This window comes from Xenopus laevis, chromosome 6L, assembly GCF_017654675.1.
Source record: "Xenopus laevis strain J_2021 chromosome 6L, Xenopus_laevis_v10.1, whole genome shotgun sequence".
NCBI classification, from domain to species: domain Eukaryota; kingdom Metazoa; phylum Chordata; class Amphibia; order Anura; family Pipidae; genus Xenopus; species Xenopus laevis.
In genome coordinates this window covers 60,394,622-60,534,587 of record NC_054381.1, presented here as the reverse complement: position 1 = coordinate 60,534,587, position 139,966 = coordinate 60,394,622, and the positions used below count along the sequence as shown (strand labels likewise).

General features: G+C 38.8%; 2 protein-coding genes across 9 annotated transcripts; one reads left to right on the top strand and one right to left on the bottom strand.

Annotated features, from left to right (window-relative positions):
• Positions 1 to 47,229: 47,229 nt before the first annotated feature.
• On the bottom strand, positions 47,230 to 119,258 carry coa1.L (cytochrome c oxidase assembly factor 1 homolog L homeolog). 5 transcript variants are annotated; one of them, XM_041566095.1, is made up of 7 exons: positions 118,990 to 119,079; positions 106,526 to 106,625; positions 72,297 to 72,365; positions 61,535 to 61,633; positions 49,502 to 49,653; positions 47,682 to 47,758; positions 47,230 to 47,389 (listed from the first exon to the last, which is right to left on the bottom strand). In XM_041566095.1, exons 4-7 carry the CDS (start codon positions 61,626 to 61,628, stop codon positions 47,275 to 47,277), a joined length of 438 nt encoding a protein of 145 aa, XP_041422029.1. In that variant the 5' UTR covers positions 61,629 to 61,633; positions 72,297 to 72,365; positions 106,526 to 106,625; positions 118,990 to 119,079; the 3' UTR covers positions 47,230 to 47,274. The 5 variants fall into 5 exon arrangements, with proteins under 5 accessions (XP_041422029.1, XP_018123031.1, XP_018123029.1 ...); XM_018267542.2 differs by lacking the exons at positions 72,297 to 72,365; positions 118,990 to 119,079 and adding an exon at positions 119,147 to 119,258; XM_018267540.2 differs by lacking the exon at positions 72,297 to 72,365.
• A 54-nt stretch (positions 119,259 to 119,312) lies between these two features.
• On the top strand, positions 119,313 to 135,063 carry blvra.L (biliverdin reductase A L homeolog). 4 transcript variants are annotated; one of them, XM_018266158.2, is made up of 7 exons: positions 119,313 to 119,448; positions 127,274 to 127,409; positions 127,604 to 127,723; positions 130,659 to 130,756; positions 133,315 to 133,422; positions 133,701 to 133,872; positions 134,154 to 135,063. In XM_018266158.2, the coding sequence occupies exons 2-7, from the start codon at positions 127,291 to 127,293 to the stop codon at positions 134,407 to 134,409; spliced, it is 873 nt and encodes a 290-aa protein (XP_018121647.1). In that variant the 5' UTR covers positions 119,313 to 119,448; positions 127,274 to 127,290; the 3' UTR covers positions 134,410 to 135,063.
• Positions 135,064 to 139,966: the final 4,903 nt, after the last annotated feature.

Here is a 139,966-nt window from a genome sequence, read left to right as displayed (position 1 = left end):
GCCGTCAGCTGTAGCTCGAATTTGACTGCTGCAATTAAAAAAACTAAAACGCCTATTGGTTAAAACAAATGGCAAGAACAAGTAACTATAATCAGGGCCAAGGGCTGAATATGCGCACCCTGAGGAGTGAGGAGCAAGAGCTGACGACTGAGGAGGGAGAAGCTAGGACCCAGGACAGATGGCTTTTCAAGTTATTTGTATATGTACTGGCTGCCCATTTCTATTCTCTGCCCTGATTGCTCAGACTGTTGATACAATGTAAGACAAGGCAACTGATTAAGAGAACTGTCTTTGCTGCTGGGGAACTAAAACTTTTGCAACATTGTGTAAAAAGTAACAACCAGGAGTTAAGCAAATACTATAACTTTAAAAGCACTGAACATCTTCAATAAAAATATATTAGAAAGTTGCTTAGAATGATGTTTTCTTTTATTAGGGACATTTTTATGTTCGAGTTAACTTTGGGCAAATTTGCACCTGAGCAGTAACCCATCGCAACCAATGAGCGACTGGCTTTTTACAGGCAGCTGCAGGTTGAACGATGAAATCAAACATTTAATTGGTTATTGCCATGGTGCAGGTTTGCCCATTGTTTATAAATGAGCCCCAAGGATTGCACATCCTTAGTAGGTTTTAACGTTTCGGTAATTTCATAGTTTATGAGATTTTTAGTAGTAACCCGCACAATCTGCTAATACTAGGGATGCACTGAATCCAGGATTCGGTTCAGAATTCAGCCTGTTTCAGCAGGATCTGGATTCGGACGAACAGTATCAGACTGGGCTGGCAGGACACAGAGAAAAAACCTGGGCCAGACCCCCTATCTCGATGTTCAGTATTTTCGGCGGCGTGCAGGGCACCGTGTGCACATGCGCGCCAAGGGTCGCTGTGTGCGCATGTGTCGTGGCGCCTTCATGCACGGCGTGTCACAGGAGGGGGGCCCTGGTCAGCAGTCCCGGTGGGCCCTGGGCCCCCCAGTCCAACCCTGGGGCAGGAGTCCTTCTGCTCGGCTGAACCGAATCCTAATTTGCATATGCAAATTAGGGGTGGGGAACGAAATCACATGACTTTTTGTCACAAAACAAAGAAGTAAAAACATTTTCCTCTTCCCACCCCTAATTTGCATATGCAATTTAGGATTCGGTTCAGTATTCGACCGAAACTTTTGCGAAGGATTCTAGGGTCTGGCCAAATCCAAAATAGTGGATTCGGTGCATCGTAGCTAATACAGAAGGTGTTTCAAACAATCCTAATAGAACATCAAGTCCTGGTGTGACTTGACTAGTGGTGCAGAGCATGTCTATCACAGAGTTAACTCTATGGGGGGAATTCACAAAAGTGGCGATATTGAGACAAAATAAGTGGAGATAAAAATGTTGAATTTCATTCCAAATTCACAAACCTATATCTCCACTTTTGTGAATATGTCTTTTAAACAAACGGTTTTCTCATAACATTTTAATGGCATTTTTTATGAATTTTACTTTAGCTCTTACTACACCTGTCAGTCAGCCATGAAATTGCAATTTCCGGGGGTGGGGGGGGTTATTTTACCTAGGAACATTATACATGTTTTTTTCAGTATAACCTGGGCTTTCTAAATCTGCCTACATGTTTGTGTAATTCCACTTATGCTATTTTGCATAATAATGCTGCTAAATATAAAAAATTGTCTGGGAGGCTTTACTTTTCCTTTAGAAAAAAAAAACAAATTATTGTGTACACAAAGAATTTTGTGTGAAAATGCAAAATATTTTATTTATTCTGACCTGCACACTCAATTTTTAAAAAGATGCACAGAAATTTAGAAGCAATTAGAGGGAATATTGCTGCCAGTGTATAGGGCCACTAATGGGCCTACCTGACCAATATCTCTGGCTGAAAATCACAATAGCTCAATCAGGCAGTTTTGATTTTTCTGTTGATCGATGCAACTTGATGCAGTCCTTGATCCTTTGAGTGCATAGCAGCAAATATTATCAGATTGTAGGCCAATATTGCCCACATCCCAGTGAAAGATCCCCTAATTTAACAACCTCACCAAACAAGCGGACCTTGTTATTTATAGCCAGCTTTACAGCAAGATAATTACATTTGGAAATGTCCCTAAAATTGCCAAAGTTAGGAAAGTTTTTTAGCTTGGTGTTTTGAAGATAATTACATATATGCTAATGGTCTGTTTTTCTCAACTTTTTGGGATCAATCTGCACAATGACTACATCAGAACCAGGGTCCGGCTGGGCTGATGAGACACCAGGAAAAAACCTGGGCTCCCGCCCAGATCCGCTCCCCGATTGGCTGGCCTATAAAAAATACTGAAATGCAGGCCAGCACGGTGACGTTCACTGCGCAATGCAGGGGCCCCTTTTCATTGCAAACCTTATTACCTAAAGTAAAGCATATTTTACCCTAAGGCCAAGATGAATTATAGTTGCATGTATGTGACAGCTTTAGCTCACCATGTCACACAAGGACGAATCTCAGGGTCAGACTGGCAGGACACTGGGAAAAATCCTGGTGGGCCCTCACCAGCCCAGACCCGCTCCCTGGTCAGCTGGCCCCATAAAAGAAAATGACATATGGCCCGACGGCATTCACGGGGGCCCCGGAAGTTTGCAACCCAGTGGGACCTCAATGGTCCAGTCTGACCCTATATATGTATATGTGGTTCTGTTTGGTGCACGGGTAATGAGTGTTCAACTGCCTGGGTGCTGGCAAAAAAAATCTGTTGTGAATATATTGTCAATCAACAGCAGCACTCACAGGTCTTGTATAGTGACACATCCATGTTGGTCACGTCTTTTCCCGGCACACCATGTGTTTATTCTGATGTTTGTATTTCCGGTTCACTTTGAAAAAGGCTGGTGTTCCAGCCGAAACGTCAGTTTTTCACCTTCAATAAAAGCCTTTATACATCATAAGTCCTGTGAGTGCAGCTGCTTCCATCAATTTATGTTCATCATTTTTGAGGACTGCACCCAGGCATCAGAGACTTCATTTTCGTGAGTGCCAGCATCTACTCCATATAAATATATATATATATATTTTTTTTTTTTTTTTTTGCAAAGACCAGCACACCAATGTTATTTTCTTCAAAATAGTGATTTTATTTAGTACATTAATCCGACGTTTCAGCCCACATTTGGGCCTTTTTCAATTTTTCCTTGAAAAAGGCCCAAATGTGTGCCGAAACGTCGGCTTAATGTACTATATAAAATCACTATTTTGAAGAATATAACATTGGTGTGCGGGTCTTTGCAACAAATCTCTATATGAATTTTTTGACCCTGCACCCACAAAGATTAAGCAAAGTCTTCAGAGTGCGGTCGCTTGTCACAGATTATATATATATATATATATATATATATATATAGTCAAATACAAGAGTCCTCTGCACTCAACCCATTATCAATATATTTAAGACAGCGACATTTTGTGCATACTGCTACTAAAAAATGCCTTACCCTTTAAACAAAACAGGGATTGTTTGTCCATATATTGCAATATATTTAAGCTGGCCAACTACGTCAAAGTCATCCCATATCTGGCCAGTCCTATGCTCAATTTTATCTGATTCATTAAGAATTCTATTGCTTCATTATACATTTTACAAAGGGACTAGGTATTACCTGCAACTTAACTTGCTGCTTTCAAAGTAAACCTCCATACTTGGCTGCCCTTTTATTAGACACCAGTGGGATCACCTGACTATAGCTGGGAAGGGTGGGAGCTACAACATAGAGCTGGTCACTGCTCCTATATAAACTATAACAAACAAGGGAAAGTTGTGCTCACCACTATTTTTTAAAACCATTAGGCGGGGGTGCAATGAGGCTGTGACCACAAAATACATATAGTCAAATACAAGAGTCCTCTGCACTCAACCCATTATCAATATATTTAAGACAGCGACATTTTGTGCATACTGCTACTAAAAAATGCCTTACCCTTTAAACAAAACAGGGATAAAAAATAGTGGTGAGCACAACTTTCCCTTGTTTGTTATAGTTTATATAGGAGCAGTGACCAGCTCTATGTTGTAGCTCCCACCCTTCCCAGCTATAGTCAGGTGATCCCACTGGTGTCTAATAAAAGGGCAGCCAAGTATGGAGGTTTACTTTGAAAGCAGCAAGTTAAGTTGCAGGTAATACCTAGTCCCTTTGTAAAATGTATAATGAAGCAATAGAATTCTTAATGAATCAGATAAAATTGAGCATAGGACTGGCCAGATATGGGATGACTTTGACGTAGTTGGCCAGCTTAAATATATTGCAATATATGGACAAACAATCCCTGTTTTGTTTAAAGGGTAAGGCATTTTTTAGTAGCAGTATGCACAAAATGTCGCTGTCTTAAATATATTGATAATGGGTTGAGTGCAGAGGACTCTTGTATTTGACTATATGTATTTTGTGGTCACAGCCTCATTGCACCCCCGCCTAATGGTTTTAAAAAATAGTGGTGAGCACAACTTTCCCTTGTTTGTTATAGTTTATATATATATATATATATATATATATACAGAGGCCCTGGCCCAATCGCACCCCCTGCTCCCTGGTAGTTACGCCACTGTATATAAATCCAAAAAGTGAGGTGCACACTGGGAACTTTTGTTTAGTATAAAAGGTTCATTTTATTAAATATATCTTAAAATAGGTCCTATTATAAGATGTATTTAATAAAATGAACCTTTTATACTAAACAAAAGTTCCCAGTGTGCACCTCACTTTTTGAATTTTTGTATGCAGCTTCGGATGGTAGCACCTGGGTAGAATATATATATATATATAATATATATATTATATATATATATATATATAATATATATAGAATCAATGGAAATGTTAGAGATCACACTCGCCGGTCTTAAGTGTAATAAATAGATTTTTATTTGTGGACAATCGCGATTGTCCACAAATAGAAATCATTTCCATTGATTCTACTTATCGAGGACTGCACCCAGGCATGGATGACCTCTATAAACAACAACTTTATATAAACGGCTGTGTAGTCATGGGGCAGCCATTCAAGCACAGGATACACAGTAGATAACAGATACGTTCTGAAGGATCCCATTGTATACTACAGAGCTTATCTGTTATCTGCTGTTTATCCTGAGCCTTTTCTCCCTTTTCAGCTTTGAATGGCTGCCCCATGGCTACACAGCAGCTTGTTTATATAAACTATAGTTGTGTTTCTGAAGCAAACACACAGCTTTTACCAGTGCAGAGCAACAGGAAATTGTATTGTCATTCCTTTAAAGGAACAGTAACATCAAAAAATGAGATTGTTTTAAAGTAATACAAATATAATGTAGCGTTGCCCTGCACTGGTAAAACTGCTGTGTTTGCTTCAGAAACACTACTATTGTTTACATAAATATGCTGCTGTGTAGCCATGGGGGCAGCTTTTAAAAGGAGAAACGGCTCAGGTTACACAGCAGATAGCAGATAAGCTCAGTAGAACATAAAGGTGTTACCTGTTATCGACTATTTAACCTGTACCATATAGCCTTTTTTCAATTTCCGCCATTGCTATTCAGCAGCTTGTTTATATGAACTAAAGTAGTGTTTCTGAAGCAAACAGATCAGTTTTACCAGTGCAGGGCAGCAGTACATTATATTTTCATTACTTTAAAACACTTTTATTTTTTGGTGTTACTGTTCCTTTAAAACACATTAATTTTTTTGGTGTTACTGTTCCTTTAAAGGATAAAGAGCATGGAACATTCTGTTCTCTGCTTCTAAATGGTCTTAAACTGATGCAGCTAGTGTCTGCACACTACAATACATTGCATTATAAAAAGTGGCTGGGTAGGATGGGACATATTAAGGAATGGGATTCTTTATATGGAATGTGTCAGACCTGGGAATATCTGGATAAGATATCCTTTTTGTAATAGGTTATAGATCCCATATCTGTATTTAACCTACAACCGTCAGGACTGTATAAGAGACTGCTTTGTGCAAAAGAACAACCCTGTTGACTGCATGTTTAATAACAATATCTTCATAATTGCTAATAAGCTCTTGGCTTCCCTGCACTAGATGCTGCTTCATGTACACTTCCCAGCATGCCCTGCTTTCAGCACCATCTGTCTGTCGGGAAATTGATCGGCCAGGTCAAAAAATCTTTGTCGGCCCCAGTGCAATCTCTCTATGTTTGCAGGGCCAAGCAGGCAGCTCCGCTTTGTTTTTCTGGTAAATTGGTCTTTTTAGTTGATGGTAAATTCGTACGATCGTACGATCGTTCTGAGAAGATCGTGGTCTCACGATCAGGATCTGATCTTTTAAAAATCTCAACATCTATGGCCAGCTTTACTCCAGCCAAAAAAGGGAAAGTTGTGCTCACCATTAAATTGTAAACTATTAAGCGGGGGTGCAAAGAGGCTGTGACCACAAAATAAGAAAGTGATTGTCGTGCTGACTACTTTTCTGCTAATCACAAAATACATATAGACAGAGTCCTCTGCACTCAACCCATTATCAATATATTTAAGACATTGATACATATTGTGCCTTAAGCTACTTAAAATGCCTTCCCCTTTACACAAAACAGGGATTGTTTGTCCATATATTGCAATATATTTAAGCTGGCCAACTACGTCAAAGTCGTTCCTGGTCTGGCCAGTCCTACACTCAATTTTTATCTGAATTCTATTGCTTCATTATACATTTTATACAGGGACTAGGGGCGTAACTACAGAGGAGGCAGACCCTCCTTTCAACTTGGTCCCTGTGTTAAATGTATAATGAAGCAGTAGAATTTTTTTTTTTATTTCTTAACTTTTACTCAGGGCTTCAAAATAAAGGATTGCAAGAATATAAACAGTAGAATTATGAATGAATCAAATGAAAATGTAGGACTGGCCAGACAAGGGATGACTTTGACTTAGTTGGCCAGCTTAAATATATTGCAATATATGGACAAAATGTCTCAATATCCTATATTTATGGTTTTAGTAGCCACCACCTCTAAAGAGCAGAGCCAAATGCCAGCAATACTTTCCCAGGCGTTTGCTGAATAGTACAGGCTGAGGCTACACTTGGCCTTGGACATAACAAGACCCGGAGAGGTGGGGTTTATAAGGGATGTAACAGAATTAAACATGGCAATGCATTTTGTACCCAGATAAAGGTTTCAGGGTTTACCTGCACCCACCAAAAGCCTCTGAGTGATACATCAGATAGGGGGTCTCATGTTAGACAACACTGAGTCCCATAAACCTTTTTTGAACGTTGGAGACCACTGGCAGAATTTGAGTATCTGATCTACTAAATTGCAAAGAACATGTAATATGCAGTGACCTGTGGCTCTTCTGCTCATTCACCCCTCCATATTCCTTCCCTGATATTACTCCTTAGCCTCCCGCTAAAAACTTTAGAGCATGTCTGCAATGAAATTTGCTGCCTCCAAACTTTGTTAAACCCTGAGATACAGTACATCATAAAAATCCCTTTAACTGAATAGGAACCAATGTTCTGCAGTGTATGAACTAAGTCTGCCCACAATAAAGACAAACTTTGTTCATTCTGAAAAAGAGGATATAACTGGGAGTCCCAAAACTTAGCAATAATGAATTATTGGCAAATATTCTTGTATACACCTCCGTCCTAGGGTGCATATATAATCCAAAAAGTAAATGTACAAAAATAGGCACTTACAGCAGAGATTAACTGTTCAAAAAGTGTTTATTTCCCACACAACATGTTTCAAGTATATGAGGCCCTTTGTCCTTGACAAAAATCAGATTTACAGTCTGATGAAAGTAGCTGCTCCTCATCTCCCTAAGCAAAATAAACTTTTGTCGGCAAGAAGATTTCAAAGGCAAAAATCTGGATTTATGCAAGTTTTTTTTGTAGATCCTTGGTGACCGGTCACTGGGCATCCATATTGGTAATGTGGGTTCAGTGGGTAACTATTATGCATTCCCTCCCAACACCAACAGGATTATGTTATAGGTGGGTGACATTGAGGCTTCTTTTTCTGTTGGGCGGTGTCAGAGTCCCTCTTCAGGTAGAAGTAGACACACTGGAACGCATGAACCTGCTATGAGTATGTGGGCACCAGAAATGCTCTGATATCATTGGCCAGATGGAAACCCTGCCCTACATTTCCCTCAGTCATTTCTTTTACTATTCACTCCCATTGTTATGCTCTGGATCTGTCACTACCTCCGTCCCTTTCCTGACTGTTTCATGGCTTTTTCCCATTCGTTTCTTTGTATCCTGTCACTCGTGAAACTTCATGCCACACATTCACTCTTTTTTCTCAATTGCATTATTTTCTATAATGGAATCAAAGCTACATCCTTAAATGGGCACTGATATGTTTATCATCAATTGGGCCAACCTGTCAGTACATCACTGGGGAAAAAGGAATCAGGCCATGAGCAACTTTCAGTGTATTTATAGTGAATTTCTTGCCGCCGGTGCTGCCCCAGCAAAGCCCTGATTACTGAATAACATAGTGACCCACAGCAATAAACAACACTGTGGGGCATATGTACTCAAGTGTGGATTTTCCCTTTGGGAAACTTCGCCATACTTGTATTAAACCAAATACACAACAATATTTGCTGAGATGGGAGGAGAACAAATAAATGAACAGCTTGAAGCTGTGACGAACACTGAATGACTAAAGCCAAGACCGATCAGCCAACATTTGTGCCTAACCTCAGTAATGCTCTTATGGCTGAGTGGAAGCTCGCCCCATCTACAATGTTTCTGTTTGTAGTCGAAAGTCTTACTAGAAGAGTGGCAGCAATGAGAGCATAACGTCTATATTAATACCATTGGGTTCAGAAGAAGATATGGGCATTAAGACTTTTGTAACTTATTATGTTCATGTTGATTGCAACAAGAAGACAGGTGATTGAAAAAGGGCTCATACTAAAGGGGTGTTTTACCCTGTGTTCCCCCTGTGGTCAGTTTTCCTGCTTTCAACCACAGGAGAGTGCAGAATAAAACACAGCCTGGATGGAAGACGTCTTGTCATTCTGTAATAAAATGACTAATTTTAAGCTAATTTTCAATTGGCCTTCATTTTTTCTTTTTTATAGTTTTTGAATTAATCTGAACTTTCTGGATAACAGGTTTCTGGATAGGGATGTCGCGGACTGTTCGCCGGCGAAGTTCGCAAGTTCGCGAACGTCGCGCGACGTTCGCCATTTTGGGTTCGCCTTACCTGGCGCTTTTTTTTGACCTCTCACCCCAGACCAGCAGATACATGGCAGCCAATCAGGAAGCTCTCCCTCCTGGACCACCCCCACACCCCCTGGACCACTCCCCTTCCATATATAAACTGAAGCCCTGCAGCGTTTTTTCATTCTGCCTGTGTGTGCTTGGAAGAGCTAGTGTAGGGAGAGAGCTGCTAGTGATTTCACTGATTTGAGGGACAGTTGATAGTAAGTTTGCTGGCTAGTAATCTACTTGATACTGCTCTGTATTGGAGGGACAGAAGTCTGCAGGGATTTGAGGGACATTTTAGGGTAGCTTTGCTGGCTAGTAATCTACCTTCTACTGCAGTGCTCTGTATGTAGCTGCCTGCTGTGGGCACTGATCTCTTCTGATCTCATCTGCTGACTGCTGTAATAACCCAATAGTCCTTGTAAGGACTGCTTTTATTTTCTTTTTTGTTGTTTTACTTTGCTACTTTAACAGCCAAGTGCTATTATTCTAGCAGTGTTGGGGAGTGGGACTGGTGTGCTACTGTGCTGCTCCTAGTAGTTCAGCAGCACCAACCCGAGAATATATTTTTTTTTTAATATACATATAATTTTTTTTTTTTATTTTACTTATCTTACTGTTCTTTAAGGTGTCCAGTGCTGTTTGCTGTTCTTCATAGTAGTGCACCAATAGTAGTGCACTTGCAGGCATTATTTGCCCAGTGGCCATCTAGCTGTGTGAGCTTGTTCACATTCTGTCTAAATATCAATAATAATACCGTCTCCAGAAACACCACCTGAGTGACGTTTTTCAAGCAGCAATAATATATTCCGTATCCACCACTGCTGTAGTGTATACGTTGACCTTGTAGGCATTATTTGCCCAGTGTGTTCTTCATTTTCAAACCACTGCCACTTAGCTGTGTGAGCTTGTTCACATTCTGTCTAAATATCAATAATAATACCGTCTCCAGAAACACCACCTGAGTGACGTTTTTCAAGCAGCAATAATATATTCCGTATCCACCACTGCTGTAGTGTATACGTTGACCTTGTAGGCATTATTTGCCCAGTGTGTTCTTCATTTTCAAACCACTGCCACTTAGCTGTGTGAGCTTGTTCACATTCTGTCTAAATATCAATAATAATACCGTCTCCAGAAACACCACCTGAGTGACGTTTTTCAAGCAGCAATAATATATTCCGTATCCACCACTGCTGTAGTGTATACGTTGACCTTGTAGGCATTATTTGCCCAGTGTGTTCTTCATTTTCAAACCACTGCCACTTAGCTGTGTGAGCTTTTTCACATTCTGTCTAAATATCAATAATAATACCGTCTCCAGAAACACCACCTGAGTGACATTTTTCAAGCAGCAATAATATATTCCGTATCCACCACTGCTGTAGTGTATACGTTGACCTTGTAGGCATTATTTGCCCAGTGTGTTCTTCATTTTCAAACCACTGCCACTTAGCTGTGTGAGCTTTTTCACATTCTGTCTAAATATCAATAATAATACCGTCTCCAGAAACACCACCTGAGTGACGTTTTTCAAGCAGCAATAATATATTCCGTATCCACCACTGCTGTAGTGTATACGTTGACCTTGTAGGCATTATTTGCCCAGTGTGTTCTTCATTTTCAAACCACTGCCACTTAGCTGTGTGAGCTTTTTCACATTCTGTCTAAATATCAATAATAATACCGTCTCCAGAAACACCACCTGAGTGACGTTTTTCAAGCAGCAATAATATATTCCGTATCCACCACTGCTGTAGTGTATACGTTGACCTTGTAGGCATTATTTGCCCAGTGTGTTCTTCATTTTCAAACCACTGCCACTTAGCTGTGTGAGCTTTTTCACATTCTGTCTAAATATCAATAATAATACCGTCTCCAGAAACACCACCTGAGTGACGTTTTTCAAGCAGCAATAATATATTCCGTATCCACCACTGCTGTAGTGTATACGTTGACCTTGTAGGCATTATTTGCCCAGTGTGTTCTTCATTTTCAAACCACTGCCACTTAGCTGTGTGAGCTTGTTCACATTCTGTCTAAATATCAATAATAATACCGTCTCCAGAAACACCACCTGAGTGACGTTTTTCAAGCAGCAATAATATATTCCGTATCCACCACTGCTGTAGTGTATACGTTGACCTTGTAGGCATTATTTGCCCAGTGTGTTCTTCATTTTCAAACCACTGCCATCTAGCTCTGTGAGCTTGTTCACATTCTGTCTAAATATCAATAATAATACCGTCTCCAGAAACACCACCTGAGTTGTTGTTGTTTTTGTTTTAAAAATAATGCCAGGCAAAGGCAGGCCGCCACGCAGAGGCACTAGGGGCCGTGCTGCTATGCTATCCTGTGGCCCTAGGAAATTGCCCAGTTTTAAAAAGGCAATGACCCTGAACTCCCAAAATGCTGAAGAGGTAGTTGACTGGCTTACACAGCACACCCCATCCTCTACCGTTTCTAACTTTACCACAACATCCTCATCCTCCACTGCTATGGGCACCCCACGTAACACTTCCTCCACCACCGGCGCCCCTTCTTCACTGGAGTCAGAGGAGTTATTTTCACATGAGTTTCTTGAACTGAGTGATGCGCAACCATTATTGGCAGAAGAAGATGAAGGAGATGAGGACGTTACACCAGATTTAATTCTGGCAGAGAACACAACAGAGATGGACATAATGAGTGATGACGAGGAGGTCCCCGCTGCTGCTTCCTTCTGTGAGCTGTTAGAAGAAATTGATGCATCTGAGGAGAATGATGATGAGGAGATTGATGTTTTGTGGGTGCCCAGTAGAAGAGAGCAAGAGGAGGATAGTTCAGATGGAGAGACGGAGAGTCAGAGAGGCAGGAGGAGAATAAGACTTAGAAGAAGCAGGGAGGACAGCTCGCAGGGAACAGTAGGGCAACAACATGTATCGGCACCTGTGGTCAGCCGGCCAACGCACCCGCCATTGCCGCCAACGCCGCCGACTTCTACTTTTACCCCCAGATTGCCAGCCTCAAAAAGGTCAGCAGTGTGGGATTTTTTAATGTGTGTGCCTCTGACAAAAGCGTTGTAATTTGCAATGAGTGCAGTCAGAAACTGAGTCTTGGGAAGCCCAACAGCCACATAGGTACAACTTCTATGCGAAGGCACATGAACGGCAAGCACAAAGCACTTTGGGAGCAACACCTCAAAGGCAACAGGCAAACTAAAAGCCACCCTCCTTCTGGTCCAGCATCTTACTGCTCTACCTCTGCTGTCCTTGACCCGTCTGAACCACCCTCCACTCCGCCTTCCACCTTGACCACCAGTTCCCATTCCCAGTCATCTGCCCCCAGCCAAGTTTCTGTGAGGGCCATGTTTGAGCGTAAGAAGCCAATGTCTGCGAGTCACCCCCTTGCCCGGCGTCTGACAGCTGGCTTGTCTGCACTCTTAGCCCGCCAGCTTTTACCATACCAGCTGGTGGACTCTGAGGCCTTCCGCAAATTTGTAGCAATTGGGACACCGCAGTGGAAGGTACCCAGCCGCAATTTTTTTTCAAAAAAGGGAATACCACACCTGTACCACCATGTGCAGAGCCAAGTCACCGCATCTCTGTCACTTAGTGTTGGGCCAAAGGTCCATATGACTACTGACGCATGGTCCTCCAAGCATGGTCAGGGCAGGTATGTCACCTACACTGCCCACTGGGTGAACTTGGTCATGGCTGGGAAGCAGGAAATGTGTGGCTCAACAACGACAGTGGAGTTGGTGTCACCGCCACGGATTGCACGCGGTTCTGCCACCACCTCTACTCCTCCTTCGCTCTCTACCTCGTCTTCTTCCTCTTCTTCGTCCTCTGCTGCTGGGTCCTCCTCCTCCTCCACACCTGTGCACCCCCAGCTCCCCCTAGGCTATTCGACGTGCCAGGTACGCCGTTGTCATGCTGTCTTGGGGATGACGTGCCTGGAAAGCAAAAACCATACCGGATCTGTACTCCTGTCATCTCTGCAGTCACAGGCCGATCGGTGGCTGACCCCACACCAACTGAAGATCGGAAAAGTGGTGTGTGACAATGGAAGCAATCTGTTGGCAGCACTGAGACTGGGCAATTTAACACATGTGCCCTGCATGGCACATGTTCTGAATTTAATAGTACAACGTTTTGTCTCAAAGTACCCAGGATTCCAGGACGTTCTCAGGCAGTCCAGGAAGGTGTCGGCCCATTTCAGACGTTCCTATACAGCCATGGCACGCCTTGCTGACATTCAGAAGCGGTACAACATGCCAGTCAGGCGTTTGATTTGCGACAGCCAGACTCGCTGGAATTCAACGCTCCTCATGTTGGAACGTCTGCTGCAACAACAAAGAGCCGTCAACGAATACCTGTTTGAACTGGGTGGTAGGACTGGATCTGCAGAGCTGGGGATTTTTTTCCCCCGTTACTGGGTGCTTATGCGCGATGCCTGCAGGCTCATGCGCCCTTTTGAAGAGGTTACAAATATGGTCAGTCGCACCGAAGGCACCATCAGCGACCTAATACCCTTTGCTTTCTTCCTGGAGCGTGCCGTGCGACGAGTGACAGATGAGGCTGTAGACCAGCGTGACGAGGAGCAGGAAGCGCACGATTTCTGGTCGGAATCACCAGAACGAACCCAGGCACCTGCTGCAACGCAGGGAGAGGTGTCAGAAGTGGAGTCAGAGGAGGAAGGTGGCTTTGTGGAGGAGGAGGACCAACAGGAGCAGGCTTCCCAGGGGGCTGGTGGTGACCTTTTGGGGACCCCTGGTCTTGTACGTGGCTGGGGGGAGGAGACCGTGGATGATGCAGTCCTTGATAACGAGGAAGCGGAGATGGATACCTCTGCATCCAACCTTGTGAGAATGGGGTCTTTCATGCTGTCATGCCTGTTGAAGGACCCCCGTATCAAGAGGCTTAAGGAGAAGGACCTGTACTGGGTCGCGACTCTACTAGACCCTCGGTACAAGCATAAAGTGGCAGAAATGTTACCAACATACCACAAGTCTGAAAGGATGCTGCATTTACAAACCAGCCTGCAAAACATGTTGTACAATGCTTTTAAGGGTGATGTCACTTCAGGAACTCATCAACATTCCAGGGGCAGAGGTGCCAGTAATCCTGCCACGAGCGCACCTGCAAGGACAAAGCACTTTGGCCACTCTGTAACGTCAGACATGCAAATGTTTTTCAGCCCAATGCAGCGGCAGAACCCTTCGGGATCCACCCTCAAAGAACGCCTCGACCAGCAGGTAGCGGACTACCTGGCATTAACTGCAGATATCGACACTCTGAGGAGCGATGAACCCCTGGACTACTGGGTGCGCAGGCTTGATCTGTGGCCAGAGCTGTCACAATTTGCCATGAACCTCTTGTCTTGCCCCGCCTCAAGTGTCCTCTCAGAAAGGACCTTCAGTGCAGCAGGAGGGATTGTAACTGAGAAGAGAACTCGCCTAGGTCACAAAAGTGTGGATTACCTGACCTTTATTAAAATGAATGAGGGGTGGATCTCGGAGGGTTACTGCACGCCGGAAGACTTGTTCTGAGTTTCTGATTCTGACTCCCCATGCAGCTGTCCTTCTCTGCACGCCTCATGACTCCACATACAGCTGTCCTTTAGCGTCCTCCTCCCTCCACCACCGTTACAAACTAGGGTGCAAACCCTACTGGTTTAATTTGAATCCAGGTAAATCCTGAGTTTTTCTGGCCTCTGTGCTTCAGTGGCTGCGACCAAAAAAACAGAATATTTTCAGCATTTATATGGCATATTTTTTCTGGCCTCTGTGCTTCAGTGGCTGCGACCAAAAAAAACAGAATATTTTCAGCATTTATATGGCATATTTTTTCTGGCCTCTGTGCTTCAGTGGCTGCGACCAAAAAAAACAGAATATTTTCAGCATTTATATGGCATATTTTTCCTGGCCTCTGTGCTTCAGTGGCTGCGACCAAAAAAAACAGAATATTTTCAGCATTTATATGGCATATTTTTTCTGGCCTCTGTGCTTCAGTGGCTGCGACCAAAAAAAACAGAATATTTTCAGCATTTATATGGCATATTTTTCCTGGCCTCTGTGCTTCAGTGGCTGCGACCAAAAAAATTGAATATTTTCAGCATTTATATGGCATATTTTTCCTGGCCTCTGTGCTTCAGTGGCTGCGACCAAAAAAATGAATATTTTCAGCATTTATATGGCATATTTTTTCTGGCCTCTGTGCTTCAGTGGCTGCGACAAAAATAAATGAATATTTTCAGCATTTATATGGCATATTTTTTCTGGCCTCTGTGCTTCAGTGGCTGTGACAAAAAAATTAATATTTTCAGCATTTATATGGCATATTTTTTCTGGCCTCTGTGCTTCAGTGGCTGCGACTAAAAAAAACAGAATATTTTCAGCATTTATATGGCATATTTTTCCTGGCCTCTGTGCTTCAGTGGCTGCGACCAAAAAAATTGAATATTTTCAGCATTTATATGGCATATTTTTTCTGGCCTCTGTGCTTCAGTGGCTGCGACAAAAATAAATGAATATTTTCAGCATTTATATGGCATATTTTTTCTGGCCTCTGTGCTTCAGTGGCTGTGACAAAAAAATGAATATTTTCAGCATTTATATGGCATATTTTTTCTGGCCTCTGTGCTTCAGTGGCTGCGACTAAAAAAAACAGAATATTTTCAGCATTTATATGGCATATTTTTCCTGGCCTCTGTGCTTCAGTGGCTGCGACCAAAAAAACAGAATATTTTCAGCATTTATATGGCATATTTTTCCTGGCCTCTGTGCTTCAGTGGCTGCGACCAAAAAAATTTATATTGTTAGCATTTATATGGCATATTTTTCCTGGCCTCTGTGCTGCAGTGGCTGCGACAAAAAAAAAATTAATATTGTTTGCATTTATATGGCATATTTTTTCTGGCCTCTGTGCTGCAGTGGCTGCCACAAAAAAAAATTAATATTTTCAGCATTTATATGGCATATTGTTTCTGGACTTCTGGTTCAGTGGCTGCGACAAAAAAAACATAATTTTTCAGGAAAGTACACATGCCTAATTTTTCAGGGTTCTGCAACAGTGGCAAAATCGCATCTTTTATGGTCACCGCAGGTGATCAATAAAGTAGACCAAAACTGGGCCCACACTGCAGAATCAGTGTTTTTTGGTTCGCTTCACTGTACATTGAATTACCTCTGCCTGACCGTGCGCACAAGCACGGTGACTGCTAAACACACCACTACAGAAATATTGCCACCAACAGGACGAACACCCTGGAGGTGACAAGCAACTAGTAATTAAAAACTATTATTTGCTCACTTGACGGTATCATTCATTAAAGCTCTTTGCGTCTTTTTGCGTTGCAGTAAGCACCGCGTTTCGTCTTTGCGTGTGAACAGGCTGTAACTTTTACACGACTTGATTGGCATGTAGACGCCGGACGTTTTAAAGCATTTTATTACACAGGTTTAGAAATGTAGTGTGATTTCTGCCCTTTACAGCACAAAACGCAGCGCTGTGTCAACAATGGATTTTTTAGAAACATTTTTGCCCTTAATCCCCCTCTGGCATGGCACTGTCCAGGTCGTTGCACCCTTTAAACAACTTTAAAATCATTTTTCTGGCCAGAAATGTCTTTTCTAGCTTTTAAAATTCGCCTTCCCATTGAAGTCTATGGGGTTCGCGACGTTCGCGAACCGTTCGCATTTTTGACGCAAGTTCGCGAATATGTTCGCGAACTTTTTTTCAGACGTTCGCTACATCCCTATTTCTGGATAAACGATACCATAACTGTATATCCTAACCACAAAATACATTTGGTACATTAATTAGACTGAGTTCTCTAAAGGACTTGGACTGGCACTTATGCCTTGAATGTCTTTCAACTGTTTAGATTATGAATAATTATAGGTGACTCTGACCCGTTTGGCTTTGCTGAAAATTAAAAAAAATAGCAAAAAGTAGCCGAAATGCATTGGGGTCTATGGACATAATTTTCGCGGTAAAACATGGCAAGAAATTTCGTTTATCACTAATCATGAAATAACAAAAAGCATAAATTTTTCCTAATTTAACAATTGCAATTAACAATTGCAAAAAGTATGTCTGGCACAAGTCCCATTCACTAAACACATGTTAAAGAAGGAGCTACACTGTCCCACTGTGTCATTAAATAAATATAACAATCACTGCCTCCACTAAGACTGGAACTATACAGCAACTGTAACACTGCTTCTTTTAACAAAGTAAAAAAAAGTCTAAACACATGTAAAAATATAATTTGTTTTATTAAAATACAAATAAAAATATAATCTCTATCAGTCTAAGGTAAGTTTTAATGTTTTTACAATATAAAATGAACAACCCAAAACAGAATTTTTTGGCACCTGGGGATTCGCATTGGGGGGAAAATCCATAAGTCAGGCAGGTCATGTAGGTGAGGAAGTAATGAGTTGCCCCACAAGGGAAGGTTGGGTGACAAGTGTGGTACTGGGTGGCCCAGAGGTTTTAGCACTATAGACCAAGCTTTGAACGGGGTGGCAAGAGTGCTTGGCAGGGTTGCCATGTTGGAAGGGTGCCTGTAGGAGTAGGTACCAAGGCCCTCTATAGAATGTAGGATGACGGCATGGAGGACCATAGATAGGATTGTAGGGGTTGGGAGAGAAGCACCATTGCAGGTAGTAAATTTGTGAGCTTAGGTAATAGAAATAGAAGTGTGGAAAGGCCAGTCCCCCTTTGGTAATGGGGGCCATAAATCTTTCCCAGGAGATGCGGGGGGGTCTTTTTGGCGTGCCAAGAGAAAGTCTTCTGGGTCTCCTAGGTATATTAGTATATCATCTCCAAAGATGGCCTGTTGTTGGTTGGCCAGTATAGCAAGTATTCTGCTATTTTTGTCTCCCTGATCGAAAATTTGCTGTAAGCTATAGAGAAGGGCTTTTCTTGTGATGGTGGTGGTTTTCCTAGCTAGGATTGCTGTGATAGAAGTAACTCACCCTGGGGGTCTAGTGGTGCGGCGGGGGGCCCGCCACGCCACTCTTCTTCCTGCGCCTCTGCTGCTCATTAGGGTGCGTGCGTCTCGTCTTCCTGCAGCATGCAGAGGCGCGCAATGGCGTGAAATTCAAACGGTATAAAAGGGATTTTTAGGTTGCAGTTCATTGCCCGTTATAGGAGTTTGTTCCTGGTGCTATTTGAGCTTTTCCTGTTGTGACCCCTGCCTGGCTTTTGACTATTCTGACCTCTGGATCCTGACCCCTGCCTGTATACCGACTACCTCTTCTGCTTAACCCCTCTGATTGACTTCCTGGTTTGACCCATGCCTGCCTGACTACTTTATTCTCTGCCTGCCCGACCCCGCCTGATCTGACTACTCTATTGCCTAATGTCTTGTACCGCGACCTTTTGCCCAAAGACTTTACCTACAGTTCTGCCCCTTCGCTTGTTTAGAACCTTTCACCTTGCACCTCTCGTTTTAAGACCTGGCGGCATCTGAGTAGCTGAGGGCTCCTCCCGAGGCCAAAGGCGGCTGCTACAGGCAGAAGCACGAGTCGAGACCAGGGTGCTTGGCATTGGTTCTAGATTCAGGGTGCCAACCGTTACAATTGCTTTGGCTTGGCACACTTGTTTGTATGTATCTGTAGATGGGGCATTAAAATGGAGTTGTTTCATCTCTAACAGCCTTATCTCTGCTTTTTCAACTCCTTCTTTGGCAGCTTTCCTAGTTTGGGTAATGAGCGTGATTAGAGAGCTATCAGTCTCTTTTTGTTCTCAGCCTGAAGGTGTAGGTGTTTCTTCTGGTTGCTTCCTATTCTCAGTAATGTGTCTCAACCCTACACAAGTGAGCTTCTGGCAACTCATCAAAGTCTCGGAATTTCTTTTGGCGATCTGAATTCATTAGCCATCGACCATCTGGTGGTGTTGCAGCATCATCAGCTTTTTGGCCTTCTGTAGCTGTAGTTTTCACATAAGGGCCGGGAATGAATGGGGGCTTCAATTGCCTCTCCATTAGAGCTTCCCAGTTCATTGGCTACAAATACAAAAATGATTAAGTATTTTTATTTTTTATGGAATATTTAAATGCTTAATTTCTTAAATAATAATGGCAATAATAAATAACAGATGCATCTCAGTTAAATGTTAATTATAACTATTAGCATCCAATTATGTCTACACCTTTTCCTAAATATGACTACCCTACAAGATATCTACAATATTAACTTACCTCGAAGTAGGGATGTCTCATCACTTGTTCGCCATCATCTTTAGCTGAACCGAGACGTTCTTTGTAGTCTTTATTTAAGAGCTGCACATGAGAAAAATAATAGTTACACAGGAGCCAGTATTAAAGCATATCTGCTTTTCTGTTATGTAATTGAACCTATTCATGGTGCCTTTTTATTATGGTGTGCTGCAGAGTGGCGCAGAACAAACAACAACCAAGAAGCATGAAATGCAACATGGTGGTAGTCCCTGCGTATATGTATGTATCTATACAGAGAGGTGCACTTAATATTCAATATAATGATATTCAGCTCCTGAATGCTGGATGGATTAATGGCAATTGTATGTCAAGTGGATAAAGTACTGGTATCAAATAATAACTTACTGCTCTTATTATTCCATTGGTGTTCTCATCCAGCCAGTCTGGATAATTTGGTTGTACGAAAACGACTTCTACATGCAACTGCTCTTGATTTCCATTGAATGGCAACTGCAGAAAAAAAAAAGATATCATGAACTTTTCACAGAGATACTTATGTATTTGGCCAGGTGATTAAAGTTGAATGCTTCAGTAATTGATAGAATGAATGGTATTGGGGCTTAAATTTTATATCCCATAATAATATATGATTGTGGGCTTATATTATCCTCTTCAATAGAATAAAGGGAAAAAATAGAACTTAAATAGAGCCTAACAAAATCTAATTATGAATGCTTTAAACTTACCTTACCAACAGCCATTTGGTATATTATAACACCTAGAGCCCACCAGTCTACTGTTCTGTTGTAAACCTTGAGTTTGAACACTTCAGGAGGCACGTAATGCAGAGTTCCACATGGGATATTCATTCTTTTTCCATATCCAATTCCTTAAGTAACAGAAACATTAAATTAGCAAATAATCAACTGGAATTATCTAATAACAGGCATATAATAGTATCTTGAGAAGAATGTCATTAACATAATACTAATATTACCATTACTACCACAAGCTGTAGTTTACATGAAATTTCTGTTTTGAAATCAAATATAGCTTTGAATATATTAAATATCTATAATATTGTGCAGTTAATGTCCTGGGACAGTACTGCATATGTATTACAATTATGCCAAAATAGCTTACCTGATTTGCACAATCCATAATCTGCAAGTTTTGCATATCCACTACTGTCTATAATAATATTAGCAGGCTTCACATCTCTGCAGAGAAAAAAAAAATAAGAAATGAAAAGGCTAGTATATTTCCCCATGAATATACTACAGATTATTATTATTTATCTTGTAAAATATAATAGCTCCCTTTTATAATCACCCCCTGATATAATCACTTAGGGTTGCTACCTATTCAGTTTTGACCTAGATAGCCATGGTCTTAGAAAGAGCTGCCCAAGTCAAAATTGTTCTAGATCAGCCAATCACCAAGTCATAGACCCTCCCAATGACATCACTATTCCACCCGTGACTGGCCTCTCATCGCCTGCCCCTGTTCAGCTTTCAATAGGTGAAAAGGTGGCAACCCTACTTCTACTACAGCTATAAACCCTTTAACATTCTATAGCGCTTACCGGTGGACGATACTTCGGTCATGCAAGAACTTTATCCCAAGGACGATACAAGCAGAATAAAATCTACAAAAATAAACACATGTACCATTAGTTATAAATACACAACCATTTATCTAAAAGAAGAATTGTAGGTGTTACTATAAATATTTGGTTTGCTGCATTATTCCTTAAAGAGGCCTAGGAAATGTGCAAATGTACAAAATAATAGTCAAAAGAGAGAATTCCTAACAATTGTTTGCTCCATACTTATGGCACTACTTAAGCAATTGTTACCCTACTGCCAAATTTTAACAGTTATAAAATGCCTAAAATGACTTACAAGGTGCTGTTTGGTGGGAGTGCACCATTTTTCAGTTGGGATGTTAAGTCGCCTCCAGTGCAAAATTCCATCGCTAAGTAAACATTATGTGTCCTCTGGAATGAACAGACTAAACCCACAAGGAAAGGGGCTTTCTCATCTCTCGCCATCTTTAAGATGTTTTTCTCCTCAAAAAGTCTGAAATATAATAGACAGATTTGGTTATGCATATTCAGTAGAACGTACAACGTGACATGGTATTAACGAATGCAAATATGTCATAAAATAGCAACCTAGCGACCAATTCAGGGCTGCTCCTGCCATAAGGCAATGACAGTACATTGCCTTAGGCGGCAGTGAGTGGCTAGTTACCATGGGGGACAAAAAATCCACCTTCTATAACAAGAGCCAAATTGCCGGTTCTGGCTCTGCTAGTGCAGTGAGCGCAATTGCATCCCCCCTTTGACCCACTCCAATGCTAAAGGTTTAAGGTGTGAAAGAAGCCCCAGAAATCACAATATCATCTTGGATATTAAAACAAAGGTTTTCATAGGTACAGTGAGCAATTACCTTGGTGTAATTTAGTAAATCGGTCCCCCCCCCTTTTTTTGTAAGTAAAAAGCTTTTTACTAACCGTTCCATTTGTAAAGTGCTAAAGACTGCTGCCTTTGATACACGTTTGATGGCAACCAGCTTGCTCGTTTTCTTATGTTCTGCTAGAAAGACCTGGAATGAAAGCAAGTTCATTAAGTTTCCCTGAATATGCTAATAAACCACCGAATCTTAATTAGGGCTGAGTAACTCACATCTCCGTAACTTCCTTTCCCAATACATTCATGCAAATCAAAGTCTTCAAGAGAGCTCCAAGTCATTTGCTGATCACTGAAAGAAGATAAACAAGAAAGTATTGTTTAGTCATAATTTACACTATATACAGTATATATATATATATATATATATATATATATATAGTTATTAAATGCTGAAAGTCTTGCTCCAGTGCATTATATCACTTTCTCTGTTATCCCACTGCACAAACTGACATAGGTCTTCTAATAAGCTTGTTTTGCCTTTAGTAAGAATTAATTATATCTTAATTAGGATCAAGGACTGTTTTATTATTACAGAGAAAAAGGGAATCATTTTTTAAAATCTTAATTATTTGATTAAAATGGAGTCTATGGGAGATGGCCTTCCTGTAATTCAGAACTTTCGGGATAATGGGTTTCCATAGGCACTATTTTGCATAAAAATATAGTAAAGTATATAAAAAATAAAAATAACTCTTAACAACTTATCAAGTTCAAGGTTCTACCATATAATATAAAATCATGTACTGGTTCTAGTTACAGTATAACTTACGCTGAGTCCGGATGGTCCTGAAGTGCACATGCACCATCACTCTCTCTTCTCTCTGCCAACTCCTCTTCCTGGGCAGGATGGGCAGCAATCAGTGAACTTTCAGGTGCCTGGGATAGCTAAAGAGCAAAAAGAGAGTGTCATTATTCAGAGCCTTTAAGTAAACATGAGAATGTTAATCAATTGATATGATAATATTTGAGTTACTTATTCCAAGCACCTCCACTTTATTGGTAGGTGTGATGAGGCACTAGTATCAAGGTAACCCAATTACATAATGGTTTAAAGCAGTAATCTCCAGCCAGTGGCTCAGGAGCAACATGTTGCTCACTAACTGCTTGGATGTTGCTCCCAATAGCCTCAAAGCAGGCGCTTTTTTTAAATTCCTGACTTGGAGGCATAAAAACTAGGTATACTGCCAAACAGAGCCTGCTGTAGGCTGTCAATCCACATAGGGGACTAGCAAACAGACAATCACAAGCACTTATTTGCCACCCCAGAGACATTTTTCATGCCTGTGTTTCATGCCCAACTGTTTTTACATTTAAATGTGGCTCATGGATAAAGTAAAGTAGATACTTACAAGTACCAGATGATCCTCAGGCTGTTGCAATAGCCAACTCTTTGCAGAACTAAATGATAAAATGCAACTGTCTTCTGAAGTATTCACTGTTACGGAACTTTCTGAAGGGGTCTTCTTTTCAAGCAAGCTATGTCTGACATCCTGTTGCAATAGCAAACTCTTTGCAGTACTATAGGATGACGCACTGCTGTCTTCTGAAGTCTTCTCTGGAATGGAACATTCTACAAAAATAAATGTACAAACTTAAATATAAAATAATACAATACTTCGTCTTAGGTTCTATAGACTATGGGTTGAATTAACCACTTTTTTATTGTATAGATATATTGTCTATTGTGAGTAGGTTCTAGGTACATTTTTAGGTTTACTTTTTACTGCAAATGTTAGAGAGCTAAGGGTTGCAAATATGTGCCGTAAGTACGTATCTGTGCTCAAGGGAATGCTGCACTTTGCTCCTTATGCAAAACTAAAAAAATGCACAAGGGCATTAGTTAACATTAGGGGGCAGATTTATCAAGGGTCAAATTTCAAAGTAATGGGAGTTTTTTTTAACTCCCATAACTTCGAAATTTGAATAAAAAAAAACAACCGAAATTTATCAAAAAAAAAAATAACAGGAGGTCCCACATAGGCTAAAACAGCAATTCGGCAGATTTTAGATGGCGTATGGTCAAAGTCGAATTTTTAAGAGACATGATAAATTTCGATATTCAAATTGTTACATTTTTTTCAAATTCGAATTGAATTTGGACTATTCCCTAGTCAAAGCTTGAAATTAATTTTTTTTACTTCGAATTTACTTCGACCCTTGATAAATCTGCCCCTAGGAGTCACAGATGAGCCCTGTCCTTACTGCCTGTCATATTGAAAGCCATAAGGACTATGGATGCACTATTTAGGATTCAGCCAAATCCCTGAATCCTTCATGAAGGATTTGGTCGAATACTGAACTGAATACAAATCCTAATTCACATATGCAAATTAGGTAGGCGAAGGGAAAAAGTGATAAAAATTTTTTTTACTTCCTTGTTTTGTGACAAAAAGTTATGTGATTTGTCTTACTGCCCTTATTTGCATATGCATATTAGGATTTGATCTAGCCAGGTATGAGGATTCAGCTTAATATGAATCCTGCTAAAAAAATGCCAAAACCTAGTTGAATAACGAACCAAATCCTGGATATGGTGCATCTCTAGTAAGTGCAGGGCCTTATTACAACTGACCTCTCTCTCTGTTTCTGGATATAGATATATTTTCCTTAGCTCAAGCTAAATCGATGTATATAGATACATAGTTTTGACTAGCCACAATAGAGAAACAAAATACAACACAAACCCATCATATATGGAATACTGTACCTGAGGATGTCTTGGCTTCTTCAACCTCTATTAACTTCACACCAGGGATTAGATCAATATTGATGGGGTCACTTTCATCATCTGTTAAACTCTGTAAAGATAAATATTTAAAGATTAGCTGAAAGATCTGATATGCAAAAGGATAGATAGTTAATGCCAAAGAGAAATGTCTTGAAATTCCCATGGTGATGATTATGGAGAAAGAGATTTATTCATAGCTAAAGGGAACAGTAAATGCATATCCCCCCTATTTATCAGCCAAGCCCATGTCTTACAGGCGGCTATATCTAGCTGATTTTGTGCTCACTGATACACTTATTTGGTTTACACATAAATCCATTGCTCATAAAAGATACACTGTTTGGTTTACCCATTATTAAAGGACATTTTTCGAGAGAGACTTTTGGGCTCAGATGATTTTAGAAAAATCAGAGCATAACTAGAGATTGTGGTTTTACTGTTTGATGTTTTTTATAAATATACTCACTTTGGACAATTCAGCAGCTACGCTGGGAGTTTTGCTGTCTGAGTCCTCCTTTTCCTCAGTCTCACGGTACTCCTGCTCATCCACTGGTACGATACAAGCAGCAGCTAAAGAAGGAGCAGGTGCAGCTTCTGCACTGTATTCTGTAGAATTCATATAAAATAAATGATCAATTTGTGTTTTTTTGATCTGAAAGTAAAAATATTGTTGACGAATGCAAAGTTCTAGGACTTAAATTTACACAGTGTTTATTAATAAATCAGTAATTTGTAACAGAATCCCAGCATTATTACAGCATGGGAACATGTTGTGTTTTTCAGGAAAAGAGGCACCGCTCGCGCACCCTGGTCTTCTGAAGTGACACCTGGTGCACGGTGATGAAGGGGTCGGCAACCTCCAAATCGAACAGTAGGATTAAACGGCACTCAAAGGCTGGTGCAAGCAAGGATAAACCCTTGCATGTTTATTTGCAGAAAAATGCAACATTTTGGGGTTTTACCTGAAACGTTGCAACGTCTGCAAATAAACATGCAAGGGTTTATCCCTGCTTGCACCAGCCTTTGAGTGCCAGTGAATCCTTCTTGAACATGTTGTGTTTTAACATTTACTACAAATAGTCAACCTTGGCCTAACATTAATAAGCATTAGTAATAAAATAATTATTTCATTATATATATATATATATATATATATATATATATATATATATATATATATATATATATATATATATATATATATATATAAACATGGTGTGTGCTTAATTGTGTAATGCAGCATTAAGTGGTTATCAAAAGTCAGTGAATCCACTAATAGAGTACTATACCTTGTATTATCTTCTTGGCTTCTTGTACTATAATAAATATTGCTCCGGGACTTGAAGTAATCTGAGCAGGGTCCGATAAGCTCTTTTTGGCATCCTAAAAAGTTTAAAATAAAGTAGTTAAAGATAAATACATCACATCATTTAGCTTAAAAACTCAATATTAGCATTGAAAAAATGCAAAAACCATTGTGCACTGCCATTAAACACAATTTTGACTGGGGTTTTAAGGTAAGAATCTGCATTTTATAGTTTCACCATTTATTTTAGACAGGGTTCCTATGCAACAGATTATTCCACTATGGGAAGAATCATATTTAGTTTGCAGAATGTTGGTAGAGAGATGTGATTGGCTGGTTAGAAATTTCAAGCCAGGGGATTCCCAATTAAACTATATAAGTAAATAAAGGCCCTCACTTAAATATGCTATTTACATCCTTTATGAATTGAATTGATGCTTGATGGGTTGCACATATTGATAATTAAGTTGGTAGATGGCTTTACCAGTCATTTCCTATAGACACAACATTATGTGCAAATATAAAAGTAAGTCAATGCCATCTATTTAATTTCAGAAGAGAAATGAATTGTTACAATATATTCCTTGTGTATGAAGGTAACATTTAATTCTTTGGATAGAAATACAGTTAGGTAAAACAAGACTCTGTTAGTTTTTAAATCTTTATTAAGAATGGGTAGTCTTGAAATGGCCACCTGTAAATCCTCAGACACTAACTTGTTGTGATGTTGATTTATTCTTTAATTTTATTAAAAAATGTATGTACTGTTTGACAAAATTGAATAAAAGGTACTTACAAAAGTAGATCGCACAACAGTGCTGATACTTGGATCTGAAGGGTACTTAACACCAGTAGTAATAACTGATTCATCTTTGCCTTCTGCATCTGCAAATATCAAACAAAATGATAAAATGAATATGGTGGGTTTTTGTTCTGAACTAGTATTCTGGTTACACACAGTATAGCAAATGGGTGAAGCAGTGATGAGCGAAATTTTTGACCAAGTTTTACCATGAAAATGATGACCATAAACCAAAAAAATTGTCACGAGTCAAAAAGTTTTCGCTCAGTTTGTAGAGCATCAAAATAAATTTTGACGCCCATAGACCAATGCATTTCGGCAAATTTTTGCTAACTTTTGGCAAAGCAAAACAGGTCAGAGTCACCCATCACTAGAAGACTGTACCTGGTGGATTCTCATCTTCTATTTCCAATATGCTTGATGCCGGTTTTTCTATGATTTGTTCCTCTATGAGCTTTATATGATCAAATACTTCATCAGTATCCTTAGGAATACTCTCAGGAAGTTCCTGTGTTTCAACTGATGCTTTTAATTCAACTTCACTTTCAAGTTGTTTTTCAGGCAGTGCTTCATTCTCTGTAGGTTCTTCTAGAGAAAGTTGAATCGGTGAAGGGACGCTGTCTTTCATGGATTCCTAAATGTGAAAAAAATACACATAGTATAAATTTCCTAATTGAAAGCACTTGCAGAACTATATTGTATCACAAATTTACTTCTAGTAGTTTTGATCCTCCAGGGATTATCGCCAAGATATAGATTTTATATATAAACTTTTGTTTTTATTTAAGGCAAACATGGCTAAAGAGCAAATAAAGGACTATTTTAGTATCGTAAACTTTCAAAGTGAAAGCTTTTTATGGCATTGAGTAGCGTAAAATGTTATATATTTGTCCAGTCAAGCTCTGCAGTGAGCTTAGTTGATTAGAAGCCCATAACTGTTCATTGTGCTTCCCAGAAGAATATTTCCGTCCATATTCTTTAAATATTATACAGAAAACATTTAGTTGCTTTACCTTTTTCGTACATCTGAATAATTTGGAGATAGCTCTACAAAATCGATGTCGTCTTTGTGATTTTCCTGTAGATCCTGCAATATAAAATTAAAATGTTATTTTCTTTGATATGCTGATACAGATATACATATCTATCTAGTTAATGGTATTTCAACATTCCATATTCTAGGATAACTAATTAACACTGGAAATTTCTTGCAATTAACAATGTTTTTTTTAAAAAATATTCTATTTTAATGATCACATGGTAAAATCAAATTAAGCAGGATATGGTGGCTACCTTTCAAACTTTTTAATTGGGTGTTCACATAATATAGTTAAATAACTATAACATCATTTGTTGTCTAGGGCAGATATATATGTAGTAGCTATAATAATTAGTCGATTGGGTGGTGACATATATTTCAAGACATAGGTAACTTGTGTTCTCTAGTCTAGGGCTGTAATGTGCATGAGGAATGTCCAAAGGGCAATCTTTCAATTTGCAAGGTTTACCATTTATAAAGCTTTAAAATAATAGTAAATGCCTCCATATGTTGATAGCTGACACTATTGCCTCACATATTTATATAAAACATCCAAGTCATCCATATCAATAAACTGGTCAAAGGCATTGAAATACCAATATTTCATTTATATGAAACAATTTTACTGAGCTGGTAGCATCATTATCATCATCATTTATTTATATAGCGCTGTCAAGATACGCAGTGCTTACGCAGTACGCACTGCAGTAAGATACGCAGTAGCATGTCACAATACAGGTATAGGATCCCTTATCTGGAAACCCGATATCCAGAAAGCTCCGAAATACAGAATGGCTGTCTCACATAGACTACATTTTATCCAAATAAACCAAATTTTTAAAAATGATTTCTTTTTTCTCTGTAATAATAAAACAGTAGCTTGTACTTGGTCCCAACTAAAATATAATTATCCTTATTGGAAGCAAAACCAGCCTATTGGGTTTATTTAACGTTTAAATGAATTTATAGTAGACTTAGGGCATGTAGACCCAAATTATGGAAAGATCCGTTATCCGGAAAACCCCAGGTCCTGAGTATTCTGGATAACAGGTCCCATACCTGTACAATAAAAAGGAAGAACAGAGAGGGAGATGTAGGGAGAACATACCTTTAGGAGTTTTAGCTTTTCGCTCTTCTGTCTTTTTCTGTTCCTGTACGCCATCCACGCCGTCAGGTTTTTCATCAGTGCCTTTAACAATATTGTCAAAGGGATCCTCGATTTTTATTGTGGGTTCCTCCACTATTCCTTTTGCTTCTAATTTATTTTCATGTTTCTAAAATGTAAAATAAATGTATAAAGACATAAATGATCTATTTATATAATTTTTTATTGGAATTAACATGACTGGTTTATAGGTTTACTCTAAGAATTAGGAACCCATCCCAATTCTCAAAAGAATATTTGATTCCATGTTTACCTAGGGGCAGATTTATCAAGGGTCGAATTTCAAAGTAAAAAATACTTTGAAATTCGATCATCGAATTAAAATACTTTGAATTCGAATATCGAATTCAAACTTTTTTCATCAAATTTGTGTATTCTGCGGTCGAAGTAAAATCGTTCGATCGAACGATTAAATACTTTGAATTGAACGATTTGAACGATTTTATCTTACGATTGAACGATTTTACTTTGACTTAAAAAAACATAGAAAAATGCTGTAGAAGGTCCCCATAGGCTAACATAGTACTTCGGCAAGTTTAATTTGGCGAAGTATTGAAGTCGAAGTTTTTTTTAAAGAGACAGTACTTCGATTATCGAATGGTCAAATATTCGAACTATTTTACTTCAAATCAAATTCGAAGTAAATTCAAAGTCGTAGTATCCTATTCGATGGTCAAAGTATCCAAAAAATTACTTTTTTGAATTTTTTTACTTCGAAAATTCCCTCAAATTCACTTCGACCCTTGATAAATCTACCCCCTAATGTTACAAAGAGAAAGTTTCAGAAGCCTTACCTTGTTTCCACATATGAAAAATTTGCAGATGGCTCGCCATCTCCGTCGTTTCTGAGACTTCACTTTAGCTTCTACAACACAAATAACATAAACAAATGTTATTATCTCAACTTTGATTGGAAAATATAATATAATATAAACATGTACAGGTATGGGACCTGTTATCCAGAATGCACGGGACCTAGGGTTTTCCAGATAACGGATCTTTCTGTAATCTGGATCTTCATACCTTAAGTCTACTAGAAAATCATGTAAACATTAAATAAATAAGCTGGTTTTGCTTCCAATAAGGATTAATTATATCTTAGTTTGGATCAAGTACAAGCTACTGTTTTATTATTACAGAGAAAAAGGAAATTATTTTTAAAAATGTGGATAATTTGGATAAAATGGGATCTATGAGAGACAGCCTTTCCATAATTCTGAGCTTTTTGGATAATGGGTTTCCGGATAACGGATCCTATACCTTAAAGGTAATTCTTCTAAAAAACATTCCTAAATATATTAGAAAAACAAATGTCCTATGACAGAAACCTAATCTCTAGAAATTGCAACAAATAACTTCATGTCTACTCAGTGCCCATAGTCTGGGTACCACAAGTAGCTGGGTCCTCATTTTTTAATTTAATTTGGTAGCTAAAAGTGCATCGTCGGATTTGATTTGTATTCTCTGTATATATAGTCCTGTAAGACTAAGATGTAACATGCAAGCTTTACATGTTCATATAGAGTGAATAAAGTACCCCCTATTGTAATATATAAGTAGTAGTTCCATAATAATGTAGAGATCCATGACCATATAAAAGCAAAGGGCCTAAGGCTGAGTGCTTTTATACAGGTCATGGAACTCCGAGGTTACTTCTAATATCCTCATATTTTCCAACAAGGGGTACTTTATTTATTATTATTATTATTATAATACACACATTTTAGTGAGTCATGTGACAAAAATGACATCACTACTCATCATACTCATCACTTGTCACCGTCTATAAGGATACAATTTATAAGATATTCATGGCTTTTGTGTATTATACATAACACTAGGGGGTCCATTTATGATTGTCCGAAATGTCCCACTTCCCCAGTGCCAGAGTTTTTCTTTTCCCATTCAGGAAAACTTACAAAGATTGCTATTTTTTTTTGTCTTGAAACCCCGTGAGATTATATAATTGCCTAAGCACAAAAGTTCAGGAAATCATAAATGGACCCCAAAGTGCTGAAAACCGTTGGACCATACATAAAGGCAAAGAGTTTATAAAAAGTGTCAAAAATGTCAAAAATGTTCACATTTAATAAGTTCATCAACTCATTCATTAATAAATTGAATACATTCTGTTTGAGTAAAAGAAGCAATTTATATTTTAATACCCTTCAATTACCGGGTCAAAGTCATTGAAATGACATTAAAATATTAGAGTTTTATTGACATTTTACAACCTCAATATTTCTGTTAGTACTTTAGATATTGCAAAATCTTCCTGACTTTGCACGAAACTTTTGAAAGCGTTATAAGCTGGCAATTCCAACATCATGAAACCATCAATGTGCACTGAGGTACTGCCTCAACATTTTTAAATTGGGCTAAAGGATGTATAATTTGTTTTATAGTTCTGTGCTGGTAACATATTTTTTGGTTGCATACAGTATTTCAAAATGGGAGGAGATGGTAATTTTTTAACTAACAAACCTGAAGATTTCTCAGTTTCCTTTTCAAATGTGTTTGATACATTTAAATCTTTATCTTCAACTTTAACAAGCTGGTCGACAAGCTTGTTGGTTTCTTCTTTGATTTCCTCCATATGTTCTTCTTTATTTTCTATTGGTTCTTCCAATTCTTGTTCCTGTAAAAAATAAGTATGTTTAATTGTTTTGTTATATAAGCCAAATGAGTAGCACCCTTGAAATGATCTATGTATAGATTACACTATATTGTAATTATGGTCTTGTGTATTTTAATGTAATTCATTTATCTGTATTTAGTTTTTTGCCTGATAATATTGAATGGGGTTGAGTTAAATGGCATAAAAAAACGTTAGTATTAAGCCTGCAAGGTATTAAAGGTTTTAAGAGAGATTTAAAAAGGTTAAACTTGAAATTATGTTTTTGTGAGCTAATCTATATAATTAGGTTTCTCTTTTTGATCTGTTAGTTTAGAGGCAGAAGTTGTTGTTTAGAGCAGTATCTCCATACTATAAAGAAAGGTTTCATTAGTCTTACCTTATTCTTAGGTCTGAATACGTTGCGGATACTTTTAAAACGTTTCTTTAGTTTTCTACACATTGTTGTAGTTTCTGAAAGATAAAAAATCTCAGCTATGACTTGGAAACAAATATATTTTTGTCTCTTTTTAGTTTATTGGTAGAAAAATCTGCTCAGTATACCATTAGCATTTCCACTATAGGTATGGGATTCATTATCTGGAAACCCATTATCCAGAAAGCTCAGAATTATGGAAAGGCTATTTCTCACAGACTCCATCATAATCAAGTAATTTATATATTTAAAAATGATTTCCCTTTTTTTCTCTGTCATAATAAAACAGTACTTTGTACTTGATCCAAACTAAGATATAATCAATCTTTATTGGAAGCAAACCAGCCTATTGGGTTTATTTAATTTACATGATTTTCTAGTAGACTTAAGACATGAAAATGAATATTAATGAAATATCCATTATCCAGAAAACCCCAGGTCCTGTGCATTCTGGAAAACAGGTCCCATACCTGTATTTAAAAAGTATCTTCATTTTTTTGATGACAGATCTGAAGAGTATAAAATGTATTCACAGATATTCCCTTTAGAGAAAAAATTGATTGGTATAAAATACCCCAATAAAACAATAGCTAAGGGGTAAAATTAGATATCATTTTCCTAGCAAAGAGCTAAAATTGACAGAAAATGTATTTTCTATCAGCAAACTAACAATAGAGATGCTAACAATACAAAAGCAAAACACTAAGAGGCCAATTTATAGACAAATAATGTGCAGGATATTTTTCTATAATTGGGTTTTACCTAGAGCACTAGCTTATTTAACAAAAAATGCAACAAAATATTTGTCTAATTTTCATGGGAGAAATTACACTCAAAAGTGAAAAACACATATTTCCTTTCGTTTTCAATGAGGCTATTAATCTCAAATATTGGGAAAACTGGGAAATTATTGATATTATAGTTATCATTAAAGGGGTTGCTCGCCTTTAAGTTAACTTTCATTATGATGTAGAGAGTGATATCTTGAGAAAATTTACAACTGGTTTAAATTTTTTATTACAGATTAATTAACTCCACTACAAAGGAGTATGTGCATGCCCAATACATTGTCTATTACATTTTTTATTAGCTGTGTTTTTAGTTATTTAGCTTATTATTCAGCAGCTCTCCAGTTTGCAATTTTAGCAATCTGGTTGCTAGGGTGCAAGCTACCCTAGCAACCATGCATTTATTTGAATAAGAGACAGGGATATAAAAAGGAGAGGGACTGAATAGAAATATGAGTAATAAAAAGTAGCAATAACAATACATATGTAGCCTTACAGAGCATTTTGGTTTTTTTAGATGGGGTCAGTGACCCCCATTTGAAAGCTGGAAAGAGACAGAAGAATAAAGCAAATCATTAAAGAAACTATAAAAATAATAAAAACCAATTGAAAAGTTGCATAGTATTGGCCATTCTACAACATACAACAGTTAACTTAAAAAAGAACAACCCCTTCAATGAGGAAAAGGTACTGAATTTTACTAAAATTCACTTTAGCAAGCATTACATATGGGTGCTATTTAACAAGCATATAGCCAAATTCTTACAAATCAGCGTTAATGAATTCTAAAGCTTGGTAAAAAACTAAAAATTACCTGTGAGATGCTAGATGTTATATTTTCTCAGCTCGGAATTAATACTTTTCTAACACACAGTAAAAAAGAATTATAAGTAAAATAAATACATTTGTTGTTAGCAAACTAACAGTATAGAAGTTAACTGTTCAGCAGCTAAACACCAAATGACCAGGAATAACCTTGAAACATAAGCTTACATTTGGACATCATGACCTAATGTAACCTTTTAAAAGAAGATGCTTGATAAAAAGCTAAAACTTACCTGTGAGATGCTAGATGTTATACTTTCTCAGCAGGGAATTGCTAGATAGTAATGCTTTCCTAACACACAGTAAAAACGAATTGTAAGTAAAATAAATACATTTGTTGTTAGCAAACTAACAGTATAGAAGTTAACTTGTTGAGCAGGATTTTCTGATTCAGACTATTGCATCCTCTGGGTTTAATTAATTCCGAAAAATTCGTGATTTTTCAAAAGTCCGATTTTATTAAAAAATATCGCAAATTTTTCGCGATTTTTGCATTCGGAGTTAAGTAAATAACCCCCTAAATTCGACCCTTGATAAATCTACCCCAAAGTAATTATATTCATTTATGTTTCCAATTCATAAAAATATTCTCAGACACAATGTGGTTCTCACTGGCGTGCAAAAATGCAAAGTCGACTATTGATTTTATTTACTACCTCGAACTTAGATAAATCAGTCTCCCCTTGTCAATGGAGATGTTAAATTGCAAAACTTTGTTAACAGAGATTCTCTAGGTTTGTATGTTTTTTAACACACAGTAAAAAAATCACTAAATCATAGGGACACATTAACCCTATTTTGGTATCAGCAACTAACAGTAGATTAACACATATTGTGCATATTTATCAAGGATCGAATTTCAAAGTAAAAAAACTTTGAAATTCGACCATCGAATTTGAGTACTTCGATAGTCGAAGTATTTTTTCCAGCAAAAATGGCCGTATTCGATCGAAGTACGATCGAAGTAAAATTGCACGATCGAACGATTTAACCCTGCGAATCAAACGATTTTACAAAAGAAAACTTTGACTTCTCAAATCTTGCCCAAAAGCCTCAGATAGGTTCTAGGAGGTCCCCTTAACAGCAATTCAGCAGGTTTAAGGTGGCGAATATTCGATGTCAAAGTCGAATTTCGCCTATTTGATGGTTGAAGTACCCAAAAATTACTTTGAAATTCGAAGTTTTTTACTTCGAAAATTCACTTTGACCCTTGATAAATCTGCCCCTAACTAGATTGGTATTTAACATATTTATGTTGTGTCACATCACAGTATCCAACTAAAAGCTGCAGAATGCATTTCCTACTCATAATCCTAAAGTAGAAAGTAACTTTTCATCCGACTAGGCTATATTCTAAACCTGGCCATACATGTTAATAGAATACATGTTAACTAGAAACCCCCTAGTCTGCGGCATTCTGGATTATAGATCCTATACCTGTATCATGTATATGAAGGTAGCTTGATAGTTTGGACATTTATGCAAAGAGTAGCATCCCTGCTTCATTCTGTAACCATCTAAAATTTGGCCTGGGTTGTTACTACTGTTTTACTTTGCACAGAAAATGTTACTGTACATGTTTGACCTGTAGAACTTTTTTATGAATGAGCTTCCCAGATTTCCAGGTGCCACAAAACACTGTGTGCTGCAATTTATAAGCAAATGGTAAATCAAGTGCAAGTCGAGTTGGCAATTTGCAGGCCTCTGTGGCGGATTCTCATAGTGCCAGAAACAGTATAAGCATTTAATTCATTGGGTGCAAGTAGATGCAAGAAATATCTCCTTTGGACAAGTGTTAATTCCATGGCTCCCTTGCCTCAGTGTGCCCTTTATTTTGTACCTTGCACCTTGGGACATGCTTTATTGCATTTCCTTAGCAATCCTAGTGTAGGGACCCATAGGGTTAATGTGCCCCTATGGCTTTAAATCCCTACACTTCCTGATCTCCCTAGTTGCTGGGCAGATGCCCATGTAGCTAGTTGTAATTTAAATATCCAAGTCATTAGCCAGGAGGCACTGTAACCACTTCCTGTCACACTTTGGTATAGTGAGTGAGAAGGGGTGGAGCTTCCTCTTTGGCTCCTGGTGTTTGACCCATCCGAATGTTTCCATTGAGCCTGGGTACAACAAGGCCCAGTATAGCCAGCTTGCCCTAGAGGGACCTGAACCTGATATATTATCTGAGCTGCATGCCTATATATTCTGCAAATGCCTCTTTACTGATGTAAGTAACCTGTAGATCATTTGTCTCTGACAAATAAAAGTTGGTTCTGTTTGACTGCAACTACCTCCTGGCGCCCATTCTTTTCCTGTTTCATTGCACAGTAGCCTGTTGGAGTTGTAGTTGAACTACACTGCACTTTCGTTTTTCCACTTTGCAAGGCCCAGTCTAAAGTCCAGTGTACCCCATGCTCTAGTTTACCAGCTGGTGATTAACCCCGATGGCCTGGATAGTACAAAAATGTGTTACATTTTGGTGCCCAACATGGGGCTCGATTCTGTGAAGGCTGAGCTACTGTGACTAAGGGGGGGAATTCACAAAAGTGGTGATATTGAGACAAAATAAAAGTGGAGATAAAAATGACGGATTTCACTCCAAATTCATGAACCTATATTTCCACTTTTGTGAATATGTCTTTTAAACAGACAGTTTTCAGATTCTGTCATTTAACATTTTAATGACAATTTTTATGAATTTGTCTTTAGCTCTTACTACACCTGTCAGTCAGCCATGAAATTGCAATTTCCAGATAGGAGTTTATTTTACCTAGGAACATTATACACAGCGTCGGACTGGGGGGCCCAGGGCCCACCGGGCCTGCAGCCTCAGGGGCCCCCCATACCATCCCCCGGGCCTCCCAGCCACAAACCTCTCTGCACTCCCCTCTTCGTTCACCCGAGTGCACGCACACGTGTACCTTTTCTGTGTGTCAGCGCGACCAGGTGCAGAGAGGAGTTCAGGGTGTGGATCTGGACCAGCGCAGCAGGGCCCCATACCATCCCCCGGGCCCCGGCTGCGAAGTTCTCTCTGCACTCCCCTTCCCCGGAGCATGTGCGCATGCACGAGTGTGCCTCCTCTTTGAGTCAGCACGACCGGGTTCATGGAAGGAGTGCAGAGAAAGGGAGTTCAGGGAGCAGATCTTGGCCAGCGGGGCCCAAAAGAGGTAAGGCCCTCCCTTCACCGGAGCGCACGCATACGTGTACCTTTTCTGTGCGTCAGCGTGACCAGATTCAGGGAGGAAGTGCAGACAGAGAGGAGTTCAGGGAGCGGCTCTGGGCCAGCACAGCGGGGCCCCATATCATCCCCTGGGCCCCTGGCTGCAAAGTTCTCTGCACTCCCCTTCCCCGGAGCACGTGCGCACGCATGAGTGTGCCTCTTCTGTGAGTCGACAGGGTTCATGGAAGGAGTGCAGCGAGAGGGAGGTCAGAGAGCGGATTTGGGCCAGCGGGGCAAAAAAAAATGCTATTTTGCATAATATTGCTGCTAAAACTAAAAAATTGGCTGGGAGGCTTTACTTTTCCTTTAGATTTATATGGTTTAGTCACTCAAATTGCTAAAACTGCCTAATTTATTAAGCTAAAACTAGTAAAATAACACTAGTGTGAGTTAAAAACTTTTTACATAAACTACACTTTTTTTCAATTTAATCAGTGTTTTACTTGTTTTGTTAATAAAGCTTTTACACTTATAGGGTTACAAAGAAATTTGTGCCCTGACTATAAAATGCTAATCCCTATTAATATGATAATAATTCCCCAATGGGGCACCTGAAAGATGTGTGAAATGAAGATCGGGTGAACCAAAGCAGAGCAGATTATATTAGAATTGATCTGACACATGGGGAAGTTTTAGATTTACCTATACTAGATATGGGGAAGAGTTATACTGAGCGTTACTCCATTTTTAAAATGTCAGGAGAAAATGTTGTTTAAAATGTCGTTTAAAATGTAATTTGCAAGACAAATTCATAAAAGTGTCTGTAAACGGTCTTTCTTTTACTAAAGAATGAAAAGTGGAGTATGAGTCGGAATGTAGGCGGATTTCTGTTTATGAATATGGAGAAAGTATTTTACACCAGTTTACCACCACTTTTACTCCAAAAATGGTCTCTCTCCACTTTTGTGAATTCCCCCCTATGACTAAGCATGCATGAGATTTGGCAGTTTGGCACAGCCCACGCTCAGAAAACAAAGGGGTCCTGTTTCAAGATGGCAGCACCTATGAAACACTTTTTACATGTAGGATATTTTCTAATCCGTTTCAGACAAAAACAGCTGACTAAAGGGTTCGACTAAGGAGGGAAAGCTACTATTACTCATATCTCAAGGTGACAGGTCCTCTTTAAAACAGGATTGGAGGGACTTGCTCACAAGAGCTTGAAACCTAAATCAGACCTTCATCTGCCGTTTGTTTAGTATATTTTTGAGCCCAACCTTAAGCTCCAGGTAAATGGCAGCAACCCAGACCCCCCACCCTTCATTTTTGAAGTCACAAAAGCACTACTAAAGGGCTGGGTGACCTTTGCGTAGTGCAGAAGCCCAAACCCTAAGAGCACATTTTACAACATGGTGGAGAACAACCTGGGGCTGAATTTATTTAATTTAAAGGGGGAACTCCACAAAAACACAACTTAAGCCTTTTGAAAAGTAATCATAATTTCAAGCAACTTTGCAATATACATCAATTAAAAAATTTGCAGACTTTTCATGATTTTTAATGGTTTGGAACAGTTCCCTAAGCCTAGCCCCTGCTCTCCTGCTGATTTGTCTGACTACTTTGCTGAGCTGGCTGACTACTGTTACTTTGTATCAACAGCCAGCTATCCTCAGCCTGCATCCTCCAAGCCCCACAATTCCCTGCACACGTAATTTCAATAAGGAACAGAAAATCACAGTGCAATGCATTGTGGGTTATGTAGTTCCTGCATGCTGTCTGTAAGCTGTGGAGAAGTTGTTACAATTTGTAACATCAGTGTTTTAGTCCCTCCTTCCCTGCCAGGATTTCAAATGATGCAGAAAGAAAAGAACTGTTAAACATCTGGATTTCAGCATAGAAAATGGCATTTATTCATAATTTTTGAAGAAACAGGTAAACATGATGGGTATATTAGGGGTTTCTGCTTTATGTGGGCCTCTTTATCAAATTTTGGTTTGGAAGCTGGAGTTCCCCTTTAAATAATATAACTGCTAAATTGGCAGTGCAGTTGCCAATAGCAATTAGGTTTGATAAGTTTACAGACTAAGCGTTTCATGCTTACTCAGCACTTAATCATAGGCTCCAAAGAAATCCAGGTGTAAAATTATATAAAGGTATTAAACCTCACCCTCCCATTAATTAAAACCAATCCATTTGAAATACATCACAGATTACATCACAAATGTTTCACCTGCCTTAATTACCAACATGAATGTAACACATGCCCAAAATCAGGACCCTAATATATAAAATCCATATTTCGGGGTTACAGATTTTAAACATCATACAACTATAACAGGCAATACAAATTGCATGATCAGAGTGTACAACACTAAGGGGGTCGAGTTGTGTTTTCCCGAAAAATTTGAGTATTTCGACAGTAGTTTTACTAAAAACTAAAATTTTTTAGGATTCATTATGCCTCGAATCTGCTGAAAGCCCGAATCCGAAAATCCTCCAGCTAAAACCTGTTGAGGTCATGTATAAGTCAATGGCAGACATCCCATGAACCATTTAAAGATGTTTTTTGCCTTCATGATTTTCAGGTTTTTATGGTGGTTTGTTGCGTTTAAAAACTCTAGGTTTTTAAGCCTATAACTTGATCAATAAGAGGTATTTGAGTTTTTTCCCCCAATTGCATTCAATCTAATTTTTTACATTTGCGTTTTTTCATGAATAAGCAATCATTCGAGTTGTTGGTTATTTGAGGTAGAAAAAACCTCACAAACTCAACCTTTGATAAATAACCCCCTAAGAGGCCCATTTATTAAAGGTCAAATTTTAGTGGTATTAGAGCATTTTGGTTAAACTCTATTTCTCAAAAATCATGAATGTCATAAAAGTTATTAAAAGATCTGAATATAAAAAGTATGAACAGAAATAAGTGCAGAAATAGCAAAAATATTTCTAAAAATCAAGTTTTACGAATATTACTAGAGAAAAAAAAAATTCAATAAGTCTGAATGGTAAAAAAAAAAAAGTCCAATAGGATCAATGCAGCTCCCATTGACTTCTATGGGACCTCAACTGTTTTTACTTAGTGATGTTTTGTACTAGTTTTTTGTGGCTTTTACACTTAATAAATCACAAATGTTTAGAGTTGTAGAGTAATTTAGAAAAAAAAAAAGATTTGTGAAAAAAAAAAAAAAGAAATCCGAATGTTAGTAAATAGGCCCCTAAGTATCATATATAGGGTTGCCACCTTTTAGCCCGGTGGTGTGAGTGCGCCCACTGTGCGAGGTTGTTGTGTGCAAAAACAGCGTTGGCAGTAACTTAAATTGCCAACTTGCGAAACTGTTTTGCATATTTTCTCCGCCACCAAAGTTGTGGCGTAATTCAAAAGCAGAGTGTGCGCATAATATTTGCAATTTCGCGATTTTTGACATATTTAAAAAGCTCTTATAGACATTCGCAGTGTGAAAAAAAAACGCAATTCTGTTTGCACCCTCTTATTCAGCTTTATAACTGTAACCATGTGCAGGGCAAATATATTCACTGTGCGAACCAATCTGCCCTGCCTGAAGTTTATAAATGAGCCCCATTGTGTTCTACAGTATATCACTGCTTTACTATTGCTCTTCTAGCAATGCTGGTGACACCTTCTCTCATAACTTCAAGATAATCCTAGTCAGCATACAATATAGGTAAAAACTTCTTAATCGCCTGCACTATCTTATTTTATTGTCTACTATATTTTGTAAACATTCCTATTGATTGATCTAACAATGTTCCTAAATTCATCAGCACTACCCTGCCAAATACATATTAAATCATCAATAAAACTAATACTCCTCCCACCATCCCATATATAGGCTGGCAATAGAGGAGGGTAGATCTCTGCAGATCAAAGGCCACGATGAAATTATATATTTGTTTTATTGACCATCTATTATGTATTTGGCGGAGTTTAGAGGCTTTTTTTGGATCAATCAATAGGAATGAGCTCAATTTACATTTTACTAATACATTTGCATATACAGAAATTGAGTTCCTGGACATGAAGTTGGTAAGTATAATGGTATTTATTCTACTATTTATCATAAGCAATGTAGCGGTAATACATTACTACACGCTTGTTAGTGTCACCAAAAAATCTAATAGGAGCAGCAGAGAAACTGCTTTACTGCTATTGAATTCTTTCATTTGGCCAAGGATATGATAGAGATAGAGGCTATAGGAAGGTGGATATAAGGAATGCCTTTCCTAAAGCAGCCAAAACAGATAGAGAGACCTTTTTAAAACCTAAGGATAAAGTACAGAGGAGCAATAAAATATCTTTTATTACAAGATATAGTAGACAATATAATACAAGATAGTGCAGGTTAATTAGAAGTTTTTATATTCTGACGAGGCTTATCTTGAGGTTTTGAGACAAGGTGTTTGCCAGCATTGCTAGTAGGACACATACACTTGGGGGCAGATTTATCAAAATGTGAGTTTAGAGCTTAATAAATAAAAACTCACCCACCTTCTATTCATTCCTATGGGATTTTTAGAATTGCATTTATCATTTATCACCCATTGATAAATTTACAACTCACCATTTGATAAATATGGTTCTAAAAAGTTTTTTTTGGTGAGTTTTTATTTATTAAGCTCTAAAGTCACATTTTAATAAATGTGCCCCTTGGTGATAGGTTATCGACGAGTTTATATGCCAGGAAGAGTTCTGAATGCTCATTGTTTGGATCTAAAAGGATGCTACAGATATGGCAGTAGACGCTGTGGGGCAAATTCACTAAAGCGCGAAGCGCCGAACGCTAGCGTTAATTCGCTAGCGTTGGCCATTTTCGCTACTGCGCAAATTCGCTAACGAACGCTGGCGTAGTTTCGCTAGTGTTACTTCGCAACCTTACGCCAGGCGAATCTTCGCTAGCGACGAAACTACGCAAATTCACTAACTTGCGCAGTGTAGCGAACGCTACCTTTTACGCTAGACTTCCTTCGCCACCTCAGACCTGGCGAAGCGCAATAGAGTAGATAGGGATTGTTTCAAAAAAAGTCAAAATTTTTTCTAAGTCCCAAAAAACGCTGGCGTGTTTTCTACATGGCGGGTGATAGGCTGAAAAAGATCGAAAATTTTTTGGGGCTCCCCTTCCTCCCCCCTACATTTCCTGACTCATGGCAACTTACTAAGACAGTGGGCACATGTGTAGGGCAAAATAAAATTTTTATTGGCTGATTTGAAGGTTTTCTAGGCATTTGTAGTGCAGATACGTGTTCCTCCATTGAAATTTGAATTTCGCGCCGTATGCAAATTAGCCTTCGCTAGTGAAACTTCACTTTATATAGCGAAACAACGCTAGCGCAACTCCGCAACCTTTTGCTACCCCTGTGCGCAACTTCGCATTTTAGTGTATTTGCGTAGCGCTGGCGAAAATTCGCCTGGCGAAGTGCGGCGAAGTTGCGCCTGGTGAATTTGTGAAAAGTGAATTTGCCCCACAGGTGTAACCTGTCAGTCACATGGGAGTTTCAGTCAACAGTTACAAATAAGAAGGGAGTATATTAATTGCAATAGTACAGCAGTGATATACATAGTGACGTGCCAGAAAAGTAGACAACAGTATGTTGGCTGCACCATGCGATCAGGAAACACGTCAATCAAATTAGTAATGTTAAATATTCTAATAAAACTAATATTACTAGACATGTTGCAGAATGAAGTAACAGCAGTAAAAAGTTTTTCTCAGTACAAGCAATAGAATGGGTAAAAATTGGTATGAAGGGGGGGATCTCCCATTAACTTCTATAGGACCTCGACAACTTTTACCTGGCAAAGTTTTGTGTTAGAGGTTATCTGCGTTTTTACACGTTAAAAAAAAAATTAGAAAACCACCAAGTTTTAGATCTGAATAATCGAAATTCGATCGTTATTAAATGACTCCCTTAGCATTATACATTCTATTTGATCATGCTATTTGTATTGCCTGTTATAGTTGTATGATGTTTAAACTCTATGTAACCCTGGAATGTGGATTTTATATAGTAGGGCCCTGAATTGGGCATGTGTTATATTCAAGTTGTTAATTGTGGGAGGTGAAACATTTGTGATGTAATATGTGATTTATTTTATGGATTCACTGCCAAATTCACTAATGGGAGGATTTGGTTTAATACCTTTATATAATTGTACACCTGTATTTCCCTGTTTGGAGCCTATGATTAAGTGCTAATTAAGCATAAAACGCGTTAAGCTGTCCATATGGGGGTTTTTTTGTACTGAAATAAATATACATTTTTAACTTTGAATGATGCAAGAATATGTATATGATTTATTTACTACCTCTTTTGGTCACTTGAGGTTTAATTTGCGCTAATTTTATAGTGGACTTTATAACATTTGGTATCTCCTAACTGGGATGTGTTTGTTTCTATTCTGCCAAGTCTAACCAATCTGACAAGTCTAGCAGGAAGAGAAAGTAGGTGGTTACAGGAAGACAAATCAGAAAGGACAGACAGAATACCAGCACATCTCGGAACTTAATGTAATTTCGGTCACATGACTCACTGAAACTTCTGTATTATAATAGCGGGACACTGGGAAGAAAAACAGTGGGCCCCCGGCTCTAGTGGGCCCCACCAGCTCAGATCGGCACCCTGGTTTTCTTCTTATCTCGATTGCACACACTGACGCGCATCGGGGGGTTGCCAGACGGAAGGCCGCAGCCCCCAGGGTCCAGAAGGTGGGCCCCGGGCCCCCCAGTCTGACCCTGGTGTCACATGACTCAGGGAAAAGTCTTTATTCTAAGAATCTGCAAGGAGGCTATAGGGGTCATTTACCTCTGATAATCGGGGTCACACAAAATTCTCTACGTAAAATTATCTACGGAATATATGCCACCCAGATCTGCAAAACTTATCTGTTGATATTGACACATTGGCCACAACTGCATCAGACGCAACTCCCCCAGGTGAAAGCTATGATGCTGGAGTTCTGGGGAAAACCACTTTATAATGAGAAAAACCATGCTGATTGTGTTCAAAATTGCAATTTTCTTCCTGCACTTGCGGTGGTAAATGAGCCCTTATATGTTCCTCCACTGATTCCTGTGTGGGTTTCCTGTGTGGCTAACAGCAGCATAAGCTGTAAATCCGGCCCTGCTAGTAACAGCAACAATTGTAACGTGTCATGGTTATTGTTTCTTTATTGAGCCAAGAATAAATCAGCCAAAAATGCAGACACAATGTAAACTGAACAACTTCCACGCTGTTTAAATGTAAAAAAAAGAAAGAAACCGGTTCAGCAAATCAAAATATAAGAATACATTTCTTAAACTTAAACTTTCATTCTGGTCCGTTAAACTAGAAAACAAGCAGAAATGCAGCCAACTATTCCTTTGTACTTCATGTAAGTGTGTCCAAACAAAATCTCTGCTACAGTTTGCTCAGTATATATTGCATTTGGAAAAGAAAACAATTTATTTCCATTAAATAAATATGTTACAGAGAGGTTTGGCCAATAAAAGCTCTAAGAGGAAAGAGCAAACCCCCAAAAAACCCTTAAAAAACAATGGAGTTTTTTGTTTTACACTTCATTCCAAGATAAAAAAAAAAAAAAAAAGAAATCCATTGCAAAAACAATTATTATGCAAACTCCTGCCGTTCTCCTATTTATTTTAGCTGTCTTTTCTAGTTATTTCGGCCAGAGTTAACGACAGCCATATTCTTCTCTCCATCCTACTTCGGGAAGTAAGTGCTGTATCTGCGCAGAAATTGCAGAAGCGCAAGAAGACCTGAAGATTACGAAGAAGAAGAAGATGGCTGGCGCAAACTCAGATGCCCTGAATCTGCACCGAGGGGGTGAGTAAAAGTTTAGGGGCACCTCCGCCCGGGGTAGCAGCTAGGTTGTGGGGGGGAGGGGTTGAATTCTCCTTTAAAAGGGTGGTTCACTTTAAAGTTAACATTTAGTATGTTACAGAATAACCAATTCCAAGTAACTGTTTAACTGGTATTTATTTATTTTCTATAGCTTTGTAAGTACCGTATATACTCGCGTATAAGCCGAGTTTTTCAGCACCCAAAATGTGCTGAAAAACTCGACCTCGGCTTATACGCGGGTCATACGCCAATCCCTCACCGGATCCCTCACCTCACTCTCCCATAGCGCATCAGGACTCTGTGACTGACGATCGCCTCCCGGAGCAGGTCCAGGAGCTCCGGGCGGCGCGTCCTTCCCTGCCGGCGTCGCTCCCAAAATGGCGGCACCCATGGCCGCCACATGGGTAGCGGCGCCGGCGCCTCTACCCACGTGGCGGCCATGGGCGCCGCCATTTTGGAAGGACGCCGGCAGGGAAGGACGCGCCGCCCGGAGCTCCTGGACCTGCTCCGGGCGGCGATCGTCAGTCACAGAGTCCTGATGCGCTATGGGAGAGGGAGGTGAGGGATCCGATATTACGCGATTGATGTGAGCTGCTGCTTCCACATAGGAGACAAACTGTTTGGATTCACCATGTTATTAATCTCAAAGCATTTCAAACTCTCAATATATATGTAGTACATTTAATCACTGTCAAACTCACAGTGTGCTTCTTGGGTATACTGGAGAATCCTGCATTAATATTTTATGGGTCTCATCAGAAATGGATCTGCATCATATTTGAAGTTCATACTGGGCAGTATCTTTTATTATCTGTTTCTTTATTAAATTGCTTCAGACTGGCATTCTCATTTATTTTAAAGGTGTAATAATCTAGCCTTACACTTTTCAGAGCATATACAATGGACGCCTTTGGTTTTCTTGGGGAAGTGCAATCCTTATTCTCAGCAGGGCTGTCTATATGACTAGAGGAGCGTTCCTGTACAAAGTACAGATTGATTTTCAATCAGCCCCTAGGCTTATACACGAGTCAATAAATTTTTCCAGTTTTCTTAGGTAAAGTAGGTACCTCGGCTTATACACGGGTCGGCTTATACACGAGTATATACGGTATTTGCCATTTTCTTATGACTTTATAAAGCTTTCAAATGGGGTCACTGACCCCATCTAAAAAACAAATGCTCTGTAAGGCTACAAACGTATTGTTATTGCTTCTTTTTATTACTCATCTTTCTGTTCAAGCCTCTCCCATTCATATTTCAGTCTCTCATTCAAATCAATGCATTGTTGCTAGGGTAATTTGGACCCTTGCAACCAGATTGCTAAAATGGCAACCTGGAGAGTTATAATTAACCTTTTGCACAATGTTTATAGACAATTTGGCAGCTGTTTTTTGTGTGGTTTTCCATGGTAACTTTTATTTCTGCAGTTTGGAGTTGCTATGGCTTTGCAATTGCTTGGTTTCCCTGACAACCAGGTAGCATAGAAGAAGAACAGGATTGGGCCTCTAAAGACATATAAGCAAGAGTAAAAACAAAAACAGAATCTCACAGAGCATCAGTTTTTTGGTTGCTGGAGTCAATATCATAAAAGGCGTCTAGGTAGCATTTTTAATTCCAGTCTGAAAGTGGTGGACTATTAAGTCAAATAAAGGATGGGCAGAAACATGCAAATGTCTCCTTAAAATCACCAGCTAGGGCTGTACTGGTATTATAAATTTACCGGCAATGCAGTTGCTGGTAAATCTGCAACGCCTAATAAATTCCTCTGCCTTGACCTATTTCCCTGCCTAGTCTGTCCATTTCTCCTCCTACTTCCCAGCCCCATTCACCTTTTCCCACCCAACACACTCATTTCCTTGCCCTTATACATTATAAGCCTGCCCTCAAGTGATGTCACGGCCCACTGCCTGACCCGAAGGCCACTATTAGGCGTAAAAAAGGTGGCAACCCTAATCCATAGCACCCAGTTTAATATTTCATGTATTCATGAGTCATGTATTCATACTTGCAGGCAGCCTGTTTCAACCTGGTTAGCTCTCATTAGTTCAAGATATTGGAATATGGCTTCCGATGGGGTTGGGCTTGGGCTTCGAAAGCAGCAAAGCAGAGAAACAATATCCCCTCTATACAAGTTACCTCCCTGCAAAATTCTATAATTTTGAAAAGTTTCCCTGTGTATGGACCTGGCATAAAACTGGATGTGGTTCTTTTGTACTGGGGCATTAAAGAGTCATGTCTCAACCCGTGATTCTTTGAGTGAGAGTTTCAGCTTCTCTTTTGGTTTAGAGAACTAAACCCTAGCCAATCCTCAGGTAACCCTAGCTATCCTTGCAGGATCTATATTTATGTGTTTAGACACATAAGTAAATGACTGCCATTGTGCTCAGTAGGGAACCAACTGGATGCCCATTAATCTCAAACCATTGTAGTCATGAGTGACATGGTATATTCTGAATATTGGGAACCAAGCTACTCCCTTTTTTGAATTATAGTCACAAAAAACACAGGTTTAGATCTATGTAGAAGTATCCAGTTAGAGACCTACTAGTTGGACCAGCCTCAAACCAAGTAACAAGTAAGATAAAGTTCTATGCTTCCTACTATAAAAAAATATTCTTCTCTCTGATCACCCATTAAAAAATGCATATACTGTAACAATTCCCTAAATAAAAATGCAGTGTGTTAAATGGTTTTTATTATCTTGAAACATAAATGTGTGAGTTTTAGAAAGTATTAGACATATGCATTTCTTGCTCATCTTCAGCTGCCATGTTTGATTCGTGAATTGGAATGCGCTGACCGTTGTTCAGTTTTAAGATAACTTCCTGAAGACACCACCTGAAAAGAAGGACGGATACACACAAAGATTTTTTATTGGCAGATATAGAGGCGTACAATTTTTAAATCCGGCTCATAGCTTAAACATTTAGGGTCCCATTGGAACATATGAAGCGTACTTTTCGTATAGCATTAAAAGCACTGACTGGACTGAACAAACAAAATTGAGACACAGATCTGTTGTTTTGCTTCTCTACCTATAATATGTAATTATGGTATTTTTAAGAAAATATTAATCAAAGGATAAAAGTAGATAAAATAGCCATACAAAAATACAGCCGCACACACCCACCTTTTATTTATTTGGTCTCTGACAGACGTGGTATAAAGGTGCCCAGCTGACAATGTTCCTGAGACTGGAATCTTGATCTGCAAACACATAAGTAATTATGAAGGCCGAGTGTTTGTTTTATCAAGCATGCTACACATTCCTATGATATGAATTAAGCTTCTGTTCTGAAATCTACCTACCTATTTGTGCACAGTGTAGTCAGCAAGGATTCTGCAAATAATAGGGAAGGAGGAGTACATCCCAGCAGCATACCTTCACAGGCATATAGCAACATTTGTATTGTTATTTTATTTAGCGGTGGCACGTGTGTTGATATTTATGGGAAAATGTATTGGTGGACATACACACACCTTCTCTTTAGCAGATATGTCACATGTCATGTGTATGCTTTGCTAGTGTTAACACTAGCACCACCCTTCTTATATGTCATTGGACCCTGGGATCCTGTGATGGTAAAAGGATTTGCACAATGTTTATTTAACAATAAACCTGTTGAGCAAAAGCCAAAGGAGGGAGAGATCAGGTCACTATAGACTGGGTAGAGAAGGACCAAAATAGGAAGAGGGAAGTATTATAAGTTATGGACAAATTTATATAAATGTTGTTTTACATGTAATTCTGAGACCAGATACCCTCTCTAGGTCTGACTGTTGCTCAGTATAGAGTCTACTATGAAACATGGGTCACTCAGTCAGCTGACAGGTGATAACACATAAGTGTGGTCATTTATTTTCTGCATTTAAATATCTTTTATTTATTTTATATTTCTTTTATTATTCTTTTATTCATTTACATTTTTTCTGTTTCTTTTATTATTAAATATCTTTTATCTTTCTTCTAACTTACTAACTTGCTGTCATTTGTCAAGCCATAAAATGTCTGTGCAATCTAGTGAAATAAATTATGTACAGGATATGGGATCTGGCAAAAGTGCAAACTTTACTTTATCTCCGTATTCTGTATATACAAAGTTCCACTTCTATCAGGATATGGAAATCTTTGCTTACACAAACATTCACACACTATTGCAGACTCTTCTGTACAACATGGATGTTATATTTTAAGTGTTATTGATGCGCTTATGGAGACATTTTGTATTTGTATTTTGTGACTGTTTGAGGTTACCACCTGTCCTTATGACTCCCTATCATTATAATACTAAGCCAGCTAAACAATAGTGCAAGAATATCACCTACTTGGGTCTCTTATACAGTATGCAGCACTGACAAGTAACGTGCTGTTCTGTTTTGTTCTAAGGTTTTATTTAGAATTTTTAATTACCCTGTTACTCAATGGATGTCTGCCTGAATCAGTTCCTAATAGTATCGTAGGTAGACTCACCCCTGAGCAAAAGGAAAAGATCTGCTCCCCACTATAATGAGCATTTAGAGTATCTCCAAGCATTAGATACACAATATCTTTCTTTGCTATAATAACGTTTTGAAGCACACAAGTTGTGTGGCTCATTGAATTATGCGGTCACCCATTACTGAACCCCTGTATATGTGTTGTTAAAGCATTTCCATTTGTCCATGGACGAGTTCTTGTCTGGGTTACATATCGGAAGTGTAATTGGATCCAAGTAAAATTTACCTTAGAGTGTGTGAATGTGATAGGGATCTTAGATTGTAAGCTTTACTGGGGCAGGGACTGATGGGCATGATGTAAAATCTATGTCATATGCTACAGAATATGTTGGCACTATATAAATAAAGGATAATAATAACAATATATAAGATTTGGAAATATATAGGGTCTATTCATTTGCAAATACTTAATCAGTGTATTAAAACATAGAAAAGTTCATGGTTTGCTCTTACCTGAGCTGTTGATTGGTCAACGTGGTTATTTCTGTCTGTCAGACGGAGATTGTGAACTCTAAGGGGCGGTGCTCCTAATATCTCAAGAGCTTCTGAATGGGAATTCAGCTTCTCGAGGGCAGACAAGTAATATTCCTTCTTTGCAAATGTCTCTAAACAAAATATTCCAGACATATCAATGATTAAAACTGTGGCACCATTTGCAGACCTACGTGCCGAAACCATACGTAATCTAGGAGAATGTCTCATGCATCATGTAGTGGCATGCAAGTATACAGTGTATATATACAGGTATAGGATCTCCTATCTGGAAACCTATTATCCATAAAGTCCAAATCCAAAACACAGCAAGGCCATCTCCCATAGACTTAATTTTATCCAATAATAAAGCCATAATAAAACAGTCCACTGTACTTTGTCTAAACTAAGCTATCATTAATCCTTATCGAAGGCAAAACAATCCTATTGGGTTTAATTAGTGTTTAAAATTATTTGTTATCCAGAAAACTCCAGGTTCCAAGCCTTCTGGATAACAGGTCCCATACCTTATATATATATATATATATATATATATATATATATATATATATATATATATATATATATATATATATATATATATATATATATATATATATATATATATATATATATATAGAACACAAACTAATACTATAATGTTAAGCTGTATATATGACAGCTAGGATGGTCCTGCATGGTACAAAGCTAAGCTACTAAAGAATATCCTGTGCTAACCCCCTGGTTTTTCAAAGTACTTCTAGGGTAGATGCTGACTCCCTGTTGGAACAGAACTCAATGGACAAGTAAACTCTTTTAGTAAAACATGAATTGCTTCCTGTTTTGCACATAACTGAGATGGAGACTTACTTCCCTTATTGACTCAATATTCATGCACTGCTTTCCTCATTAGAAATGTGCTAACAGCTTCAAAATACCTTGTAGACAGTGTCAAATAATGTCAGGAACAATGAACTGAATGCAAGAGTTTTGCAAGGGATTGGAGTTATTAAGAAGTACCATAAGATTACAGCATTGTACAATGGTACTGATACACACACACAATCTAATTTCTCTCTCTTAATTAACCCTCGATATTCGACTAGGAACTAAAATCGTTCGACTTCGAATATCGAAGTCGAACGATTTAGCGCAAATCCTGCGATCGAACGATACAACGATCAAAGGAATATCCTTCGATCAAAAAATCACAGGCAAGCCTATGGGGACCTTCCCCATAGGCTAACATTGACTTCTGTAGCTTTTAGCTGCCGAAGTAGGGGGTCGAAGTTTTTCTTAAAGAGACAGTACTTCGACTATCGAATGGTCGAATAGTCAATCGATTTTTCGTTCGAATCGTTCGATTCGTAGTCGAAGTCGTAGTCAAAGGTCGAAGTAGCCCATTCGATGGTCGAAGTAGCCCAAAAAACACTTCGAAATTCGAAGTTTTTTTAATTCGAATCCTTCACTCGAGCTTTGTAAATGTGCCCCTTATTGTGTAGAGAAATACTTTTTAGGGCCACTGCAAATGCATTTTGTCAAACAATGCCCCATTTTCCTTTTTCTTTATACATTATTATATGTTTTAAATGGATAACGCTAGTGAAGGCATTTAGTTAGGCATTCACATATAGATTTTACAAAATATATTGTAATTCCAATTGCAGGACGTAAAGGTTGCCCCCAATGCAGAAACAAGGTAGAACATCTCTAAAATGTATGTAATCAAGGTTTTTGAAAAACACCAGAAAAATGATCTCACTAGTAGATGTACTTTTGTGTATGTTTATGTGTAGACACGTGCATGCATGTGACTGGAAGTTAAGGAAATGAAGCTATTAACCACTATTGGTATTGACACAGAGAAAGAGACCAATTTAAACACCATCTTACACATACCTTCTTTAATTGCCAGAAGTTGGTTAGCATACAAACAGATATCCTATCATGTGGCCAACACACCCAAAAATACAATCCAATACAGTATACAGACTGCATTGTAATGTCAGAAGCAGAGAAAGAATGATATAGTACAATATTCACAGAATGCATGATAGTAATAGATTATTTAGAAAGAAATCTAGAGATTTTGCATAGAAATATTGATTTGATTGGTCTAAGGAAGTGATCCCCAACCAGTCTCATGAGCAACATGCTGCTCACCAACTCCTTGGATGTTGCTCCCAGTGGCATCAGAGCAGGTGCTTATTTTTGAATTCCAGGCTTGGAGGCAAGTTTTTAGCCAGAGATTTCCCCACAACTTCCTTTGAATTCAGAGGGTGCCATGTAGACAGTCAATGCAAACTTTAATAACCTGGTGTGATATTACCCTAATGGTTAATCGGAATCATTAGCATCTGTAAGAACAACCTCACTTGGAGCTAGTTATTTGTGTTTATAAATTCTCTGCTAGCTACAAATACATTTAACTTCAATGATTTAGGCCAGGGGTCCCCAACCTTTTTTACTGGTGAGCCACATTTAAATGTAAAAAATTGTTGGAGAGAAACAGAAGCATGAAAAAGTTCATGGGGATGTCAAATAAGGGCTGTGATTGGCTGTTTGGTAGTTCCTATATGGACTGGTAGTCTACAGGAGGCTCTGTTTGGCATCACAATTGGTCTTTATACAACAAAAACTTGCCTCCAAGCCTGGAATTCAAAATTTTACACCTGCTTTGATGCCACTGGGAGCAACATCCAAGAGGTTGGTGAGCAACATGTTGCTCGTGAGCTACTGGTTGGGGACCACTGATTTAGGCGAATATCTGATTAAAAAAGTAAGAGCCCTGTCAATAGCAGATTCACAAAAAGACTGATTAAGCAATTGCATTTAAAAATATGCTAGGGAGGTATAACTGGAATCTACTTGAGTTCCGGACTTCGTGGCATCTTTTTAAATGGCAAAATAATGAATAAAGATGATATAACTGGTGATGAATAATTACTATAGAGTTTTGCTTGAGCCTTCAATGTGCGTTTCACTCCAGTGAGAAAGAAATACAATATTCAGTGAAATGTGAAATATCGCAATAAATGTAGCTGCTACGATTATCAAAGTAAAGGAACATTAAGGATAAATAATCCAACTCCATGGGGGATTCAGAAGTTGCCTTTAAGTTATGTCCAGAGTTTTGATAAAGGCATTACAATGATTAAATGTTTATGTTCATGACTGAGGAATGTTGATTCACAGATTGAGTTTGATTGCTTTAGTCAGGGTCAGAAAAGAATGAAATCACAAACACACAAGTCATTTGCTCCTTATAGCTTGGGAAGAAGCGCAAAATATTAATGCACATAGTTACTTTGATGTTTAGCACAATTACTGTTTAATTAAAATAAAAATGTACCGCATGGTTTGTGTTTCTGTCTAGCTGGTTCAGTGACCTAAGCTTCATACTATATAAATAAGCACCTGTGTATAAGAGGGTTTGGGTGTGGTAGCCATGCTTTGGAATGTGTCCTTGTGGCTTTTACAAACATTGCTATTTGATTTGTTTCTATATGGTGGCCTGGCCCTTTGTGCTATAATTATTATATCACTGTGTGAAATTCCATTCAAATGATCATGTGTAAAATTCCCTAAAATTAAAGGAGTGGTTCACCTTTAAGTTAACTTTTAGTATGTTATAGAATGGCAATTTCTAAGCAACTTTTCAATTGGTCTTCATTATTCACAGTAATTATTAATTATTTGCCTCTTTCCAGCTTTCAAATGTCACTGACCCCATGTAAAAAACAAACGTTCTGTAAGGCTACAGATTTATTGTTATTGCTACTTTTTATTACTCATCTTTCTATTCAGGCCTCTCCTCTAGTCTCTTATTAAAATGAATGCATAGCTAGGGTTATTTCGACCCTAGCAAACAAATTGTCGACTGGAGAGCTGCTGAATAAAAATCTAAATAAATCAAAATAAATAAAAAATGAAAACCAGTTGTAACAAACACTCACCCTGGTGGTGTAGTGGGCCTGGCCACATGGTGCCTCTTCCTCCAAGGGCCGGGTGCACTGCCGGGTTTTATGTGACGTGCGTATGACGTCATCACGCCGAGTGGCCTAAAATTCTAATATTTAAAGGGGCTCTGAATTCAAATTCATTGCCCGTTGTTAGGTATAACTTGTTAGTATCCTGGTGCAATTCCTGTCTTGTTTGATTCCTGTTTTGACCCTTGCCTGCCTATTCTGAACTTTGCCAAATCTGACCCTTGCCTGCCTGACTATTCTGAATTCTACCGGTATTGACCCTTGCCCCGGCTTGTCTGACCCTGCTTGAGCTCTGCCTGTACTGACCCCGGACTGCCTGACTACACTTTTTGTCTATTCCCTAAACTGCTGCCTTCCGTCCAAAACCTCGGTAACGACTGTGCCTCTTTGCTCGTCCAGAACTCTTGCTTGGCTCCTTTCTTAGTAAGACTTGGCAGCATCTGAGTAGCCAAGGGCTCCTCCCGAGGCCAAAAGTGGCTGCTACAGGCGGAAGCAGAGCTGTGAGCAGGGAGCTTAGCAATTGTTCTGGATTTAGGGAGCCGATCGTGACACCAGTTACAAATTGTCTCAGAATATTACTCTCTAGTCATATTAAAAGTTTAATATTTCCCCAACAACATTTTAGGATCAAAATCACTCTCCACTCAAAGCAAAATACACTACATATAATGGTGGACAATGTTGTAGCAAATGGCAATGTTCATTTATACCTAGTATAACAGTGGTTTCACATTCATCCATTAAATGTTTGGGTGCAGAAAGTCATAAACCTTCCATAAGTGTTGATTGGATATTGGAATATAATTTTCATCACATTGCAATATATTATCATGGCTTAAGAACTGTGAGATCTTTAGTCCACCAATATTCTTAAAGCAGCAATGCTTAATAACATTTTCCCTAGATCCCCAAGGGATCAGTTGATACAAAAGGATCCTCCCATGAGAATATTCCCTGCCAATGGTATAGTGCAGGGAGCAGAGGACACAATCTGGCAGGTGGGTGGGTAGCTGGGTTGGAGGTTGCCAGGTATAGGTGGTTGGGCAGCAAAACTGCAGAGTTATGATGTGTGAGTCAATCCTTTGGGATCTACGGGGAAAGCAGGTTTGGCCCAACCAATTACAACCAACTACAGAGCAGGGTCGCAGCCTGATTAGGGTCAGGTAAAACCACTGTGGAGTTCTTACCAAATCTTACACACGAAACCTGGAGGCACGTGCAGTTGAAACGGATTCCTGACTAGGCCAAACTGTGCATGCACCTGCAGGCTCCGTGTTGGCGAACAGATATGAAGAGATACAGATGGGCAGAACATGGTGCCGAGGAACTCTGCTGCGCTGCTCTGTGCTTTGAGCTCAGATTTCCAAACAAGAGTGACTTTCTAAATAATACAATGTGCGGGGATGGAGAGGTAAGGGGGCAGATGTAGGGCAGTTGAAGGGGGGCTGTTGCATCTCTGGGAGTTTAGTTTTGATACCCTTGATTATTAACTTATAATTTAGCCTCTTAATAGTAGCTGAGGTGTGATAAAAAGAAATCAGTGTGGCCAAATATGTTAATTCAAAGAGAAAGAAAAAGCACCCCGCTCCTATCAATTATAATAATTAGTCTCAAGGTTACTACAATGCTAATTCCACATACAACCAACTATGGGAATTCCAACACAATATCTGTGCAACAACACCAACTTGACCACTTTAAAATTAGTAGGTCAAAATATTACTTACCCCACAATTACAGGTTAAAGTGCAATTATTACGAATAAATAAATCAATATATGTCAATGTTTTATATAGTGCCTTTTAATTGATTCTAAAAAACAATTAATTAATAAAAGTGCCATGTGACAATTAATTAAATGAATTAACAAAGTTAATAGTAATCAATAAAGTGCTGTGCTAATAATTCGTATTCAAAATGACATCCCCAATTGATTTATAAAATTAGTAACCTTAAAATAAATACAGGATAAATTATTTCCCAATCATCTCAATTTATGAAGGAACAGTATGAAGATGAAAAATAGAGAGGTGGAGTTGTCCCATAAGCTGCTACCTAAATTTTTCTATCCCTGGGACACCACAAAGCTGTAGAAGACAGGGAAACCGGGACTGTGGCCTTGATTGTTTAACTTGCCCTAAGCTGTTGGAAGAGCTGACTTAAACCTCAAAAATGCCACAAATCATCGGTCCCCTTAGAGTTCCAGTGCAAGAATGCAATAGAAAAGTAGAGGAGTTGAAAAAAGTGATGGATTCAAATGCACACCACCCTGCTTGACCAATACTTTATATTGGCCCAATACTTTATATTTAGAAGAAGCAGAGAAACAACTATCCTCTATAAGTTACAAAGAAATTCTGGGGGACCAGACTGAAAATTACAAGACTATCTATGATAACCTGCTAAATGAGGCTTTTAAAGATAATCTCATTTCCAAGATTGAAAAGCAATTCCTGATAGTGGATAGCCCTAGAATTGCCACACTTTATCTATTGCCCAAGATCCATAAGAATTTAGAGAAACCACCACGGAGACCTATCGTATCTGGTAACTGTAACCTCACAGAAAAAGCCAGTCAATATCTTGACCTCAGAATTATCATGGTAGAGGAATTTGACTCATATGCCAGAGACACACTAGATGTCTTAGCCCAAATTGAGAATTTAGAAATTACAAACAAAACTCCACTAGATGTGGAGTCTCTATTTACCTCTATTAAGCATGAATGGGGACAGTGGCGTAACTAGATATCACTGGGCCCCACAGCAAATTATTTTTCAGGCCCCCAAAATTTTTAGCAGTTGACTTGTTTTACCAATATTTATTGAAACTGTATATGAATTAGGGCCTCGTGGGGCCCCTATACCTCCTGGGCCCCCCTGCAGGCGCAGGGTCTGCTTCCTCTATAGCTAAGCCCCTGAATGGGGACTAAGAGCATTAAGATACTTTCTGACAGGCCATTTGGAGGATAAGACAGATACAATAGAATTTCTCTGTAAACTCATGAAATTTGTTTTGTGCTTCAATTATTTCACATGCAACAGTAAATTTTATCTGCAGACACAGGGAACTGCAATGGGTGCTTCTTGCGCCCCTCATATGTCAATCTCTTTTTAGGATTTTGAGGAAATACTATAGTTAAAAGTGAGGACATGTTACACTATCAGTCCAAAATCCTTAAATGGATTCGCTACATCGATGATTTCCTGGTGGTCTGGGAGGGTACAAAAGAGGAGGCCTTGGAGTTTGTGACCAAATTAAATGGATATATCCAATAAGTCTATCTCCTTCCTAGACTTAGAGATTGAGATTCATAAAGAGGGGCGACTTGTAACTAAAAACTTCAGAAAAACCACAGCTACCAATTCTCTATTAACATATTCATGTTTCCATCCATACTCAGTTAAAAAATCAGTCCCTACTGGAGAATTTTTGAGACTAAAACCCAATTGTTCTTCATTAGAACTATTCAAAGAACAAGCTAAAATACTGAAGACCCGACTTAAACAGAGAGAATTTTCAGGAAAATTGGTTAAGAAGGCTTATCATAGAGCATTATATATCAATAGACCCGAATTACTAATAACCAAAGACAAAATACAGGAAACCAACAATATTGTACGGTTCATTACTACATATAATACAAGTAGCTTTCAGATACAAAACAATCTTCAACAAGCATTGGCCTATACTTCTAGAAGATGACACCTTGGGTTCTATTTTACAAGAAAATGCGTCAATAAGCTATAGAAGAAGCCCTAGCTTGAAAAGACACGCTGACAAGAATCCATTTTCAAATGTCCCATTGAAAAAGGACAACAAATTGGAGGTGCTTTACCTGTGGCGAGTGTAACGTGTGAGAAGGTTCTGAATATTTCCTTACTTGAGGACAGATTTGGTAAACAACATAGGGTTAATAGCCATATCAACTGTAGAACTCAGGGAATCATTTATTGCATTGAATGGCCATGTAAAATGAAGTATATAGGCATGACAACACAAATGCTAAATGTGAGAATTCAGCAACATTGTAGCACTTAGAACTGCAGGGAACTTAAATAAAACAGATAAAACCATATCCACAGTGGCAAATCATTTTAAAAGATTCCACAATATGGATAGAATGAAGTTAACATTTTGGGCATTAGAGAAAGTAAATTTGGGGATACGTAAAGGGAATCAAGAGCAGGCTCTTCTCAAACAGGAAAGCTACTGGATATTTAAATTGCACTCTGTTTCCCCGAAAGGAATAAATGAAAATAATCTATTCACACTATGCATTCATTTAATTAATTTATGTTTTCATTATCATCGATTCATGTCTCTAATATAATAATCAGCACCAAATCATATGATGATTTTTAATATTTATTAAAATTAAATAAATAAACATATAGAATTCATGATGTGTTTACATGCATAATCAATCTGACGGCCATTGAAGGAGAAGCGTGGGATAAATAGAAAGAGGTAAATACGACCAGGATAAGGTAGGGATAATCTGATGACGTATGAAAATAAGATAGGTCCTATTGGAGCAGTGGTTAGTGCAAGGTTGCGGCTCCTTAAGAGTTATCCACGTAAAGCGTGATCCCTGAGATGAATCTCGCGAGCTGATCATTATGTCCACAAACTCTCACGAGACCTCCTATATGACGTAGAACCCGGAAGTGTTTTAAGTCGCGAATCTCCCGACGGGCCGCCAGTAGGGTTGCCACCCAGCCGGTATTTTACCGGCCTAGCCAGTAAAACACCTGGCAAGGCCGGGGCTGGTATTACAAATTTACTGGCAATGGAGCTGCCGGTAAATTTGTAATACCATTAAAAAGACCCCCTCGGCCCGGCCCCAATCCCCTGTAAACTTACCTTGTCCTTCGGTTCTTGTCCTGGCCCAGCCCATTTGCGGCACAACCCCACCCCCTTTGACATCACACCACACAATTTTTTTATGCCAGTTGCCTTGAGAAAGCTAAACCAGCGAAACGCGCTGGCGGAGTTCTGTACAATCTATTTGATTCTAAATTGTTAAGCTTATAGCGGTTTTAGACATCTTATTGGGAATTGGTCAAATGGGGTGGCATGCATTTGAATCCATCGCTCTTTTCAACTCCTCTACTTTTCTATTGCATTCCTGCACTGGAACTCTAAGGGGACCAATGATTTGTGGCATTTTTGAGGTTTAAGTCAGCTCTTCCAACAGATTAGGGCAAGTTAAACAATCAAGGCCACAGTCCCGGTTTCCCTGTCTTCTACAGCTTTGTGGTGTCCCAGGGATAGAAAAATTTAGGTAACAGCTTCTGGGACAACTCCACCTTTCTATTTTTCATCTTCCTACTGTTCCTTCATGAATTGAGATGATTGGGAAATAATTTATCCTATATTTATTTTAAGATTACTTATTTATTCACTAAATTTATAAATCAATTGTGGATGTCATTTTTAATACTAATTATTAGCACAGCACTTCATTGATTACTACTAACTTTGTTAATTAATTTAATTTGTCACATGGCACTTTATATAATTTTTAATTAATTGTGTTTTAGAATCAATTAAAAGGCACAATTTAAAACATTGGCATATATAGATTTATTTAATCGTAATAATTGGACTAAGCACTTGTAATTGTGGGTTAAGTAATATTTTGACCTACCAATTTTAAAGTGGTCAGGTTGGTATTGTTGCACAGATATTGTGTTGGAATTCCCATAGTTGGTTGTATGTGGAATTAGCATTGTAGTAACCTAAGACTAATTATTATAATTGATAGGAGCAGGGTGCTTTTTCTTCGAAGTGTTGTAGTACAGAAGGGCACAGGATTAAAAAATAACGTGATATACAGGTATAGGATCGGTTATCTGGAAACCCTTTATCCAGAAAGTATGGAAAGGTCGTCTCCCATTGACTCCATTTTATCTAAATAATCAAAATTATAAAAATGATTTCCCTTTTCTCTGTAATTATAATACAGTAGCTTGTACTTCATCCAAACTGAGATATAATAATTCCTTATTGGAAGCAAAATCAGCTTATTGGGTTTATTTAATATTTACATGATTTTCTAGTTGACTTGAGGTATAAAGATCCAAATTATGGAAAGATCTGTTATCCGGAAAACTCCATGAGCATTCTCGATAACAGGCCCCATACCTGTACTAACAAATGACAAGTTCCTTAGTTTACTACTTCACGCAAAATACTATGAAGTTGATTTAGCTAAGTTTGAAGTGGGATTTCTAACATTTTCCTGGCAAAGCAAGCTCGTGGGGCAACTTTACAAATTGTTTTGCCTTTTTCAGATCACTAAATATCACTGGAAAGAAACATTTCAGCGGTAAACATTGTTAACACTTGCTATAAAGAAAAAAATTCTTAGTAAATCTGCATGTAATTTTATTGTGAACCAATTTTTTTTTGCTGAATTATGGAAAGCCATGTTGACATTCTATAAAAGGTTAGTTTGCTCTTCAGCTGATCTTAATCACCAAGGGGAAAATGTGAAAAAGTAAGAATACGTCGGAATGGCAGCGAAAAGGAAATGGAAATGATCATTGTGAGTCAGCATGCTGTAATGAAAGACTTGCAATGCTAACTAAATCTGATTATCTTCTGTGATAAGGTGAGTAGCAAAATTAATCAATTCATTTAGGTCTTCTCAGCTGCATAAACTTTAGTGGCGAGCAAAAAGCCTAGTCATGTAGAAACTGGCCTACCAAGGGCTTGTATGGCTTCCTCTGAATCCAAACAAATAGACTGTCGACTCACACCTAATCTAACCTGCCTAGTAACAACCCAGGCCCAACTAGACTCAATGATTCACCTATATTTATAGACCTGGCCCAGCTCTCCCATCAAGGGGCCTGAACAGAATAGGATGCGCCAATAATTAAATCCTGCCGTCCAGTGCCGGGCCACGCTGGGCAGGCGCCCTAGGCAGGCCCGGCAGTCGCGGCACCTGCATGAATTTGCGCTAGTGTGCGCATGCGCGAATTTGCGATCACGTGCGCATGCGTGAATTTGCGATCGCGTGCGCATGCCCGAATTGAAGTTCGCATGCATGCGCATTAGCGCCAAAAAGCAAGAAAAAATGCAGAGTCGGGCAGAGAAGGGAACTGCCCTTGGGGCAGGTGACAGAGGAGGTACGTGCCTGGTGCCCTCCCAGCTTTGGCCCTAGGCACGTGCCTACTCTGCCTACCCCCTAGTTCCGGCCCTGCTGCCGCCAGAGAAATGGGGCTTAGTAAGGTCGGGCGGGGTGGGCGGCAGGAATAGTTCAGCTCAAACTCCCCCACAAAGTATGGGCGGATGTCAGCCTGAACCAGCCTGACCAGCGGGTTAGGGGCTGACCCACACATCACTATAACACATACCTTTATTGACACTAACCAAGCTAACTTGAGTATGAAACACACTTATTTAGCTAGATATGGGACCTGTTATACAGAATGCTTGTGGTCGGTCTACTAATAAATTATATAAACATTAAATAAATCCAATAGGAGTGTTTTACTTCCAAAAAGCATTAATTATATCTTAGCCAGGATCAAGTACAAGGTGCTGTTTTATTATTACTGAGAAAAAAATGGACTCTATGGGAGATGGTCTTCCCATAATTCAGACTTTTATTTATACCAGGTTTCCAGATAACATATCCCATACCTGTATTTTAGGTATAAGGTTATGTCTATGACTCTCTTGGCACAGCTAGTCTTGCCAGATTGTGCAGAGAACTAGAATTAGATAAAGTGATTAATAGCACTGATGGGTGACACAAGAAGAGAAGCATGGCTGAAATGCGGATGTCTGCTTTCCTTTTAAAAGGGAGATTCCATTTGACTTGATACACTCGCATTCTATAAGGGACTATAATAAACCAGGGATTATTTCTGACAGCTAGATTGATCTGCCTTGGATGAAACCTTAATCAAACAAACCAAATATAGACCATCTCATAATAAGAGCAGCTTTTGTATAGAAAAAACTGGATACGCAATATATTTGCTAGCTTGAAACATTCTTAGGCACTTACTTTGCATGTAGTAGTACATCAAGGCGCATCCTCCACCAGACACCACACCCAAGTAAAGGGCCATTTGTTGCAGGTTCTTCAAAGGGACTGGCATTTTTCCTGTAGAAATAATAACACAGATGTTCAACTGTATGAATTACCTTGACAGTGCCTTATTTTTTTTTAAAAAGGGTGCAGTTAATATTTCTTAAGGTCTTGTTTAAAAGCAGCATGTCATTTCACTTTCAGCACCTTATTATTAGTATCGCTAAAAACAGAATCATTGCTGTGCCACAGAGAATAGAATGCTTTGGTTTTAGTGCTGAGAATTTACAGGTGAGTGACTAGCTCCTTCTTACTCTTAGGGTGAAAGAATGTCAAACAGTTTAACATAGTTCTATTTTTGGTCAGTAGTCCATTTGCCTTATAATGCTGTATGCTTTAATAAGGCAATGTGCATGCATTTCAGGTGAATCAGCCTCTAGGTACATACATTTAAGTCCAGTATTAATTCAGATTCAAACAAGGGACTCCACAAGGATTCCTAACATTTTAGCTGAAAGTTCCATGAGCCAATGAGGGCCGGGGCCCTCAGGGTTTGTTCCCGGTATCCTGCCGGCCCAGTCCGACACTGCTAGCGTGAAACTATGTATATGATCAAGGTTTGCAGCTTTCAGTATACACAACCCAGCTCAGGGACCTTCAGTGTACCAAACACCAACCCACTGCCTCTTCTGGTGTAGTAGGCTGGCCAGCCATCTTCAATCATTGTTTTTTTTTAAAGTGTTTTAAAATTGTACTTCTGTTATTGATATATTAAATTATATTTCCCTAAAGGGAAATTGTAGCTGCTGGCTGGTCCCCAGCTGTATCTGGGTTCTTTATTCGCACTGTATTATTCCCTTTTTAATCTTTATCTTCATCTCAAAATGATTTCTTTTTTCTCTGTAATAATAAAACAGTACCATGAATTTGGTCCAAACTAAGATATAATTAATCCTTATTGGAGGCAAAACAATCCTATTGGGTTTAATGTTTAAATCATTTTTAAGTAGACTTAAGGCATGGAGATTCATATTACAGAAAGACCCCTTATCCGGAAAATAGCTTCTGACCATTCTGCACAACAGGTGCCATACCTGCTGTATATTAGAAGACTTGATGTAACTAAAGACAGTTAGAAACTTGCCCATAGGCTTGCATTGTATTAAAAGGTAATTCTAACACAGTGCAAGCGGATGGGCAGGTTTGCAACTTCTGTTTATAGTGGACTCAATTGGTTTTAATAAAACTGGGTAAAAGTCTGTCTCACTTGTAATTTTGAATACTTTTTTCAGCCTTCCATGTTTGGTGGTGCATGGGCCACAAAATATTTATCACCTCCTCTGATGAAGTGCCCAATGGCACGAAACGCGTCAGGAGGGAGTAGCTGACATGAGGTAGGCAGACAGGGGGGTGACACTGCTTTGTGGTGTAATATGTTTGCAGTTTAATCAATGTGATTTATATGGATATGGATTAATTGCACAAATAAATGTCTTAAGTGAGTTGCTGTGCACGTTTTATATGTCTGTTTAATACTTGGTTGTGGACCTATGCACAGCTCTCATTATTTGATAGCATAACCCCAAAAAAATATATATGCAGCACTGTAATATTAAATAAAGGACTAAGGAAAAGGTAAGTGATTTAAAGAAGAATGATTTTGATTGTGTAATCAAATAATAAATTTTTTGATTGTGTACCTGAAACCATGAGCCGGTGCTCCTCTTTACTAAAAACTCCACTGACCAGGGGTACTATTGTAGGTGCACCATATCGCTATCTTCTTCTTCATCCAGGATCCTTTTTATAGGCCAGGTTAAGTGTGTATGGACATTAGGGTGAAAAGTTGAACTTGCTGCACTTAGCCCAGGGTTGTAGAGAGCATCCAAGAACAGGAAGAAGATTGTCATGTGATTCTCCTATGGTAGTACCCAGACCTGTTTATTTGTACTAAATAAACAAGAAATCTTTTTGTGTTTGATCAGTATGCCTAACATTTTGGCACCCCCAGTGATTATGCCTCTCCTTATCCTTTAAAAACAGTTTAAGTAGTGGCTTTATAAGGTTTACGAATATTGTATCACTTTACCTGAACTAGTTTATAATAATTTGTGGAACAAAACATGATTCACAATGAACCACAATGACTAAACTCTGAAAGAACTATAAATTACATTCAATACAGAGCATAGACATTTTCTGAATCATTCACATTATATGCAGCAATGAATATACATCTCAGTTCATTTAGCATAGTTCTAATTTCAGGCAGGTAGCAATCAGACAAAGTGGATTAATAGGCCAAAGTCAGGATTCAGAACATCAAACTAGAAGATAAAATGCATGCAGAAACTGAATAATGAGACCTTCCAACTAGACACTAATGATAAAACATAGATACAATAGAACAGACTGCGCTCATAGCTCTTTCAAGTTAGAACTACAAGACCACTCCTCTCTCTTCTCTCTCTCTAAAAGATATAATAGCAATGGCAGTGCCTGATGGGCAATGGGGTTTTATCTAAACAACTCTTTTAATAAAGGGGTTGGTAGTTATACCTCCTTGCAGTCTTACTTTCCATACACACTGCACATGCAACAGGCAGCTTTACCTTTCATATATTTTTTACATGTAAAGTATGTATGGAAGGTTGGGCTGCCTGCAGGTATGGGACCTGTTATCCAGAATGCCTAGGACATGTTTTTCAGAATGCCCAGGACCTAGGGTTTTCATGATAATGGATATTTCTGTAATTTGGATCTTCATACCTTAAGTCTACTAGAAAATCATGTAGACATTTAATATACCCAATTGTTTTTGCTTCAAATAAGCATTAATTATATCTTAGTACAAGCTACTGTTTTATTGTTACAGAGAAAAAGGAAATACGTTTTAAAAATTTAGACTATTTGGATAAAATGGAGTCTATAAGGCAGCCATCCCATATTTCCGAGCTTTCTGGATAAAGGATCCCATACCTATAAAATCAGGCAGTGTAACACTTGCTTCAAAGCAGTATCAGAATGAAACATATTAGGTGAAGTAGCAACTGTATAAATAGGATGACTCACCTTATTTTGCATTTAGGTTGTACCGGAACTAATATGCATCACCCTAATATGCTACTGTTTTCTACCTGCCATTGAATCATAGGGATGTCCATGAATCTATTTGGAAACTTAATGTTGCAATAACCGTTTTAGTATTACTATTCAGTGTTGCTTGGTTTTGGTTCATGCCTCTGTCTGATGTCAAGAAGATGGAACAGACTAATCCATAAAATGTTCATGACCAAAACGTTTCAGGAGCAGGGAGGGGGAGATATATAGGTTGCCCAAGCAATTGGTGCAAAGGTTGCTAGGGAAGATACAAATTAGAATTAGGAACAACCAGCAAGTACCATTTAATGGTATGGTGCTTCAAAACAAATCTCAAATTGGCCGCTATGCAAGGGAAAACTTTGAGCCTTTTACTGCCGGCATGTTATCTGACCAACCAACCCACAGGCCCAATAGACACATACTACACGTAGGTCAGTGATGTATGGCCACCTTCCTATAGTTGTTTACTTCAACCTGAAGTCAAGATTGATAATCCTTAATCCACCAAAACCGCAGCAACTCCCAATTGGTCATCCATACCAAGATGGTTGGGCAAAACTGCACTAAAAGCTGCCCATGTATGACCAGCATACTCCTCATAATGAGATAGAACAGTTGGGCAGGTGAGGCCCCATTTGTAGTCTGGTCTATGAACACTGGGTTTTTGCATTTGGGTTCAGCCATCATTTTGATGTTGAGCTCATTTAGAGCCATCACAAATTGCAATTTATGTCAAGATGTTGTATACAGCGATGTAACCTTCATCAGCAGCTAGTGCAGGGATCCCCAACCTTTTGAACCAGTGAGCCACATTGACAAGTTAAAGGAGTTGGGGAGCAACGCTAGCATGAAAAATGTTCTTGGGGTGCCAAGATTGCCCATTTGGTAGCCCCTATATGGATTGTCAACCTACATTCAGGCTCTGTTTGGCAGTACACTTGGTTTTCAATTATCGAATTAAAACGTGCCTCCAAGCCTGGAATTCAAAAATAAGCTCCTGCTTTGAAGCCACTGGGAGCAACATCCAAGGGTTTGGGGAGCAACATGCTGCTCACGAGCTACTGTTTGGGGATCTAGTGGCTCATGACAATAACACATTTTCCTCAGTTTGTTAGCATGATGCTTAACGCAGATTAAATTAAATCTGTTTGCAGCCCTTGCATCAGCTGCTTGAGTCACTGGGAAAATCCCTTCTTCTGTCTCACTCTCTGTCTGACTTAGATTGCAATATGTATGATGGGCAGGGACTCCCTGTGCCTGTATAACAACTTTATGTAAAACTGGCAACTGTATATGTATGAAAGATACCAATATATCTATTATTAGTTTGTTTCTGTTTGTTCAGTTTAGATGTTTAGTATGCCATATAATAATGCTAAGCAACTTTTCCATTGGTCTTTTTTTAAAAAAAATTATTGAGAGATAAATAATTAGAGATAATCGTGCTCTTATCGTGCATTTCGTGTTTGTGTGACAAAAAGTCACATGATTTTTAGGATTCAGATTTGGTTGGGCCTGGCACTTGGATTCATGGTAAACAGAGTTGCTTCTGTTTTTTCGACCTTTTTAATTGCAAAAACCATACTGTTCAGTACAAGCCCTAATTATTAATCTCAGAGAAGAACAAAGCATACTGCTCCTTTAAAGAAGTACAGCACCCCATAATGACAATGTTCATCTCTGTTATATAAAACAGTATGTACTTGATGGCAACAAAGATACATGAATCCATACTGGTGGCAAAATAAACCTATTGGGTACTTGATGCAGTATTCAGATTTACATTACCATGCATTGAGTCTGTAATATGTTCTCGATATGTTCTTTTTTTTTTTTTTTTTAACACTTAAGGGTCAGTTTATGATTTGCCATTCAGTACAGGCGATCTTAAAGGAAACGCCATGTGAGTTTACTATCACCTTGTGAAACAAAGAAAAACTTCGGCAGCTTTTAGGGCAGAGACACGCGGTCAGATTCGGGAGATTAGTCGCCCGGCGACCAGGAGGCTAATCTCCTGAACTGCCTTCCCCTGCCTCCCCGCTGGCTAGAATGTAAATCGCTGGGGGAACGCTTTGTTTTCTGAAGTCGCCGAGCTTTCTCCGCAGAAGATGAGATTTGTCGCTGGCCGACTAATCTCCCCGAATCTGACTGTGTGTCTCTGCCCTTAGGTGCCAACGTTTTTCTTAGTTTCAAAAGCCCATTCATGTAAAATGACAAAGATTCCCAACGGTTTTTTTTTGCCACAAAACCCCCTGCGCGATTAGTAAACTGACTTGGGATTTTCCCTTAGTGAATTAACCATTTAAGAGATAAAAAAAAGGTACAATATATTGCATGCTAGGCATCTACATAATCACATTAGCTGGTATTTATAGTATGAATTAATTACCTAATTATCTGTAGTACTATATACCTGGCTGGTCTACTACATCATATAACCATAGACTAGAACTATTTCTAAGCACTGGCTTATACTGTGGCTCTTTCAGAGAAGCACTATAAAGACACAGGTTTAAAACAGGTTTAACAAAGGAAGTGATACTTTATTTAAAACCTTGGAGTCTACCTCCTCCTTGCTTTTGGTTTCAGACAGAGATTTCTTGAACTGGAACATGTTATATCTTTAAATTCACACCATCCTATGCTGTAGTTATTACTAGCTTGAAAACATAATTTACACTGTTGCTTGTTGCAAAACTTTGTTATGTGGATTTCTCGCCATGGTAGTATATTCACAACAAGTTTGTAACACAAACATTAGCACTATGCCAAAGTAAACAGCTTACTGTTAAAACAAGGGTCCAGGTGCAGTAGCTCAAGTGTATATAAGCAAAGGCATCGGTTTATTAAAGGTCATTAAAACTGACTATAACTTATTGTCCATTGACACTGCAAATCACCTTACAATTGTTGGTATTATCATTTACACAAGTGTAAGTTCTAATGTCACCATTAATTCTGTTAACGTGTGAGATTCATTATAAGTCTTTATAGACTACATAACTGTAGTCTATAAAGAGTCTGCATCAAACAAGAAAGCCAGTAAAACTTTCTTATCATACATACCCATTCCCATTCATCCACACATACTTGCTTACTTTTGTCCCATGGATTGTATTTGCAAGATAAAGTTTATTTTAATTGTGGTGGTGGTTCCCCTTTAAGAAATTGGCATATGTCATAACTCCAGCCACTGCCAGGGAAATCAGGTGATTCCCTAGTCTATAAAGGGAAGTTTCCCAAGATTCCTCCTCTTTGGACTCCACCTGAGGGAGGCAGGAGGTCTCATTAAGAGAAGAAGGATGAAAAGTAGAACAGGTATGGGCCATGTCCTGCTATTTTACACTATAAAAGTGAGGGATAAGCTTATGGCAGCTAGTAGGGTAGCCAAAAATTCTGCAGAAGACATAAGAATGGATAAGTCCCCTCCTCCCCCAGCAACATAAGGACTCACTGGATCTTTGCTGCCTTCTTCTTCCATCTTAATTCTTCTGTTGCACTGGGCCACTGCATGTAGTAGAGTGAAAAATCCACTTTTTTGTGTAAAGTTCTGCTTTTCACTCTACTGAGCATGCACACCTGGTACAAAGATGATAGACGCTGAGAAAATCGTCATGTGCTTCTCTACAGAAGTACCCCTGGAGTTTTCTGCTAATAAGAGCAGTGGCCTGAGGGTAACATTTGGCACCCCCAGTTGTTATAGCGTTCCTTCTTTATTTGTAAGTCATCAGGCTATTGATTTATGTGGGGTTTACAGCAGTGTGCTAGGAAAAGGCTGTATATAATTTGCAAGATAGTATTACAGCACTATATAAGCATTTTAAGATAGGGATTTAGTAAGCTTTGTGGATTTGAACAAAGCATTCGGCAAGCTTGTGATCTAAGTTAAGGTAGCAAGAAAGCTATTGAAAAAACGGTTCTTAAGAAGTGTCAAATCCTAATTCTATACCTTGGGGATATTGTATCCTATATTATGGATAATTCTAATTTAACATTGTTCAAACAAGTTGAGGGCCACACACATCTCTTCTCTCGTTGTTCTAGCTTCATGGAATACACAATGTTTCAGAGCTCCCTTTATCTGGTTCCCTTTAGAGTGGGATAAGGAGCATGAAAAACCCAGCAAGACACCCAGGAGCACCATTTAGTCCAGATAAAGGACTTAATAGTTATATATCCTTTAACGACTATATTTCATGCATGGGTTACAATAACAACAATCAAAAACAGCCTTTTATTAGAGTGGTTTCCCATTTTTGGCTAGCTTTCAGTATAGCTACTGCAACTAACAGCTTGACGTTACCACTAGCAGCTTTTTGGCGCCACTGGTAACCTGTGGGGTGCTGCACCTGAAGCGCGTTTCTCAACTCAACTTGTCATATGGCTGCAGCTCCCCTGAGTGCTACAATGTGATAAACTAACGCTGTAGATACATGTAAAGCTGCTAATGTGGACTTTCAAACAATAATACAGCTACAACATTTAATATCCAACTTTAAATTAGCTTGAAACCTTTTTATATGTTTTTATTATACTTTTATTATATGTTTAAATGGAAGTGGAAGATTTTATATATATATATATATATATATATATATATATATATATATATATATATATATATATAATGAACTCGAAACAGGCAGACGGCACTTCTGGAAAGGGTTTTATTGGGGTTACTGCTGTAGAACCTTACGCGTTTCGGGAGTAAATCCCTTAATAATAGGACCTATGATTAAGGGATTTACTCCCGAAACGCGTAAGGTTCTACAGCAGTAACCCCAATAAAACCCTTTCCAGAAGTGCCGTCTGCCTGTTTCGAGTTCATTTGATGTTCGCAGTGGGGACACTGCTCGACAGAGCACCTGGTCAGGAATAGCGGTGAGCAGTAGCGGTCCGTTTTCTTTGTTCTCTATCTTCATATATATATATATAAAATTATGGAGAGTACCATTTACACATTTACAGTATTGCCCTGTCAGTTATATTTTCAATGATATAGTCCAGACCCCTTACAATCAGTAATCAGTAAATGGCAAAGTTTTTCAAACCTGGCCTACAACAAAGAGGTTGTGTTGGGGAGTATAACAAACATGTTATAACCAAGATCACTTAGGAAAAGTGGGCACTAGGTGTGTATTCACATATATTTCAAGACAAGTTACAATAAGGTTTAATACTAAGTGAAAAACAACCAGTCTTTTGGGGAAAACGTTCCTTGTTAAATCCATTTAATGCAAACATTTAATAGTAGCTCTAATGTATTTAATTGCATTAAAGCTCCAGCTGAAAAACTGCATCTGCGAAACTGCTACTGATAAGCAACAGCCAAAAAGCAGTTGGGAATGTGATTAATTTGTTACTGATCTGTAAGGAAAACAAAATCTTGGTGTAATAACTTTGGATTTTGTCCAGAGGATTTAAACTTCTGTTTTTTTAGATTGTAGATCAGTGCATAAGAGGCACTGCAGCTCCCTTATACTTGTACAGACACAATCAGGGCAGTCACAACTGTTTCCCCTTCTTAATCTTGGGGGCTGGAGAAGGATCTCTTTTCACTGTACCAAGAAGCAGGGGCTTACCACTGTTGAATGTAAAGGATTTCAACTTATGTTATTTCCTTATTTTACGAAACTTATGTTATTTATGTTATAACTTGCAAAATGCTTGAAACAATTTTATTGGCTTGGCTGCTTGGCCCCAGCACTAATAACAAGTTGTATATTGCAATCTGATTCAAAGGTGGTTTGAAATATCCTTACATTGTTTCCATAGCATTCTTCATAATTTTAACCAGACGCAACTATAAAAAAGCTTATTAGAAAAATTAACACAGATTAAAAAAAAATCAGGCAAAGAGTTGCCGCATTATACACTATACAAAAGAGTTAAAACCTTCCCATTTAACAAAGGATGCACCAAATCCAATATGCAAATTAGGGCATAAAAGTGTTAAAATCCAAATTTCCTTGTAAATGTGTCAAAAAGTCATGTACTTTTAAGGATTTACATTAGGTTCAGCAGGGCACTTGGATTCAGCTAACTCTAAGGCAGTGATCCCCAACCAGTAGCTCGTGAGCAACATGTTGCTCCCCAACCACTTGGATGTTACTCTCAGTGGCTTCAAAGCAGGTGCTTAATTTTGAATTCCAGGCTTGGAGTAAACTTTTGGTTGCATAAAAAACAATTGTATTGCCAAATAGAACCTCCTGTAGGCTGCCAGTTCACATAGCTACCAAATAGCGAATCACTGCCCTTTGTTGGCATCTTCGGGAACCATTTTCATGCTTATGTTGCTCCCCAAACCTTCTTACATTTAAATGTGGCTCACAAATGAAAAAGGTTGGGTATCCCTGCTCTAAGGGGAACGATTCGAACTAAAAATCGTTCGACTATTCCACCATTCGATAGTCGAAGTACTGTCTCTAAAAAAAACCTTCGACCCACTAGTTCGCCACCTAAAAGCTACCGAAGTCAATGTTAGCCTATGGGGAAGGTCCCCACAGGCTTAGCTTTCTTTTTTTGGTCGAACAAAAATCGTTCGATCGATGGATTAAAATCCTTTGAATTGAACGATTCGAAAGATTAAATCGTTCGATTGAACGAATAGCGCTAAATCCTTCGACTTCGAAGAATTTAACTTCGACAGTCGAATATCGAGGGTTAATTAACCCTCGATATTCAACATTAAGTAAATTTACCCCTTAACGTATGAAACTAAACGAATCCTGTGAAAGTGGTTTATTGTGCCAACAAACTAGGCAACGTTTCGGGCCAACGCCCTTTCTCAAGGATTGGCACATTAAACCACTTTCACAGGATTTGTTTAGTTATACACGGGTCCCTGGCAGGGGGACCAGCAGCTTGTACTCGACACTAAAATAAGCGCTGTTATAGTTGAGCATCGCCCGCATTAGATTATATTTAAAAGCTGGTAATAGTACACAGATAAAAAAGTGGCACTTCATAACGACTTTAAGTATATTTCTCATATGACATCCTACAAAGTGGCTGCGAAAGGATTTTTAATATATTGCCAATGTACTATATAAATATTAATATTTTTTCTCTGCTTATTAAAATATTTTGGGGTAACATTTTAATTTCATTAACAGGACAAATCACTATTCCTTACTTACTTACCTATTTTTGGAGTAGCAATACAGTAAAGGCATAGTGTGCATGCAAAACCTGTGGCAAGGCTGCTTACAAGTATGTGTGTAAATTTAGAATTGTGCCCTGTTATCTCTTGAGGTTAATGTTAAAGGCTGACAAAGATTAGTGGAATGAAATCTCACAAAGATTGCATAAAACAGACATCTGATAGGATTGAGGAAATTTAGAGCCACTCCTGTCCATGTACTAATAAAAACCACCCTTCCCCTTATTCATATAGGCAACACTATAATGTACAATGAATCATAATTCATAATCTGAAATACACTGACTGACATGCTTGGAAACATTTCTTAATCTCTGATTAAATGTATTTTGTATCTAAACAAAAGCTTTAAATACATAGCCTGAAACTATCAGCCTGTGCCAATTGTGCATTCTCTTATGAATCATTGAAGTGGAGGTCACATACATTTATAAATCATATATACATATAACATTATTCACAATAATCACTCACTTCAAATGCAGTCACGCATCTGTTTAACCATTTCGGGTTAGCATTAACCCCTCTCCTTGTTCTGATCAACTGAAACACAGTCAAAGAGCAGATAAAGGTACATATCCAGTGATGCTTTTTAATGTAGAGTGGTGTTTAAATAGACTTAATTTATCTGAGATAAATGGGGTCTCCAGCCAGTGTTTCCTCTAATTATCTCATCATCATGTGAGCAAAAATGATCATGAGCATTATTAAGAAGCGACAGTAGGGATACTGTGGGTCTAAATAAGTACTAAATGATAGGGTTCATTTATGAGCAAAGTGAAATTTTGAGCTCAAGTAACCATGTTTTTTTTACCCAAAATGCAGTTTTCCCCCACAATTCCAGTGTAAATGTGGACATGAAGTGGCAAACAAATACATCTGCATGTGCAAATCCACGTGGATGCAATTTTGCTGAAAATCTTCTTCAGGGTGGTTCACCTGTGTCGGGGTTCACATAGCACATGATTTGAAAGAGAAGGTGGAATGGAATCAGCAACTTTATATGCAAGCACTTTTAATGAATGCACCTAATGTTGTACAACCGCAACTGCACTTATGGGTATGACTTATGTAATATATGATGTGTTTTCATAGAATAGCCAATGTGTGCTTCAGAATTTGTTCTGTACCATGGCCTCAAATTTTGGGAGCGCACAAACACAAATGAAACCAAATAACACATGCAGTGCTGTGCGTTAAAACATTGACAACTGGCAACAATGTACAGACCTTCAATGTACAGCTGAGCCCTCCGGCATTACAAAACACATACCCAGGCATAAGTGTTAACAGTATTAATGAAGGGGACTCTACCAATTGGACACTTATTTTATTTCAGTAAAAGAGGATCAGAAGTAATTATGATTGGGGTACTCCATCCCTTCCTATCTATTGGATGGACACAAATGAAAAGGGCACATGGAAAACCATTATTCCTTCTATATGAACTATTGTAATTCACACATTACAGTTAACATGACAATTTTGTATATGTAAGACCACCCTGCTTTAATTTAAAGGTGGATGTACATAATCTGATGTAAGAATGTGCTGTGTGTGTATGTAGAGTGCAGGGAACTAGAAGTGCAGGTAATTAGAAGCCTGGGGCACACATTGGAGCTCCAGTCAATTGATGGTAAGTATGACATTAGTAAGCAAGTCATGCACATCAAACAATCACTGGACTGGAAGGTTGACAGGTTTAAATAACTATCTAAAAATTTTAACATACACTGAAATGATAGATTCTTTGATTACATGTGGGGGATATGGATAAATATCAGAGAGGCCAAAATATCAGTGGTGTATGCATGCCTACCTTTAGTAATGCCCCATACTACAAAGATATTGGGGCCCACCTCCCAGGTTGCCCCAATTATTGGTGCTCTAGTCACCTGGCCCCTGGGTGGCAAGACCTACCAAAGGGTAAAATGGAGTCCCAATGAAAGACAAATGTCAGCACAAACTATCACATACCTGATCTGCCATGGCCACTACCTAATTATGTTCAAGCCCTGCCCATGATCCACCCAAACGCAGCCCATTCCCCACAAGCTTATCTCCTTTTGTGACCAACGATTTAAACATTTCCATCTCAGGGGCCCCCTTTGCCTTAAGGGTCCCTTCTCTGCTGTACCTTCTCTACCCCCTGATGAAGAAGGCACTGGACATATGTTGGGGAATGTAATATGCTTCGTTATCGCAAAAATTTTTTCACAAAGTCACTTTCCCCCGTTAGCAACCATGTTTGCAGCATTTTTGACTGATTAGGACTTCAATGACTTCCTCACAAAGTTTGCCACAACACTGCTATTGCGAACATGCGCAATATATGTAATAAAATGTCGCAATTGCAATCCATTTTTTTGCGACAACATATTAAACAAAATTCCAGAGCAGGAAGGAAAGGTTCGCAATGCGCAATTAAGATTCGCAATGCAATAAAAGCCTAACGAAGAATATTGCATTGCAAATTTTTATTTGCAAAGTTTTGCTCTTTGCAAATATTATTACATTCCCCCCATTGTCTTATATTTTTCTCTGGCATCTGAAAGTAACAAATATAAGAATATACTGCAATTTTTAGTTTATATACATAGATAAAAAGACAGATACATATGCACAGCACACAAATGAACAGAACTGAAACATTCACTTTCAGTATAAGCAGTAGGCCTTTAATATATTGTTGCTGTTAAGAATGGTAGCTTAAAATGTAACATAGGGAGTATTTTCTAATAGTGTCACTAAGGCAGGCTTAGTATTATGTAATTTTGCATATTTTCTTGAGTAATTGGCATATATAACATGAGACTTTGGCATGGAATTTACAAGATAAAGTGGCATGAAAACAGCAATGTGACAGGGCAATTTATTTTTCTTGTAAAATGTCAGTAAAAAATATGAAAGGAATAAACGCATAAAAAGGCGACAAGACAATGTAACCATATAATATTTGGTGTGATTATATTTTGAAGCAGCACTGACTAATGATTAAAAGTGGGTAGTTTAAACCCAACAGGAGCTGCAACCATTTGTAAACCACATTGCTAGGATCTGTTGAGTCAATTCATCCTTAACTTGAGGGAGAGATGACAGATATGACTTACAGAAACATGATGTCAGGAAAGTCTTATCATACCTATTAATTTAAAATGACTTTTCACGTGTTCTTCCCCATAATGTTATGTTCCAAAGATTCAATCGCTTACTAAAATATCTTATGGTTGCAATACTGTCTTCTGTGTATTTTCTGGTTCTAGCTAAAAACACTTACTAAAAACCAAATGACAAGAAAATGTTCAAAATACAATTGTAAGCTTCACGTTTCCCCATATGATACATAGATCCTGTGATTTTTGTTTCAAGTCTTTGTTAAGGAGAAAAAAATGTAGTCAGTTTGCATTTTTGCTTGCTATACCGAATGTATGCATTCTTTATGTCTGGTGCTTAGCATCAAACAAATGCCAAAGCAATGAAGGAAATGCTGACATGAGGTGCTGTGCACTATTGATAAAAGCAAGGGGATTTTCAGGAGATTTAAGCAATTTACTTGTCAGCTGTTACCTTCTCATGTAAAGGTGGCCATACACGGATAGATCCGCTCGTTTGGCGATGTCGCCAAACGAGCGGATCTCCCTCCGATATGCCCACCTTGAGGTGGGCAATATCGGGCTGATCCGATCGTGGGCCCTAGGGCCCAACGATCGGATCCTAGCGTTCGCCAAACGGGCGGTCGGATCGCGGGACCGCATCAACGAACAGATGCGGCCGCGATCCGACGGGATTTTTAATCCCATCCGATCGAGATCTGGCCGACTTTCGGCCAGATCTCGATCGGGGAAGCCCGTCGGGGGCCCCCATACACGGGCCAATAAGCTGCCGACACGGTCTGTCGGCAGCTTTTATCGGCCCGTGTATGGCCACCTTAAGCCTCTTACTTACTGTACAGATGCAGATACCAGAAGAATGCCCTAGTTTTTGACACGCAAGGTTTGTATACACTTGGTGAAAAACTATAGATGTCAGATTCAAAAGACTGAAATATCAGCGTGCAGGGCATATGAAAGAGTTAACAATCCCTACACTGAGGACGTTTAACACACGCCTTGTGGGAAGGAGGTGTTTCCAGCTAACCTGGAGCTAGTGAGTGTAATTCCTGTTTCTTTGTCAATATAAGGGGAGGAAAAACATAGTTCTGTCTCTTTGGATTCCAACTGGTTCCAGGGGTGGATGTGTTAGGGAGCCTGTGGAAGAAGGCTACAATAAGAAGACTGACCTCTAAAGTAATTTAATCCTATGTGAAGTCAGGGATAAGGAAGTCTGTGAATGAAGTGAAAATAAAGTCACTGCACACTGTAGGAGTGAAGAGGCCAAAAGTGTGAGTTACTAAGAGCAGGTTTGTTTTCCACCAAGGAGTTTTTGTGTGGGGTAGACAATCACCATAAATACTTGTACTCAAGTGTGTATGATTCAGGAAAATCCCTTGGAACACATGATGACCATCCAGGTACACTGTGGGCAGATACCTGTGGTGTGTTACCCATGAAAACATAGAGACAGATTCACTAAAGGGCGAATTTTGTCCAGCGTCAGCTTCGCACCCATCGCACCACTTCGCCAGGCGCAAATGCGCAACAAATAAGCTAGTTCACTAAAATATGAAGTTTTAGCCTGGGAATCAAACAATGGCAACTTTTCGCTAGCATTACTTCGGCTGTGCCAGCATTTCATAGCGAAGATGCGCTAGCATTCATTTGTGCCTAGCGAAACTTTGCTAGTGATCTTGCGCTTAGGTCAATTTGCTTAGGGCTGCAAATTTAAAGTTGTATGGACGTCTTTATTATAAATGTTGCTGCAAATGGTTTAAGTTACCGGTTTATATAACACATGTCCAGGGAACCTTAATAAAGACAAGAGAGCTAATATAATGCCCTACACATGTGCCGACTGTAAAATGAATGTTCCATATGTTATAAAATGTGTGGAGAAAACTGCTTACCCAAAAAAGTAAGTTAGGACTTTTGCAGCCAATCCCGCTTATAAAAAATGAAAAGTCACCAGCATTTTTTGAACTTTGATGCATTTTCAGCTCACATGATATGATGTAAGTGACAGAAGATTGAGGAAGATCTAGCTGCTTTATAGCACTTTGCCTGGTCTGAGGTGGCAAAGGCAACTCTGGCGAAAGGTAATGTTCAGTAAAATCCGCATTTTAGTGAATTTGTGGAGTAACGTCCATTCGCCAGAGCGAAAAGTCGCCTGGCGTCCGTTCGACAGAGCGAATTGGTGCCTGCGTCTGTTAGTAAATTGGCGATGTCCCAGTGGGTGCTCAAGCTAGCGACTAGCATCAGCCACTTCGCTCCTTAATAAATCTGCCCCATGGTGTATGATATGATATTGTGCCATGAACTTTAGGTTGTACAAAGTAAAAGAGAAAACAATTCTGTGAATGCAGATTCCCCCAGGAGCCCCCTAACTTGGATGGAGTCTGTTCACAAGCTAGCCTTGGTTAGTACCTTGATCTTGAGGAAGAAACATCTGATTGGTTATATGAACAGTTCTTTGTTCTTATGTGCTTTGAAGTGATATCGCTGTGCTCTCCCAATAGTAACACCCCTTTTACGCCTTTACGTTTTACATTCCCAAGTTTATGCAAACTCTGTGACTCATTTGTTCAGGGTTCTTTGTGAGTTCAGAATCCAAGGAGCTCCTGTCAAATTTTATCTTTTTATACCTCAAGTGATCTCTGTAATTGAAATTTCACAACAAAAGCAAAGTACCTCTTCTCTCTATTCCTGGTTAAGAACCACCGGCACCATAGTTTCTTTTTAATGTGTTGATGATTATAGTTTAGCCTGGAGTCCCTTCCCCCAATACATATACAAGTCCCAGCTGATATAAGTAGTAGCGTGAAGCAGTGTTCTACTTTCCAGTGAAGCTGGATTAAGATACTCCAAGGGGCAAATTCACTAAATGGTGAATTTTCACCAGCAAAGGCTCTGCTACACTTCGCGCCACTTCACCAGGAGAAAATTCGCACAACGCTCATTCACTAAAATGCCAAGTTGTGTCTCTGTAGCCAAATGCTGGCAAAGTGTTCATTTCTACCTAGTGAAACTTCATTAGTACACTTACGCTTAGGTCATTTTGAATAGGGCGGGTACATATAGGTCGTTTGAACGTCTTTATTAGAGATTTTGGTGCAAATGCTTGAAGTGGCCACTTATTTCAAATGTCCAAGGAAGCATAATAAAGACAAAAGAGATCCTCTAATGCTCTAGACATGAGCCCACCATAAAACAAATGTGGCATGCTCCTCAAATGGTTGGAAAAATATGTTAACACAAAAATCTTAAATAGTTAGAACTTTTGAAGGCAATCCCACTTTAAAATATGAAAAAAAGGCCAGCGTTTTTTAGAACTTTTATAACTTTTCAGCATACAGGATAAGAACTTTTGAAGGCAATACCACTTTAAAATATGAAAAAAAGGCCAGCGTTTTTTAGAACTTTTATAACTTTTCAGCATACAGGATATGATGTCATTGACATAAGACTGAGGAGGATGTAGCTTCATTTTATCAGTTCTCCAGGTCTAAGGTGGTGAAGGAAACTCTCGTGAAAGAGGTAACGTTATGCAAAATTCACACTTTAGTGAATTTGCGGAGTAGCGATCATTTGTCTGAGCCAAAATTTGCCTGGCAATAGGGAGCAAAACTACGCTAGCGACAATGTCTTTCGCTAGCGAATTGTACTCTGCGCCTGTTAGTACAAGGCCTGGGAACATATACAAAAACAGAACGGAAATATTTTTTTTCTGGCAGCAGCTTTATACTAAAGCCTTAGCTGGGAGCATATACAAAACAAAGTGAAAATATATTTTTTTCTGGCAGAAGCTTTATGCTAAAGCTTTACCTGCATATTATGAGATTAGCATATCTATGTACCTTGCTGATCCTAGTGCTACCACTTGGTCTGTGGGAACATAAAACCTATACAATAAGCCACTGATGCATTGACATATGGTACAGGATTTATGTGCACAGCAGGGTCAACAATGCCAGCAAAAGCATCCCAGGTGTTGTGGCTGCAGTCTTGGAAATCCTGTATTATTGGGGCCGGATTTCAAGATTTTGCGCCCCTAGGCCCCCCTGCTCACACCCGACCCCCCCATGCCGACATTACCTCTTGCACTTGACCTTTACCCCCAACCTCCCGCTGCTCACAATCCTCACACCCATTATGATTTCTTCCACTGAGGACCGGGTGGTTGGAAGATTCAAAGCACTGTCAAAATGTCACATCCGCCGGGCCTTTGTGGTCTGCCCACAAATCCGGGCCGGTGAATTATGCAATTATTTTCACATTTGAAAACACCATTATTTCTTTTCACATATGGATTTTTTTAATACTATCAGTTCAGCAATGGGTCTGGAATTTAAATAGGCAAACACAACATCAACAAAAGAATAGGTAGGCAGTGAACAGACATGGAAGCATCTGCCTGTTGCCAGCATTATTAAAATAAAAGATGTATGTGCTTTATTCTATGCTACTGTTCACATTGCCAACAATTAAATGTGGACAGTCCTCTCGAGACTAGACAGTATGATAAAACTTGTGCTAAAAAGAACAAACATTGCCATCAAGGGGGTTATTTATCAAAGTCCTAATTTATCTCAACATTTCCAGCCACAAACTCCGATCTAATCCAAACAGATTTTTTCGGTGTATTCATTATTAGATTTTTCCAAAATGTACTTTGCGGGGGGAAAAAAAGCAGATTTTTACAATTTTTTTTGGACTTTTCACCCAAAATCTCAGATTTCTTATGCTTTTTGCCAAAAACTCAGAAAATGTAGGGGTATTGCACGAAACCCAGCGCACATCAAAAAATCATTGGGACTTCTCCCATTCACTTATATGCAACCTTGACAGGTCTGAGATGCCGGATTTTCTGATTCGGACTTTTCCATCTTCGGGGTATAATAAATTCCCAAAAATTTGTGATTTTTTAAAAGTCTGATTTTATACTAAAAAAATCACAAATTTTTCGGGATTTTTGAATTTGGAGTAAATAACCCCCTTAGGGGCCAATTCATTAACTTCGAGTGAAGGAATAGAAGAAAAAAGACTTCGAAAAAAGACCTTCGGGAAGGTCCCCATAGGCTTGCCTAACTTTTTTCGGTCGAAGGATAATCCTTCAATCGTTGGATTAAAATCGTTCGATTCGAAGGATTTAATCGTTCAATTCGAAGGATTTAATCGTTCGATCGAACGATTATTCCTTAGATCGTTGAATCGAACTATTTGAGCAAAATCCTTCGACTTCGATATTCGAAGTCGAAGGATTTTCATTCCCCAGACGAATATCGAGGGTTAATTAACCCTCGATATTCGACCCTTGATGAATTTGCCCCTAAGTGTCAGTGCAAAGGCACAAAACAAAATTTAAAATAAAGGCTCCTAAACAGTGAAAATCATATGGAAATGACAGTGCCTGCATTCCCTACAATTACCATTTCATGTAAGAAAGGGAAAGTTGGTAAAAACAATGGTGAGGTGAGCACAACTTTTGTTATACTGTATACAGGAGCAGTGGCCAACTCCAGGTTATAGCTCCCACCCTTTCCAGCTATTAGCCAGTTGATCCCAGTGGTGCCCAATAAAAGGGCAAACATTTGTCTTAACCTTGAAAGAAGCAAGTAAGTTGCAGGTAAAACTTTGTCCCTGTGTATAATGTAAAATGAAGCAGTAGAATGTGATTGTAGGACTGGCCAGACCAGGGATGACTTTGACGTAGTTGGCCATCTTAAATATATTGCAATATATGGACAAACAATCCCTGTTTTGTTTAAAGGGGAGGGCATTTTTTGGTAGTTTAATGCACAAAATGTCTTAATGTCCTTAATATATTGATAATGGGTGAATGCAAAGGACCTCTTGGCTTTGTCCATTTCATGTAAGAGAATATGTAATAATTAAGAGATATAACTACAGAGGAAAGTGTCCCAATACTGAACATTTTTAAAGCTAATATGAGAAACAGCAAAGTAAGAGGGATTATCAAGGATTATTTTTAACTGTAGGAATCAATAGGAAACCCTAAGGGTATGGCAAAAAACCCTGCCTAGCCACATTCTCTCATGAAAACCTCACTTTAATGGACAGGATTCCTGCAGACTACAATGGGAAGGCGTCTTGTACACTGACCACTTTATTGTACCTTCAGTTTTACCAAGAAAACAAAGCATTACTTGTGACAGACTCTCATATCTGGATGACTTTTAATATTTGTTGTTGTTAGCATTGGTATTTTTTATTCTATTAGCTTTTATTTATATAGCGCAACTCAGTAGTGCAGTGGTTACCATTGCTGCCTTGTTTGGGTGTAAATGTGATAAAGACATAAGATTGTAAATTATGCTGGCACAGGGGCTGATGAATAATCTCTGTAAAGCACTACAGTACTATAAATTAATGTTCTATGAATAAAGAATAATCTCTGGAATCTTGAAATCCAGAAAACTCTGCTTTACAGGAAGGGCATCTTACAAAGTCCATTTTAAGCAAATAATTCTAATTTTAAAAAATGTTTTCCTTTTCTCTTTAATAATAAACAATACTTTATACATGATGGTAATAACTAAGCTGCATGAATCCATATTGGTGGCAAAACAATCCTATTGGATTTATTTCATGATGAAATTATTTTAAGCAGACCTAAGGTATGGCGATCCAAATTATGGAAAATTGCTTCTACACCTTAAGCATTCAATATAATAGATCCCATACCTCTAATAATGAAAACACTAAAATGCTATGCAGCACTTTACAGAGCATTTATATTAGCTGGTAATCCATTGGATTTTTCAATCTATGGGTTATATGTAATAAAAGACACAATAAAACATTACATTGCACTTTCATTTAAAGACTGGCTTGAAGATGGCAATATTTTGTTGGTGCCAATAAACTGTTTTTTCTACACATTAAATCCTGGCTCTTTTTTCTGTTGTTTCTATCAATGTCATATGGGGCAAATTTATCAAAAATTTAGTTTATTCTGGTTCAGTGGAAAGATTAACAAAACATACGTGTGAGTATTTTCTAAAACCTCTAATAGTTGGGATCTATTTGAAAAAAAAACGCCCAAAAACCTGCAAAAATTTGCCAGAAAAAAATGTCACGTAAAATCAGACATGTTTCTATAGGGAATTGTCTTATACAACTTTTTTATTTATGTCATTTTCCAGTTTATTAAAACATTCTAGACTTTCAGACAATTTGAAGATGAATAGAAATTTTCATCCATGTCAAAACCTAAACATGATTATTAGGTTTGAGTAAAAAAATGTGATCGTACAAAAAAGTTGCTTTGCATTTTTTATGCGATCACGTTTCTTTCTCCACCTTGAGCATATGTAAATAACCCTCATGTGTGTTCACAAAAAAATAACTGTACACAAAGGGAAAATTATTTGCACAGTAGAATATATTTTTTTCATTAAAGGTTTGTTCACCTTTAAATTAACATTTAGTATGATCATTTATGTGATATTCTGAGACAATTTGCATTTGCTCTTAATTTTTTTTGTCATTTGTGGTTTTTGAGTTACTTTTTTTTTTAGATTTTTATTCAGCAGCAATTTCAGCAATCTGGTTGGTAAGGTCCAAATTACCCTAGTAACCATGCACTGATTTGACTAAGAGACTGGAATATTAGTAGGAGAGGTCCTGAATAGAAAGATGAGTACTAAAAATTATCAATAAAAATACATTTTACAGAGCATTTGTTTATAAATGTGGTCAGTGACTCCCAATTGGAAGCTGGAAAGAGAATAAGGAGGAATAAGAAGGAAAATAATTCAAAAACTATAAAAAATAAAAGCCACTTGAAAAGTTGCTTAAAAATAGCCATTCTATAACATACTAAGTTAACTTAAAGGTGAACCACCCCTTTAATGCCATTTATAACCTATTCCTGTTATTCACATTCACATAAAACACAAAACCAGTATCATCAGGAGCCAATAAACCTGCCTATATGTTTTAGGACTGTGAAAGGAAATAGCTTAACAGCAAAATACCACAGAGTTCTCCTCTTTCACCGGTCAACTAGGCCAACGAAAGTGATCATTAAACTGTTCTCCACTAGTAAAATATATCCCACTACAATTCATTTTCCCTCCAATTTGTATTTGTTTAGCTGAAATGTTAAAAGCTAATCCTTTAAAAATTTTCAATATCCGATTTCACTAAATACTGATTTTCTAATACACCATGTATTGATCTCTCACTTCTCTAATCCATCTTTCTCTTTAAAATTTTAACATTGTGAACTAACTGAATCCATCTCCAGTCTATTTGGCCTCCCCATACACTGGACAATATGTTTAAGCTTCAGTCCACATGTTGCTCCCGCTGTTGTCGAGAATCGCTTTTTTAAGTATTATTTTAAAATTATTCACAGCATGGATAATTTGTAACATTCAGAGTCTGAATACTTGGAAAATACATTTATTACGGCTTTGTTCGTCCTGTTCTGTACCCTTTTTCATTTTGTTCAGTTCAGCCAAATATGTTGTCCATTATACCTGTTGCCTGCAGGCTCAGCTTTGTATTTTGACACTTGTTTGGATAATGCCATCTTTGTCAGTTCTGCTGCAGAAGAGTAATTATCACTAACAAATAACACCAGCAGCGCTGCCATTACATAACTGCAATTACATACCAGCATGACATCTGAAAACAGCTTAGGGCAAAATATTTAACTGACGCACAAACCTGTCACCTATTCATTTCTGAAACTTTGAACTTCCTCTAAAGATATGGCACCGTGGACATGTTTATTTCAACATTACTTTCTTTTAAAAGGTCAATGAAACTCCAAATCACTGGGGTTGCCAAAAAGTTAGGGCCCATCTGTAGATTTGACTAGGGTTGCCACCTTTTCTGGAAAAAAATACCGGCCTTCCTATATATTTATCGTTTTTTCCCTATTAATAACATTGGGATCAACCATCATTTTTTTCCGGCCAGGCCAGTAAAATATCAGCCAGGTGGCAAGCCTAGATTTGAATCGCCTGACCAACCAGTGTAACTCTGTTAACCCCTTTTTAGCTGTGTGCTGGTGAAACGAGCTACAGACAAAGGGGGGGGGTAAGGCATGTGTGTAGTCATGAGCAGGGGGCAGCTTAATTCACCAACCCTGTCTGTAGTACAAATGCACCCACCCAGGAAAGCACCGGTGATCATTGGGAAGATCAACTCTACATCACTAACATATCAGTTTATCTCCTGTATTGCTAACAGTGTAATGCACCCCTCCCTTCCACTGTAATAGGGCTTCCTGGACAAGCAAAAAGTGGAGGGAGGGAAGCTTTGACCGGGCTAGGCAGGCTATAGGCAAATAAGGGGGTTAGGATTGGTGGCGAGGAATTAAGGAGGACTTACCAGCAGGGTGTATCCAGGGGGATTTTGTTGGCAGCCATCATTCTGGAGCAGCGAGCTGAAGCAGCATGGCTAGCTCTGATATTACGGCCATGCTGGAGAGCTTGAGGCAGCAGGCGGTTCAAAACGGTCCTGCTTGGTTGCGGGAACAATTAGGGGGTATCAGTGGCCCCCAGGGCGGCGCTGTAGCTTCTTCCAGCACGCCGCAGCGTCGATGCAGGCCCCCAGCGCGCCTCAGCCCTGAGGCGGCGGGTAAACAGCGCCGCACTGTTAGTCCCAGCCCACGGACTGTGGGGGCCCTGAGGAGCGATGGGGCTCCCAATCCGTCTCCTACGGCAGCTGGTCGGGGTGTCCGGAGCGGTGTAACAGGCCGCGCGGGTGAGCGCACTTCTCCATTGCCGGCAGCAGCACGAGCAGGGGGGCGGAGCCTGCGCTCTGGCCGCAGCTCCGTGCGCCGCATCAGGAGTAATGTCGCTTCTTCCCCCCTGCTCTCCCAGTCGTCGCCACATGTTGTAACAACCACACAGGGATCCGGGGGGCAGGCCCAAGGGGACACTGATGAACGGCCCGCACCACCAGGCGGCGCTAGTCGGGCCCCTCTCTCCCCCCACAGGCGTCACGCTACTTCTCCCTCTCCCAGCTCCAGGGGGAGGGATCTGGACGGCCAAGCAGCAGCCGCATGGGGACAGGGAATAATGACAGCCCTGGACAGGGCTCATGCCGGGGCATCTGGACAGCGCGGGGAGCACAGGGGGCATTCCAGGAGAGATGCAGTTCACGGCAGGGCCCCCAGGCAGGACTCCGGACCAGGGAGATCGGGGAGAGCACCGGCAACAAGGCCAGAGAGACAGCACCAGGTCAACAGCCTTCCGGGTTCGGACTCGGATAGCTCCCAGGACAGGGCCTCACGCCGCAGCTGGCTACCATCACGCCCCAGTAATAATATTACAGAGCAAGGCCATGCCAGAGAGGAGACTGCGGGTGTGTCGCGGACAGCGGACCGCATGGCAGAGGCAGGACGCCCAGACCAACGGCCAGAGACGTCACAGGCTGTTACGGGTGGTGAGTGCACTGATTTGCCATTGTTACAGTCGCAGCGGGTAGGCTTAGCGCAAGCAGGTGTTGGTGGGGCGCAGGGATCCTTGTTGGGTCTGTTTGAGGGGATTAGGGACATGGTGGCATCATGGGAGACCGGGAAAAAGGGGACAACCCCCTTGGGCCCGGTGCAAGGGGCCAGCCCCTCTAGGACGGAGGGGCAGGCAACTGTGATTTCGAGCGCCCCCACGCTTACTAGCGGGACGGAACAACCCGGGACGGGGGTGAGGGTGGCGGAGCCCGCAGGGCAGCAGGCCACTACGGTTGCTGCAAGTGGTGTAACAGGTGCGGGAGTCCAACTCGCGGACACGGCCTTAGGCGGGTCCTACTACTGCTGCGCGGGTCCCTTGGGTGTTCACCTTAAGCCCGAGGTGAAGGATAAGATTTGGAAAGGGGAGTTTATAGAGTTGTACTCGTTACTCCCTAGGGAAGATTTTATAGATGTAGATGAGGAGAAGGATAAAGAGAAAGCGAAGAAGCGTGAGGAGGAGGAAAAGAGGCGGTATAGAAAGATCCCGAAAACATTTGGGACTTGGCTAAGGGCCTTTTGCATATATGCGGGGGTTCTGGGGGAAAAACAACCCCAATTGTGTTCATCCCTTTTCTGCTACGTGGATGAGATTTGGTCGGCGAGCAGAGACTTTGGGGGATATGCATGGTGGAGGTACGATGAGCACTTTCGCCAACGGAAGGCTGCGCACCCCACCATGCGTTGGGATTATAAAGACATCAATTTGTGGTTGAAGCTGATGGGCCCACAAAAGGGTCCGCCCTTTCAGGGGGGCGCCAGCGGGCTCAGCCAGCCCGGCTCGCTGGCACACAACAGAGATGGGAAGCCGGTATGCTTTCAATTTAATGAGGGACAGTGCCGGTGGCGGAACACGTGTAGATTTCGGCACGAATGCTCCGGTTGTGGTGGGGGGCACCCCTTCGCCAGATGTTTTAAAAAAGGCAAGCCATTCAGCAAATCTGCAGAGGGAAAAGGGGAGCACTCCCGTGAACCTAAAGGGGATGGAGCGATGGCTAAGTAGTTACAGCCGTCAGGGGGATGCCGCCCTGTTGAGGGACGGCTTTACGCAGGGATTTTGGATCCCTTTTCAGGAAACACCTGGGTTGGATTGTGGGAAAAACTTAAGGTCAGCGGCCGATCATCCGGACGTGGTGAGGGAAAAACTGGGCAAGGAGGTGTTTTTGGGACGGATGGCAGGCCCCTTTGATACATTGCCCATTAATAATTTGCGAGTATCGCCGCTAGGGGTGGTCCCTAAAAAGGAACCCGGCAAGTTTCGCCTAATTCACCACTTATCTCACCCCAAAGGGGGTTCCGTCAATGACGGCATTTGCCGGGATCTGGCAACAGTACAATACACATCCTTCGACGAAGCCTTGGACTTGGTCAGGAGCGCTGGTAAGGGAGCGCTTTTGGCTAAGGCCGATGTGGAGTCAGCATTCCGGCTGCTGCCAGTGCACCCAGCCTGTCAACACCTGTTGGGCTGCAGGTTTGAGGACGAATTTTACGTGGACCTTTGCCTGCCCATGGGGTGTTCCATATCCTGCTCCTACTTTGAGGCATTTGCCCGGTTCATCGAGTGGGTGGTGAGGTTTGAGTCAAATTCCAAAGGAATCGTACATTATCTGGACGATTTCTTGTGCGTTGGCCCAGCAGGGGCAGGGCAATGCCTTCATCTGCTGAGTACTCTCCAGTGGGTGGCCCAGGTGATGGGGGTTCCTTTAGCCCTGGAAAAAACCGAGGGCCCTACTACCTGCCTCAAATTTTTGGGGATCACTATTGATACGGTGAAGCTGGAGTGCAGGTTGCCTGAGGACAAATTACGGGATTTGAAGGAAAGGGTGGCTGAAACAGCTGGTCGGAAAAAAGTAACCCTGAAAGAGATGCAGTCACTAGTGGGCAAGCTGAACTTTGCCTGCAGGATTCTCCCGATGGGGAGGGCCTTCAGCAGGCGCCTCTCCCTGAGCACATCGGGGGTAGCGAAGCCACATCATCATATCAGGATTACTAGTGGCATGCGGGAAGATTTGAGAGTTTGGGGACAATTCCTAGAATCCTTCAATGGACGGCAGTTCATTCAGGAAAAAGAAGTGGGGGCTGATTCTTTGCAGCTATACACAGATGCGGCTGGCAGTACGGGCTTTGGTGCGTACTGGGCCGGTAAGTGGTGTGCTGAACCTTGGCCTGCACGCTGGGCGGATTGTGGCCTAGTAAGGAATGTGGCATTTTTAGAGCTGTTCCCGATCTTGGTGGCGGTAGAGCTGTGGGCAGTGATTTTGCCAATCGTAAGGTGCTATTTAATTCGGATAACATGGCAGTGGTATCTGCGATTAATAGCTTGTCGGCGTCTTCGTTGCCGGTCTTGGCATTGCTGCGGTGGCTGGTGCTACGCTGTTTGGAACTTAACATCTGCTTTAAGGCGGCGCATGTGGAAGGTTGCAGGAATGTGATAGCGGACTCTTTGTCTCGTTTCCAGTGGGACCGATTTCGGACAGTGGCGCCTTCAGCAGAGAACGTCGGCTGTCCTTGCCCGACCTGGCTCTGGACCGTGGGACAGAAATATTGGGGTCGGTGATTTCCAAGGCCCTTGCCCCTACGACGTGGATGGCATATCGGAAGGTGTGGAGACTGTGGGAAGAGTTGGGCGTGGACATAGGCTCTGTTGTCCCGGAAGAAGTGCGTTTGGAAACTCTGCTATGGTTTCTTTGCAAGAGAATTCATCAGGGCTGTTCTGGGGCTACGGTGGGTAGGGATCTATCTGCCTTGTCATTTTTGTTCAAATTGCAAGGGGTCAGAGATTTGATGAAGCATTTCTTAGTTCAGTTGATTAGCAGGGGTGTTCGGAGGAACGCCAGGGCTAAGGATGGGCGTCGACCCTTGTCTTACGAATTGTTGCGACGCATTTTTCGGACACTGCAAGCGGTGTGTGCAACTGAGGAGGAAGTGCTGTTATTTAAAGTTGCATTTGCATTAGCGTTTTTCGGGGCTTTTCGGGTGGGGGAGCTAACCAGCGCAAGTAAAGCTCGCCCAGGTGGGCTCATGGTGGGGGATGTCAAACCATTTGAGAACCGGGTGGAGATTTGGCTGAGGAAGTCGAAGACAGATCAGCAAGGCAAAGGAGTGCTAGTTCCTTTAGAGGCGTTAGGGGGGGAATTATGCCCAGTTCAATTAACAAGCCAATTTTTGTTGAATCGGGGGGTTTCCCCGGGCCCCTTTCTGCAGCATGCTAATCATACCCCGCTAACCCGGTATCAATTCTTTTTTATATTGCGGAAAACATTGGGGGTGTTGGGACTTAATCCTATGGAATTTGGGACTCACTCGTTTCGGATAGGGGCGGCCACAGAGGCGGCTCGGCTTGGGCTGTCGGTCAGTTCCATCAGGCGTATAGGCAGGTGGGAGTCTGCAAGTTTTAAGTCTTATGTGCGTTTGAATAAGCTGTGATGTTCTTTATCCCCTTCCCCTACCCCCATTTCTTTCTTCTTGTGGTTTTGTTTCAGGTTCATCCAGAGTGTTAATTTGGATCATGGGTGATTCCTACATTGCCAGGGCATACCAGAGGCTAAGAAATCGCCGTCCAGGACCTCTACTAGGGCTTCGCTCGGAGCAAGTAGTGATACAATGGATGGGGATTGGTGGCATGCGCTGGGAACAGGTATTGCTCAAATTTTCAGGGCAGGTCAGGATCGCTACACCACCGGATATATTGGTGGTACATTGTGGAGGAAACGATCTGGGCCGAGTATCCCAGAGGGAGCTGATACGAGTCATGCGACGTGATGTGGAACGAATCCTGCAGCTGGCGCCCAAGGTGAAAATTGTTTTCTCTGAAATGGTGGGCAGGGTTCAGTGGAGGTTTGCGCACAGTTGGGGAGCTATTGAGCACAGTCGCAAAGTCGTTAACAAGCAAGCTGCTAGCACCATTCGGAAGATGGGTGGTTTTGTAGTTCGTCATCAATGCATACCTGCTGGGGAACCAGTGTATTACTTAGAGGATGGTGTTCACTTGAGTGAAGTGGCTTTGGACATCTTTATAGTTGGGATTCAGGATGGAATTGAAAGGGCGTTCAGCGAGTGTGTGGCGGAGCCCGGCCAGCTCAAGGGGTCAAGCGGCCCGGGCCGTGGCGGGGGAATGCTTGCCAGTGTGGGGTAATGGGGGCTGTAGTACCCTATCTGTGGTGAGTTAATGCCTCTCCGGGTAAGGGCCCCGGGTGGTAAGCTAAGTGAGGCCATATGCTACTACTTGCCCATCCAAGGGCAGCGCCCTGGTGGCCGGCATGGCATTGGCTCGGTCACTCAGTGGAGTAACCTGTGAGGCAAGCATTCCCGTGAGTTACTGTTATATTACAGTTATCTATGGTTATTTGCATTTATTAATGTTTAATAAAGCTGCGGCCTTTAAATTCCATCCTGGGTTTCAAGTGTCTTTATTCAGAATGTTGAATAGTATGTGAGTGGGGAAAATCGGTGGAACAAGGTAAGACGGTGGCCTTAACGCTGCCTGGGTCAAGTAATTGATCCTGCTTTACATAGTGGTTATGCACAGTTTCTATGGAACAATGGATCAATGAGAGGAAAGGTTGGATCAATCTGAGAGACACAAGGGGACAGGGTGCTAGTCTTTGCAGCACAGGCAGACTATGATTTACTTACAACCTATAGAATCAGGTATGTCTGTGTAAAAAATACATTTATATTTATTTTTCCTATAGTGTTTATTCACCTAAGCCCAACTGAATATTCAATAAGGAGGAGCATATTTTCCCTTTACGCCGCCCCCTAAGAATGATATTGTACAGTATGAGCTAAAGTGCTCTATCTTGCCCACCCCTGTCTTACTTATATTGCTTTAGGATTATTTTAGTCCAGTACTGTTTTGATCACTACATATACCAGATGAACCAGAAAAGAATGCTCATTATTCTTGTTACCGTAGTTCCCACTTGCCTTCAAATTGCTAACAACCCCTCATAATAATACCTTGTCCCTCAACATGGCCTTCCACTATCTTCTTCCACAAATCCACGTTTAGAAATAAAACTGTGCACTTGGCAATTAAGATATTTTCCGAACTGGCCTGAAGTATTGTAGGACTGTGGAAAGGGGTTAGGACGCAATGCAAAAGTTTGTTTCTGTTTTTGGGACTCCTTGTCAATACGTATGATGAAGTCATTTAATCTGCAAACTGAATCGCCTAATAGGTGGATCTATTTCAAAAAGTGTCTTTGGAAACTAACACAGACAGGAAAATGTTATCAGATAACTAGGCAGAATAGTTGTTAGATCACTGAGTTTCATGACCACTAGAACCTTAATGTGTTCCATTCAAATCTCATTATAAAAATGTCAATTACAATGAAAAATAGTGCTATTTGAAACGTCATCTAACACACGTAACAATCACATGAAAATGGAAAAAATTCATTTCCGCTTATATCAGCATGTGATTTTACTTGCTTCCATGCTTCTTTTGGCACAGGGTCAACAGACTGATCTGTAATGTGTCCTACTTTTTTGTGCCTTCTTTTATCAGTACAAATCTGTTTTTGCTGCTATGTAATGTTCTTGAACAGTCATCCTATTGTACTGCTTTTTATGGTACATTAACTTGCCCCCCATTGGAATGATGGCAATATCAAATTTTCCCTACTAGGAAGGATCAATAAGATATTCTATGTTGCAATGTCTTAAGAACCATATACAGAAGCAATTACCTTGGCTATTTATATTTTAATAGAACTGAAAAAACTACCAGCACTTCCTTTAAAAATAATATACCCTGGAAAAAAAACACAAAATATCCTTTTTAATTAACGTTTTTCAAACTACACCTTCAAATACATATTTCAACTGTATTTAGTTTCTGTAACAGATTTAGCTAAATACTGTGTCTATGAAAGTAATCATCAGTGAAGAGTGCTTAGCCAGGAAGTTATGACTATAAAGCTTCTAACACATGGTTACTGTTTTGAATTAGATGCAGTTTAATAGCATACGTCACTAGTAATGCTAGTATGTTAAAATGAAAGGGGACCAGAGAGAAAATATAATTCTAAGCAAATTTCCAAAATACGTTAAAAATTTAAACATGCTAAATTATTTTAAAGGTATCGGTGAACCTAAATGCAATTGAAATCAGTGTTTGTGTATCCATTTTTGTTCTCTCACTGTGACTTTTAAAACATTGTAATGCAAGTTCTCCTCCAAGTCTTTTTATCAGTTGGCTTGCAACATTGTTTCAGTCACCATTGTTTTATTTCATGCCAGGAGCGAAGCGAATGTAAACAGCAAATCAGATACAGCTTTTAACTGCAATTACATTCACAAATACGTTTAAAACCACTGAATACTTTTTACTAACGCATATTGGAAAGTTACCAAGGTTTACATATTCTTTCACTCTGCAAAAAAAATAATTGGGCGGAGGTCCCATTTTAAGCTGACAAAACAGTATATGAATATGTATTAGCACTGTATTCACAAGTCCTGTAGTACTGTAATCAAGCTACTAGATTCCCACCAAATTCCCAGGCACTAAGTGACTGGCTCCAGTAATTAGAAAATATAATTTTCTCTACAAAGAAGGTACAAATATCCATATTATTTGGCTTTATCATAATGAAACAGTTCAGTGTAAAAATAAAAACTGGGTAAATAGATAGGCTGTGCAAAATAAAAAATGTTTCTAATATAGTTAGACAAAATGTAATGTATGAAGCAGGCCCGGACTGGCAATCTGTGGGTTCTGGCAAATGCCAGAGGGGCTGCTGTATGGTTCCATAGAAAGTTACCATATAGTGGGCTGGTAGGGGGCTGTTTGGGCCTCTGTACTTGGAATGGCAGGGCCTATTTTGACTCCCAGTCCGGGCCTGGTATGAAGGCTGGAGTGACTGGACATAATAGCCAGAACACTACTTCCTACTTTGCAGCTCTCTAACTCTGAGTTAGTTAGCGACTTGAAGGAGGGCCACATGGGACATAACTGTTCAGTGAGTTTGCAATTGATCCTTAGCATGCAGCTCAGATTCAAAAGCAACAGTTATGACCCATGTGGCCCCCCTCAAGTCACTGATTAGTTACTGCCCGGTAACCAATCAGTGGAAACCAAGAGAGCTGCAAAGCGGGAAGTTGTATTCTGTTCTTTTAGCCTTCCAGTTGCTGCAGACTTTATACATTACATTTTTGGCTAAGTATATTGAAAACATTTTTTTATTTTGCACATCCTCTCTGCACAATTCCTTTAATCATAAATGCCTTTAATCAGGGAACATTTTACTATAAAAGCACCAAAGCCCAACACAAGCCGTACCAAGCAAACATGTTAATAAGAAAAAAAATTGACAGCAACCCAATAACAGGAAAGATCTGTGCCATTTCATTTTTTCTATCCCAGCAGTTCAATTTCTAAATTTGCACAGAAATCTTCTTAGTGTCTGCTGCACTAAACAATAATTGTGCTCTGGAACATTGCCCTCTTCTGTCCTTTAGAGCTGGTACCCTTCACCAGAATTCTGTTTTTGGTGACAGCATAAGCATTAAAGGTCAAGGAAAGGGTCATTCTCGGGGGGTGCCAAATTTTAGGTGAATTAATCACTGGACCAGTGCTCATTTTCAGAAAAAGTTGCACCAGTCTAGGGATCCTTCTAAAGAGGGGCAGCATCCTTGATGTGTGTGTGTGATTTACTGTGCATGCTGGTGCAGTGTTTTCTGGAATGGAGTACTGGTCTGGGGAAAAAACAATGGGCCTTTTATTTTTTCATGTCCCAGTGCATGATGATATATAGATGACATATAGCTCATCCAAGAATCCGGAAGCTCTGTCCATTTACTGCCCATCCAATAAGAAGCAAGGGGGCAAGTTAATGTTAGATTTTCAAACCAACAGTTCACACAGGTTCAGTGGAAGGAGTAGAAATGGCACTTGCACACAAAGGACAACTAGCAGTGGAATATGAACATGTGTGTTAACCAAGATGGTGCCTTCATTGGTGAATGGTTTGCCATACGTATATTCTACATCTCAGCACAGTAGTAGTTTTGGAAAAATAATTATGGTGATTTGGAAGACCATAACAAGAACAAGATTAGTGCTGTTAACTTACTGTAAAAAATTAAAGAAAGATTCTTCTAAAAAGTGTGAATCAGTCTTTTAATTTATACTTTTAACGTGTTTGTAGAAAACCCATTGTGTTGGCTTCAACATTTATTTTTACTTTACTTTTACTTTATTCTACTGTACAAAGAGTTTGAAAATATATACTAATTATACATTATGTATAACACAATTTTCAAAGTGAATGTGATTTCCTTTCTGAAACTGACAGTTTTAATGATGCTGTAAAGCTATTGCACCAGATTTCCTGTTAATGATGTACCAGGAACTTGCGGTTATCGTCTGAATACGTTTCCTGCACGATTTCAACAACGATCTGATTATACTCATATACTTATATATAGATATATATAGACATGCAAACTAATGGTGGGAGAAATGCAAATTTTTCTAATAACTTGTATTTGGCTGCTACAAGTTGCTTTATCATTTGTGTGACATGCCAGCTCACTGAAAATCAATGTTAAATGACCAGATTGTACTTTGCCTACAATACTATTTAGTTTGCTTTGTATGCTGAATTATCTTCTGGTTACTCACATATTAATGCTACATAAAAGATCTTCATTTTTGTACATTACTATTTAGAATGTTATAGAATGTCTAATTCTAAGAAATGTTTCAATTGGCCTTGATTTTTTTCTTTTTTTATAGTTTTTGAATTATTTGCCGTTTTTTCTTTCCAACTTTTAAATGGGGGTCACGGACCCCATCCTAAAAAAAACAAATGCTCTGGAAAGCTACAAATTTATTGTTATAGCTCGTTTTTATTGCTCATGTTTCTGTTTAGGACCTCTCCTATTCATATACCAGTCTCTTTTTCAAATCAATGCATGGTTGCTATGGTAATTTGGACCCTGTTGAATAAAAAGCTAAAAAACAGAAAAACCACAAATAATGAAAAAAAATGAAAAACAAATGCAAATTGTCTGAGAATATCACAATGTATATCATAATAAAAGTTAATGAAAAGGTGATAACTCCCTTTAAATATATGTAGGAATTAATTCTCATCACTCACAAATAGACCAAATAGCCCCTTCAATGTTAATACATTTGGCATGCTCACACCTGCTTTATCAGTGTAGAGCTGATCATGATGGGTAAAGAAAGACCTATTCTGCTCCAGGTTAATGACCCAGTAGAAAACTGATGCTGTTCAATGACCACACAATGGTAGGGCATCAATATGTAAGCTAAAAAATAAAATAATGTAATATTTAAATTTCAAATTATAGTGCTGGGGTTGAGCACATGGTACTATGGACTGTTTGCTAAAGTCTACTAAAATATTTTAACCATTAAATAAACCCAATAGGATTGTTTTGCCTTCCGTAATTATATCTTGGATCAAGTACAAGGTATTGCTTTATTATTACAGATATAAATAAAATAGGGAGTCTATGGGAGATGACTGTTTGTAATTTAGAACTTTCTGGATAATGGGTTTCCAGGTAAGGATCATATACCTGTATAAACACTACTGAGCTTGCTGTTTCAATGGCTTTTTGAGCCCTCAAATAAACTTAAAAGCTAGAAAATGTTCTCATCTGCGAGACACAAAGAATATGACTATTTTACTTCTTTTGTTTAATCCATCAGTGGGATAAGCAAGGTTAGTAAGAATTATAAGCTAAAATATAATGCTGCAGTTAAATCAATTGACTTTGTATTTTCTGCTTTGAGGGCTAAGCTGCATAATTCTGTCTGGCTGGATCAGAAGGAAATCTCTTTGGCAGGATTTTCCGTAATGTGAATGCTTTTGTGTGAGAGAAAAATCCTGCAAAAAATCCACACAAGAGTGACTTCATTCTAGAGTTTAATGCAGAGTATGGAAAGCAATGTTTGATAAAAGATTTATTTGCACCAGGGCTCCATTCTGAAAAATCACAATGCTAAAACATAGGCAAAGAATGTTGCTCACAAAATTGTGGGTTTGCTACAAATTTCATTTATACAGTAAATAAATTACTAATTGCATGCATGCTGTTCTTTTTTTAAAGAGGGCCTAAAATCTCCCAAAAATATATATAAATGTAAAATTGCTAAGCACTTGATTACATGAATTTGGCACCCCACGAGAATGACCCTTTCCTTGACCTTTAATACTTATGTTGTCACCAAAAAACAGAATTCTGGTGAAGGGTACCAGCTCTAAAGGACAGAAGAGGGCAATGTTCCAGAGCACAATTATTGTTTAGTGCAGCAGACACTAAGAAGATTTCTGTGCAAAGTTAGAAATTGAACTGCTGGGACAGAAAAAATGAAATGGCACAATCTTTCCTGTTATTGGGTTGCTGTCAATTTTTTTTCTTATTAACATGTTTGCTTGGTACGGCATCTGGGCAGTACCACCAAAGTGATTCTGTATGATCCACCAAATAAAGAGTTTTGGTGCATGAACCAAGTTATTGAGAGGTCTGTTTTGTGTGTGTAATTTAGTGCAGTTAACCGTTCCTCCACCAGTATAGCATCTGAGAGAGACCCATGTAACACATGCCCTATATTTAGTGGCAGCGAGTCTGAACAGGCTAATTGCAAGTTGGGTAAGAACAAAGAAAGAGCCTAGGTAGCAAAGAGTACCCAGTTGCCAACATATCTTTACAGGGAAAATAATGATTAAGTGGGCCATAGTTATAAAGGGGACCCATGAGCCCCACTAAGGTTTTTTTTTCTCCGCATTATGAATTGGATTAAATACTGTATGTCTGCAGACAGCAAAGCAATTTGGATTTAACAAACTCATTGGGGCCCATTTATAAACACTGGGCAAATTTGCCCCTTGGCAGTAATCCATAGCAACCAATCAGTGAGTGTTTTTTTTTTTTAGCCAGCTGCAGGTTGAGCAATGAAAGCAGGCCTCTGATTGGCTGACATGGGTCATTGGCTAGGTGCAAATTTGCCCAGTGTTTATAAATGAGCGCCATTGTTTTTCGATATATCAATAGGAATCAGTGGTATTCTAAATTAAATTAATAGTGATCATTATCTGTTATTACTAAACCTTAAACTGCATATTTGTACTGCGAATGAGCATATATATATATATATATATATATATATATATATATATATATATATATATATATATATATATATATATATATATACAGTATATATTAAAAATCAACATGGAATCAGCCAATGAATCATATGTAGATCACAAGCAAGTAGTCTAAATACCATAAGTATGCAAGACATGACAATTATTAATACTGATTCACACAAAGGAATAGTTATGTCATTAATAAATGATTCTTTGCACCATACTACCAATGAAGTTCTAGCTATCCCTATGGTGTTAATACAATCCACCTTGAATGTGTAAAAGCATCATAACAATATTAGCAGTGACTACAATCAGTCTGAGATTTTTTTCACTGCTGGTATTGCTGTGATACTTTCACAAGTCTCAGATGTTGATTTTTGATGCCAACCCACTGACCTGAAAATTGCTGAACAAAACCACCAGAATCACCCTGTGTGCCAATTGTACTTGCCAAAGCAGCAGTTGCATGAATGTTTGTGTAACTAGCATTGGAAACTGCCATGTATTTGAATATCAGTTTTCCCTGCCAATGTCGATACAAACAAAACAACTTCTGTTACATGGCCCTAACTGTGAAGGTTCGGGTTTCTTGTTATTTTCTTTCTCTTCTTGACCTTTCCTATTCATCGTTCATTCTGATATTCAAACTTCTGCCTAGTCCACTACCATATGACTCAAAATGGAAATATTAAAAAGTTGGATAAATTAGGCTCTCAATTCAATTTCTGTCAGGTGATCATTGTGATGTTCAATAAAAAGGGCAACCATTTGGGAGTTTTAACCTTGGTAAGCAAGTTGCAAGTAAAATGCAAAATGCATTAAGTAGAAATGCCTAAAGAAATAATAGAATTCTTAATGAATCAGATGAAAATGAGTGTAGGACTGGCTAGACCACGGATGACTGACTAGTTGGCCAATTTGAATATACTGCAATATATGGAAACCCCCCCTTTTTTTTTCTTTTTTGGTAGCTTTTTACACAAAATACCTAAATACCCTTAATATATCGATTCGGGTGAGTGCAAAAGATTTCAGTTTGTATACATATTTTGTTTGCAACCTCATTACACCCCTGCTTAATCATTGTTTAGTATACATTACAAATCTCCCTTTTGCTATAAATTAGGCCACATCCACATATGCCATCAATGTGCCTTCAGACTCCACCAACTTTATGATGAGCCCCATCCCATTGAGATCAACAACTGGTTACTGCCCTACTTTGGTCCCTTGGGAGCAGGGCCCAGTACAAGTTATTTATATGGGCCATGCATAGCCAAGCATTCAATGAATATCCAGCTCTACAGGAACCAACAAAAATAGTCTAAATCTAAATAAGGCACCTATTACTAAATCTTTGCCCTGTAAATGTTAACTTAGTATTAACCATGTTAACTTACAGACAGTATAACTGACAGCAGCATTAAACTGAAAAAAATGTATTTGCCCAAGGTTTTAGATGTCCTTTTGAACTTTGATCCTATTCATAAACTTCAAAAAAAGGTTCCTTAAAAACCAGTTGAACAACAACAATCAAGTGCTATTACTTTGTACATATCCCCAGCCCATATTTTGGAACAGATATTGAAGTCAATGTAGTTCTGGTAACTAAGATTGAAGTACAGTATCTGATATATGTAATGTAAAGCTGCCTTTGTGGAAAAAAGAGATCACCCTCAAGTTTAAGTTATGTCTCCTAAGACCAGATCAAAGGTAACTAAATGTGCTAATGCTATTTTACATGTACAGTACATTTGGAGGTAAGTTACAAAGATGATTAAACACTTGCACTCTTAACTAGTTTTAATCAGTCTGATAAACCAAGCTGAACTTTTGAATTGTGTATAAACTACCTAGACCTACAATATTTCTAGTTTGACATTCAGTACAGAAAACACAAATTTTTATAGGCCAGTTAAGTATAGGCCAATAACCCCCTCATACAATAAGGGAATTATTTATCAAAAGTCCAATTTTTTTTATGAAAACTAGATTCTGCGAGTTTAAGTATGTAAAATAATATGTTGATCATCAATTATGATCAATTCTATATTCTAGTATTTTTTTTTTTGCAGGGCCCTCTCCTAGCTGACCCCAATATTCCTGATGAGCACCATCTCCATTAAAATGTATGCAAATTTACTCAGAGTCCTCCTTGGACCACATTTGGCATTTATATACATTTTCTATTTTTTGTATATATTGTAAATAAGTAATTAACAGTTTTATGTGTCATGTTTTTGACACAACTACTCTAATCTGTTGATTTTAGAAAATCATCATTAAAAAAAGCGACAATGAAAAGCAAATTCATTGTGGCTGTTGCATAGACATTCACTTTCTTATCAACAAATTTTCTCTACTGCGGGCGACTAATCTCCCGAAATGCTTTCCCACCAGGCTTCGATTCTTGCCAGCGGGAATGCATTTTGGGAGATTAGTCGACCACAGTAGAGAAGATTTGTCGCTGGGCAACGAATCTCCCCGTGTGCCACTATCCTAAGATAGTGAATGTCTATGCAACAGCCACATAGCTTCAGATTTCGGAAGTCGCCCGAAGTTGCCTCACAAGGAAACTTCGGGCAACTTTGGAAAACCAAAGCGATACATATACCATACGTTAGAATATGAATCGCCAGTGGGAAGACATTTCGGGAGATTAGTCGCCCACAGTAGAGAAGGCGACTAATCTCCCCGTGTGCCACCACAGTAATGAGCTATGTTCAGATATCTATTTGCACATTAGCTTGCTTAGGAAAGTCTATTGAGCAAAATACGATGTTGTCTTTGAAAAACAACCATAAGGCGTCAGCTGAAAAGTAGGAAATCAGGTATCAGCATTTAAGTGCATGCTTGCATGTCCAATGTGAGCAATCTCTGAGACATGGAAACAATAGATCAAATCGCAAAACACGGAGAAAGCTTCAGGCCATCTGATGCTGTGCCGTACAGCATACAGGACAGGGAAAGTAAATAGGCCCGATTATTGACACACCTAATGCTAAAACATACCTTGTTGTCAGCAAAAACATGAAACAAGGATAAGAAGAGCTGAGCAAGGAATTATATTGTTCAAATATAGATAGCTTAACTAACCTTCTACAAGGTTTCCCTTGTAACCATTTTGCTAAACAAACATACATGGCAGCTGAAAATCAGAAAGAAAAAAATGTATAAAAATCCCCACTGTGATGTAATTTAGCAGGGACAATTTGGACATTGTTGTGGGAAAAACTGTTCTGTATTAATCAGTTCCAGTTATACACAGTATACTGATTAAAAGACAAGCCAGTAGGCTGAGGTCATTAAATTCCCTAGATCCTCCCGCTGCAAAGGACAAGTAACGCTACAGCCTCTTGCATCATAATGCACCAACACAGTGGAACTGCTTGCAACCTCTAAAAGCTGTATAAAAAATGGTATTGGAGCGAAAGAAATGCAAAAGATTGCATGAGTTTGGATAACTGTGTATGGTATTATGTCAGCTAGACCAACAACAGCATATAATGTTGAGCAACCAAGATAAATGCACTTTTAATTTATTCTCTAGCACTGCAAGGCAGCTGTGCTAAACATTGTGCCACCATGGTGCTAACCCCAATGTTGACATAGAAGTGATTCTATTGGATTCTTTAATGGATTACCCCTGTTTCTGAGGTTTCAGATTCTGTCTGCTGGTTTCAGAGATGGTAACATAGCATAATCAGGAGTAAGGAGAAAAACATACCTGTATAAAAAGTACTTTTTAACTTGTTTTTGTGTAAAACATTTTACACACCTTTTAAATATTCCACTAGGCACCTGCCTTGGGAAACTGGATGTAGAGTGAGGCTGTTGGTGATAACGTTAAATGGGGGTTTAAATCGGTAAATGAGTAATTAAGTCTTGGACTAATAGTAAATAGCTGAATTTGCAAAACCCCTAAATTTATGGCTATCTGGGCCCTATATGAACTATTACAAAACCTCCAGATTTATAACAAACGTGAAAAGCAGTCCCTGCAAGCATTCTTGGGAAATTGTTCTTTCTTAAAGGAATGCCAAAAAATTAAAGTGTATTAAGTATTGAAAATATCATGTACGGTTGCCCTACACTAGTAAAACTGATGTGTTTGCTTCAGAAATACTAGTTTATTTAAACAAGCTGCTGTGTAGCAATGGCAGAAATTGAAAAAAACCTATATGGCACAGGATAAATCATGGATAGCAGATAACACTATTATGTTCTACAGAGCTTATCTGCTGTGTAACTTGAGCATTTTCTTCTTTGAATGGCTGCCTCATTGCTACACAGCAGCTTATTTATAAAAACAATAGTAGTGTTTCTGAAGCAAACACACCAGTTTTACCATTGCAGGGCAACACTGCATTATATTTTTATTACTTGAAAAAAAAAAAAAAAAAAAAAGAACTATGCTCTTGAAACATGATATTGTGTAAAGACCAATGTTTCTCTAAATACTCCGCATTAAAACGACCAGTTAACAAGGATATGTTGAAGAAATAGCTAACGGGAGAACTGTCGATTTTGCCACTCCTAATATTGTAGCAATTTCTTGGATGGTTTTTTTCTGTTTTTGCAGCTTAAGCATGGCTTGTTTCACCTGCATGGAGAGCTCCTTTGACCACTTGTTCTCTGTTCACAGCAAAATCTTCCACATACAAGCACACCCCCCCCCTTCAAATCTGCTTCATTGATAATGACATAACGAAGGAATTGCCCAAACCTGCCCATGAAATAGCCTTTGAGTCAATTGTCCAATTACTTTTGAGCCCCTGAAATGAAGTTTGTTTTTTTTTGGGTTTTTTTTAAAAAAAAAAAAAGCTTTAGTTCCTCACATTTTTATGCAATCTTTTGTTCAACCCACTGAATTAAAGTTGAAAGTCTGCAGTTCAACTGCATCTAAGTTGTTTTATTTAGAATTCATTGTGGTAATGTACAGAACCAAAATTAGAAAAAAGTTGTCTCTGTCCAAAGATTTATGGACCTAACTGTATAACGCTATGGGGTGTATTTATCAAAGAGTGAAGTTAATAGTGAAGTTCCGCCACTAGAGTGAAATTCCGCCACTTTCCATTCATTTCTATGGGATTTTTAAAGGCATATTTATCAAAGGGTGAACTTTTACTTTCACCCATTGATAAATATGCCTTTCAAAATCCCATAGAAATGAATTGTGTGCTGCGGAATTTCACTCTAGTGGCGGAACTTCACTCTTTGTTAAATTTACCCCTATGTATCCACCCTCTATACCCATGTGAGCTGTTAAAGGACTTTGCTTTGTTTGTGTCCGCTGAAAAGCCAAAATTACATGCATTTATTGTAACCATGAAAATATTTAATAAAAGTCTAAGTTACAAAAAAAATTCTGCATTTGCTGCACAAATACACAAATAAATCTAGGTTTGTTACTGTTGATTGTTTCCTACTTCAGAACCAGATTGTTTTGAAGGATATATGGCGATTTCCTCGTATGACTTGGATTTCTACAGAGGAAAATTGTGCTAATACATTGCACTGGTATATCACTTATATTCTCTGTATGCAGTGTTTTGAGAATTACTTACTTCCCAGTTATGTTTTCACTTTGAAGTGTTCCAATAATATCATGTGGGTAAAATGATTTACTTAATTACAATTGTTTAGTCTGCATTAAGTGTGGGAAGTTGGTTATTTTAAATATCTAACATAACTTCTTGGAACACTGGCATAACATCTGATTCAGTCGTGGAACCAGTTTTGTTGACATTCAGGGCCCACTGGATGAATTCAATGGAAACAGTGCCAAATAGTGTAAAGGTTATATACAGTAGTTGCATGGTAACATAAGAAAGGGCTGTCAGGTCATCCTTGAAAATTATGTCACAATACATCAGCCCGGACTTGGTTCCACTAGGGACTGGGCCCTACATGAAATCTATATATTCTTCCCCCACCCATTGTTCTTCCTTGTTAAAAAAAAATTAGCAATACACTGGGATTCATTTCATCAAGTGCTGCAACACAATGTTACAATGGTATTGTGAAGGTGGAAAACGTACAAAACTGCTCATGTAGCAGCATATGAACAAACATATACATACACATATCTCGATTTCATAGGTATCAATTCCTGCTATTAGTTCATATATATATAGTTCTGTGGGAATCAATATAGTCATGTGTTATGATACCAGAGATTTTGGCAGACTTAGAAAAATAAAGGGGGGGGTTCATTGAACAATATATAAATAAATATATTTGGCTCACACAAACTATACTAAGGAAAATGCTGCCACCAACTGGAAGAAAATGGTTAAAACAACACTCTAATAATTCAGTGGAGAAACACAGGTAACAAAGAGGACCTGTACGTACCTCCTGCCATTCAACAGGAATAACTTGTGCCACCGTCAGAGTGCTCTGCAATTTGCACTGGATTTTAAACCTGCCACAACATGACCCTGGATCAGGGGCGCTGCGCCAATGAGGTGAGTTGAAATTTGCCTCAGGCTGCAGCTAAGGTTCAACCTGGCCGGTAAAAATGATGGCTGAACCCAATGTTATTACTAGGGAAAAAATTTAAATATATAGGCGGTATTTTTTTTCCATTGGCCCCCCTCAATGCTTTCTCTCTCCTTAGTAACCCAGTGGAAAAGGTGTTCATGTCATGTACCTTGGCATATTCATGCAGAGTAGTGCAGCGTAGCTCTCCGGCGCCATCTTCTGTATCTTCTGGTTCCTCGCAGAAGTGAGCGCCGGCACAGAGCTTTGTCACAGTTGAGACCATTCTGGTATTCGTGCCTACTGCACATGCGCGGAAAGCTCTGAAGATTGCAGAAGGAAAAGAAGAGTATACGAAGATACAGAAGATGGCGCAGAGGAGCTCCGCTGCGCTACTCTGTATAATTATGCCAAGGTACATGACAGGGATACTTTTTCAACTTAGGGAGTTACTAAGGAGGGAGAAAGCATTGAGGGAAGCCAATGGTTGGAAGGGGATTTTTGATTAACGGGGGGTTTAGTTCTCGTTTAAAGAGGCGATTTTCTGGTTTCCAAACTGGAAATTCTACTCTACTAGCGCAGTGAGCCCAATTATGCTCTCTGTGCTAGCGTCCTGGCACCCCTGGACCCCTCCGCCTTATTTGTGGACGGAGGGGCCAGGACCGCCCCTGCCCTGGATGCTTATTGAATGAGCACTATTGGATTTTATTATAGTACACCTTAGTGCTCTAGCACTTACATCTTGGGCCAACAAAAGTTCCCTAAAGTAAACAGAAATAAAATGGTTTCATTCAGAATTATCCTGGCTAGAGTTCATAGCTTTAGTTAAAATTACTCTTCTTCCAAATCAGTTGTCCTGTTCATTGTGTCAGTACCATTGCAACACACCATAGAACGCTAAATATTTTATGTAGGTGGAAAACATCTAACATTGGGCTGTAATTTATTTGAGATTAAATATGTATCTCTTACTTTATACAGGTATGATATCTATTATTCAGAATGCTTAGGACCTAGACTTTTCCAGGTAAGGCATCTTTCCGTAATATGGATTTTCAAACTCCTTTTAAAAATCATTTAAACATTGAATAAACCCATTAGGATTGTTTTGCCTCCAATAAGGATTAATTATATCTTAGTTTGGATCAAGTACAATGCACTGTTATATTATTACAGAGAAAAGGGAAATAATTTTTATTTAATTTTTTTTAATTATTTTTTTAAATGTATTTATTTTAATTATTTGCTTAGAATGGAGTCTATGTGAGATGGCCTTCCCGTAATTCAGAGCTTTCTGGAAAATGGGTTTCCAGATAACGGATCCCATCCCCGTACCAAATTTCTCTGTAGACTTCAATAAATGTAAAGTTAAGTCTTTCTGTTCAAATTGTATCTGCACTGTTATCTTTTAAGGTGTTGTAAACAGCAAAACAAAAGGTTGGACTGTGAATTCCACATAATGTTTAATGCCATAAGCCAGCCCTACTTCAAATTAAAGGTATATAACCAGGGACAGACTTGGGTGTGCAAGGCCCACCAGGGCTGCTACCCCAATGCCCCCCACTTCCCCTCTGGGTACTTCAGTAGATCTTTCTAACTTATCAGTTACAAGAAAAGAAACAGAGGGGTCAGAGATCCAACCCTCTTTTTAATTGACTGGAAGAGGGGGGTCCTAGTTAGGGATGCACCGAATCCACTATTTTGGATTAGGCCGAACCCCCGAATCCTTTGCAAAAGATTCGGCCGAATATCGAACCGAACCTGAATAGGGGAAAACATTCTTTACTTCCTTGTTTTGTGACAAAAAGTCACGCGATTTCCCTCCCCGGGCCCTAATTTGCATATGCAAGTTAGGATTACGGTTCGGCCGGGCAGAAGGATTCGGCCGAATCCGAATCCTGCTGAAAAAGGCCGAATCCTGGCCGCATATCGAACCGAATCCTGGATTTGGTGCATCCCTAGTCCTAGTACATATCAAACAAGGCTAATGATTTGTGTATTGATAAATAAAGATTAGTCGCCCAGGGACACATTTTCTATACTGTTGGCGACTTATCTCTCCAAAATGCCTTCCCCTCAGGCTATATGAATATGAAATGCCAGCGGAATGGCATGCAAATCTCTTTGGATTTCTGAAGTTGCCCAAAGTTGCCTCACGAGGAAACTTCAGGCTACTTCGAAAATCCGAAGCGATTCATATGCCATCCCACCGGCAAGAATACGAATCGTTGGAGGGAAGGAATTTGGGGAGATTAGTCATCCGCAGTTGAGAAGATTTTTCGCTGGACGACTAATCTCCCTGTCTGTCACCACCCTTAAAGGGGTAGTTCAGCTTTCAGTTAACTTTTTAGGTTAACTTTTTAATTATTTGCTTTTTTAGTCTCCCAGGGACACATCTTCTATACTGTTGGCGACTTATCTCTCCAAAATGCCTTCCCCTCAGGCTATATGAATATGAAATGCCAGCGGAATGGCATGCAAATCTCTTTGGATTTCTGAAGTTGCCCAAAGTTGCCTCACGAGGAAACTTCAGGCTACTTCGAAAATCCGAAGCGATTCATATACCATCCCACCGGCAAGAATACGAATCGTTGGAGGGAAGGAATTTGGGGAGATTAGTCATCCGCAGTTGAGAAGATTTTTCGCTGGACGACTAATCTCCCTGTCTGTCACCACCCTTAAAGGGGTAGTTCAGCTTTCAGTTAACTTTTTAGGTTAACTTTTTAATTATTTGCTTTTTTCCTCTGACTCTTTCCATCTTTCAGATGGGGTCACTGACACCATCTAAAAAAACAAATCCTCTCTAAGACTACATATTTATTGTTATTGCTACTTTTTATTACTCATCTTTCTATTCAGGCTTCACCTATTTATATTCCAGTCTCTTATTCAAATCAATGCATGGTTGCTAGGGTAATTCAGATCCTAGCAACCAGATTGCTGAAACTGCAAACTGCAGAGCTGCTGAATAAAAAGCTAAATAACTCAAAAAACACAAATAATAAAACCAACTGCAAATGTTCTCACTCTCTACATTATACTTAAAGTCCAATCAAAAGGTGAACAATCTCACCCTTTCACATTAGGGTTCTCTAATCTAATTTAAATAATTTCCCCATCTCCCTGCTATGATACTGACCAAACCTACTAAAATGCTTAGCTAATAAGTGGAGCAATAATTGTGGCTTCTGCACAAAGCATACACACACTACAATTACAGATGGGAAAAGATATATAAAATATTAAAATGAATACTGTACATTTAAAAGACTTCATGAATGTAAAACAATGTTCCATCTGAAGACCATCTGAAAAAAATATGAACAATAAAGAGAAGTTTGTGGGTGTGAGGATCTGTGAGGGGAGACATGATGCAACACTACATTGAGCAGTGAGCTCTGCCAGTTTCTATTCCTTATAGTTGCTATAATCATTTTGGCTGCCCCAAAGATTATGTTTTAACAAACAAAGATCAGTTTAGAGTATAGGTATTCTTACTTGTATATGTCTGAGATCACAGGAGGAATTGGTCCCCTTCCCACCTGCTGCTTTCCCTAGTAAGAGGCACAGGAACAATCAGCTGTGTGGAACAATCCTTCTGTACATAGCAAGAAAAACAAAAACTGGAGTTTATATGAAAGGCACAGTCATTTATTACTAAACATAACATGCTACCAATTTTCACACACAATTACACAATTGCATATTGGCACACAAGCATAAAGGGAGATCTTCACATCCACTTAAAAACCACAATTGCTAATAAAGGTATGGGACCTGTTATTTAGAATGCTCGTGACCTGGGGTTTTCCAGATAATGGATCTTTCTGAGATTTGGATCTACATATCTCAAGTCTACTATAAAAGCATGTAAATATTAAATAAACTTATAGGGGTTAATTATATCTTAGTTGGGATCAAGTACAAGGTAATGGTTTATTATAACAGAGAAAAGGGGAATAATTTTTTAAAATTTGGATTACTTGGATAGAATGGAGTCTATGGGAGACAGCCATTCCGTAATTCGAAGCTTTCTGGATAACTGGTTTCCTGATAACGGATCATATACCTGTACTAAATTTCACCAATACTAGACCTACCAAATCCACAACAAAGCTATTTACTGACTACTGTAATTGCTTTATGCTACCACCCGGATGCAGACTTGCCTTGTGCTACTTAGTGGGTTTTATGTAAACAGATTTGAACACTCCCACACTCATAATCTCTCACATGCCCCATATACACTCTTACATATCCATAAACTCGCACAACTCCAGTTTCATACTGTCTGAGGCACATTGCACAGTCTCTCCCCCACATATGCTACTTGTGTTCTCTTTTTAATCTGCAGACAAGGAACCTCTCAGCTAGGACTCTGCTTATGTATGTCACTGTAATAGGCTGCGGGCACAGCTCTTCATTATTCTCCAAAAAATACTATTACATATTAGCCATCTTTAAATAAGATTAAAGGGTAGATTTAGCAAAAAATCGAAATGGGAATCCTGTAAGATCCATTCATACTGTTATACAGCAAAGTGAGCAGCATGTGTTAAGCTTTGACTCCCCCTGCAGGCATAGAAGTTACAAAACAGTGTGTGAGTCTAAAAAAGGGTTTTGTAGGTTACCAAGACATTCCTCCAGACTTTCTTTGTCTAAATTAATTTTGACAACAAGAGTAAAGTTATTAAAATTACTCATGTTTGATACATTTTATATAAATTATATCAGATTGTACTGGCAGCCTGAAAACTCAAATGGTCTACTGTCATAGATCCTGTTCTTTATATTGGGCCTATGTAAGAACGTTCATGCCTTTGGGTAACAGGGACTACACTCACACTCAGTTTGGACATAAACCAAATACTAGTGTAAAATCTGCTTGCAAAGAAATAGGGACTGCTTTCATCTAAATTAGTTTGATAATAGAAATATCTTTGTTGTTAAATGTTTACTAAAAATTCAGCACAAAATATATGCGATCAGGACTGCTATCAAAGCAGATTTCAAACATAAAAACATATGTATGTGTATATGTATGTAGTGATTGGTTACAGGGCAACCCTTTTGAAATAAAAAATAACAAAGTAGTATAAAGGTGATACCTTTATTGGCTAACTAAGAGCTTTCAGAACATTTTAGATCCTTTTTCAAGCTGATCACAATGTAGTGATTTAAAACACACAAAAATATATAGCACTTAAAAAAAATTCATAAGAAGGGCTGTAGACTATTAACCTATTTAAGTGGTAGCAAAAAGTACACTTTTACAGGGAACCTGCTATATGTATGAAGTTGGTCAGCCTGCCAAAGGAATTCATCTTTCTTCTATTTGGAACCTGATTTGGAAGTCAGAGGCATAACTAATCTGAATCTATATGCTTCTAATGAGGGGGCATGTGCAGACCCCTGGACATGTACTCGATTCCCCTTGGTCCTTCAGGACAGCCAATACCTGAAAGATGTTACAATCAGATACAGATCAGGATTGTGACCAGAGGCAATCATAGCCAGCAACCCAATGTGTGCATCTTCTTACTAATACTCCCTGAGACAGGCATGAACTGCAAGGAACTGTATAAATATCAAAGTTGAGCTTCAGTAAATTTTTCATGCATTTTGCTCTAAAGAGTTTTAGAATTCCTTGAACTTCAAATAGTTCTTAAGAATGACTGGTAATTATACAGCATTTATTCTTATGCACAATGCTTTAACCTGCATCTCTTAGGTAGGAGCTTCAAGATGTGCTACATAATTGAGAGATTACAACTGAGTCTTTTTATTTGTTCATTTTATATATAAACAGAATTGTTGACAAAGAAAGCACCCTCCCAGCTGGAAACTATCAAGGTTACTCTACTTTCTCTATTTTCCATTAAAACCACCTTACTATGTAGACAGCCTGGAGCATGGAAAGAACAGTTTCGAGGTCGGAAGCAGATGAATTGTTATTTCTGTTTAGCTCTTTGCACATTGTATTTTCACCAGCAGAGGGAGGAAACATCCCAGAATATTCAGGAAGGTTTATTTTTATTTAAACCGTGTTTTGGATCCAGTCCTACAGATGTTACAGATGTTGTTGTTACAGTTGTATTTGTATTAGGCATTGAGTGCCCAATCAGCACTCAATAATAAGTAAGAATCCTTAGTGATGACTGCTGGGTTCTAAGATAGATGCACAATACCAAAGCAACAAATCAATTTTTGGGGTTTCATTTTTCTGTATAATAAAAAAATTCATGCAAAAAGATTTTTTATTATACAGAAATGAATCATTTTATTTTTCAGCACCATCTTTTATCTGTGAAGGATTGCCTTTTCCATTTGAGCACTGTAGCTACTGTCAGAGGCGGGCCAAGCCCCTGGGCGCAAGTCTTTCCCCAAAAAATCTCGACCAGAAAAAAATCAAGGTTTAGTGAATAACCCCCTTGGTGTTGCAGTTTACATTGATTGACACTCTGACTTATCTGGGTTGGTGGATACAGCACAACTGCTCATTGCCTAAGGTCAAATGATTGGAGGAGGAATGGTGATTTAGTTACTGCATCGTTTTTATGTTTTGGGCTAGAGTTCCAGTTTCCAGTAAAAGCAAACCAAATGCTTGGAGTAAGGTTACATTCTTGCCAATTCAGTAATTACAGGAGTAAAAGGATATGATTAACCTGCAAACATTCCTAATCTTAGCCAAAAGGACAACCTGTGTGATGACTTGGAATGGCGGGTGCAGGTTAGACATGAAATCCATACATCAATACCCAACCTCACCACTTGGAGGCTAAACTGATTTAAAACCAACAATAATGTTCTAACATCTACCATTCCAGCAAAAGTAAAAACCGTTATGACAGCAAACCAACTTCATATTAAAACCTTGGCTTCCAGAATGAGATGTTGGACAGGCAGGTGTCCAGATAATTTTGGCCACAGTGTATATTTTTATTTATATACCACTGGTGATGTATACTGCACTGTACCTTAAAGCAATACATTGACAGAATAGATGGGCAATCAACCAAATGCAATTTTAACTGCAAGATTGAAGGTGACAAAGCATGATAATAATAATAAAAAAAAACATTAAAAAATTAAAAATGTAGACCAACTAAAACATTGTCAATTCAAAGTTGAGGTTTCCTTTAAGAAAGACAGAGTGGGACATACTTCCTCTTTTGGGTCTTCCTACTAAAGGTGTTTTTTTTTTTTTAACAATACGTGTTTATTGAGATTCAAATGTACACACTTAACAACATATCACTGATCAGTATACGTTGTACAATGAATAATATAGTATGAAATGCCAGCAATAAACAGAAACAAATCAACTTTGCAGTGTCAGTTATTCACAAGTACTACATGCATACCCTAGTAGAATAATATTGGTACACCAGACAATAGAAGATAAATTACCCTTAGCAGGAGTCTTGAGCACCTTCCAGGCTACTAAAGGTGTTTAATCAGATACTGGGTCCTTATAATGGCTAGCCAATATGAATAACGCACAGTAGCACTTAAAGCCAGTGCTGCCGTGATTCTTCATGACTCTACACCAGTAGGACAGTAGGACTTAGACCCGGACTGGCAATCTGTAAGTTCTGGCAAATGCCAGAGGGGCTGCTATATGATGCCATAGACACTCACTATTTTGTGGGCTGGTGGAGGGCTGTTTGGGCCTCTAGGTAATTGAAATGCCAGGGCCTATTTTGAATCCCAGTCCAGTCCTGGTAGGACTGTGCTTAACCCGATAATTAGGCAAGAGCATAATTTATATATTAAGTACAGGAGTGATTTTTCAAAATAGTTATATTTATGGACAAATTAGTTACTCTGGCTTAAGATAAGATAAATTATGGAAAAACATTATTGCTCTTGTAATTCAGACAGGATTCTGTGTGAAACATAAGTCTGTGCAATCTTTAGCCTTCTTGCAGTAGATGAAAGCATCCTTTAGAGTTGTAGTTCTGCAACAGCTGGAGTGCTTATTCCTCAAACAGACGGTGCCCACCACTGTGGAAAATATTGTCAGATATAGAGTGTTAAATGTTCAGGGTGCTATAGCGAGGGTACAGCTTGTGTTTTTAGAGCAAAAAGAGATATTGCCAGTAACACTACAGAGATACTACAAGGGACATCTCTAATATGTTTATTTTTAACTGTATGTTTAAAGTGTTTAGTCCAGTTTAGATGTGTCAAGATATATTCTTATTTGCTATCCATTTAATATGTCATGCTTCAATGAGCAAAATGTGTATCAAATGTGTATCACGCCTATCAGTGATGTTGACACTTGTTTAGTTGCTTGCAATGATAGCAGCACAGGGTTAAAGGAATAGTTCAGTGTGAAAATAAAAACTGTATAAATAGATAGACTGTGCAAAATAAAAAATGTTTCTAATATAGTTAGTTAGCCAAAAATGTAATGTGTAAAGGCTGGAGTGACTTTATGTCTAATATAATAGCCAGAACACTACTTCCTGCTTTTCAGCTCTATAACTCTGAGTTAGTCAGCGACTTGAAGGGGGGCCACATGGTACATTTCTGTTCAGTGAGTTTGCAATTGATCCTCAGCATTCAGCTCAGATTCAAAAGCAACAGATATGACCCATGTGGCCCCCCTTCAAGTCTCTGATTGGTTACTGCCTGGTAACCAGTCAGTGTAAACCAAGAGAGCTGAAAAGCAGGAAGTAGAGTTCTGGCTAGTATATTACACATCCAGTCACTCCAGCCTTTGTACATTACATTTTTGCCTAACTAACTCTATTAGAATTTTTTTTTATTTTGCACAGCCTATCTATTTACACTGAACAATTCCTTTAAAAGGGTGCCCTGAACTCAGTTTTCATTCACTACTGACAATGAGCTTTTAGCACTTTTTTCAGTTTAGTTGGTTTCAGATAGTTCACCAGAAAAAAAATACTTTTTTTCAATTATTTTCTATTTTCTGTGTGTGACCGTTTTTCTAATATTGACGCGTAATATTTCTTTCTTAAAGTTCCTTTTAAAAGCTGCTCTGGGGGGGGGGGGGGTGCCGACTCTCTCTAAACTGTTCTAAATGGATACATTTATGGCCTTATTTATCAATTTGTCAAAACAAGAAAAATTCTGATTTTTTTGGATTTTTCCTTAAAAAGTCTGAAATAGTCAGATTTTTTGGCTAATTCCAGTGCAGACCACAGAAACTTCCAAATAGTATAGGGAACTCTCCCATTGGCTTACATACAACCTCGGTAGGGCTGAGATACTGGGTTTTTGGATTTCTACTTTTTACATCCTCTGGGTATACTAAATCTCAAAAAAATTTAGGTTTTTTTCCACTAAAAATTTTAATTTTATAGTAAAAATATCTAAAATTGACGAGTTTTTGGCATTCGGACTGAGTTGGCACTTTCCATTTTTTATTTATTACCGTTTTTTTCAAAATTTAATGTTCCTGTCTTTGGTGTTTCATTCTGACAGCTCAGTAATTCAGGTGCAGACTCTAAACTGTTACAATTTTGCAACATTTAGTTGATACATTTCTCAGCAGCATCTCTTGAGTATTAGTAACTATTTTATCAATTCTAACAACTGCCTGTAATGACACTCAGGGATTCTGTTCAGCATGGAAAAGAACTGCTTTAGAAAGTAAAAAATGACACTTTGCACTGAAATATTAGAAAAACGGTCATACTTAGAAAATAGATAGTGACTGGAAAAACTATTTATTTCTGGTGAATTATCTGAAACCAACTGAACTGAAAAAAGCATTGGAAGGTGAACAACCCCCTTTTAAAGGCAGCTGTTAGAATTGAAACAATAGTTGCTAATATTTCAGAGATGCTGCTGAGAAATGTATCAACTAAGGGGCATCAAGGGCCAAATTTCAAGTTTATGGGACTTTCTAAAACTATAATAATATGGTTTATGTTGGTGCCAAAAAATCTATATAGGTACTACCACAAAACTAATTAGTAATTCATAATCAAATATTTTTAAGTTAATCATGGGGAATATACTCACAATTCACCCCAGTCCTAGGGTGTAAGTCCAAGTCAACATATCAAAAAAGAAAAATGTGAGTGTCCCCCAAAATAATGAATCAATCAATTAAAAAATGAAAAATGTATTAGGACATCAGAGCAAGACCTGCTGGGGCACTTACTCATAGGTTAACCTATGAGTAAGTGCCCCAGCAGGCACAGTTTCTAAAACTTCCCATAAACTCGAAATTCAAATAAAAAATTGAAATGTATTTAAAAAAAAAGTTTTTCTTTCAAAAGTCAACCAAACAACTCCAAATTAATTGTAGGAGGTCCTCCATAGGCTAAAACACTGATTTGGCAGGTTTTAGATGAAGAACATCAAATTCTAATTCTTAAAAGGACAGGATATGATAAATGTTGAAATTCAAATTTAAATTTTTTTTTAAACTCAAATTGAATTTGGACTATTCCCTAGTCAAATTACACTAAAATAAACTCAAAATTTAAATTAAAAAATTCTAATTTTCAATTCGACCCTTGATAAAGCTGCCCCTAAATGTTGCAAAATTGTAACAGTTCAGAATCTGCACCAGAATTACTGAGCTGCCAGAATGAAACACCAGACAGGAACCTTAAAATTAAATGGTAAAAAATAAAAAATGGAAAGTAATTGAAAAAAGTCTGGAGAACAATCTGAAAACAATACAACTGAAAAGGTGTTTCGAAGGTGAAAGACCCCTTTAAGTTCTGGTTCCATAATAAGACATAATTGTCTCTGCATTATTGCTATTTTTACAAAATTGCTAACATGGTGCCTACTGAACTGCCTTTTATGCATTCATGAAAAGTTAAATTTGCATGTGTTGAATATGAATGATAATCTATAAGAAAAACTATTTCTACATCTGATCTTCTGATCTTAACAAACTGCTGATGTACAGTAATATCCACCCTTCTGGGTGTGTTAACCCACTTATGCTTAATCATGAAGATACAGAGGAACAGAAAAACAACTGCAGCAAGTTTGTTTCCTTGTCAAACTTGCCAGAGGTTAAAATTGACAAATAGAAAGTTACAAAATGCAATAACTATGTTTGGGAATCTTTAGAAAATTGATCAAGGTTGAGCTTAGCAAAGAACCATGACCTGGTCTTCTTTACTGCTAATTAAGGATCCCTTTAAATGTGCATACCAAAAAAACACTCAATCAGATCATTCGTAATTGAAGATTTAAAGAAAAAAAAATGACTGCAGGGATACAATAAAATCATTGCCACAATATGAGATGCATTACCTGTGATATCAATTTAATCACAGGGAAAACTGCAGTTATCATAATCCTGGCAACTGGCAAACATTCATACGTACAGTAAGGGGCCTATTTATTAAACCTTCTAGTCAAGGTTTTTAGGGGGGAAACACATTTTTTGTGGATAAAATGGAGTCTATGGGAATGGACTTTCCCTAATTTGGAGCTTTCTGGATAACCCATACCTGTTTATGTTATAGACTTTAAGCTGTCACCCTGTAGCACTCATTGACAGGTTTGTGAAAAAATAGAGGGAAGCAATACATAAGCAGGAAAATGCATGGCCACCACTGACTGATTAAAGATCTGACAGCGGGAATGAATACACAAGGACAGACTCCTTCCACTACAGTAACCAATTAGCACTCAGCTTTCTTTCCGCCTAAACAAAAAAACAGGCAGGATGCTAGACAGTAGGATGTTGAAGCAAGTCAAATGTTTGCGTATGTTATGACAAGACACCTAGGGGCAGATTTATCAAGGGTTGAATTTCGAGGGTTAAAAAACCCTCTAATTCGACCCTCAAAGTAAAATCCTTCGTATTTGAATATCAAATTCGAAGGATTTTAGCGCAAAATGTTAGATCGAACGATCAAATAAAAATCGAATCGAACGATTTTAAGAGATCGAAGGATTTTTATTCGACCCAAAAAAACTTAGAAAAGTGCTGGGGAAGGTCCCTATAGGCTAACACTGGACCTCGGTAGGTTTAAAGTGGCGAAGTATGAATCAAAGTATTTTTTAAAGATTATCGATTATCGAATGGTCGAATAGTCGAACGATTTTTACTTCAAATCGTTCAAATCAATTTGATGGTTGAAGTACCCAAAAAAATACTTCGAAATTCGAATATTTTTCCATTTCAATCATTCCTACTGTTGTTAATTATCACACCATATATATTTCCTAGTTGTCCGTAAATCTCAATCTAAAAGCCTTACAAGCTGGGCCCACACCCACCTGTATAGATACAATGTATAGGCATCTAGCTGGAGATCCTGCAAAGCAACAATAAGTTTAAACTGTACAGAAGAATGCAGCATTTTGACCTAAATAACTGAGGCACAAACTGTTCTGCATTCAGCTTGCATAACTTTCTCTCCCGGAAGTAGGAATGAAGTATCACTTTACAAAGCCATCCAGTCAAACCTTTGTTTTACATATAAAGCCATCCAGTCAAACCTTTGTTTTACATATATCCAACGAACAGCTTCCCCAAGCCTTAGCATAAGTTGAATAAATTATTGCTTTTTACTATTATTAGGTTCTGGACTCACACAATAAAGAATTCAGCTGTGCCCTCCATTGTATCAAGAAATCTGAAGGCTTGTGAATTCAGGGCAAACAGAAACTATGGTTTACACACCAACAACAGTCTGAACTACAGTTTTTGGGATACCTTGCAATTACTGGACATTTAAGTATTTAATTATTTGCAAAAAATATATATAGAACTTGTCTGCTGCAGTCTAGAGGCCTGTCTAAAGGGCCATAGTTATTGAGATATAGCCCCTCAGTTCACAGGGCACATATATGAAACACAAAAAATATCCCAGAAAACGCTATAATAAAGTTAAAAAAAAATAGCTTTTATTTAACATAGAATTAAAAAAGTAGGTATACAGACCAACTGATTACTAGTTGGTCCGTATGCCTACTTTTTTAATTCTATATTAAATAAAAACTTACATTTTTGGTCTTACTGTTCCTTTAGGAGAAATGCGTTAGTTAACAATGCCCTCCCCCTATCATCCTTTTGGTTCAAAAGTATGGGTAATGTTCTACTCATGCTTTGCCAGTGCAATATTGTTCTTGGATTGCAACATTTTCCAGGAAAAAAAAAACCTGCCTTGTTTGTCTTATAATCCTCTTCCTTAATAATGTGGCAAATAACATTTTTACTGTTGGCAACCCCAAACAAGTTCTGACTGTTGCCGCCAGTGTTACAAACTGGCTGGTGTACTATAGCTGTAAATATAATTAATTCTGTCCTGCAGAATAACGTACTGTATAGAACAAAGTACTATATAGGTACTACAATAGGTATACATCACTAAATTCCACAAAATTCTAAAGTCCTAAAGGTAAATAAATGAAAAGTGTAATATTTAATGACATAGTTCTTGTTTAGCACTGAACTGAAAACTAATAAGAGTAATGTAATAAAAGTTGCAAACTCTGCACCTAGTCTAGCAAACCCAAACAGCATCAGTAGGTAGCATTTACTTTCCAAATCACATGTTTTAAATAACACTTGTTATTGGTTGCTGGGGTTTAATACATCTGCTATACTTAATTTAATTTAATGCATCGGCTATTCTTATTAAGATTATTTTAAAGGTTCTAATAACAGAGCTAAAAACAACACATGCTTTACTTTACAGGGCTTAAAAAAATTCTGCAGGCCAGCAATTATAAACCCCACCTAAAGAATAATGGCGGCTGCAGCACATTTTTAGGGAATGGCAACTTTGGTAGGCACTTTTCCAATAAACCACTACCCATTTTACAGATACACCATCAGTGAATATATAAAATATAATTATATAAAAAAATGAAATGATAGGATGACATAGTGGCAATTCCATATATAGTACCCCCAGAACCCATAGCATGATGGCACAGTGGCAATTCCATGTATAATAACCCCAGAACTCATAGCACGATGGCACAGTGGCACTTTCATGTACAAATTCCCCAGGACTCACAGCAGGATGTCACAGTGGCAATTTCATGTACAAATACACCCCAAAACCCATAGCAGGGTGGCACAGTGGTAAATACCCCAAAACTTTAAGCAGGGCGGCACAGTGGCACTTTCATGTGTAAATATCGCCAGAACTCACAGCAGAAAGCAGGTCTGGACTGGGAGTCAAAATAGGCCCTTGCAGCCCCCCTCCAGCCCACTCCACATTGACTGTTTATGGCATCTTACAGCAGCCCCTGTGGCATTTGCCAGAACTCAAATATTGCCAGTCCGGGCCTGGCATGATGGCACAGTAACAATTTCATGTGTAACTATCCCCAGAAATCACAGCAGGATGGCACAGTGGAGATTTCAAGTTCAAATATCCTCCCTGAACTCATATTGGGATGGCACCTGGCCCGGACTGGCAATCTGTGGGTTCTGGCAAATGCCAGAGGGGCTGCTATAAGGTCCCATAGAAAGTCAGTATTTAGTGGGCTGATGGAGGCTGTTTGGGTCACTATGTGGGCTGATTGGGCCTCTGTGTACCTGAAATGCCAGTGCCTATTTTAATTCTCAGTCTGGACCTGGATGGCACAGTGGCAATTCCATGTGTAAATATCCCCAGAAAGCATGGCAGTATGGCACAGTTCTTTTACATCTTTTACTGCCTGCACTGTTCTCAGTGGGGTTGCCACCTGTTCGGTTCGGGTCTGAACTTTCTGTTTGGTTTTCAACCCTATGAAACCTGAACAATAATCTGGCCAATACCGTACATGAAAAACATTTAAATACTAAGATACTCACTTTTCTTATTATTACAGATACAAAAAAAAAACCAAATCAATCAAAAACAAGTGTTTTTTTCTAAATTAGCATTGCTGTATTTTAGAGCTTTCTGGATAACTGGTTTCTGTATAAAAGATCTCATACATGTAATTAGAGGATTGGGCTTAATCATCAAGTAGAATGTAGCTAGAGATAGGGGTGCCACCTGTGTGCTTTTGAACTGGGCATCAACACTTAAAACATTATGAAAACTGGATAGAAATCCAGCCAGTTGCATTTAAGTGATGCAATAACCTTGCCCTGGTGTCATAACTCCACCAACATCATTGTGTCCACCTCTGATGTCATCATGCCTTTTCCTACATCACTGCCCCACCCCCAATGTTATCTGCCCCGCGTTTAGGTTTAGCCATCAGCAAAGGTGGCAACCCAAGCTCTCAGGCTTACATAGGAAAGTGGAGCAGCAGCCAGCACACGCATCTATTCGTTGATGCGGTCCCGCGATCCGACCGCCCGTTAGGCATCGTTAGGATCTGATCGTTGGTCCCTAGGGCCCACGATCGGATCAGCCTGATATTGCCGACCTTAAGGTGGCCATAGACTCAAAGATCCGCTCGTATCTTTCCCCGATATGCCACTAACGGCATGGCTATATCGGGGGTAATTAGAATTGCGAATTACGATGCGCCATGGGGCTCCGACGGGTCGGTCGGGTAAAAATCAAACCTTCCCGATCGATATCGTGGCCAGATATCGATCGGGAAGACCCGTCGGAAGCCCCCATACACGGGCAGATAAGCTGTCAAATCGGTCCAAACGACTGATATCGGCAGCTTTATCTGCCCCTGTATGGCCACCTTCAAGGTGGGCATATCGGAGGGAGATCCGCTCGTTTGGCGACATTGCCAAACGAGCGGATCTCTCAGTGTATGGGCTTTACCATGATCGATAGCTCTACCGACTTCACTTTCCCTTCTCGCTAAGAACGGAACTAAAGCAGGAGGTCTTTATACTGTTGACCAATCAAATGCTCTGTCGTTTGTGAGTTCTTCTGTTGCTGTCTCCATGTCACTGCCTATTTAACTTGATATGACTGCAGTGAAAGTGACAAGGGAGGGAGCACCGGGAGAGCTCATTAAGGGCAGCAGAAAGATTAAGAGCGATATTGAAACCATGGAGTGCATTAGAGGCCCAGTTAGCACAGAGACTAGCATACCTCTCACTCTATAGCGTTCCCCGCTGCGTTTTGAAGGGCACTTTACAAACACGTGCATCTACGTCACCATGCACGTCTCCGTCATTCGACAAAAAACGGACACATTTTTGTGAAAATAACTTTACATTTTAGAATGCATTCCTTCCGGTGCAGATACCTTTCAAATCCGCCACAGTCTGTTTATTAAAGTTGTTGTTATTCGCTTTAGTACATAAATCCTCGACTAGCATGCCTTCAGTTTCCCAAAACAAATATGGCTGCTGAGTCTTCATCGATGCCTGCTAGGCCGCTTGCAATGCAGCCATTAAAAGACGCGTACGCGCAAAAAATGTGGGTCTTTCGTAACCCGAGGACGCGCACTGCTAGTTACTGACTGGTTGGCTGGTGTGCGCGCATTTGGTCACTGAAATTGGATGGGAGCTGTGTGAATCTGCTGGTGGATTACAAGGATCTTATTGGGTATGATACAGCACTGAATCCCATTCATTCTTAGAAGAACACAGCCACTGGCAATTTTATTCCAAATAGTACTATTTCATTTGCGCTTAAGATGTGGTTGTTGTACAGGAACGAGACTAGTTATAAGATGCTATTATTATGCCAAACAGGTCCCAGCCTGTTATTGTCAGTGTATCTCTTGTTCTGCACTGTCTGGGACTTTCATTGTGCAGTGCTTCTTTTTTTAAGCTGGCCATAGACGCAAAGATCTCATCGTACGAATCGAGGATTCGTACGATATTCGGACCGTTTGCGGAGAGTCCCGACATTTTTCGTCCGGCGGAGATCGGTCGATTGGTCAATCGGACAGGTTAGAAAATTTCTGTCGGCTGCCGATAATATCTCTGTGTGTATTGCCGATCGTACGATTTTCAGTGGGAGACTGTCACTAGCTTTGTCTATCGTACAGTTGCTGTCAGGGGCAGAACATCGGCTGATCTGTTCTTTAACTACTTTATTTGGTCGGAATGGTAAGACTTTGATCTGAACGGTTAGTGGCAAGTCGGGAGATGGGAAAGTCCGATCGTACATTGATTCGTACGATCTGTTACAGACAATTCACTTCCAGGACTCACAAACTTTAAATTTGCTGCTGCTGTCATTTTCCAGACTTTGCTAAAATGTCTAACCTATAGGCATTTAGGTGTTTGAAAAGCCATTGCTTTATTACTATTGCAGCTAAATATGAACACATGGAAAACAATACATTCATTCGCTCTGTCATTCAAGGAACAGTCCAATTAATTCACCTTTCCTATTCAGACTAATCCATTCTTATCCTAATCTCTTTCATTTCCCTTGCATGTTTACTTATTATTATTAATAATAAATTATTGCTGTTAATATGTACTTGTAAAATGAAAACTTATTTTTGCATGCCCAGCTCCAAGCCAATCTCCAATTGTAGTAGGTGCTAGTAGTTTTCCTTAGGGTCAGGCCACACTGGGGATTTTGGGGAAATTTGGTCGCCTAGCGAATAATCGCCTTGTTTTTGCGGCGACCAATCTTCCCAAATGCCTTCCCTCACTCTGCGCCGGCTAAAATGTAAAAACGCCGGCACTATTCACACGCGGCAATTCGTTTTCCAAAGTCGTCCGTAGTTTCCTCGTGAGTCAACCAGGCGCCAGGCGTCCAAATCTCCCCAAAACGCCCAATGTGGCCTGACCCTTAGATGAAGTGGAATTTTTAAGGAGAAAGTTAAATTTTCCCTAAAGTTGCTTCAGAAACTCCTAATAGCATTTGTAGAAATGAATTCCTTTGTAGCACTGGAAGCTGTCCTCTTTCTTGTGTGTCCTGTGCATAGTAGATAAGAGATAAGCCTTCATTTTTGCAATAGCTGTTGGTATTTAAGTGGCGATAAACGGAGATCAAATGGTATTCAGGGTGCAGAAAAAAAAATGTCTGTACCTTGGGGGGGGGAAAACATTTTATATATGGACATTGTATTTTACAAAATCCCTATTTTATTCTAAAAATAACTAACTATTGCTTAATTGAAATATAGTTATGTGATGTCTATTTGCAATTTTACAAATTGATGTAAAACTGTGATGTTTGCTAGATTGCTTTGTATTTATGTGGTACAGTATCTATCTTTAATAGTGGCAAATTAATCAATATAAATATATCAATCAGTGATGGGGAATCTTTGCAATGGGGGACAGTTAAAAATAACATCAAGTAAATATGAAGTATACCACATTTCAAAGTTATACATATAACACATGTTCATTTCGCACTGTAGATGTTGCCATTATTTTCCAACATTAATGCATAAGTTTAAAGGGGTTGTTCACCTTCTAAATACTTTTTCAGTTTCGTTGCTTTCATATAGTACACTGTAAATAAATGCGTTTTTCATAATTTATTTTTATATAATACACAAAAGCCATGAATATCTTGTAAATTATATCCTTATAAACTGTGAGTTCTGATGTCATCAGTTATAAACGGTGAGTTCTGATGTAATTTGTGTCACATGACTCACTGAAATTTGTGTATAATAAATAAAGTACCCCCAGTTGTAAAATATGAGGATATGAGAAGTTACCTCGGAGTTCCATGACCTGTATAAAAACACTCGGCCTTCGGCCTTGTGTTTTTATATGGTCATGAAACTCCTCAGTAACTTATAATATCCTTATATTTTACAAGAGGGGGTACTTTATTCACTGTATCACCGACAAGTTATGCAGTGCTTTTCTGGTATATTTTTACGTTTGACCATTCTTATACAAAAGTCTAATGTTTCATTTTTTCATCTTCGTGTGTTCTCCTAGAGCTGCTCTTATAGGGAGAGTGAGCAGGAGGGGGTCAGGCTGCACCCCCGCCTGACAGTGTAATGGAACCCCACCCATCTCTTTCCATTTTATGGTGAGGGGGCTTCAACTAAGTAGGTGTGATTTGATTGGTTCCTGTGTTCAAAGGTTTCTGGGCTACAACCTATTCCTCCACATTCACAGGAGCTGATCATTTTGTCTGGGCCTTATTCCTTTAGGACTCGGTATAGATTGTTCTGAATTCAGAGGCCATACCTGTGGCTGCCAAAAGCCAGAATAGCTATTCCTTTAAAAATACAGAAACCTAATTCTATGCAGCTTTTAGTTGCAAGAAACTGAATTACAGTTGCAGTGTATAGTTCTTACAGCCATGTATTAATTAACTGAAAGCAAACTGAATCTCAATTCCTAAATATTATATGCTGGTCAAAAGGTCACATTTCTTACTGATCTCTGAACAGCTGTGCTCTGACTCTGATCCCAGCTCATGTAGCATATCTGTGAATAATGCCAGTTTTAATCCACTGAACCTTTGAAGTATTTAGGAGGCTACATTTCAGATTTACTCTGGAATAAAGTGCCAGATAAATTCATTATAGTCTTTACTGGGAAAACTTGCAAAACCATTACAGGTTTTTCAAATACAGGTATGGGATCCATTGTCCGGAAAGCTCTTTATTACGGGAAGGCCATCTCCCATAGACTCCATTTTAATCAAATAATGCAAAATTTAAAAAAGGATTTCCTTTTTCTCTGTAAGGATGACAGTGCCTTGAACTTGACCCCATTTCAGATAATCCTTATTGGTGGCAGAACAATCCTGTTGGGTTTAATTAATGTTTAAATGTTTTTAGTAGATTTAAGATACGGCAATCAAAATTACAGAAAGATCCTTTTATCTGGGAAACCCCAGGTGCTGAACATTCTGGATAGCTGGTCCCATACTGATAATAGTGTTGATTCACAAAGGAAATAAATTGGCTCTTATTAAATTTAACTTGTCATGTTATAGGATGGTTAATTCTAAGGAACTTTTCAACTGATCTTCATTTTTTCTTTTTTATAGTTTTTTAATTATTTGTCTTTTTCTTCAAATAGGAGTCAATCTAAAAAAATGCACTGTAAGGCTACACATTTATTGTTATTTTGTATTAATCATCTCCTATTCAAATTTCAATCTCTTCTTCATATTAATGCATGGTGGACCATGACCCTAGTAACAGATTGCTGAATTTGCAAACTGGAGCGCTGCTGAATAAAAAAAAAAAAATAACTTGAAAACCACAAATAGTAAAAAATGAAAACCAATTGCAAATTGTTTCAGAATATCATTCTCTTCATCATACTAAAAGTTAATTCAACAACCCCTTTAACTCAAATTACATGTACATTGAAGCCCTCCCAGTATTTTATATAATTAACTGGTATAATTAACTGGATTTTTAAAAAAAAAAACCTTTTCTACCCTATAATGCCTTAGCTGCCATCTACAAGTAGAGACTTAATTATTGGCACCAAATGACATGGCTACAAATGTAAATGTCAGATGAATACATATTTGGATACATCAAAATGAGTTGTACATTATATAAGAAGTTTGTCAATTTTAAAAAAATAGGGATTTTCATGCAGTGATTTTTTGATTAGAGTATGTAGTTAATTTTTCTGCTTATGGGCAGCTTTGCTTTTATAAAACAGTAACTGGAATTTTTATCACTGACCTTCCTCCCCTGCCTGCGATATAAATAGGGCAATTTGTTCCTAAACAAAGAAACTCCTCCTTTCCCTTTTGCAATATAACACAAAGGATGCACTAATTACATTTGATAGTCCATTGTGTAATTTATTAAATGCAAATGTCACATGTGGAAACTTAGTTTGGTTGCTCTTTATTGTTGAAGTATGCTATACCGCCATGCCTAGATTAAAAGAGCTCTCCAAGACCCTTAAAGGGATACTGTCATGGGAAAAACTTTTTTTTATATTTAATTTTAAAATCTGACATGGGGCTTGAAATATTGTGAGTTTCCCAGCTGCCCCCAGTCACGTGACTTGTGCTCTGATAAACTGCTGTACTGCAAGTTGGAGTGATATCAAAAAAATTAAGGAATTGGTGCGCAATGCCAATAATTGTACCATTATTAATCAAAAGAAAAAGTGTCCAAAAGTAAACAGTAAAGGGAGAGAGTACTCACAGTTCACCCCAGTCCACGGGCGCAAGAATCCAAAACAGCAAAAAGTTGTGAGTTCTCTCCAAAAGTAAAGACCAAAATGATGATAAAAAATCAAATAATTTATTAGGACATACAGATGACCGCCTAACGCGTTTCGTCCCTGCTGGGGCACTTACTCATAGGCTGATCATCTGTATGTCCTAATAAATGATTTGATTTTTTATCATAATTTTGGTCTTTACTTTGGAGAGAACTCACAACTTTTTGCTGTTTTGGAGTGATATCATCCTTCTCCCTCCCCCCCCCCACCAGCAGCCTAACAACAGAACAATGGATAGGTAAAAACTACATCGTAAAAATCATGACAGAATCCCTTTAAAGTCTGTAGATACCTATGTTTTGGGCGAGGGATTTAAAAAGATTGCAAATCAATTATTCATGAATCATTCCTCTCTAGAAGATTATCTAAAAGTGGGGAAGACCCAACTTGCCAAAACAGACCATTCCAAGAAGTTCAGCCAGCAAACAGAACGTAAGATGCTAAAAGAAGTTTCTAATGGGGTACTTTAATAAATGGCTTAACCTGGCTATATGTCTAGTAACCCCTAGCAAACAATCAGCAGGAGCATTTACAGGTCAGGTGTGTAAAAAATAAACATCCGATTGGTTGCTAGATGTGAGCAAACACTAGATACTAGATGTGGGCAAACATTAGACATTAGCCAGTATGAACCGTACAATTGCACCATAGGAACCACAGGTAGTTATCACAACTATTCATATCAAACTGCATCCATTAGTATGAGACTGCACAAATTAGATTTACTTGGATGTTGTGTCAGGAAGATGTTTCTAATATAGTTAGTTAGCCAAAAATAAATGTATAAAGGCTGGAGTGAGCAGAAGGTGGGGTGGGGGCACATGGGACATAACTGTTCAGTGAGTTTGCAATTGATCCTTAGCATTCAGCTCAAATTCAAAAGCAACAGTTATGACCCATGGGCCCCCCCCCCCTAAGTCACTGATTGGTTACTGCCTGGTAACCAATCAGTGAAAACCAAGAGAGCTGTGTCATGCCAGGGCCACCTTGCACTGGCATTTTAAAAGTTAATACTTTAATTACTCAGTCTCAGGCTCACACAAAGACCCTTAATTATATATCTCACCAGGGGGCTGTGGAAAGGTGACATCCATATCTGTTATCTGAGACGGTCTGGAGCCACACCATTTGGGCAAGGAAGCTGGGCCAGTCTGTTCTTTGATCGGCTGATCAAAGAACAGAGCTGTGGACCTAGAGCAGCAGGGGGGGATAGCTAGTAGAAATTATGGATTATAGGAAAGTATCCATATCTCCTGTGTCATAGGATTCACAACCTCATAACTTACATATTGGTTATGAGGAGGTCACATGCTTCCTAACAATACCAAACAGGGCTAGCCTATACCCACCTGTTAGGAGGGCTGGTTCCTGGGGGACTGGAAAGTGGGAACCTATTAGTGTTTGGTATTGTTCTTCTTGCCCACATATGGATCACAGCCTGCCCATGTTTTTATTATAGTATTGGGTACTGGCAAGTACCCATATTATATTAAGGGATATTGGGGAATATTGCCTGAGAGTAGCAAACCCCCTGCAGGGGGTCATAAATGACATGTTCCTGGGCACTCCTACCTCATGCATAAGGTAATGAGGGGAGTGTCCCAGCAGGAAATAAAAAGGTGACATTCCCAATATCACATTGTCATACAAGGAGGCTCCATTTTTTCAGTGGATTGTATGTCCAGCTTCCAACTCGTGCCTCAGAGGAAATACACTGACAACTTCCAAACTTGGTAAAGTAAGGGTTTTCTTTGTGTTTTTACTCCCTTTTATTTTATTTACTGTATTTGCAACTGTGTGTCATCTTTGTAATATCATTTTTATATATATACATATGCACTGTTTCTTTTAAATATTAAATATCATTTAATACGTTAGTCCTTGTGCTCTAAACGAACTCATTGCCCATATGAATGCTTGTGCCTACGTGTATGAACTCTTCGTATGTGTGGAAAGGGAAAGTTGCCTATGTGTATGTTGGATAACTAGTACGTCTAGCAGGAAAGTGTGTTTGAATGTAGATTAACCCTTTGGCTGCTGGAGTGCTTGTTAGACTTGTAGGATCTTACCCTGAGTAACTACCATAGGAGAGAGTGTTTGATGTATTGTGTAGTGTGAGTTATTACCTGTTATAGAGGGCAGGGGAATAATCACATTAGGTTTCTATCGCCTGTTAATGATAGATGGTGGCAGCGAATGAACTTTGGGGGTGTTGGTGTGTTTTTGGGGTGTCTGAGGTTAGTCTAACCTGTGTGTAAGGTGATTGAGAGACTGATTGTAACCCCTTGTAGCCAAACCCAAGAGTTAAGTGTGGTTGAGTGAGTCGCTTTTGTGACAAGCTGCAAAGCAGAATGTAGTGTTCTGGCTATTATGATAGACACCCAGGTTGCCTAACTAACTTTATTGAAAACATTGCATTTTTGTTTTGCACAGGCTATATATTTACCCAGTTTTTATTTTTATACTGAACAATTCCTTTAAATAAAAAAAAAAAGGGAAACATTTACATGGGGCGTTAACCTCAAAGCCATTTTGGAAACTGCGGTTTCTAAAGAATTATTTAAATACAGAAGGTAAGCATAACTGTAATTTCCTTCTGAACTCCAAAACATACAGGCAAATTAACTGGCACCTGATCAAATTGACTCTACTGTGTGTCAATGTGATAGGGACCTTGAAAGCTCCACTGGAGCAAGGGTAGGCTGATGTGAATGATGAATAATCACTATAATGAACGGCAATCATATGTTTGCTCTATATACTGTAAATAACAGATAATAAGAATATAACCCTCCCACCTTGAGTATTTAACTTGTCACCCCCCCCAAACACACACAATTGTATCCCTGTCCCACCTGAATAGCATCATGTGTGCCCTCAATAGTCCCTGGGCCCCCAGTGTCAAGGCTGTAACTGCAGTGTTATGGGGCTGGCTCCTGCCATCTTCATCATACCTGTCTGTCTTTATATCATGAGGAAAGCTACACAGTCACAGAAATAGCATACAGACATCTGGGAGACATCACTTCTTGCCCATAGACATCTTATGTGCACCTACATACCATCTAAAAATTCTACCCTTATGATTAAATCTGATACAGTTTTCAGTCAGATGGAATAGCCGCTTACTGCAAGCTGGGAGACAGTCAGAAAATCCAATCGCACAGATATGTTATGATTAGATTTTTTTGCATTTTTCATTTACATTAAAGGCTTCATTGTACATTTTCTAGGTAATTTAGGTAACAAAATGTTCGGCGTGGTAGTGGTGGGAATTGGCATTGCTGGCTCTGTGAGAATTCGGGACCTCCTCAACCCACTGAAGTCCAGCCCCTCAGAGAGCCTGAAACTGATTGGCTTTGTATCAAGGTTAGTTTGTATTCTCAAGTACATATTTAAAAGCTTTGAATCATGCTGCTTATTGTTAATAAGAAACATGGTTTAACAGTTGGTGTAAAATCTACACTATTAACTCCTAATGCACCAGGCCAGTTTAAAGTTCTGCATTGTTTTCCTCCTTGTGCAACTGTACACTTGCCTCATATTGTCTTTTTTTTACTCAGGAGGAAACTTGACCAGTTTAATAATGCAAAGCAGATTGAGCTGGACGAAGCACTGCAAAGTAAAGATGTTGATGCTGCTTTTATTTGTACAGATAATCAAAACCACGAAGAAAGTGTCAGGTAGTTATATCTTGGATTTTTATCCATATTTCTTTACACAGAATGCTGGGTTCTGTTAAAAGACAGGTTGCTGAGGCGACTTTGATACTTTAAAGGAACAGTAATATAAAAAATAAAAGCGTTTTAAAATAATTAAAATAAAATGTACTGCTGCTATGCTTTGGTAAAAGGTATGTGTTTGCTTTAGAAAGACTACTATAGTTTATGTAAATAGGCTATTGTGTAGCCACGGGGGCAGCCATTCAAGCTTATTACAGATAAGCTCTGTAATAGAATACAATGGGTTCCTACAGAGTGCATCTGTTATCTGCTATTTATCCTGTACTTGAATGGCTGCCCCCATGGCTACACAGCAACTTAAGTAATGTTTCTAAAGCAAACACACCAGTTGTACCAGTGCAGGAAACAGTACATTACAGTACATATTTTAATTACTTTAAAACAATTTTTTTTTTTTTATGTTACTGTTACTTAAATCTGTGGTACAATGATTCCTGATTCTTTTACCTGCTGAAAGAAGGGCCAAAGTTAACATATAGATGGTTGGGTTGTAAAGTGGTGACCTTTAACTAATATAATTGTATCCACCTCTGTCATACACAATTCCAAAGAGGGTTCCCTGTATTGTGTGTCACAATGGATCATGCAGTCACCATTAAATGTAATAGTTTTGCATATAAAAAAATGTACTGCTTTTTATTTTTAAAAATCTAAATGTCTAATACCTTTCCCTAAAATACTGGGGTAACTTGGTTTGTTTCTCATGCTTTTTTCATTTGTCTTCCTTCAGTTTCAGTCTTGCCTTTAGCTGGCCATAGATGCAAAGATCCGAACATTCGAATCCTCGAACGTTCGGACTTCCCCATCTCCCGACCTGCCACTAACCATTCACATCAAATAAAGTAGTAAAAGAACAGATCAGCCGATGTTCTGCCACTGACAGCAATCGTACGAAAGTTATGTGCGACAAAGCTGGTGACAGTCTCCCACTGAAAATCGTACGATGGCAATACATGCAGAGAAATTATCGGCAGCCGGCAAATCTTTTAACCTGTCCTATCGACCAAACGACGGATTTCCGTGGGATGAAAAATGTCCGGACTCTCCGCACATGGTCTGAAAATTGCACAAATCGAGGATTTGTGCGATCGGATCTTTGCGTCTATGGCCAGCTTTAGCCACCATGTATGCTGGTGGTTTGATCACAAGTTTCCATACCTCCGTGGTTCTCCCGCACCTGAAATCTTAAGCTGCTATAGCATTAAAGGATATAACCCAGTGCAGTTAGTTGTTCAGATCTGGATAGCATTCCCTACTCAAATAAATGATAATATCATTATAAATCATTGCAAATTATATCATAATCCCAGACTGCTTATTATAAAAGAAATATCTAAGTAAATGAAGTAAGTACAATTGAATTATCCTCTGGTTTTGCTAACACTAATAGCTACAGCAGAAAGGGTGTGTGCGCACAAGTCTAAGCAAGCAAGCGCTGAATGGTATGTGTGGAGTTTTTTTAGATTGTGCAGGTTTGAGAACATGCAAGTTAGTGCGCAGCTTTAAAGTAACATTGTGGCCCAGAGATCTGACTACGAAGTAGCAGAGACATTAGACCTTGGAGCTTCAGGGCACCAAGCTAGAGGTATCTTACTTCACTGTTGGAGGGCACGTTTAAACCCACACTGGTTCAGCAGCACTATACATATAGTAAATAATTTCTAGGCTAAAAAAATGCCATTTAACTTCAATATAAACTCTCAAATATGATTATGAAGATTTTCATTCATCCAGGTCATTGTATATCTAGTGCAAGTAATTCTAAAACAACTGGACTTGCTGAGTAATCATTGAAGACGTTTCACTACTCATCCAAGCAGCTTCTTCAGTTCAGCTGACTGGTGTGGGAAGTACTCTGCATATAGACTCTTCCACTAATCCAATCACAATGGCACATTGTAACTCTTCAGAGAGGGGACATCGTACGATTTTTGGACCGTGTGTGGAGAGTCCCAACATTTTTCATAGATTGGTCGTTTGGTCGATCGGACAGGTTAAAAGATTTCTGTCGGTTGCCGATAATATCTCTGCATGTATTGCCGACCGTACGATTTTCAGAGGGAGACTGTCACTAGCTTTGGTCAGACATAACTTTCGTACGATTGCTGTCAGGGGCAGAACATCGGCTGATCTGTTCTTTTGTACTTTATTTGATCTGAATGGTTAGTGGCAGGTCGGGAGATGTGGAAGTCCGATCGTACATTGATTCGTACGATCGGATCTTTGCGTCTGTGGTCAACTTTACTCAGGAAGTCCAGTTGTTTTAGAATTACTTTTACTTGATAAACTTTCAAATATTGTTTTTAGTGAAAACTGCTACATAAAATTACACATAGGGGCAGATTCACTAAGGGTCGAATTTCGAAGTTAAAAATACTTCGAAATTCGACCCTCGAATTGAAATCCTTCGACTTCGAATATTGAAGTCGAAGGATTTAGCGCTAAACGTTCGATCGAACGATCGAAGGATTTTTCGTTCGATCGAACGATTCGAAGGATTTTAATCAAACGATCGAATGAATATCCTTCGATCAAAAAAAGTTTAGCGAGCCTATGGGGACCTTCCCCATAGGCTAACATTGACTTCAGTAGGTTTTATCTGCCGAAGTAGGGGGTCGAAGTTTTTTTTAAAGGGAAAGTACTTCGACTATCGAATGGTCGAATAGTCGAACGATTTTTACTTCGAATCGTTCGATTTCGTTCGAATTCGAACAAATTTAACCAATTCCATGGTCGAAGTACCCAAAAAATACTTCGAAATTCGAATTTTTTTCATTCGAATCCTTCACTCGAAGTTAGTGAATCTGCCCCATAATGTGCAACTTTCTGTAACTTTCTTTTTGTATATCATGGTGATTTTCATGTTTTGTTAAAGGCATTTCCTAGAGTCTGGTAAACATGTCCTGGTGGAGTACCCTATGGCATTGTCGGCAGATGCAGCATACAATTTATGGAGACTTGCCGAGCAGAAAGGTATATGATTTCATGGTCCAAAATCTCTTCTTTTTTCAGATAAAGCTGCTAAATTCTCTGGTATTTACAGTGTTTCTGACCTCAGCATTAATGGCGAAAATACATAGTGTTAATTTGAGTTTAAAAAAAGCCCACGTGCAAGAAACCAAATGACCCGCAGTGCATATATTTACGTGCACCTTTATAGACCTTTTGAAATTATAATCTATATATACATACCTATAATAAACTAACTGTAGACCTTGATATCACTATATCCTTGGATATTATAATTCAAGAAGTCACCCAATTATAGGCCTTAACAGAATCTGCCATCACATCACCCATCAGAGCATTCTCAACTTCACTGCCCTCAAGTCTAAACTGGCAGTCTCTTTGATCTTTTTGTCTATAAGCTCCTCTATTATACTAATAAAGAATGATGTCCCCTTGAAAATGCCTTTCCCCCCAAAAAAAACAACCCCAACATTAAATGGGTTGTTCACCTTTTTTAATATAATGTAGATAGACTGATAGTCTGAGACAATTTGCAATTGGTTTTTATTTGTGGTTTTTGAGTTATTTAGTTATTCAGCTCTCCAGTTTGCAATTTCAGCAATCAGGTTTCTAGGGCCCACATCACCATAGCAACCATGCATTGATTTGAATAAGAGACTGGAATATAAATAAGAGGAGGTATGAATAGAAAGATGAGTAATAAAAAGTAGCAACCATAATACATGTCTAGCCCTACAGAGCATTTGTTTTTTTAGATGGGGTCAGTGACCCCCATTTGAAAGCTGGAAAGAGTCAGAAGAAGTAAGCAATTCAAAAACTATAAAAAAAATAAAGACCAATTAAAATTTTGCTTAGAATTAGCGATTCTATAGCATACTAAAAGTTAACATAAAGGCGAACCACTGAGGAACAATTCAGTGTAAAAATAAAAACTGGTTAAATAGGCTGTGAAAAATAAAAAATTCTGATATAGTTAGTTAGCCAAAAATGTAATGTATAAAGGCTGGAGTGACTGGATGTATAACATAACGGACCACTACTTCCTGCTTTTCAGCTTGTTGACTTTCTCGTTTGTTGACTTTACATTAACTAACAAGGTGCATATTTCATAGTTGTTCTTAGAATAGGCTAACTGAAAGTTTCAAGTATTAAGTAATAAGTTCCCATACTTATCAGTCTTGCCCACATCCTTTCACCATTTTGTCCTGGGTTTGCATATAATGATATGACAATATAGGATACGCTACTAAGGGAGGCTGTGTGCCTGTATTTGTTGATTTGTTGTAAGTAGGGCCCTCTTCGCGGGTGGATGATGCGAGTTGAGCTCTTGTCCTACTCTCCCCGCCCGACACCGTCAAATGCCGGCTTCCGACTTCTGGGTTCGTCTTTTATAGATGCTGCGTCTGCTCCCCCCCGACAGCATGGTTCTATAAAAGCAACCCGGAAGTCGAATGCGGGCGGGTGCGGGCTGGGAAATCCCGACTCGCACATCACTAATTGGGTAAATAGCCTCACAACAAATATAAGGACACAGCTGTTATTAGTGGAGTTGCCCTTTTTTCCATTGTGTTATGTTTTTGCAGAAATACAGTTTATATATAACTTTTTAACTCCTTTTGTGACATTTTATAGTTTTAATCCTGACCTTAAAGGAATTGTTCAGTGTAAAAATAAAAACTGGATAAATAGACAGGCTGTGCAAAATAAAAAATGTTTCTAATATAGTTAGTTAGCCAAAAATGTAACGTATAAAGACTGGAGTGATTTGATGTATAACATGTCAGTCAGAACACTACTTCCTGCTTTTCAGCTCTCTTGGTTTACACTGACTGGTTACCCTGGCTACCAGGCAGTAACCAATCAGAGACTTGAGGGGGGGCCACATGGGTCATATCTGTTGCTTTTGAATCTGAGCTGAATGCTGAGGATCAATTGCAAACTCACTGAACAGAAATGTACCGTGTGGCCTCCTTTCAAGTCGCTGACTAACTCAGAGTTATAGAGCTGAAAAGCAGGAAGTTGGATTCTGGCTGTTTTATTAGACATCTGTTCACTCCAGCCTTTATATATTACATTTTTGGCTAACTAACTATATTAGAAACATTTTTTATTTTGCACAGCCTATCTATTTACACAGTTTTTATTTTCACACTCAACTGTTCCTTTAAAATGAATATCAGTAGTGACAGCAGCACTCTTCAGTGCCTGGGTTGGAGAATAGTGGGATTGGTCATTGCAGGGAGGCTGCAACCTGAATGGGAAACATGTTATCTGGAATGTGCAGCCCCAAGCTCCCTTGTTTAACTAAACTTAACTGTCAGTGGGTACTGGGATGACTGGTCAGGGCTCATGCAGATATAAATCAGGAAATCTCATCAAGCAAGGAATGCACCAGTCTTGGATGAGGTTCATTGTGCAAACCCTGTGATCCAGTCATGGGACATGGGGTTATTCAAACACATCAGCCCCTTCTGGTTCATTATTTGATATTGGAGGCGATGGGCAAATATTTTCTCTGCCCTACTCTAAAGTGGCTCTAACACTTTTTGTGTTTTTTGAAGGCAAAGTCCTGCACGTGGAGCACATAGAGCTGCTTACAGAGGAATATAAACAACTGAAGAAGGAAGTACAGGGCAAAAAGCTTGTGGAAGGAGTGCTGCATTTCACTGGTGAGGCCTAATCATAACCTTGTCATAATCTTAACTGGTAGCAGATTTATTTGTGCAGGCAGCTAGATTTCACAATACTACAGTGCTTTCATTACTAATTTGTGATAAATGATTAGTAAAATGAGTACATTAGTTACTAATTAGCCACAAATTAACTGAAAAATTTAGTCAACCATTGTTGTGTTTTGTTTTTTTTGTTTTTTTTTTCAAACTAAACTGCAGTACTGCTTAGCCTATGACAATTGAAGATGAAAAGCTGGTGTTTATTTCTGCTTTAGGAGGACATCTAGATGAGAACCTTTCTGGATTCCCATCGTTTAGTGGCATTGCTCGACTAAGCTGGCTAGTTGATCTGTTTGGTGATCTTACCGTCACCTCAGCCACAAGAGAGGAACAAAAAGAATTGAACTATTCCAAGCTTACAGCATGTTTCCTGACTGCTGAAAACAGGTCAGTGCATTAGTGCTTTTCATGTTGGCATTTCAGGCCTTCATCTGTTAATCACATTTCTGATATTTGTGATCAGGTAATAAATTACAGATTTTAAATCTTGTGCAATAAACTTGGTCTTTATACCTTTTAAAGGCTTTGCAGTTTACCTTGTTAGCATTTTATATTTAAATAGATTTTACCCCCAATTCATAGCCTATTGCACTCACCTATTATACAAGCTTATTGCTTTAGTATAAAGGTGTTAATTTTATTTTTAAATATGGCTTTTTATGTCATAGACCGCTGACCTGGGTTGAAGAAAGGGCACCAGGCATGAAACGAGATAAGCGTATCCACTTCTCTTTCACAACTGGCATTCTGGACACATTAACCCCATCCAGCAGGGCATCAGTAGGGCCATTTATGCAAGATCAAAACTTATTTGCAAAGAAACTTCTTGGGCAAGTAACAAGGGAGGAGCTGCTAGCAGAGAAGCAACGGATCCTGAAGTGCATTAACCTGGCTGAAGAGATAAAGAAGAAGTGTGAGCATTAATGTGTTAGTACAGTATAAATAACAATACTGTATAATTTGGATGTCTGAACCATACATTCTTTACTGAATGCTCAGGGGTAAACTTCTATTTACTTTTGCATACATAATAATGTTGAATTATTACACATGTGCAGTCAGTCATAAAAAGCAGAAGCATTTACTCACCATGCAAAATGAGAATTTATGAATATAATAAAGGGGTTATAGTTTCCAAATTGTGTTCCAATAGTACACAAAAAAAAATCAGAAATAGTTTTTTATTTTTTCAGTTTTAAAAATGTATTCATTTTGTCTCCCTCTCATGTTTTCCAGTTGCAGCTCGGGAATCCAGTTTCCTAACTCTAAACTGTTACAGTTTGACACTTTTGACTTATTTATTAACATTGGAGAAAAACATCACTGGCGATGTTGCCCATAGCAATAAATCGCCAATAGGATTTCGAACAGTCGCCTACTAGTTAGAATACAAAAGCAAGGATCTAATTGGTTGCTATGAGCAACACCATCAGTATATCTCCAATGTTAATAAATACCCCATAATAAATAGATGCTGGCAGGTCTCTGCACCAGTGTCTCTATATTCCACAACTTAAAGCTTTGAAAGAAACTATGTATTAAATTTTAAACAGTAGCTCTGCAGTGGTATTAAGTAAAGCTTAAATAGGAAGTCCACCTTTACATTACATATATTACATGCATATGTTATAGCCTATTCTAAGAAACTTAGGGGCCGATTCACTAAGGGTCGAATATCGAGGGTTAATTAACCCTCGATATTCGACTAGGAATTAAAATCCTTCGAATTCAAATATCGAAGTCAAAGGATTTAGCGCAGATAGTACGATCGAAGGATAATTCCTTCGATCGAACGATAAAATCCTTCGAATCGAACGATTCGAAGGATTTTAATCCTACGATCAAAGGAATATCCTTCGATCAAAAAAAGTTAGCCAAGCCTATGGGGACCTTCCCCATAGGCTAACATTGACTTCGGTAGCTTTTAGATGGCGAACTAGGGGGTCGAAGTTTTTTTTAAAGAGACAGTACTTCGACTATCGAATGGTCGAATAGTCGAACGATTTTTACTTCGAATCCATCGATTCGAAGTCGTAGTCGAAGGTCGAAGTAGCCCAAAAAAACGTCGGAATTCGAAGTTTTTTACCTTCGAATCCTTCACTCGAAGTTAGTGAATCGGCCCCTTGGTGTATATAACAATGCTATAGCTATTCCGCGTTCCAGCTACAGTACAACCTCTGGAAATCCTTTAGAGAATGAAATGCTTATCTGTGACTTTTAAAAATCCAGAATATTAGTATTTCTACCTGCTTCAAGAAATTTTTCTTATCAGAAATATATATATTTTTAATGTTTCTTTAAGAGGAATAAACGTCCATACTAAACCTGCTTCATATCTACAAACTCCATATAGCTAGTGTGCAGAGTGCAGGTTTATTTTAAATTTTCAAAAGTCACATAGGAGAAATGTTCATTCTAAAGATCACAAAACAGTCCAGCAGAATAGTAATCTGTCTGTCTTACTTTGAGAAATGCAATGAAAAGAAATATAAGCTTTAGCCCAATAATTCACAGGAAAACCCCATTAATACAACACATGTATACATTGGCAGATCTTTACCTAATAATGTAACTTAGGTCTGGTCATCTGGAGACATGACTCTCCAAATGATTTCTGTGGCCCTAATACTGCCCAAGGGCTACACTGACTTATTTTTATTACATTATTAGAATCTGATGGGCAGACTTGTTATACAATGGCTAATTAGTCTGGTACACCGAATAAATTAGACAGGACCTGTGTTAGTGAGGTACATGGGGAGGCCCATTTATCAAAGTCTGAATTTATCACAATGTTTTCTGAAAACTACTCCGACCAAATTCACAGTTTTTTTTTCTCCTTATTTATCAAAACACTTTCCCGCAAAAATTTCTTTGCGGCAAAAAAATCTGAAAAAATGTCTTGAAAAATACGAATCGTATGAATTTTTTCAGATTTTCCACTCGGTTTTTTTTCTAATTTTTGCCCAAAAACCACCAAATGTTGGATTATTTCACAAAACCCAGCGCAGATCAAGATATCTTTGAAACTTCTCCCATTGGATTATATGCATATATCGGCGGATTTGGACTTTTTCCATCCTCAGGGGGTTTTTTTTCACAAAAAATTCAGATTTTATACTAAAAAACAGGAATTATGTGGGTTTTTGGCATTTGGAGTTTAATAAGTAACCCCCTACGAATCACATTTATCAAAGGTCGAATTTCTAATTCATGTGAGTTTTTAAAAACTCCCCTAAACTCCCATAAATGCGAAATTCGACCAATCTAAATGTATTAATGAAATCAAATTTTTAAACTCGAATGAATTAAATGGACCCGAATCGAATTCCTTACTCTGCCAGCTTTCGCCTCCAGCAGCCTCTATTTAAGAGCATGTGTTTGCCCTGCCTCTCTTATGATGTCAGAGATGGGCAGCTCATTTGCAGGTCTAGAAATAGAGCGGCAGTGCCAGATCGGGAGGGCTCGGGTTAGGGTCTGGCGAGGGTCAATTATTTGTTGATCTAGACATCACTACAGGTTGCCTCTCGCTAATTCTGAACTTTCTGGGTTTACCAATTTCCACATAAGGAATCCCACACTGATACTTGAAACTTAAAATGGAGAGGTAAAAGGCCCCAATTGTCCGTGTATTTTCCTGTAGCAAAAGCCTTTATTTTATTATTGCTTCCAGTTTTCAGAAACCAGTTGCTGTGTGCGCCATTAGACCAGTGCCTTATTTTGCTATTGCATTTGTAATTATGAAATACCATTTTATTGCAGTAGTGTGATGTTATATTACGACTTGCCAATCCACTATCTACGAGTTTAAATGAAGTTACTAATGGAAAAATGTAACTAAAAATATAATTTGCTTGTCCATTTATTAAAATATTTTGAGTTTGCAGTCTGCATCTCTGTGTGTTTATTATATTCTCCATATTTGCTAACCCCTTAGAAAAAGGTAAAGGGATATGGCCAGTGTAACTGTTCATTGGGCAGTCCCTGAGCACCTGGCTAAAAAGTCAAGAATGTAAAGTGGAATTTTTGCTTCTAGACTGATTTTTTTTTTTTTCACAATAATTTTTTTATTGAATTTTCAAGGTGCTTACATTTATACATGTTCATATTGCAATTAAGTATTAACACAATGAGTAGTGTCCTTTATATTACAGTACACAATAACATTGAGGGGTAGATTCACTAAGGGTCGAATTTCGAAGTAAAAAATACTTCGAAATTCGACCCTCTAATTGAAATCCTTCGACTTCGAATATCGAAGTCGAAGGATTTAGCGCTAAACGTTCGTTCGATCGATCGAAGGATTTTTCGTTCGATCGAACGATTAAATCCTTCGAATCGAACGATTCGAAGGATTTTAATCCAACGATCGAAGGAAAATCCTTCGATCAAAAAAAGGTTAGCAAACCTATGGGGACCTTCCCCATAGGCTAACATTGACTTCGGTAGGTTTTACCTGCCGAAGTAGGGGGTCGAAGTTTTTTTTAAAGGAAAAGTACTTCGACTATCGAATGGTCGAATAGTCGAACGATTTTTCGTTTGATTTCGTTCGTATTCGAATGAATTTAACCAATTCGATGGTCGAAGTACCAAAAAAATACTTTGAAATTCGAATTTTTTTCATTCGAATCCTTCACTCGAGCTTAGTGAATCGGCCCCTAAGTATTAGACATATAGATATGAATCCGGATTAACGGTCCCAATGTTAGTTCCTGGTCCTTAGTGTTAGGGATACGTTTGTTGTAATATATTCATTGTCCCTTTTCCTATATTATACACTGTAGCATTGCCAGGTAACCTGGTCTTGACTAAAACTTTAAACTGTTAACTAACTAGGTATTTACCCGAGAGTACCTGGTCTGACTTTCTAGTATATTTCCAGATCTGCTATCTAATTTTTCTCCTTACTTTATGGTACCATTTGTCTTAATCCCTGAGTATGTTCGTTCTGCCGTCTAGACGGTAGAAATTTGTCCAGCCATTTCTCCCATATTGTATCAAATTTGATTGGGCATCCCCTTTGTAGATATGTTAGTCTATATAGTGGGACGTTATTATTCACCATTGCAATCCAATGTTCTTTTGTTGGTGCTAGTGTCGATTTCCAGCTAATACTGTAGCTATCAGCTTTTTGGCATAAATCAGTAGTGCTTTCTGGACTGATTTTAATGGCAATTACATTAACAAATATATGTAAACTATTCAAAGTTAGCAATGAAAGTTAGGGGCAGATTTATCAAGGGTCGAATTTCGAGAGTTAAAAAACCCTCAAATTTGACCCTCGAAATAAAATCCTTCGAATATCGAATTCGAAGGATTTTAGCACAAAAGGTTCGATTGAACGATCGAATATTTCGATTCGAATGATTTTAAGTGTTCGATCGAATGATTTTTATTCGATCAAAAAAAACGTAGAAAAGTGCTCTGGAAGGTGCCCATAGGCTAACATTGCACTTCGGTAGCTTTAATGTGACGAAGTATGAAGTTGATGTTTTTTTTAAAGAGACAGTACTTTGATTATCGAATGGTCCAATACTCAAACGTTTTTTTACTTCGAATCATTCGATTCGATCGAATTTGACCCAAAGTAGTAGTATCCAAAACAATACTTCGAAATTCGAATATTTTTGCATTCGAACTATTCACTTGAGCTTAGTAAATCTGCCCCTAAATGTATAAGTTGCTAAGAATGTTTTTTTATTAGGCAATTTTTTTCAACCCCTTTAAACAATGATGTCCATGTATCACTTAGACTCTGACTAGTGTCTAAGCACAGTTTCATAAGGTCGTATTTAAAAAGAGTGAATGTAAAATTAGGGAAATGTATTATGTACAGTATCATTTTTATAGGTGGGGCCACAAAAAAACAATGTAAAATGAGGGAAAACTTAAAATTGGGGGATGTACTGTAGTTCAGCCATTAGTTTTTAGTGGGGACTGTCCAATGCATAGTTAACATGTTTTGATCTGACAGTACTTCTAGCATTATTAGTTGGGGAAACATCATGTTATATCCCTAAAAGGCAGAGTTCCAGGAACCATAATCTCCATAATATAAGTACAGATGGTTGTCCAATGGTGGTCCACATTATGTGCCAAAGGGAACTCTCTCAATCTCTACACCTCGGACAAGTAGGTTCAGCCAATTTTCCCATTTTTAAAAGCTTATTTGGCGTTAAATAAGTGCGTAATATAATTTTATGTTGAATCCGTTTATCTTTACACCATTTCAATATACAATATATCCACAATATATTGTCACTTCTTTCCATTAGTCTTCACTAATCATTACTGCTTTTAAAGGATAAAGAAAGCTGAAATCTACTGAACTGAGCAAATAAGTTAGGCAGCCCCCACTGAATTTTATTGCAAAGTTTACTGTAAAGCAGTGTCGTGCAGCCATTTTACCAGTTTTTCCAGGCATAGGCACAGAGGCAGTAATTCCTAGCATAATGTGGGTTTTAAAAATTGGGAGAAAAAA

What these genes read in the sequence shown, in the direction of transcription:
- coa1.L (XM_018267542.2), bottom strand. Translation starts at nt 61,628, where the DNA reads ATGCCAGTCCCTTTGAAGAACCTGCAACAAATGGCCCTTTACTTGGGT. An exon ending in GATGTACTACTACATGCAAA is followed by an intron (nt 49,654 to 61,534) that starts GTAAGTGCCTAA and finishes TATTTTGTTTAG; the next exon opens with AGACATTTGCAAAGAAGGAA. An exon ending in AGAGACCAAATAAATAAAAG is followed by an intron (nt 47,390 to 47,681) that starts GTGGGTGTGTGC and finishes CCTTCTTTTCAG; the next exon opens with GTGGTGTCTTCAGGAAGTTA.
- blvra.L (XM_018266158.2), top strand. Translation starts at nt 127,291, where the DNA reads ATGTTCGGCGTGGTAGTGGTGGGAATTGGCATTGCTGGCTCTGTGAGA. An exon ending in GAGACTTGCCGAGCAGAAAG is followed by an intron (nt 130,757 to 133,314) that starts GTATATGATTTC and finishes TGTTTTTTGAAG; the next exon opens with GCAAAGTCCTGCACGTGGAG. An exon ending in TTCCTGACTGCTGAAAACAG is followed by an intron (nt 133,873 to 134,153) that starts GTCAGTGCATTA and finishes TTTATGTCATAG; the next exon opens with ACCGCTGACCTGGGTTGAAG.